Source organism: Salmo salar, chromosome 07, assembly GCF_965601325.2.
Source record: "Salmo salar chromosome 07, fSalSal1, whole genome shotgun sequence".
NCBI lineage: Eukaryota > Metazoa > Chordata > Actinopteri > Salmoniformes > Salmonidae > Salmo > Salmo salar.
In genome coordinates, this window is record NC_138297.1 from 73,699,737 (window position 1) to 73,843,915 (window position 144,179).

The 144,179-nt window shown below is 45.5% G+C and overlaps 2 protein-coding genes across 8 annotated transcripts; both read left to right on the top strand.

Moving 5' to 3' along the window:
* Nucleotides 1-2,795: 2,795 nt before the first annotated feature.
* On the top strand, nt 2,796-19,822 carry LOC145850315 (small ribosomal subunit protein mS33). Of its 5 annotated transcripts, none has more exons than XM_082978082.1 (3): nt 2,796-2,887; nt 13,088-13,290; nt 14,225-19,822. In XM_082978082.1, the coding sequence occupies exons 2-3, from the start codon at nt 13,094-13,096 to the stop codon at nt 14,328-14,330; spliced, it is 303 nt and encodes a 100-aa protein (XP_082834208.1). In that variant the 5' UTR covers nt 2,796-2,887; nt 13,088-13,093; the 3' UTR covers nt 14,331-19,822. The 5 variants fall into 5 exon arrangements, with proteins under 5 accessions (XP_082834208.1, XP_082834207.1, XP_082834209.1 ...); XM_082978081.1 differs by having other exon boundaries at nt 2,802-2,887; nt 13,088-13,308; XM_082978083.1 differs by having other exon boundaries at nt 2,828-3,031; nt 13,088-13,308.
* Nucleotides 19,823-24,529: 4,707 nt separating this feature from the next.
* LOC106596021 (serine/threonine-protein kinase B-raf) lies at nt 24,530-91,962 on the top strand. Of its 3 annotated transcripts, XM_082978078.1 has the most exons (19): nt 24,530-24,719; nt 30,419-30,520; nt 33,571-33,858; nt 51,924-52,027; nt 53,148-53,250; nt 54,631-54,779; nt 59,222-59,341; nt 59,738-59,897; nt 62,963-63,002; nt 63,616-63,744; nt 68,842-68,978; nt 69,377-69,579; nt 70,444-70,620; nt 74,354-74,400; nt 75,417-75,535; nt 76,370-76,501; nt 76,717-76,851; nt 80,537-80,687; nt 85,344-91,962. In XM_082978078.1, the coding sequence occupies exons 1-19, from the start codon at nt 24,564-24,566 to the stop codon at nt 85,364-85,366; spliced, it is 2,475 nt and encodes an 824-aa protein (XP_082834204.1). In that variant the 5' UTR covers nt 24,530-24,563; the 3' UTR covers nt 85,367-91,962. The 3 variants fall into 3 exon arrangements, with proteins under 3 accessions (XP_082834204.1, XP_082834205.1, XP_082834206.1); XM_082978079.1 differs by lacking the exon at nt 63,616-63,744 and having other exon boundaries at nt 24,532-24,719; XM_082978080.1 differs by lacking the exons at nt 24,530-24,719; nt 30,419-30,520 and adding an exon at nt 31,854-31,904.
* The last annotated feature ends 52,217 nt before the right edge of the window (nt 91,963-144,179 follow it).

The window sequence follows — 144,179 nt, forward strand, 5'->3', positions numbered from 1 at the left end:
TCTTATAGGAAGGTCTTAGAAACATATAACTTACCAATACATTATAAATAATTAATTCTATATGCAACGCAATACCTTCAGGATTTACTCAATTAATTAAATCTGATTTGTGTTTTGGAAAACACGTCAAGATAGATGCACAATTTATGTTAGAAGGTTGCCCCCTGCTGGATAGAAAATGTAATAATACTTTTTCACTCCAACAACAAGATCCCTCCTTGATGGAAAATCTTCTGGAACGCATATATTACTGAAATTTAATGGAAGAAAGCTTGGTTGCTCCCTCACACATTTTTTTTGTTCAAATCAAATAAAGTAAAAGAAATTCACTTTAAAATCTTGCACAAAATATACCCTTGCAATATCTTGTCTACTCATGGACTTACAAGAAATATGCCTTTTCTGTGATAAAGAAGGGGAAACTGTTTTACAATTTTTTTTATGAGTGTGACTCTGTGAAGTTATTTTGGAGCGAGTTAAGTATGTACATTTTTTATTTAATCAATAAGACCCAGGTATTTACAATGAGAAATGTAATGTTATTATTCAAATGAAAACAAAACCACTGAATTAGTCATTCATTCCTCATTCTCTCTGGTAAATTTAATATACACAAAAACAAATATTTGAAATCTGTCCCCAAATGCAATACATTTTTTAGTTGAAATCCAATATTTAATAAAATTTCTAGAATTCATCAATAACAAAAAAAACACTGTATTCTTACAACTCTATCATATGTTTGTACAACTGTAACCCCTGGCCTTTATTTGATTATATTAACTTTAACTTTTGAAAGTACATTTTTGTGTGTTTTTTTTTTTTTTTTCTTACTTTTAATGTCATTTTATGTTTCTTCAGAGAAAATATACATGTATTGATGTCCTACGTTTGTATTGTAATTTGAAATGTTATAATAAAAAAATATATATGAAAAATCTATTTAAAAAAATATTTACTAAATAAAGATCTGACTGCACAGTCCACTGTCTCATCAGCCCAGCCAGGCAATTTATAAACTTGATCTCCACTATAAAAAGCATCTAGACATTATCTCACATTTCTTTTAGACTACAATTTAGTTTTCAACAGCGGAGATTTGCGGCATGGAAATCATAGTGCATCTTGGGTTGTTTCCCTAACAACATTCCGGCGTTGCCGTTTTACCTTAGTAACTTTTGTTGCACACAGAACTACTTGTGCGTTCGGTGTCCGTCCTTGCAATACCTGAAGAAACATACGTTACCGATGTATTTGTGGCCCTTGGACTAAAATAACAATCACTATGTTGAACTTAGCCACATAGTTTCTAAACAACCAACCCGATTATCAAAAAGCTTCATTGGTCATGGTTTAATACCAATCACATTTTTATTTAACCTTTATTTAACCAGGTAGGCTAGTTGAGAACAAGTTCTCATTTACAACTGCGACCTGGCCAAGATAAAGCAAAGCAGTGCGACACAAACAACAACACAGAGTTACACATGGAATAAACAAACATACAGTCAATAACACAATAGAAAAAAAAGAACGTCTATATACAGTGGGTGCAAATGGCGTGAGGAGGTAAGGCAATAAATAGGCCATAGTAGCAAGTAATTACAATTTAGTAAATTAACACTGGAATGATAGATGTGCAGATGATAATGTGCAAGTAGAAATACTGGTGTGCAAAAGAGCATAGCCAACACATCATAAACGTTCACGATTAGTTTCAAAACATGCTCATCTGTCCTTTGGTCTGATGAGTCCAAATTTGAGATTTTTAGTTCCAACCACCTTGTCTTTGTGAGACCAGAGTAGGTGACTGGATGATCTCTGCATGTATGGTTCCCACCGTGAAGCATGGAGGAGGAAGTGCAATTGTGTGGGGATGCTTTGCAGTCTGTGATTTATTTTGAATTCAAGGCACACTTAACCAGCATGGCTACCACAGCATTCTGCAGCAATACGCCGTCCCATCTGGTTTGGGCTTAGTGGGACGATCATTTGTTTTTCAACAGGACAATGACCCAACACACCTCCAGGCTGTGTAAGGGCTATTTGACCAAGACGGAGAGTGATGGAGTGTTGCATCAGATGACCTGGCCCCCATAATCACCCGACCTCAACCCAATTGAGATGGTTTGGGATGAGTTGGACCACAGAGTGAAGGAAAAGCAGCCAACAAGTGCTCAGCATATGTGGGAACTCCTTCAAGACTGTTGGAAAAGCATTCCAGGTTAAGCTGGTTGAGAGAATGCCAAGAGTGTGCAAAGCTGTCATCAAGGCATAAGGTGCATCAAGGCATAAGGTGGCTACTTTGAAGAATCTAAAATATATTTTGATTTGTTTAACACTTTTGGTTACTACATGATTCCATATGTGTTATTTCATAGTTTTGAGGTCTTCACTATTATTCTACAATGTAGAAAATAGTACAAATAAAGAAAAACCCTTGAATGAGCCGGTGTGTCCAAACTTTTGACTGGTACAGTATGCTTCAGTAAGATTGGATTTTTAGCATTTATAGCAATGGTTATCAACTGTACTGTAGGGATGGAACGTAAGTCTCTGGATGTTGAGGTTGTGGTGGCAGCTGCAGTGAGGTATTTGAGTGTACAAGACTTTACCTCAGAAGAGTTACAGGGTGTGTTGAGTGGTGGTGTCCCGTCCTTTCAGGCTGTTGGTCTGAAGTAGAACTAGATAGATTTAAATAGTGGATTAAGGTGGTGGGTTTTTAGTGAGTGTAGGGGTATTAATGTATTTATTTGACATTTTCAAGCCAAGTATAAGGGAGTTATACTCCAGTCTAGTAGGTGGCGGTAATGCAACATGTATTGGATGCCAGCCCGCCGATAATCCTCATCGAAGAAGAAGAATAGCAGTGGTGGCATGCTTGAAGGTTAGCGACATATTTAACGAAATACAATAATAACTACTAGTGACACACATACTGAGTAGCAAGGTATACCATTATCGTGTAGAACATGGTAACATATCAACATTGGATATAACAAAGCCAGTCCACACGTCGCGGTGATTCCAGGTCTGTATTTGGCTGTGGACACAGTGAGCCATTTTGTTATTCAGTATGTGCTTTCCTCTGTCTGGTGCATGTTTTCACACTGATCATCAACTTTATGATGTGTTTGTTGGTTGTGATTTTTCCATTGGTTTTAAAACCATGAAGCTGTTTCATTAACGGGTTGGTTGTTTAGCTACTATGGGGGCAAATACTGGGTTTTACACAAGACGTTCAATATGGCGATTATTATTTTAAACCAAGGCCCAAAAAAGACCGGTAACATGTGTTTTCAGTTTTTATTTATTTATATATATACCGAACTCACAAATAGTTCTGTGAAATTAATAGTAACTAAGGTAAAATGGCAACGCCAGGATGTTGTTAGGGAAATAACCCAATATGCGCTCGGATTTCGGTGCAAAATGTATTTTTATTTATTTTTAAATCTACTTTTACAAGTTTTGAACCATACAGTGTTTATTTAAATGAAAAAATGCCCGAGAAGCTGGTGTTTTTGGAGGATATTGGTACGGGTGTTAGACCCGAGATAACCGTTCTTCTCTCTTGTTTTGTTAGCTAGCCAACTACGGCTAACTTAGTCAGGTCAAAAACAATAACACTAGCTACATTTGGCATTTGTTTAATCAGTTTTCTAGTGACATTTTATTTGGATACGTCCATAACAATGAGTTAATGAGGTGAGGTTTCTCCTGGCATAGAAAATGTTCTCTCTGGTCAGGACCCCTGTTGTTCAGAGCAGCTAGCAGACAACACAACTACAATCACTTCAAACACTGGAGCCAGAAAGACTGCTGCAATTCCTTTAGTTGGACCTTCTTTTTATTTCATTTTAAATGTATTTTTATATATCCATAAAAATGATGCCAGCTGATTCATGATTTCAACTGGCTGAGAAACGCTGTCTGTCTCGTCCCAACTCCCCCGTTCATTACTATGATATGGGACAGCTGGAGGTGGAATTTGAATATTGAATCAATTTAGCAAATGTCGGAGAGACGGCAAGGTTTATACAAATCTCTGCTGTTTAAAACTAATTGTTAATCTAAAAGAAATGTGAGATAATGTCTAGATGCTTTTTATAGTGGAGATCAAGTTTATAAATTGCCTGGCTGGGCTGATGAAACAGTGGATTGCGTAGTCAGACGGAAGGTCCAACACATTTTTGGTGGGTGGCACTTGGACTATTTAAAGAGGAACTACTTTGCAGATATGAAACACACAGTGGTGGAAAAAGTACCCAATTGTTATACTTGAGTAAAAGTAAAGATTCCTTTTATAGAAAATTACTCAAGTGAAAGTCACCAAGTAAAATCCTACTTGAGTAAAAGTAAAAAAGGGTTTTGGATTTAAATATACTTAAGTATCAAAAGTTAAAGTATAACTCATTTCAAATTCCTTATATTAAGCAAACCAGACGGCACAATTCAATTTGTATTTTTATTTTTATTGACTGATAGCCAGGGGCACACCCCAACACTCAGACATAATATACAAACAAAGCATTTGTGTTTAGTGAGTCTGCCTGATCAGATGCAGTAGGGATGACAAGGGATTTTCTCTTTAAGTGCATGAATTAGATAATTTTCCTGTCCTGCTATGCATTCAAAATGCAACGAGTACTTTTGGTTGTCAGGGAAAATGTACAGAGTAGAAAATACATAATTTTCTTTAGGAATGTAGTAAAGTAAAAGTTGACAAATTTAAATAGTAAAGTACAGATACCCCCAAAAAACTACTTAAGTAAAAATACTTAAAAGTACTACTTAAGTACTTTATGCCATTGAAAACAGATAATCATAATATCAGTCAAAAATATCAAATTCACACTTTTATGCTACGAAACCAACTTCATAAGAGGTTTTATAAATAGGTTATATTTGACTTAACATTCCATGCCGTACACCAAGGCACTGTTGTCAGAATAGATAGATGCAGTTCAATACATGATTTATATAATAAACCAATACATGTCTTGGTGGTCCAGAAAATATTGCTATCATGTTGTAAATCACAGCGGACCTGGTACCATTCAGAATGCACTGTTTCTGTTTCAATGGCTCGATATTTTTTGGACAAAAACTGACAAATGTAACTACGGCTGGGAATGTCAATATGATCACCGAGAGATAGAAGCAGTTTTTCAATCTCAAGGCCATCAGACTGCTAAACAGCAATCACTAACTCAGAGAGGCTTCTGCCTACACTGAGACCCAATCACTGGACACTTTAATAAATGGATCACTAGTCACTTTATACAATGCCACTTTAATAATGTTTACATATCTTACATTACTCATATCACATGTATATACTGTATTTTATACCATCTACTGCACCTTGCCGATGCTGCTCAGCCATCGCTCATCCATGTACATATTCATGTACATGGATGCAGTAGATCATGTACATATTACATTTACATTTACATTTTAGTCATTTAGCAGACGCTCTTATCCAGAGCGACTTACAAATTGGTGCATTCACCTATAATATCCAGTGGAACAACCACTTTACAATAGTGCATCTAAATCTTTTAAGGGGGGGGTTAGAAGGATTACTTTATCCTATCCCAGGTATTCCTTGAAGAGGTGGGGTTTCAGGTGTCTCCGGAAGGTGGTGATTGACTCCGCTGTCCTGGCGTCGTGAGGGAGCTTGTTCCACCATTGGGGTGCCAGAGCAGCGAACAGTTTTGACTGGGCTGAGCGGGAACTGTGCTTCCTCAGAGGTAGGGAGGCGAGCAGGCCAGGGGTGGATGAACGGAGTGCCCTTGTTTGGGTGTAGGGCCTGATCAGAGCCTGAAGGTACGGAGGTGCCGTTCCCCTCACAGCTCCGTAGGCAAGCACCATGGTCTTGTAGCGGATGCGAGCTTCGACTGGAAGCCAGTGGAGAGAGCGGAGGAGCGGGGTGACGTGAGAGAACTTGGGAAGGTTGAACACCAGACGGGCTGCGGCGTTCTGGATGAGTTGTAGGGGTTTAATGGCACAGGCAGGGAGCCCAGCCAACAGCGAGTTGCAGTAATCCAGACGGGAGATGACAAGTGCCTGGATTAGGACCTGCGCCGCTTCCTGTGTGAGGCAGGGTCGTACTCTGCGAATGTTGTAGAGCATGAACCTACAGGATCGGGTCACCGCCTTGATGTTGGTGGAGAACGACAGGGTGTTGTCCAGGGTCACGCCAAGGCTCTTAGCACTCTGGGAGGAGGACACAAGGGAGTTGTCAACCGTGATGGCGAGATCATGGAACGGGCAGTCCTTCCCCGGGAGGAAGAGCAGCTCCGTCTTGCCGAGGTTCAGCTTGAGGTGGTGATCCGTCATCCACACTGATATGTCTGCCAGACATGCAGAGATGCGATTCGACCCCTGGTTGTCAGAAGGGGGAAAGGAGAAGATTAATTGTGTGTCATCTGCGTAGCAATGATATGAGAGACCATGTGAGGATATGACAAAGCCAAGTGACTTGGTGTATAGCGAGAATAGGAGTGGGCCAAGAACAGAGCCCTGGGGGACACCAGTGGTGAGAGCACGTGGTGCGGAGACAGATTCTCGCCACGCCACCTGGTAGGAGCGACCTGTCAGGTAGGACGCAATCCAAGCGTGCGCGGTGCCGGAGATGCCCAGCTCGGAGAGGGTGGAGAGGAGGATCTGATGGTTCACGGTATCAAAGGCAGCAGATAGGTCTAGAAGGATGAGAGCAGAGGAGAGAGAGTTAGCTTTAGCAGTGCGGAGAGCCTCCGTGACACAGAGAAGAGCAGTCTCAGTTGAATGCCCAGTCTTGAAACCTGACTGATTAGGATCAAGAAGGTCATTCTGAGAGAGATAGCAAGAGAGCTGGCCAAGCACGGCGCGTTCAAGAGTTTTGGAGAGAAAGGAAAGAAGGGATACTGGCCTGTAGTTGTTGACATCGGAGGGATCGAGTGTAGGTTTTTTCAGAAGGGGTGCAACTCTCGCTCTCTTGAAGACGGAAGGGACGTAGCCAGCGGTCAAGGATGCGTTGATGAGCGAGGTGAGGTAGGGGAGAAGGTCTCCGGAAATGGTCTGGAGAAGAGAGGAGGGGATAGGGTCAAGTGGGCAGGTTGTTGGGCGGCCGGCCGTCACAAGACGCGAGATTTCATCTGGAGAGAGAGGGGAGAAAGAGGTCAAAGCACAGGGTAGGGCAGTGTGAGCAGGACCAGCAGTGTCGTTTGACTTAGCAAACGAGGATCGGATGTCGTCAACCTTCTTTTCAAAATGGTTGACGAAGTCATCCGCAGAGAGGGAGGAGGGGGGGGAGGGGGAGGAGGATTCAGGAGGGAGGAGAAGGTAGCAAAGAGCTTCCTAGGGTTAGAGGCAGATGCTTGGAGTTTAGAGTGGTAGAAAGTGGCTTTAGCAGCAGAGACAGAAGAGGAAAATGTAGAGAGGAGGGAGTGAAAGGATGCCAGGTCCGCAGGGAGGCGAGTTTTCCTCCATTTCCGCTCGGCTGCCCGGAGCCCTGTTCTGTGAGCTCGCAGTGAGTCGTCGAGCCACGGAGCAGGAGGGGAGGACCGAGCCGGCCTGGAGGATAGGGGACAGAGGAAATCAAAGGATGCAGAGAGGGAGGAGAGGAGGGTTGAGGAGGCAGAATCAGGAGATAGGTTGGAGAAGGTTTGAGCAGAGGGAAGAGATGATAGGATGGAAGAGGAGAGAGTAGCGGGAGAGAGAGAGCGAAGGTTGGGACGGCGCAATACCATCCGAGTAGGGGGAGAGTGAGAAGTGTTGGATGAGAGCGAGAGGGAAAAGGATACAAGGTAGTGGTCGGAGACTTGGAGGGGAGTTGCAATGAGATTAGTGGAAGAACAGCATCTAGTAAAGATGAGGTCAAGCGTATTGCCTGCCTTGTGAGTAGGGGGGGAAGGTGAGAGGGTGAGGTCGAAAGAGGAGAGGAGTGGAAAGAAGGAGGCAGAGAGGAATGAGTCGAAGGTAGACGTGGGGAGGTTAAAGTCACCCAGAACTGTGAGAGGTGAGCCATCCTCAGGAAAGGAACTTATCAAGGTGTCAAGCTTATTGATGAACTCTCCAAGGGAACCTGGAGGGCGATAAATGATAAGGATGTTAAGCTTGAAAGGGCTGGTAACTGTGACAGCATGGAATTCAAATGAGGAGATAGACAGATGGGTCAGGGGAGAAAGAGAGAATGTCCACTTGGGAGAGATGAGGATTCCAGTGCCACCACCCCGCTGGCTCGATGCTCTAGGGGTATGCGAGAACACGTAGTCAGACGAGGAGAGAGCAGTAGGAGTAGCAGTGTTATCTGTGGTGATCCATGTTTCCGTCAGCGCCAGGAAGTCTAGGGACTGGAGGGTAGCATAGGCTGAGATGAACTCAGCCTTGTTGGCCGCAGACCGGCAGTTCCAGAGGCTGCCGGAGACCTGGAACTCCACGTGGGTCGTGCGCGCTGGGACCACCAGGTTAGAGCGGCAGCGGCCACGCGGTGTGGAGCGTTTGTATGGCCTGTGCAGAGGAGAGAGAACAGGGATAGGCAGACACATAGTAGACAAGCTACAGAAGAGGCTACGCTAATGCAAATGAGATTGGAGTGACAAGTGGACTACACGTCTCGAATGTTCAGGAAGTTAAGCTTACGTTGCAAAAATGTTATTGACTAAAATGATACAGTACTGCTGGCTGGTGGAGTAGGCTAGCTAGCAGTGGCTGCGTTGTTGACTTTGAACGTGTAGCTGGCTAGGTAACCTCGGTAGTTTCAGTACTACACCTTGTCATGATACAAAGCAACTTTGTAGCTAGCTAGCTAACATAACACTAATCAAGACGTTCCTTGTAGTGTATTTAGTTTCAACAATGCTGCTCGTCGGTAATAGTTGGCTAGGTTAGGAAAAATGGCGTCGCGGGGGACGGAAATAGCTGGCTAGCTAACCTCGATGGCTGGCTAGCTAACAATTATCAATGAACAATTATCAAGCTATGACAAAGACAACTAGGTAGCTAGCTAGGTAACACTGCACTAGTCAAATCGTTCCGTTGTGAAGTATTAGTAACTACAGCGCTGCTAGTCGGTAACGGATGGCTATCTGGCAGTGGGTTAATGATGACTAGGTGTGTTGAGTAAGTCTGGCGCCGCGTCGCGGCTGGCTAGCACACCTCGATAATACTCAAACTCAAACTACACAATTATCTTAGATACAGAGACAGCACAGACAACTATGTAGCTGGCTAACTAACACTAACACCACACTAATCAAGTCGTTGCGTTGTAATGTAATAGTTTCTGCGGTGCTGCTAGTCGGTAGAAGTTGGCTAGCTAACAGTGATGACTAGCTAGCTAGCAGCTAGCAGTGTTGACTACGTTAGGAGGACGAAGATAGCTAGCCTCGATAATTACTCAGTTACTCTAAACTACACAATTATCTTTGATACAAAGACGGCTATGTAGCTAGCTAAGAAGAATTGCTCAGATCAAACAAATCAAGCCGTTGTAATGTAGCGAAGTGGAATATTACCTGTGGAGCGAAGCGTGGTGCGACTGCTCGCTCCAAACCTTTAGATTTGTGTGTATTAGGTAGTTGTTGGGGAATTGTTAGATATTACTGCACTGTTGGAGCTAGAAGAACATGCATTTTGCTACACTCGCATTAACATCTGCTAACCATGTGTATGTGACCAATAAAATTTGATTCAAACTAGTAAGGCCAAGGCCCATGATCACAAGTCAGTTAAAATGTGGCTGATAGGCTAGCGAATCTATCTATGTAGCAAGCTAAAACACAGAGACTGAACTTAGCTAGATAGCTAGCTGCTAGGAGGATGTCATCGGAGGAGTGGGTGAGTGACTGAATTTTCCGGTGGCTACAGAGATATGGATGCAGGTGTCATTTGGTTAGCTAGCAAGACATGTTAATCGCTTCGCTATTCTGAAATTGAACGACTGTTATCCAGTTAGCATATCTCTTGCGTTTTACAAATTCACTCTGATTATCTACTTCGATTTCAGAGCACTCTCGTCTGAGCGTGCCAGAGCGCTGAATAACTGATGATACCAACGTGCAACACCTGCTGAATATGACTGGTGTCAGTAAATGTAGGCAAAGAAAGGAAGTTAGTAAAAAAAATGCTGCATAACATGTAAACAACCTAACCAGGTCTGCTAGGGGGAGTCAAATGATCAGAGTGAGGTGTTCTCTCATTATGTGTCTGGAAGTAGCTAGCAAGCCAACTTTAGCTTGGGTGTTTGGTTGGGACAAGCATGCACTGTTGGAAGGCAAGCTGCAGAAAGGCGAGGAGGCTACAATTCTCTATTGCTTATCAGTGCAAATTGTTTTTAGTATTTATTTATTTTTCTCCCCGATTTCGTGGTATCCAATTGGTAGTTACAGTCTTGTCCCATCGCTGCAACTCCCGTACAGACTCGGGAGAGTCGAAGGTCGAGAGCCATGGCGCACAATGCCCGCTTAACCCGGAAGCTAGCCGCACCAAAGTGACGGAGGAAACACCGTACACCTGGTGACTGTGTCAGCGTGCACTACGCCCGCACCGCCACAGGAGTTGCTAGAGCGCGATGGGACAAGAACATCCCTGCCGGCCAAACCCTCCCCTAACCCGGCCAATTGTACGCCGCCCCATGGGTGTCCCGGTCGCGGCCGTCTGCGACAGAGCCTGGACTCGAACCCAGAATCTCTAGTGGCACATCTAGCCTTAGACCACTCAGGAGGCCCTAACAGTGCAATTTTGATGGCAAACTAGCTAAAAAAAACTTTGAGAGGGTTTTACGCTAATCTTGCTTTGTTGACTAGCATTAGATGTTGATCTTGTTGATGTGTGTGTATATAGTGAAAAGATGGCCTACCTTGTCATGATTGTTTGATCAACAGGACTGTGAAGTTCCCAAAATGTAAGAGGACTCCCTGGTATTTGCAGAAATCCATTCAGGTGTATTTTGTGGCTTTTGGGGAATGTGTTCTATTGATCTAAAGTCGCTCTGTTGCTACTTCCTGTAAACACACAATCCAGTTCATAGTGAATGATGACAGGCCCTACTGCCTGTAAACACACAGATCCAGTTCAAAGTGAATGATGGCAGGCCCTACTGCCTGTAAACACACAGTCCAGTTCATAGTGAATGATGGCAGGCCTGTGTGCAAATGGCATGTTTGTATATAGTCCTACTGTAGTTCTGATTGGCTATGGTGCACCAGTCTGCATAGACTCTGGTCCTGGACAAGAAAGATGGTTTATTTACTGCAGTGTCTATTAAATTGTCCAAACGCAAGGCCACTTTCCCACTCTATATTGCTATGGAATTTTCGCAAATGCCCAAACATTCATGAAAATGTGAAAATGGCCATATGACCAAGCGCTCGCTTGTCAGATATTCATGGGTTGTATATGAACAGATTTTAATAAGATTTCATGTTGCTAAAATGCAGTCAGTTCCACTTTAAACCCAGGAAACAGCCATTCACCAGCTTTTCAAGCTTAATAATGTCAAAATATATATGGGAATTAGCTTCCAAAGAATGGAGTTTCTCTGAGCAACTAACATCATTACTGCCGTCACGACCTTTATGTACTTCCAAATAAGGTCTGAATAAAAAGATGCAAGCAACTGAAAAAATGCCTTGTCTGGAAAGAATCTATATTACGTTCTGGGTAGAGCAGGTGGAATATTATTACGTTCTGGGTAGAGCACGTGGAATATTATTACGTTCTGGGTAGGGCAGGTGGAATATTATTACGTTCTGGGTAGGGCAGGTGGAATATTATTACGTTCTGGGTAGGGCAGGTGGAATATTATTACGTTCTGGGTAGAGCAGGTGGAATATTATTACGTTCTGGGTAGGGCAGGTGGAATATTATTACGTTCTGGGTAGGGCAGGTGGAATATTATTACGTTCTGGGTAGAGCAGGTGGAATATTATTACGTTCTGGGTAGGGCAGGTGGAATATTATTACGTTCTGGGTAGAGCAGGTGGAATATTATTACGTTCTGGGTAGGGCAGGTGGAATATTATTACGTTCTGGGTAGAGCAGGTGGAATATTATTACGTTCTGGGTAGAGCAGGTGGAATATTATTACGTTCTGGGTAGAGCAGGTGGAATATTATTACGTTCTGGGTAGAGCAGGTGGAATATTTTTACGTTCTGGGTAGAGCAGGTGGAATATTTTTACGTTCTGGGAAGGGCAGGTGGAATATTTTTTACGTTCTGGGTAGGGCAGGTGGAATATTTTTACGTTCTGGGTAGAGCAGGTTTATACAACCAATTTAGATTTTATGTTCCTATACTGTTGTAGGTGATAAAACGGAGATCTTCTTTAATTAGGAGATGCTCATGCCTCTGCTCTACCATTAGGAATCGTTGTCACAAAGGTCGACAAGCTTAGGGCCAAAATAAGCTCGTAGAAACTTATTGGGCTTTTTCTTTTTTGATAGATTTTGTCAAGAGTGAAACCTCTTGCTCTGTGTTTGTTCCTCTCTGGATATAATCAATGACCTTTCCATCTGCTGGATCAGCCAATCTGCGCGTGGCAGTAAAAAGGGATTTTATTGGAGGTGCAGAAAAGGTGGATTTGATGCTTATTTCGACGTTAAGTTCGACAAGCTGTTAAATGGCTGCTTCTTGGGCTTAACAGAGAATGACTGTATTCAACGTCTCCTGTAAGCCCAGATTCTTGTTCAGGTTAGTGTTGACAACATGTAAACTATATTTCGTCTCTGATGTTTATTGAAAATATATACATCTGCACTTGTTGTGTCAAATACATCGTTACAGTTGTTGGCAAGGTAGCGGGTGAATTTTAGCCATATTAGCGTAGGTCAGACATCAGTCAGAACACCTCAAAACAAGACGTGGCATCGAGAAGAAGATGAAACTAGCTGAAACGAGCCACCTACGATTCCCTACATGCCAGCTTCCTGTCGTTGTTGCTAGCTATCTGGCCAACCAGAATCACAACACAGATTTCTGCCCCATTTGAAGCGATCATGTTTTGTGACGTTGTCAGCTAACCCGTCTATAGAAGTTGTTTATTTTTTGAGGACATATTTGTAACTAATATTTGCTGCTTCTCTTTCCTCTTGTATTTCAGCTAGCTATGGCCAGCCTGTCCAACTACGCTGTGCGTATGGCACGTCTCAGCGCACGTATCTTTGGGGATGTGGCGCGTCCGACGGACAACAAGTCCATGAAGGTGGTCCAGCTGTTCAAGGAGCCGCCCATGGCCCAGAAAAAGGAGGTGTACGACTGGTACCCTCAACACAAGATCTACTATGCCCTTACACAGAAGCTACGGTACATGGGACTCTTCAGGTAGACATGACGTGACGATGGGCTGAATAGATCCATAGGCCTATTCATGGGAAAGGGATCTGGGTTCTTTTGGCATGTCTGTGTTTGGCATTGTGTAATAATGTATACAGCCCTACTCTAGCCAGAACCACTTCTAGAGGCTTTAGAAGGTCCTTCTGGCTAACCACAGACAGTGAAATTACAGTCTTCTAGACCCTGTTTGTCTCTGTGTTCTAACCAGACAGTTTTCTAGACCCTGTTTGTCTCTGTGTTCTAACCAGACAGTTTTCTAGACCCTGTTTGTCTCTGTGTTCTAACCAGACAGTTTTCTAGACCCTGTTTGTCTCTGTGTTCTAACCAGACAGTTTTCTAGAACCTGTTTGTCTCTGTGTTCTAACCAGACAGTTTTCTAGACCCTGTTTGTCTCTGTGTTCTAACCAGACAGTTTTCTAGACCCTGTTTGTCTCTGTGTTCTAATCAGACAGTTTTCTAGACCCTGTTTGTCTCTGTGTTCTAACCAGACAGTCTTCTAGACCCTGTTTGTCTCTGTGCTCTAACCAGACAGTCTTCTAGACCCTGTTTGTCTCTGTGCTCTAACCAGACAGTTTTCTAGACCCTGTTTGTCTCTGTGTTCTAACCAGACAGTTTTCTAGACCCTGTTTGTGTTCTAACCAGACAGTTTTCTAGACCCTGTTTGTGTTCCAACCAGACAGTTTTCTAGAACCTGTTTGTCTCTGTGTTCTAACCAGACAGTCTTCTAGACCCTGTTTGTCTCTGTGTTCTAACCAGACAGTTTTCTAGACCCTGTTTGTCTCTGTGTTCTAAGCAGACAGTTTTCTAGACCCTGTTTGTCTCTGTTCTTCTGAACACGTCCTTTTAGTTTAGTACTAATGCTGCTTACCTCAGTAACACCATTTCCTCCCTGTTTCCCCACCAGAGATGAGCACGAGGACTTCAAGGAGGAGATGCGGCGGTTGAGGAAACTACGAGGCAAGGGGAAACCCAAGAAGGGCGAAGGAAAGAGAGCCACCAAGAAGAAATAAGCACTTCCTTTCCCTGTCATATAGAACCTATGGGTAAACCCAGCCTTTCCCTGTCATATAGGACCTATGGGTAAACCCAGCCTTTCCCTGTCATATAGGACCTATGGCTAAACCCAGCCTTTCCCTGTCATATAGAACCTATGGCTAAACCCAGCCTTTCCCTGTCATATAGAACCTATGGCTAAACCCAGCCTTTCCCTGTCATATAGGACCTATGGCTAAACCCAGCCTTTCCCTGTCATATAGAACCTATGGCTAAACCCAGCCTTTCCCTGTCATATAGAACCTATGGCTAAACCCAGCCTTTCCCTGTCATATAGGACCTATGGCTAAACCCAGCCTTTCCCTGTCATATAGAACCTATGGCTAAACCCAGCCTTTCCCTGTCATATAGAACCTATGGCTAAACCCAGCCTTTCCCTGTCATATAGAACCTATGGGTAAACCCAGCCTTTCCCTGTCATATAGAACCTATGGGTAAACCCAGCCTTTCCCTGTCATATAGGACCTATGGGTAAACCCAGCCTTTCCCTGTCATATAGGACCTATGGGGGAATCACAACAGGCCTCGTTTGCTTTGGGACACCAGAGGAATGGCCTCCCTAACTGTGTTCACATCGGTAACATGTGACCCCACTCAGGATGTTCATATTAAATGGACCCTTGTAACAGCTGATGATGATGATGATGATGTGTTGAGAGGATCCTTTCATATCCCATCACAGAACATCCTGTCTGACAAGTGACCAGTCTTTGATCGCTGTGTGTTTGGTACAGAAAACATTTCTGTTCATTGCTTTACAAGATGTTTCATTTAGGTTTAAATTGTATCCGCGTTGTTAGCAGCTTTCCGTTCTCATACCATCTGTACAGTGAATAGGTGAAGGAGACCTGGAGGGCATCAGTACATGTCATTGTGATGCTAGTATGTTCCTATTGGCTGAGACAAAGCTGCTGATTTTACATCTGTTCTGAGTAACACCAGGTGTCATGAATACAATACTGTCAACAAATCTGCTGAGATGTGTAGGAGGACTCTCTCCATTTTGTGACTGGTTTATTGCCATGTAAGTACTGTGCTATACAATGTTGTTAATAGTGACTTAGTGTAACTACAGGAAACCCATTAAAACCTGTTCTGACCTGATCCCTTGATGACTTGATGCCCAGGGCCCAGTTTTTCAAAAGTGATCTGTATTTCTCCTATCGGATAGGACTGAGTAGATAGAAATAGAATGTCTGAATCCTTGACTTGAATGGAGACTCTGGTTCTATTCATTATATTTCTATGTATTTAGTCTGACAGGAGAAACTCATAACTGTTGAAAAACTAGTCTCAGAGGGTGGTTGGATTTGGATGTCACTCAATACGTGGATATGTTTTAATGTTGCTGCTACACACACCGTTCATAAAGCCATGTGTGTGTTCAGATCACCTTGATACACATGTTAACTGGTGTAGTGGGTCTTGTCCAGAGACTGACTGGTTACGTCCAACAATGCCACCATATTCCCTATGTAGTGCACTACTTTAGACCAGAGCCCTATTCCCTATGTAGTGCACTACTTTAGACCAGAGCCCTATTCCCTATGTAGTGCACTACTTTAGACCAGAGCCTATTCCCTATGTAGTGCATTACTATAGACCAGAGCCCTATTCCCTATATAGTGCACTACTTTAGACCAGAGCCCTATTCCCTATGTAGTGCACTACTTTAGACCAGAACCCTATTCCCTATATAGTGCACTACTTTAGACCAGAGCCCTATGTAGTGAACTAATTTAGACCAGAGCCCTATTCCCTATATAGTGCACTACTTTAGACCAGAGCCCTATTCCCTATGTAGTGCACTACTTTAGACCAGAGCCCTATTCCCTATATAGTGCACTACTTTAGACCAGAGCCCTATTCCCTATATAGTGCACTACTTTAGACCAGAGCCCTATTCCCTATATAGTGCACTACTATAGACCAGAGCCCTATTCCCTATATAGTGCACTACTTTAGACCAGAGCCCTATTCCCTATGTAGTGCACTACTTTAGACCAGAGCCCTATTCCCTACATAGTGCACTACTTTAGACCAGAGCCCTATTCCCTATGTAGTGCACTACTTTAGACCAGAGCCCTATTCCCTGTGTTGTGCACCACTTTAGACCAGAGCCCTATTCCCTATGTAGTGCACTACTTTAGACCAGAGCCCTATTCCCTGTGTTGTGCACCACTTTAGACCAGAGCCCTATTCCCTATATAGTGCACTACTATAGACCAGAGCCCTATTCCCTATGTAGTGCACTACTTTAGACCAGAGCCCTATTCCCTATATAGTGCACTACTTTAGACCAGAGCCCTATTCCCTATGTAGTGCACTACTTTAGACCAGAGCCCTATTCCCTGTGTTGTGCACCACATTAGACCAGAGCCCTATTCCCTATATAGTGCACTACTATAGACCAGAGCCCTATTCCCTATATAGTGCACTACTTTAGACCAGAGCCCTATTCCCTATATAGTGCACTACTTTAGACCAGAGCCCTATTCCCTACATAGTGCACTACTTTAGACCAGAGCCCTATTCCCTATGTAGTGCACTACTTTAGACCAGAGCCCTATTCCCTGTGTTGTGCACCACTTTAGACCAGAGCCCTATTCCCTATGTAGTGCACTACTTTAGACCAGAGCCCTATTCCCTGTGTTGTGCACCACTTTAGACCAGAGCCCTATTCCCTATATAGTGCACTACTATAGACCAGAGCCCTATTCCCTATGTAGTGCACTACTTTAGACCAGAGCCCTATTCCCTATATAGTGCACTACTTTAGACCAGAGCCCTATTCCCTATGTAGTGCACTACTTTAGACCAGAGCCCTATTCCCTGTGTTGTGCACCACATTAGACCAGAGCCCTATTCCCTATATAGTGCACTACTATAGACCAGAGCCCTATTCCCTATATAGTGCACTACTTTAGACCAGAGCCCTATTCCCTATATAGTGCACTACTTTAGACCAGAGCCCTATTCCCTATATAGTGCACTACTTTAGACCAGAGCCCTATTCCCTATATAGTGCACTACTATAGACCAGAGCCCTATTCCCTATATAGTACACTACTATAGACCAGAGCCCTATTCCCTATATAGTGCACTACTATAGACCAGAGCCCTATTCCCTATATAGTGCACTACTATAGACCAGAGCCCTATTCGCTATATAGTGCACTACTATAGACCAGAGCCCTATTCCCTATATAGTACACTACTATAGACCAGAGCCCTATTCCCTATATAGTGTACTACTATAGACCAGAGCCCTATTCCCTATATAGTGCCCTACTTTAGACCAGAGCCCTATTCCCTATATAGTGCACTACTATAGACCAGAGCCCTATTCCCTATATAGTGCACTACTATAGACCAGAGCCCTATTCCCTATATAGTGCACTACTATAGACCAGAGCCCTATTCCCTATATAGTGCACTACTATAGACCAGAGCACTATTCCCTATATAGTACACTACTGTAGACCAGAGCCCTATTCCCTATATAGTACACTACTATAGACCAGAGCCCTATTCCCTATATAGTGTACTACTATAGACAGAGCCCTATTCCCTATATAGTGCACTACTATAGACCAGAGCCCTATTCCCTATATAGTGCACTACTATAGACCAGAGCCCTATTCCCTATATAGTACACTACTATAGACCAGAGCCCTATTCCCTATATAGTGCACTACTATAGACAGAGCCCTATTCCCTATATAGTGCACTACTATAGACCAGAGCCCTATTCCCTATATAGTGCACTACTATAGACCAGAGCCCTATTCCCTATATAGTACACTACTATAGACCAGAGCCCTATTCCCTATATAGTGTACTACTATAGACCAGGGCCCTATTCCCTATATAGTGTACTACTATAGACCAGAGCCCTATTCCCTATATAGTGCACTACTTTAGACCAGAGCCCTATTCCCTATATAGTGTACTACTATAGACCAGAGACCTATTCCCTATATAGTACACTACTATAGACCAGAGCCCTATTCCCTATATAGTGCACTACTATAGACCAGAGCCCTATTCCCTATATAGTGCACTACTATAGACCAGAGCCCTATTCCCTATATAGTGTACTACTATAGACCAGAGCCCTATTCCCTATATAGTGTACTACTATAGACCAGAGCCCTATTCCCTATATAGTACACTACTATAGACCAGAGCCCTATTCCCTATATAGTACACTACTATAGACCAGAGCCCTATTCCCTATATAGTGCACTACTATAGACCAGAGCCCTATTCCCTATATAGTACACTACTATAGACCAGAGCCCTATTCCCTATATAGTGCACTACTATAGACCAGAGCCCTATTCCCTATATAGTACACTACTATAGACCAGAGCCCTATTCCCTATATAGTGCACTACTATAGACCAGAACCCTATTCCCTATATAGTGCACTACTATAGACCAGAGCCCTATTCCCTATATAGTGCACTACTATAGACCAGAGCCCTATTCGCTATATAGTGCACTACTATAGACCAGAGCCCTATTCCCTATATAGTACACTACTATAGACCAGAGCCCTATTCCCTATATAGTGTACTACTATAGACCAGAGCCCTATTCCCTATATAGTGCCCTACTTTAGACCAGAGCCCTATTCCCTATATAGTGCACTACTATAGACCAGAGCCCTATTCCCTATATAGTGCACTACTATAGACCAGAGCCCTATTCCCTATATAGTGCACTACTATAGACCAGAGCCCTATTCCCTATATAGTGCACTACTATAGACCAGAGCACTATTCCCTATATAGTACACTACTGTAGACCAGAGCCCTATTCCCTATATAGTACACTACTATAGACCAGAGCCCTATTCCCTATATAGTGTACTACTATAGACAGAGCCCTATTCCCTATATAGTGCACTACTATAGACCAGAGCCCTATTCCCTATATAGTGCACTACTATAGACCAGAGCCCTATTCCCTATATAGTACACTACTATAGACCAGAGCCCTATTCCCTATATAGTGTACTACTATAGACAGAGCCCTATTCCCTATATAGTGCACTACTATAGACCAGAGCCCTATTCCCTATATAGTGCACTACTATAGACCAGAGCCCTATTCCCTATATAGTGCACTACTATAGACCAGAGCCCTTCTCTCTCTCTCTGAACCATAATCTTGTGTAATTTGTTCAGCTGCTTGATTATTATGTCCACGATAAAACATTTAACATAACCCCAATGATAGGTTTCAGTCCGTGAATGTAGGACTTGACTTGTAAGATGTGTTGTTTTTGACTATGTTCCCCGCTGGTGTGCACTCAGCATGGTGTGTCGTAGGGTCAAAGGAGAGATGAGGAGATGCAGCCCTTGTACACTGAACAAAAATATAAACGCAACATGTAAGGTGTTGGTTCCATGAGCTGAAATAAAAGATCCCAGAAATGTTCCATATGCACAAAAAGCTTATTTCTCTCCAATGCTAGACTCAAATGTGTTTACATCCCTGTTAGTGAGCAGTTCTCCTTTACCGAGATTACACATCTACCTGACAGGAGTGGCATATCAAGAAGCTGATTAAACAGAATGATCGTTACACAGGTGCACCTTGTGCTGGGGACAATGAAAGGCCACTCTTAAATGTGCAGTTTTGTTACACAACAATGCCACAGATATCTCAACTTTTGAGGGAGCGTGTAATTGGCATGTTGACTGTTGGAATGTCCACCAGAGCTGTTGCCAGAGAATTTAATGTGTATTTCTCTACCATAAGCCACCTCCAATGTCGTTTTTAAAGAATTTGGCAGTACGTCCAACCGGCCTCGCAATGCACAACCACGTGTATGGTGTTGTGTGTGCAAGCGGTTTGCTGATGTCCAACCGGCCTCGCAATGCACAACCACGTGTATGGTGTTGTGTGTGCAAGCGGTTTGCTGATGTCAACCTTGTGAACAGAGTGCCCAAGGTGCTGGTTGGGTTATGGTATGTGTAGGTATAAGCTACGGACAGTGAAAACAATAGCATTTTATCAATGCCAATTTAAATGCACAGAGATTCCGTGACAAAATCCTGAGGCCCATTGTCATGCCATTCATCCTCCTCCATCACCTCATGTCTCAGCATGATAATGCACGGCCCCATGTCGCTAGGATCTGTACACAATTCCTGGAAGCTGAAAATGTCCCAGTTCTTCCATGGCCTGCATACTCACCAGACATGACACCCGTTGAGCATGTTTGGGATGCCCTGGATCGACGTGTACGACAGCGTGTTCCAGTTCCCGCCAATATCCAGTAATTTCACACAGCCGTTGAAGAGGAGTGAGACAACATTCCAACAGGCCGCAATCAACAACCTGATCAACTCTATGTGAAGGAGATGTGTCGTGCTGCATGAGGCAAATGGTGGCTGACTGACTGGTTTTCTGATCCACACCCCTACCTTTTATTTTTTAAAGGTTTCTGTGACCAACAGATGCATATCTTTATTCCTAGTCATGAAATTGATAGATTAGGTCCTAATTAATTTATTTCAATTGACTGATTTCCTTACATGAACTGAAACTCAGTAAAATCTTTGAAATTGTTGCATGTTGCGTTTATATTTTTGTTCAGTATAATTGTAATAGTTGACTTGCCTACAGATTAAACCTGCAGTTTGGTTTAGACCAGAGATTCAGATAAAATGAAGAGATACCTACTGTACGTCTCCACCCTGACAATTGAAACTGTTGTCCATAGGGCGGGAAAGACAGCCTGTCACCCTCCCACCTCTCTTTGGATTGGTGGATACATCTAGTTTATTTGAATATTTTGTTGAATATTCGATGAGGGTTGTTGACGTCACCAGTCTGTATTACGTGGAGAGTGAGACGCGTCGTGAATAGGACTGTCAAGAACCGGGATAAACTGATATAAAGTGTTATTTTTTCTCAAAGTTGCCGGGATGTCACGTGTTCTACTTATATCAGCACGCTCGTAACAACCTAAACATTACAAATCTTCTATTCAATCAAATAAGCCTCACGTAGCAAATAAGCCATTACACTTTTTTGTTGACCAAAGTCGACACTCAAATGTATTATTTTACGCCTGCCACGTTAGGTTAGTCAAATCAAATTCAATTTCAAGCTGCTTTATTGGCATGAAAAACATTGCGTCAATATTGCCAAAGCAACAATGTATACAATATAAATTGTTTATAAAATAATGCAGAATAATAATATCAAATGGTAATAAATAATACAAATAAAACTAATAAAATGGTAACAATTAATAGTAGAAAAATAATAAATAAATAGGGACGAAAAAAGGCTAAACATGGAAAATGAAACTACAACTAACTCATCAGTACTACAACCAGCACCATCATTACTACTACAGTACTATACCACCACTACCACAACCACCATTACATCAGTACTACAACCAGCACCATCATTACTACTACAGTACTATACCACCACTACCACAACCACCATTACATCAGTACTACAACCAGCACCATCATTACTACTACAGTACTATACCACCACTACCACAACCACCATTACATCAGTACTACAACCAGCACCATCATTACTACTACAGTACTATACCACCACTACCACAACCACCATTACATCAGTACTACAACCAGCACCATCATTACTACTACAGTACTATACCACCACTACCACAACCACCATTACATCAGTACTACAACCAGCACCATCATTACTACTACAGTACTATACCACCACTACCACAACCACCATTACATCAGTACTACAACTAGCACCATCATTACTACTACAGTACTATACCACCACTACCACAACCACCATTACATCAGTACTACAACCAGCACCATCATTACTACTACAGTACTATACCACCACTACCACAACCACCATTACATCAGTACTACAACTAGCACCATCATTACTACTACAGTACTATACCACCACTACCACAACCACCATTACATCAGTACTACAACTAGCACCATCATTACTACTACAGTACTATACCACCACTACCACAACCACCATTACATCAGTACTACAACTAGCACCATCATTACTACTACAGTACTATACCACCACTACCACAACCACCATTACATCAGTACTACAACTAGCACCATCATTACTACTACAGTACTATACCACCACTACCACAACCACCATTACATCAGTACTACAACCAGCACCATCATTACTACTACAGTACTATACCACCACTACCACAACCACCATTACATCAGTACTACAACCAGCACCATCATTACTACTACAGTACTATACCACCACTACCACAACCACCATTACATCAGTACTACAACCAGCACCATCATTACTACTACAGTACTATACCACCACCACCACAACCACCATTACATCAGTACTACAACTAGCACCATCATTACTACTACAGTACTATACCACCACTACCACAACCACCATTACATCAGTACTACAACCAGCACCATCATTACTACTACAGTACTATACCACCACAACCACAACCACCATTACATCAGTACTACAACTAGCACCATCATTACTACTACAGTACTATACCACCACTACCACAACCACCATTACATCAGTACTACAACTAGCACCATCATTACTACTACAGTACTATACCACCACTACCACAACCACCATTACATCAGTACTACAACCAGCACCATCATTACTACTACAGTACTATACCACCACTACCACAACCACCATTACATCAGTACTACAACTAGCACCATCATTACTACTACAGTACTATACCACCACTACCACCATTACATCAGTACTACAACTAGCACCATCATTACTACTACAGTACTATACCACCACTACCACAACCACCATTACATCAGTACTACAACTAGCACCATCATTACTACTACAGTACTATACCACCACCACCACAACCACCATTAATTACACTGATATCATTATCATCACCCTTACTACCCGTACCACTACTATTTGGAATAATAACCACAACCATAATAATAATTAAGTTAATTATTCAGTGTCTCTCAGGCTATGGCAGGCAAATACATATTTGGCTGCAATAGGAGCCGTTGCTCCTTCACCCATGAGTATTTGTTGTTTTTCCTCTGGGTTTAAATAAGATCAAATGTGGAATAAATGTAGTAATTTCTACGAATAATGAATCTCTTGGTGAGGAATATTTCTCCCAGTAAAGGAGAAAGTGCATCTCTGTTTCTACCTGCCTGTCGTGCAGTGACCACATACACACTCCTCTTTGGGTAGCCATGTCTTGTTATGTCTGCCTGTTTCTATTGCCATTTGGTGGTCACTCAGCCTGTACTTGGTAAGGATCTGTCTCTGCATCGTATCTCTGACAGAGTACAGATAATCAATTCAATTTCAATTTAAGGTGCTTTATTGGCATGGTAAACATATGTTAACATTGCCAAAGCAAGTGAAATAGATAATAAACAAAAGTGAAATAAACAATAAAAAATTAACAGTAAACATTACACTCACAAAAGTTCAAAAATAATACATTAATTTCAAATGTCATATTATGTATATATACAGTGTTGTAACGATGTGTAAATAGTTAAAGTACAAAAAAAAGGGAAAATAAATCAACATAAATATGGGTTGTATTTACATTGGTGTTTGTTCTTCACTGGTTTTTCATTTCCTGCGGCTCCGTTGGTCTCCGTACAGATACTCCTCGTCTGGCGGACGAAAATACGCCACCTGCTGGAGGAGACACATTTACCCCTCTAGTTTCTCCTTTTTCCTCTCTGGTCGGTTTGAACTACTGGAGGTAAAATCTCAGCTACAGTTTGGTTTGCATGTCTGTGTATGGTGGGAGACCTACACAGGTTGGTGCTATACAGTTGTTTTTGTGGTAAATGTTTTTTTTGTATTTTTTGGGCTGCTTTTTATTTGGCAGGTGCACTTGATGCAGTTGTAATTGGACCAGCTACTAATCAGTCAGCAAAAATCATATGCGCTCACTGAAACAAATGAAATACTCGTTATTGACTTATTAAAACAATGGTCACTGACAGAGAAAGGAGGAAAGTGGTACCCTAATTTCCCCGTGTACCCCCAAAGCATCACATCCCAGTGCTTCACCAGCCAGCTACATTTCTTGAATATGTCTCCCCCTCCTGTCTCCTCTCCTCGATTCTTTTCCACTCAGTTACTCGCAGTTTAAAATGGCGGCGTTGAGTAACGCCGAGTCCCCACCGCCCGTCTTCAACGGTGACACGATGGACCGAGACCCGGAGCGGGAGCGGGGACTGGAGGAGCTGGGAGCCTGCCTGGACCCAGCCTGTTCGGTGGGGATCCCAGAATGTCCGCAGGACGAGGAGGTATGGACCGGGGAGACGGGGGTGAAGCTGGGCATGGTGAGACGGGGGTACCGAGTGGAGGTAGCTGGATGAGGATCTTTAGGAAACACCGGCTGTAATATGGATCGTGGGGATGCATTGCAGGGGGCGAAATGATGCACTAAAATGGAAATGATTTCCATCACTAACGTGTCCTTCGTCCTCTTTGCATTTGCCGTTATTCCTTAAGGTGCATTTTGCGTTAGACTACATTGATCAAGTTATATATCCGCTGACGCCAATGTTTATTTCAGGCCTGCCTATATTTCATTTGCTTTTCGAGTTTTTTTTCTTCTTCTCTCCAGCAGGTCTCTCTCTCTCTCTCTCTCTCTCTCTCTCTCTCTCTGCGGCGGCTGCTGCATCCAGCTCTCTGTTTGCTAGCTGGCACCGGCTGGCTTCACCGATCTACCGCGTACGGGTTGATAATGCCTCGTTTTATATCCATATAGCGAACTGACAAACTTATTTCTATTTCTGAACAATTCATCAGGGATTTACGGTTTCCGTCTATTCGATACAGAGAATCCCCTTCGTGGGCTGTCTGTCGACGGGAGCTGATATGTCGGTGCAAAGATCGGCTTTGTTTTGCTTGATAAAATGTACATTATTTTACAATATAAATCATTGATATGGAGGTTCATGCAGAATTATTAGCGCACGATTTGTAATAGTCATACGCTAGCTAGGCCTCTTCCATCATCATGGCTCAAATGATATGCTCCTAGCTAACGTTACATTTATGTAAAGTTAAACCATATTTTAACAGCTATTTTCAAAAATATTTTTGGTTTCAATGCAAGAAGGCCTGTATCGAAGACATGAAATTAAAATAATGGACATCATGCAACAGTCAAGAGGTATTTTGTGAGTGACATATCAGGCTTATCCAATTGACCATAAGATAAAAATGATGCCAATATCACAATTGCATCATATTGTATTTATTAGTCAAATAGAAAAATCTGTAAGTTGTGCAAAGAGCCAAACCAAAATCCTCAATCAATTCTCTGTCAGCTTTACTTTGGGACCTTGACTAACCTGCTGTTGATACTAGTGGTTTCTCTGGTTACAGTAGAACTCATAAACCAATTCACCTGGGATCCAGGTAATTAGATCAATTAGTAGGCCTAATTAGTCAGATTTTTTTGTTTTGTTTTAAAGGTATACTCAGGTAGCTAAACTTTCTCCTTCCCAAAAGTGCTTGACTGATGTTATTGTATGCCTTCACAATAATCTTTATTCTGTTGAAATTTTGTCCGCGCGGGATATCTGTAAATCTTCAGGATATCTTCCGAGCTGAGTGAATAATATTGCCCCCCATTCAGCAGTCAACAGAATTCAAATAGAATGCACATAGAATCAAATAGAATGCATATAGAATCAAATAGAATGCACATAGAATCAAATAGAATGCACATAGAATCAAATAGAATGCACATAGAATCAAACAGAATTCAAATAGAATGCACATAGAATCAAATAGAATTCAAATAGAGTGCACATAGAATCAAACCGAATTCAAATAGAGTGCACATAGAATCAAACCGAATTCAAATAGAATGCACATAGAATGCACATAGAATCAAATAGAATTCAAATAGAGTGCACATAGAATCAAACAGAATTCAAATAGAGTGCACATAGAATCAAACAGAATTCAAATAGAATGCACATAGAATCAAACCGAATTCAAATAGAATGCACATAGAATGCACATATAATCAAACAGAATTCAAATAGAACAGTTAGACAGCCTCCAGAATTTGGGCTACTAGAAAGTATTTTTGAAACCTCCAGCTTTGGGCTGGATGTGTCAATGTGTAGTTCATACATGCATAATCTATGCGCAAGAAATACTGTCTTACCTTAATGAGACACGGAATCCCGAGTTTGAAAGCGACAGTATTTCTGGAAGCTGTGCTGCGCCATTTTTTTCCCCCCCACTACCCCTCCTCCCACGTGGGCTAGCCCCCTTAGCAATTTGATTTCTAGCCAATGAGCTTCAGCCCCTCGCCATTTGAGTGACAACGAATCAAGATGCAGAGTGGAGAGAGTAATGACGTGGTGCACATATCTGTTCCAATGTGACGTAGTACGCAATATTCTCCACAACCACTATTGGCTAGTGAGCTCTACTTTCAGAACTACTGGCTAAAAAGTACCGGAGGATCTCTTTAATGGTCATAGAATCAGAGAATGTCATTGAATTTGAATTCTATTGCCCCAAAACAGTAAAACATTGTCCAGACTGAGGCCAAACAGCATTAAGAGTCCAGAGGTCTCACATCCACCTGCCCCAGATATGCACATGATGTGCGCATTTGGAGTTATTTTCATGAAACAGTACTCTGCGGCCTCACGTTTCTATCCACGGTTTTTATGCGAGTAGTCATACCGTATTAAAAGTGGGAGTTCCTCCCATTCTTCTCTGCAGATCCTCTCAAGGTCTGTCAGGTTGGATGGGTAGCATCGCTGCACAGGTATTTTCAGGTCTCTCCAGAGATGTTTGATCGGGTTCAAGTCCGGGCTCTGGCTGGGCCACTCAAGGACATTTTAGAGACTTGTCCCGAAGTCACTCCTGCGTTGTCTTGTCTGTGTGCTTAGGGTCGTTGTCCTGTTGGAAGGTGAACCTTCGCCCCAGTCTGAGCGCTCTGGAGCAGGTTTTCATCAAGGATCTCTCTGTACTTTGCTCCGTTCATCTTTCCCTCGATCCTGACTAGTCTCCCAGGCCCTGCCGCTGAAAAACATTCCCACAGCATGATGCTGCCACCACCATGCTTCACCATAGGGATAGTACCAGGTTTCCTCCAGACGCAACGCTTGGCATTCAGGCCAAAGAGTTCAATCTTGGTTTCATCAGACCAGAGAATCTTGTTTCTCATAGTCTGAAAGTCCTTCAAGTGCCTGTTTGGCAAACTCCAAGCAGGCTGTCATATGCCTTTTACTGAGGAGTGGCTTCCGTCTGGCCACTCTACCATTAAGGCCTGATTAGTGGAGTGCTGCAGAGATGATTGTCCTTTTGGAAGGTTCTCCCATCTCCACAGAGGAACTCTGTAGCTCTGTCAGTGACAGTCAGGTTCTTGGTCACCTGCCTGACCAAGGACCTTCTACCCTGATTGCTCAGTTTGGCCGGGCAGCCAGCTCTATGAAGAGTCTTGGTGGTTCCAAACTTCTTCCATTTTAAGAATGATGGAGGGCACTTGGGGACCTTCAATGCTGCTGACATTTTTTGGTACCCTTCCCCAGATATGTGCCTCAACGCAATCCTGTCTCGGAGGTCTATGGACAATTCCATCGACTTCATGGCTTGGTTTTTGCTCTGACATGCCCTGTCAACTGTGGGACCTTTTTATAGACAGTTATGTGCCTTTCCAAATCATGTCCAATCAATAGAATTTACCACAGGTGGACTCCAATCAAGTTGTAGAAACATCTGAAGGATGATCAATGCAAACAGGATGCACCTGAGCTCATTCTCGAGTCTCATAGCAAAGGGTCTAAATACTTATGTTAATAAGCTAATTTCTGTTTTGTTTTTAATACATTTCTAAAAACCTGTTTTGGCTTTGTCATTATGGGATATTGTGATGTCATTATGGGGTATTGTGATGTCATTATGGGGTATTGTGATGTCATTATGGGGTGTTGTGATGTCATTATGGGGTGTTGTGATGTCATTATGGGGTATTGTGATGTCATTATGGGGTATTGTGTGTAGATTGCTGAGTATTTTAAGCGATTTTAGAATAAGGCTGTAACGTAACAAAATGTGTAAAAAGTCAAGGGGTCTGAGTACTTTCCGAAGGCACTGTACATACAAATACATTTGTGCTCATAAAGAATGTGTACGGTACTCAAACCACTCAAGATTGATCAGAGAATCAAACTCTTATGTAGTTTACGATCCTTTTGATCATTTTCAATGAGACCCCTAAAATGCTAGAAAGGATTTGGTTTGGCTTTTTCGAGACAGCCCTAATGTCAAATCACGTTCTGAATATCTGAGGGCAGGGGGGGGGGGGGCTTGTCTTAGTTCTAGGCCTACTCTCTGGATGTACAGATGCTTCCATGCATTTAACCAGTGATGGGGAAGGTTGGTGTGACTGGTTATTTTAGGATCCATGGCCCACGGTAGAGACACTGGTTTATGAAGCATTTTCTTACATTGAACACGTATACTAACTGAAACCCCTAAAGAGGGATTGGTTTGTTATGCTGGTATACTGTCTATACAAAGACAAGCATTGCATTTTATCTGGTGGTTGTTGTGTGGAAGACATGGCTGAGGGTGGAGAGGAGACTGACCCCCCCCCGCTCTCCCAGGGTGGAGAGGAGACTGACCCCCCCCCCCCTGCTCTCCCAGGGTGGAGAGGAGACTGACCCCCCCCCCCCCCCGCTCTCCCAGGGTGGAGAGGAGACTGACCCCCTGCTGTCCCAGGGTGGAGAGGAGACTGACCCTGCTCTCCCAGGGTGGAGAGGAGACTGACCCCCCCTGCTCTCCCAGGGTGGAGAGGAGACTGACCCTGCTCTCCCAGGGTGGAGAGGAGACTGACCCTGCTCTCCCAGGGTGGAGAGGAGACTGACCCTGCTCTCCCAGGGTGGAGAGGAGACTAACAGTGATTTGTGATTTCATTGAGACTGTCAGTTGTGTAATGATTTAGATTTTAATGTTGCCGGTCGGTTGTGAAGTTGGGCAGCGACCAGTAAGAACAACAATTAGCTTAGTCTTCCACTACTAGTGTCTAATGCTTCCAAAACAGCACCCTAGTCCTTTTATTTTTAGCCTAGTGCTCTACTTTTCACCACGACCCATAGGGACCCATAGTGCACTACTTTAGACCAGAGCCCTATGTAGGGAATAGGGCTCTGGTCTAAAGTAGTGCACTGAATAGGGCTCTGGTCTATAGTAGTGCACTATATAGGGAATAGGGCTCTGGTCTATAGTAGTGCACTACATAGGGAATAGGGCTCTGGTCTATAGTAGTGTACTGTATAGGGAATAGGGCTCTGGTCTAAAGTAGTGTACTATATAGGGAATAGGGCTCTGGTCTATAGTAGTGCACTATATAGGGAATAGGGCTCTGGTCTATAGTAGTGTACTATATAGGGAATAGGGCTCTGGTCTATAGTAGTGCACTATATAGGGAATAGGGCTCTGGTCTATAGTAGTGTACTGTATAGGGAATAGGGCTCTGGTCTAAAGTAGTGTACTATATAGGGAATAGGGCTCTGGTCTAAAGTAGTGCACTATATAGGGAATAGGGCTCTGGGTCTATAGTAGTGCACTATATAGGGAATAGGGCTCTGGTCTAAAGTAGTGCACTATATAGGGAATAGGGCTCTGGTCTAAAGTAGTGCACTATATAGGGAATAGGGCTCTGGTCTAAAGTAGTGCACTATATAGGGAATAGGGCTCTGGTCTAAAGTAGTGCACTATATAGGGAATGGGGCTCTGGTCTAAAGTAGTGCACTATATAGGGAATAGGGCTCTGGTCTAAAGTAGTGTACTATATAGGGCTCTGGTCTAAAGTAGTGCACTATATAGGGAATAGGGCTCCATTTGGAACATAGACATGCTATGCCTCTGCAATGTCTATAGTGACCATTTCAGTCAATGCAAGTAGGCTATATAACGGTATGATGTGACTTTCATAATTAAAGTGTGTGTTTTGTGTCCTTAGATCTGGAATATCAAACAGATGATCAAGCTGACACAGGAGCACTTAGAGGCACTACTGGACAAGTTTGGTGGAGAATGTAACCCTCCGGCCATATATCTGGAGGTGAGTTACCCTGTGAGGAGAATGTAACCCTCCGGCCATATATCTGGAGGTGAGTTACCCTGTGAGGAGAATGTAACCCTCCGGCCATATATCTGGAGGTGAGTTACCCTGTGAGGAGAATGTAAACCCTCCGGCCATATATCTGGAGGTGAGTTACCCTGTGAGGAGAATGTAAACCCTCCGGCCATATATCTGGAGGTGAGTTACCCTGTGAGGAGAATGTAACCCTCCGGCCATATATCTGGAGGTGAGTTACCCTGTGAGGAGAATGTAAACCCTCCGGCCATATATCTGGAGGTGAGTTACCCTGTGAGGAGAATGTAACCCTCCGGCCATATATCTGGAGGTGAGTTACCCTGTGAGGAGAATGTAAACCCTCCGGCCATATATCTGGAGGTGAGTTACCCTGTGAGGAGAATGTAAACCCTCCGGCCATATATCTGGAGGTGAGTTACCCTGTGAGGAGAATGTAAACCCTCCGGCCATATATCTGGAGGTGAGTTACCCTGTGAGGAGAATGTAACCCTCCGGCCATATATCTGGAGGTGAGTTACCCTGTGAGGAGAATGTAACCCTCCGGCCATATATCTGGAGGTGAGTTACCCTGTGAGGAGAATGTAACCCTCCGGCCATATATCTGGAGGTGAGTTACCCTGTGAGGAGAATGTAACCCTCCGGCCATATATCTGGAGGTGAGTTACCCTGTGAGGAGAATGTAACCCTCCGGCCATATATCTGGAGGTGAGTTACCCTGTGAGGAGAATGTAAACCCTCCGGCCATATATCTGGAGGTGAGTTACCCTGTGAGGAGAATGTAACCCTCCGGCCATATATCTGGAGGTGAGTTACCCTGTGAGGAGAATGTAACCCTCCGGCCATATATCTGGAGGTGAGTTACCCTGTGAGGAGAATGTAAACCCTCCGGCCATATATCTGGAGGTGAGTTACCCTGTGAGGAGAATGTAAACCCTCCGGCCATATATCTGGAGGTGAGTTACCCTGTGAGGAGAATGTAACCCTCCGGCCATATATCTGGAGGTGAGTTACCCTGTGAGGAGAATGTAACCCTCCGGCCATATATCTGGAGGTGAGTTACCCTGTGAGGAGAATGTAACCCTCCGGCCATATATCTGGAGGTGAGTTACCCTGTGAGGAGAATGTAACCCTCCGGCCATATATCTGGAGGTGAGTTACCCTGTGAGGAGAATGTAAACCCTCCGGCCATATATCTGGAGGTGAGTTACCCTGTGAGGAGAATGTAAACCCTCCGGCCATATATCTGGAGGTGAGTTACCCTGTGAGGAGAATGTAAACCCTCCGGCCATATATCTGGAGGTGAGTTACCCTGTGAGGAGAATGTAACCCTCCGGCCATATATCTGGAGGTGAGTTACCCTGTGTGGCGAGTACACCAGTAAGCTGGATGCTCTGCAGCAGAGGGAGGCGTGTGTGTACACATTATGTATATAGAGATGTGTGTGTATATAGATACAGTACCAGACAATAGTTTGGACACATCTACTCATTCAAGGGTTTTTCTTTATTTTTGCTATTTTCTACATTGTAGAATAATAGTGAAGATATCAAAACTATGAAATAACTAACATGGAATCATGTAGTAACCAAAAAAGTGTTAAACAAATCCAAATATTTAATGTTTAAGTAGCCACCCTTTGCCTTGAAGACAGCTTTGCACACTCTTGGTGTTCTCTCAACCTGCTTCATGAAGGTAGTCACCTGCAATGCATTTCAATTAACTTGTGTGCCTTGTTAGTTTGTGGAATGTCTTTCCTTAATGCTTTTGAGCCAATCAGTTGTGTTGTGACAAGGTAGGGGTGCTATACAGAAGATAGCCCTGTATGGTAAAAGACCAAGTCCATATTATGGAAAGAACAGCTCAAATAAGCAAAGAAAAACGACAGTCCATCATTACTTTAAGACATGAAGGTCAGTCAATCTGGAAAATTTCTGTCACAAAAACCATCAAGCCCTATGATGAAAATGTCTCATGAGGACCGCCACAGGAAATGAATACCCAGAGTTACCTCTGCTGCAGAGGATAAGTTCATTAGAGTTAACCTCACCTCGGATTGCAGCCCAAATAAATGCTTCTCAGAGTTCAAGTTAGACACATCTCAACATCAACTGTTCAGAGGAGACTGCGTGAATCAGGCCTTCATGGTCGAATTGCTGCAAAGAAACCACTACTTAAGGACACCAATAAGAAGAGACTTGCTTGGGCCAAGAAACACGAGCAATGGACATTACACCGGTGGAAATCTGTCCTTTGATCTGATGAGTCCAAATTTGAGATTTTTGATTCCAACCGCCGTGTCTTTGTGAGACGCAGAGTAGGTGAATGGATGATCTCCGCATGTGTGGTTCCCACCGTGAAGCATGGAGGAGGAGGTGTGATGGTGTGGGGATGCTTTGCTGGTGCCACTGTCTGTGATTTATTTAGAATTCAAGGTACGCTTAACCTGCATGGCTACCGCAGCATCCCATCTGGTTTGTGCTTAGTGGGACTATAATTTGTTTTTCAACAGGACAATGACCCAACACACCTCCAGGCTGTGTAAGGGCTATTTGACCAAGAAGGAGAGTGATGGAGTGCTGCGTCAGATGACCTGGTCTCCACAATCCCTCGACCTCAACCCAATTGAGATGGTTTGGGATGAGTTGGACCGCAGAGTGAAGGAAAAGCAGCCAGAAAGTGCTCAGCATATGTGGGAACTCCTTCAAGACTGTTGTAAAAGCATTCCAGGTGAAGCTGGTTGAGAGAATGCCAAGAGTGTGCAAAGCTGTGATCATGGCAAAGGGTGGCTACTTTGAAGAATCTCAAATCTAAAATATATTTAGATTTTGTTTAACACTTTTTTTTTTTTTTTGGTTACTACATGATTTCATACGTGTTATTTCATAGTTTTGATGTCTTCACTAATTCTACAATGTAGAAAATAGTGAGGAGAAAAAAACCCTGGAATGAGTATGTGTGTCTGAACTTTTGACTCGTGATGGATGTTTAAAAAAATTTGTGAATTCTCTCTGTAGGCCTATGAGGAGTACACCAGTAAGCTGGATGCTCTGCAGCAGAGGGAGCAGCAGCTGCTGGAGGCCATGGGAAACGGGACAGACTTCTACTCCTCCTCTCCTACGCCCCCTTCCCTCCTAGATGGGGGTTTGAGCTGTTCTGGGGGATCCGGGGGCACCCAGTTCCTTCTCCCCTCCGCCCCAAACACCCTGGCTGTCCTCCAGACCCCTACAGACGGACGGGCCAATCCCCGCTCCCCTCAGAAACCCATCGTCAGGGTGTTCCTGCCCAACAAACAGCGGACCGTGGTGAGTAACGAGTGGTTATAATACATATACCACTTGGTGTAGGCTATGGGAGGGGTTAGGGAGGCTATGGGGGGGGGGGCTATGGGAGGGGTTAGGGGGGCTATGGGAGGGGTTAGGGGGGCTATGGGAGGGCTATGGAAGGGGTTAGGGGGGCCTATGGGAGGGGTTAGGGGGCTATGGGAATGCTATGGGAGGGGTTAGGGGGGGCTATGGGAGGGGTTAGGGGGGGCTATGGGAGTGGTTAGGGAGACATGGCCTGTCCTGTATTGATGATATTAGACAATAGTTAGGGAGAGATTGCCTGTATTGATGATATTAGACAATAGTTAGGGAGAGATGGCCTGTATTGATGATGTTAGACAATAGTTAGGGAGAGATGGTCTGTCCTGTATTGATGATATTAGACAATAGTTAGGGAGAGATGGTCTGTATTGATGATGTTAGACAATAGTTAGGGAGAGATGGCCTGTATTGATGATATTAGACAATAGTTAGGGAGAGATGGTCTGTATTGATGATGTTAGGGAGAGATGGTCTGTATTGATGATGTTAGGGAGAGATGGCCTGTATTGATGATATTATACAATAGTTAGGGAGAGATGGCCTGTCCTGTATTGATGATATTAGACAATAGTTAGGGAGAGATGGTCTGTATTGATGATATTAGGCAATAGTTAGGGAGAGATGGTCTGTATTGATGATATTAGACAATAGTTAGGGAGAGATGGCCTGTATTGATGATATTAGACAATAGTTAGGGAGAGATGGTCTGTATTGATGATATTAGACAATAGTTAGGGAGAGATGGCCTGTATTGATGATATTAGACAATAGTTAGGGAGAGATGGTCTGTCCTGTATTGATGATATTAGACAATAGTTAGGGAGAGATGGTCTGTATTGATGATATTAGACAATAGTTAGGGAGAGATGGTCTGTCCTGTATTGATGATGTTAGACAATAGTTAGGGAGAGATGGCCTGTATTGATGATATTAGACAATAGTTAGGGAGAGATGGCCTGTCCTGTATTGATGATATTAGACAATAGTTAGGGAGAGATGGTCTGTATTGATGATATTAGACAATAGTTAGGGAGAGATGGCCTGTATTGATGTTAAGGAGAGATGGTCTGTATTGATGATATTAGACAATAGTTAGGGAGAGATGGCCTGTCCTGTACTGATGATGTTAGACACTAGTTAGGGAGAGATGGCCTGTCCTGTATTGATGATATTAGACAATAGTTAGGGAGAGATGGTCTGTATTGATGATATTAGACAATAGTTAGGGAGAGATGGTCTGTATTGATGATATTAGACAATAGTTAGGGAGAGATGGTCTGTCCTGTATTGATGATATTAGACAATAGTTAGGGATAGATGGCCTGTATTGATGATGTTAGGGAGAGATGGCCTGTATTGATGATGTTAGGGAGAGATGGCCTGTATTGATGATGTTAGGGAGAGATGGCCTGTATTGATGATGTTAGGGAGAGATGGCCTGTATTGATGATGTTAGACAATAGTTAGGGAGAGATGGCCTGTATTGATGATGTTAGGGAGAGATGGCCTGTATTGATGATATTAGACAATAGTTAGGGAGAGATGGCCTGTATTGATGATATTAGGGAGAGATGGCCTGTATTGATGATATTAGGGAGAGATGGTCTGTATTGATGATGTTAGGGAGAGATGGCCTGTATTGATGATGTTAGGGAGAGATGGCCTGTATTGATGATATTAGACAATTGTTAGGGAGAGATGGTCTGTATTGATGATATTAGACAATAGTAAGGGAGAGATGGCCTGTATTGATGATATTAGACAATAGTTAGGGAGAGATGGCCTGTATTGATGATATTAGACAATAGTTAGGGAGAGATGGCCTGTATTGATGATATTAGACAATAGTTAGGGAGAGATGGTCTGTCCTGTATTGATGATATTAGACAATAGTTAGGGAGAGATGGTCTGTATTGATGATATTAGACAATAGTTAGGGAGAGATGGCCTGTATTGATGATGTTAGGGAGAGATGGCCTGTATTGATGATGTTAGGGAGAGATGGCCTGTATTGATGATATTAGACAATAGTTAGGGAGAGATTGCCTGTATTGATGATATTAGGGAGAGATGGCCTGTATTGATGATGTTAGGGAGAGATGGCCTGTATTGATGATGTTAGGGAGAGATGGCCTGTATTGATGATGTTAGGGAGAGATGGCCTGTATTGATGATGTTAGGGAGAGATGGCCTGTATTGATGATGTTAGGGAGAGATGGCCTGTATTGATGATGTTAGGGAGAGATGGCCTGTATTGATGATGTTAGGGAGAGATGGCCTGTATTGATGATGTTAGGGAGAGATGGCCTGTATTGATGATGTTAGGGAGAGATGGCCTGTATTGATGATGTTAGGGAGAGATGGCCTGTATTGATGATGTTAGGGAGAGATGGCCTGTATTGATGATGTTAGGGAGAGATGGCCTGTATTGATGATGTTAACAATAGTTAGGGAGAGATGGTCTGTCCTGTATTGATGATGTTAGACAATAGTTAGGGAGAGATGGTCTGTCCTGTATTGATGATGTTAGACAATAGTTAGGGAGAGATGGCCTGTATTGATGATGTTAGGGAGAGATGGCCTGTATTGATGATATTAGACAATAGTTAGGGAGAGATGGCCTGTATTGATGATATTAGGGAGAGATGGTCTGTATTGATGATGTTAGGGAGAGATGGCCTGTATTGATGATGTTAGGGAGAGATGGCCTGTATTGATGATGTTAGGGAGAGATGGCCTGTATTGATGATGTTAGGGAGAGATGGTCTGTATTGATCATATTAGACAATAGTTAGGGAGAGATGGCCTGTCCTGTATTGATGATATTAGACAATAGTTAGGGAGAGATGGTCTGTATTGATGATATTAGACAATAGTTAGGGAGAGATGGCCTGTATTGATGTTAAGGAGAGATGGTCTGTATTGATGATATTAGACAATAGTTAGGGAGAGATGGCCTGTCCTGTATTGATGATGTTAGACACTAGTTAGGGAGAGATGGCCTGTCCTGTATTGATGATATTAGACAATAGTTAGGGAGAGATGGTCTGTCCTGTATTGATGATATTCGACAATAGTTAGGGAGAGATGGTCTGTCCTGTATTGATGATATTAGACAATAGTTAGGGATAGATGGCCTGTATTGATGATGTTAGGGAGAGATGGCCTGTATTGATGATGTTAGGGAGAGATGGCCTGTATTGATGATGTTAGGGAGAGATGCCCTGTATTGATGATGTTAGACAATAGTTAGGGAGAGATGGCCTGTATTGATGATGTTAGGGAGAGATGGCCTGTATTGATGATATTAGACAATAGTTAGGGAGAGATGGCCTGTATTGATGATATTAGGGAGAGATGGTCTGTATTGATGATGTTAGGGAGAGATGGCCTGTATTGATGATGTTAGGGAGAGATGGCCTGTATTGATGATGTTAGGGAGAGATGGCCTGTATTGATGATGTTAGGGAGAGATGGCCTGTATTGATGATGTTAGGGAGAGATGGCCTGTATTGATGATGTTAGGGAGAGATGGCCTGTATTGATGATGTTAGGGAGAGATGGCCTGTATTGATGATGTTAGGGAGAGATGGCCTGTATTGATGATGTTAGGGAGAGATGGCCTGTATTGATGATGTTAGGGAGAGATGGTCTGTATTGATGATATTAGACAATAGTAAGGGAGAGATGGCCTGTATTGATGATATTAGACAATAGTTAGGGAGAGATGGCCTGTATTGATGATATTAGACAATAGTTAGGGAGAGATGGTCTGTCCTGTATTGATGATATTAGACAATAGTTAGTGAGAGATGGTCTGTATTGATGATATTAGACAATAGTTAGGGAGAGATGGCCTGTATTGATGATGTTAGGGAGAGATGGCCTGTATTGATGATGTTAGGGAGAGATGGCCTGTATTGATGATGTTAGGGAGAGATGGCCTGTATTGATGATGTTAGGGAGAGATGGCCTGTATTGATGATGTTAGGGAGAGATGGCCTGTATTGATGATGTTAGGGAGAGATGGCCTGTATTGATGATGTTAGGGAGAGATGGCCTGTATTGATGATGTTAGGGAGAGATGGCCTGTATTGATGATGTTAGGGAGAGATGGCCTGTATTGATGATGTTAGGGAGAGATGGCCTGTATTGATGATGTTAGGGAGAGATGGCCTGTATTGATGATGTTAACAATAGTTAGGGAGAGATGGTCTGTCCTGTATTGATGATGTTAGACAATAGTTAGGGAGAGATGGTCTGTATTGTGATGTTAGGGAGAGATGGCCTGTATTGATGATGTTAGGGAGAGATGGCCTGTATTGATGATGTTAGGGAGAGATGGCCTGTATTGATGATGTTAGGGAGAGATGGCCTGTATTGATGATATTAGACAATAGTTAGTGAGAGATGGTCTGTATTGATGATATTAGACAATAGTTAGGGAGAGATGGCCTGTATTGATGATGTTAGGGAGAGATGGCCTGTATTGATGATGTTAGGGAGAGATGGCCTGTATTGATGATGTTAGGGAGAGATGGCCTGTATTGATGATGTTAGGGAGAGATGGCCTGTATTGATGATGTTAGGGAGAGATGGCCTGTATTGATGATGTTAGGGAGAGATGGCCTGTATTGATGATGTTAGGGAGAGATGGCCTGTATTGATGATGTTAGGGAGAGATGGTCTGTATTGATGATATTAGACAATAGTAAGGGAGAGATGGCCTGTATTGATGATATTAGACAATAGTTAGGGAGAGATGGCCTGTCCTGTATTGATGATATTAGACAATAGTTAGGGAGAGATGGTCTGTATTGATGATATTAGACAATAGTTAGGGAGAGATGGCCTGTATTGATGTTAAGGAGAGATGGTCTGTATTGATGATATTAGACAATAGTTAGGGAGAGATGGCCTGTCCTGTATTGATGATATTAGACAATAGTTAGGGAGAGATGGCCTGTATTGATGATATTAGACAATAGTTAGGGAGAGATGGCCTGTATTGATGATATTAGACAATAGTTAGGGAGAGATGGCCTGTATTGATGATATTAGACAATAGTTAGGGAGAGATGGTCTGTCCTGTATTGATGATATTAGACAATAGTTAGGGAGAGATGGTCTGTCCTGTATTGATGATATTAGACAATAGTTAGGGAGAGATGGCCTGTATTGATGATGTTAGGGAGAGATGGCCTGTATTGATGATGTTAGGGAGAGATGGCCTGTATTGATGATGTTAGGGAGAGATGGCCTGTATTGATGATGTTAGGGAGAGATGGCCTGTATTGATGATGTTAGACAATAGTTAGGGAGAGATGGCCTGTATTGATGATGTTAGGGAGAGATGGCCTGTATTGATGATATTAGACAATAGTTAGGGAGAGATGGCCTGTATTGATGATATTAGGGAGAGATGGTCTGTATTGATGATGTTAGGGAGAGATGGCCTGTATTGATGATGTTAGGGAGAGATGGCCTGTATTGATGATGTTAGGGAGAGATGGCCTGTATTGATGATGTTAGGGAGAGATGGCCTGTATTGATGATGTTAGGGAGAGATGGCCTGTATTGATGATGTTAGGGAGAGATGGCCTGTATTGATGATGTTAGGGAGAGATGGCCTGTATTGATGATGTTAGGGAGAGATGGCCTGTATTGATGATTTAGACAATAGTAGGGAGAGATGGCCTGTATTGATGATATTAGACAATAGTTAGGGAGAGATGGCCTGTATTGATGATATTAGACAATAGTTAGGGAGAGATGGCCTGTATTGATGATATTATACAATAGTTAGGGAGAGATGGTCTGTCCTGTATTGATGATATTAGACAATAGTTAGTGAGAGATGGTCTGTATTGATGATATTAGACAATAGTTAGGGAGAGATGGCCTGTATTGATGATGTTAGGGAGAGATGGCCTGTATTGATGATGTTAGGGAGAGATGGCCTGTATTGATGATGTTAGGGAGAGATGGCCTGTATTGATGATGTTAGGGAGAGATGGCCTGTATTGATGATGTTAGGGAGAGATGGCCTGTATTGATGATGTTAGGGAGAGATGGCCTGTATTGATGATGTTAGGGAGAGATGGCCTGTATTGATGATGTTAGGGAGAGATGGCCTGTATTGATGATGTTAGGGAGAGATGGCCTGTATTGATGATGTTAGGGAGAGATGGCCTGTATTGATGATGTTAGGGAGAGATGGCCTGTATTGATGATGTTAGGGAGAGATGGCCTGTATTGATGATGTTAGACAATAGTTAGGGAGAGATGGTCTGTCCTGTATTGATGATATTAGACAATAGTTAGGGAGAGATGGTCTGTATTGATGATATTAGACAATAGTTAGGGAGAGATGGCCTGTATTGATGATGTTAGGGAGAGATGGCCTGTATTGATGATGTTAGACAATAGTTAGGGAGAGATGGCCTGTATTGATGATGTTAGGGAGAGATGGCCTGTATTGATGATATTAGACAATAGTTAGGGAGAGATGGCCTGTATTGATGATATTAGGGAGAGATGGTCTGTATTGATGATGTTAGGGAGAGATGGTCTGTATTGATGTTAGGGAGAGATGGCCTGTATTGATGATGTTAGGGAGAGATGGCCTGTATTGATGATGTTAGGGAGAGATGGCCTGTATTGATGATGTTAGGGAGAGATGGTCTGTATTGATGATATTAGACAATAGTAAGGGAGAGATGGCCTGTATTGATGATATTAGACAATAGTTAGGGAGAGATGGCCTGTCCTGTATTGATGATATTAGACAATAGTTAGGGAGAGATGGTCTGTATTGATGATATTAGACAATAGTTAGGGAGAGATGGCCTGTATTGATGTTAAGGAGAGATGGTCTGTATTGATGATATTAGACAATAGTTAGGGAGAGATGGCCTGTCCTGTATTGATGATGTTAGACACTAGTTAGGGAGAGATGGCCTGTCCTGTATTGATGATATTAGACAATAGTTAGGGAGAGATGGTCTGTATTGATGATATTAGACAATAGTTAGGGAGAGATGGTCTGTATTGATGATATTAGACAATAGTTAGGGAGAGATGGTCTGTCCTGTATTGATGATATTCGACAATAGTTAGGGAGAGATGGTCTGTCCTGTATTGATGATATTAGACAATAGTTAGGGATAGATGGCCTGTATTGATGATGTTAGGGAGAGATGGCCTGTATTGATGATGTTAGGGAGAGATGGCCTGTATTGATGATGTTAGGGAGAGATGGCCTGTATTGATGATGTTAGGGAGAGATGGTCTGTATTGATGATGTTAGACAATAGTTAGGGAGAGACGGCCTGTATTGATGATGTTAGGGAGAGATGGCCTGTATTGATGATATTAGACAATAGTTAGGGAGAGATGGCCTGTATTGATGATATTAGGGAGAGATGGTCTGTATTGATGATGTTAGGGAGAGATGGCCTGTATTGATGATGTTAGGGAGAGATGGCCTGTATTGATGATGTTAGGGAGAGATGGCCTGTATTGATGATGTTAGGGAGAGATGGCCTGTATTGATGATGTTAGGGAGAGATGGCCTGTATTGATGACGTTAGGGAGAGATGGCCTGTATTGATGATGTTAGGGAGAGATGGCCTGTATTGATGATATTAGACAATAGTAAGGGAGAGATGGCCTGTATTGATGATATTAGACAATAGTTAGGGAGAGATGGCCTGTATTGATGATATTAGACAATAGTTAGGGAGAGATGGCCTGTATTGATGATATTAGACAATAGTTAGGGAGAGATGGTCTGTCCTGTATTGATGATATTAGACAATAGTTAGGGAGAGATGGTCTGTATTGATGATATTAGACAATAGTTAGGGAGAGATGGCCTGTATTGATGATGTTAGGGAGAGATGGCCTGTATTGATGATGTTAGGGAGAGATGGCCTGTATTGATGATGTTAGGGAGAGATGGCCTGTATTGATGATGTTAGGGAGAGATGGCCTGTATTGATGATGTTAGGGAGAGATGGCCTGTATTGATGATGTTAGGGAGAGATGGCCTGTATTGATGATGTTAGGGAGAGATGGCCTGTATTGATGATGTTAGGGAGAGATGGCCTGTATTGATGATGTTAGGGAGAGATGGCCTGTATTGATGATGTTAGGGAGAGATGGCCTGTATTGATGATGTTAGGGAGAGATGGCCTGTATTGATGATGTTAGGGAGAGATGGCCTGTATTGATGATGTTAGGGAGAGATGGTCTGTATTGATGATGTTAGGGAGAGATGGCCTGTATTGATGATGTTAGGGAGAGATGGCCTGTATTGATGATGTTAGGGAGAGATGGCCTGTATTGATGATGTTAGGGAGAGATGGCCTGTATTGATGATATTAGACAATAGTTAGGGAGAGATGGCCTGTATTGATGACGTTAGGGAGAGATGGCCTGTATTGATGATGTTAGGGAGAGATGGTCTGTATTGATGATATTAGACAATAGTAAGGGAGAGATGGCCTGTATTGATGATATTAGACAATAGTTAGGGAGAGATGGCCTGTATTGATGATATTAGACAATAGTTAGGGAGAGATGGCCTGTATTGATGATATTAGACAATAGTTAGGGAGAGATGGTCTGTCCTGTATTGATGATATTAGACAATAGTTAGGGAGAGATGGTCTGTATTGATGATATTAGACAATAGTTAGGGAGAGATGGCCTGTATTGATGATGTTAGGGAGAGATGGCCTGTATTGATGATGTTAGGGAGAGATGGCCTGTATTGATGATGTTAGGGAGAGATGGCCTGTATTGATGATGTTAGGGAGAGATGGCCTGTATTGATGATGTTAGGGAGAGATGGCCTGTATTGATGATGTTAGGGAGAGATGGCCTGTATTGATGATGTTAGGGAGAGATGGCCTGTATTGATGATGTTAGGGAGAGATGGCCTGTATTGATGATGTTAGGGAGAGATGGCCTGTATTGATGATGTTAGGGAGAGATGGCCTGTATTGATGATGTTAGGGAGAGATGGCCTGTATTGATGATGTTAGGGAGAGATGGCCTGTATTGATGATGTTAGGGAGAGATGGCCTGTATTGATGATGTTAGGGAGAGATGGCCTGTATTGATGATGTTAGGGAGAGATGGCCTGTATTGATGATGTTAGGGAGAGATGGCCTGTATTGATGATGTTAGACAATAGTTAGGGAGAGATGGTCTGTCCTGTATTGATGATATTAGACAATAGTTAGGGAGAGATGGTCTGTATTGATGATATTAGACAATAGTTAGGGAGAGATGGCCTGTATTGATGATGTTAGGGAGAGATGGCCTGTATTGATGATGTTAGGGAGAGTTGGCCTGTATTGATGATGTTAGGGAGAGATGGCCTGTATTGATGATGTTAGGGAGAGATGGCCTGTATTGATCATGTTAGACAATAGTTAGGGAGAGATGGCCTGTATTGATGATGTTAGGGAGAGATGGCCTGTATTGATGATATTAGACAATAGTTAGGGAGAGATGGCCTGTATTGATGATATTAGGGAGAGATGGTCTGTATTGATGATGTTAGGGAGAGATGGTCTGTTTTGATGTTAGGGAGAGATGGCCTGTATTGATGATGTTAGGGAGAGATGGCCTGTATTGATGATGTTAGGGAGAGATGGCCTGTATTGATGATGTTAGGGAGAGATGGCCTGTATTGATGATGTTAGGGAGAGATGGCCTGTATTGATGATGTTAGGGAGAGATGGTCTGTATTGATGATGTTAGGGAGAGATGGCCTGTATTGATGATGTTAGGGAGAGATGGCCTGTATTGATGATGTTAGGGAGAGATGGCCTGTATTGATGATGTTAGGGAGAGATGGCCTGTATTGATGATGTTAGGGAGAGATGGCCTGTATTGATGATGTTAGACAATAGTTAGGGAGAGATGGTCTGTATTGATGATATTAGACAATAGTTAGGGAGAGATGGCCTGTATTGATGATATTAGGGAGAGATGGCCTGTATTGATGATGTTAGGGAGAGATGGCCTGTATTTATGATGTTAGGGAGAGATGGCCTGTATTGATGATGTTAGGGAGAGATGGCCTGTATTGATGATGTTAGGGAGAGATGGCCTGTATTGATGATGTTAGGGAGAGATGGCCTGTATTGATGATGTTAGGGAGAGATGGCCTGTATTGATGATGTTAGACAATAGTTAGGGAGAGATGGTCTGTATTGATGATATTATACAATAGTTAGGGAGAGATGGTCTGTCCTGTATTGATGATATTAGACAATAGTTAGGGAGAGATGGTCTGTATTGATGATATTAGACAATAGTTAGGGAGAGATGGCCTATATTGATGATATTAGACAATAGTTAGGGAGAGATGGTCTGTATTGATGATATTAGACAATAGTTAGGGAGAGATGGCCTGTATTGATGATATTAGACAATAGTTAGGGAGAGATGGTCTGTCCTGTATTGATGATATTAGACAATAGTTAGGGAGAGATGGTCTGTATTGATGATATTAGACAATAGTTAGGGAGAGATGGTCTCTATTGATGATGTTAGGGAGAGATGGTCTGTCCTGTATTGATGATATTAGACAATAGTTAGGGAGAGATGGTCTGTATTGATGATATTAGACAATAGTTAGGGAGAGATGGCCTGTATTGATGATGTTAGGGAGAGATGGTCTGTATTGATGATGTTAGGGAGAGATGGCCTGTATTGATGATGTTAGGGAGAGATGGCCTGTATTGATGATGTTAGGGAGAGATGGCCTGTATTGATGATGTTAGGGAGAGATGGCCTGTATTGATGATGTTAGGGAGAGATGGCCTGTATTGATGATGTTAGGGAGAGATGGCCTGTATTGATGATGTTAGGGAGAGATGGCCTGTATTGATGATATTAGACAATAGTTAGGGAGAGATGGCCTGTATTGATGATATTAGGGAGAGATGGTCTGTATTGATGATGTTAGGGAGAGATGGTCTGTTTTGATGTTAGGGAGAGATGGCCTGTATTGATGATGTTAGGGAGAGATGGCCTGTATTGATGATGTTAGGGAGAGATGGCCTGTATTGATGATGTTAGGGAGAGATGGCCTGTATTGATGATGTTAGGGAGAGATGGCCTGTATTGATGATGTTAGGGAGAGATGGCCTGTATTGATGATGTTAGGGAGAGATGGCCTGTATTGATGATGTTAGGGAGAGATGGCCTGTATTGATGATGTTAGGGAGAGATGGCCTGTATTGATGATGTTAGGGAGAGATGGCCTGTATTGATGATGTTAGGGAGAGATGGCCTGTATTGATGATGTTAGACAATAGTTAGGGAGAGATGGTCTGTATTGATGATATTAGACAATAGTTAGGGAGAGATGGCCTGTATTGATGATATTAGGGAGAGATGGCCTGTATTGATGATGTTAGGGAGAGATGGCCTGTATTTATGATGTTAGGGAGAGATGGCCTGTATTGATGATGTTAGGGAGAGATGGCCTGTATTGATGATGTTAGGGAGAGATGGCCTGTATTGATGATGTTAGGGAGAGATGGCCTGTATTGATGATGTTAGGGAGAGATGGCCTGTATTGATGATGTTAGACAATAGTTAGGGAGAGATGGTCTGTATTGATGATATTATACAATAGTTAGGGAGAGATGGTCTGTCCTGTATTGATGATATTAGACAATAGTTAGGGAGAGATGGTCTGTATTGATGATATTAGACAATAGTTAGGGAGAGATGGCCTATATTGATGATATTAGACAATAGTTAGGGAGAGATGGTCTGTATTGATGATATTAGACAATAGTTAGGGAGAGATGGCCTGTATTGATGATATTAGACAATAGTTAGGGAGAGATGGTCTGTCCTGTATTGATGATATTAGACAATAGTTAGGGAGAGATGGTCTGTATTGATGATATTAGACAATAGTTAGGGAGAGATGGTCTCTATTGATGATGTTAGGGAGAGATGGTCTGTCCTGTATTGATGATATTAGACAATAGTTAGGGAGAGATGGTCTGTATTGATGATATTAGACAATAGTTAGGGAGAGATGGCCTGTATTGATGATGTTAGGGAGAGATGGTCTGTATTGATGATGTTAGGGAGAGATGGCCTGTATTGATGATGTTAGGGAGAGATGGCCTGTATTGATGATGTTAGGGAGAGATGGCCTGTATTGATGATGTTAGGGAGAGATGGCCTGTATTGATGATGTTAGGGAGAGATGGCCTGTATTGATGATGTTAGGGAGAGATGGCCTGTATTGATGATGTTAGGGAGAGATGGCCTGTATTGATGATGTTAGGGAGAGATGGCCTGTATTGATGATGTTAGGGAGAGATGGCCTGTATTGATGATGTTAGGGAGAGATGGTCTGTATTGATGATGTTAGGGAGAGTTGGCCTGTATTGATGATGTTAGGGAGAGTTGGCCTGTATTGATGATGTTAGGGAGAGATGGCCTGTATTGATGATGTTAGGGAGAGATGGTCTGTATTGATGATGTTAGGGAGATTTGGCCTGTATTGATGATGTTAGGGAGATGGTCTGTATGGATGATGTTAGGGAGAGATGGCCTGTATTGATGCTGTTAGGGAGAGATGGCCTGTATTGATGATGTTAGGGAGAGATGGCCTGTATTGATGATGTTAGGGAGAGATGGTCTGTATTGATGATGTTAGGGAGAGTTGGCCTGTATTGATGATGTTAGGGAGAGATGGCCTGTATTGATGATGTTAGGGAGAGATGGCCTGTATTGATGATGTTAGGGAGAGATGGCCTGTATTGATGATGTTAGGGAGAGATGGCCTGTATTGATGATGTTAGGGAGAGACGGCCTGTATTGATGATGTTAGGGAGAGACGGCCTGTATTGATGATGTTGGGGAGAGATGGCCTGTATTGATGATGTTGGGGAGAGATGGCCTGTATTGATGATGTTAGGGAGAGATGGCCTGTATTGATGATGTTAGGGAGAGATGGCCTGTATTGATGATGTTAGGGAGAGATGGCCTGTATTGATGATGTTAGGGAGAGATGGCCTGTATTGATGATGTTAGGGAGAGATGGTCTGTATTGATGATGTTAGGGAGAGATGGCCTGTATTGATGATGTTAGGGAGAGATGGCCTGTATTGATGATGTTAGGGAGAGATGGCCTGTATTGATGATGTTAGGGAGAGATGGCCTGTATTGATGATATTAGACAATAGTTTGGGAGAGATGGCCTGTATTGATGATGTTAGGGAGAGATGGTCTGTATTGATGATGTTAGGGAGAGATGGCCTGTATTGATGATATTAGACAATAGTTTGGGAGAGATGGCCTGTATTGATGATGTTAGGGAGAGATGGTCTGTATTGATGATGTTAGGGAGAGATGGCCTGTATTGATGATGTTAGGGAGAGATGGCCTGTATTGATGATGTTAGGGAGAGATGGCCTGTATTGATGATGTTAGGGAGAGATGGCCTGTATTGATGATGTTAGGGAGAGATGGCCTGTATTGATGATGTTAGGGAGAGATGGCCTGTATTGATGATGATAGGGAGAGTTGGCCTGTATTGATGATGTTAGGGAGAGATGGCCTGTCTTGATGATGTTAGGGAGAGATGGCCTGTCTTGATGATGTTAGGGAGAGTTGGCCTGTATTGATGATGTTAGGGAGAGATGGCCTGTATTGATGATGTTAGGGAGAGATGGCCTGTATTGATGATGTTAGGGAGAGATGGCCTGTATTGATGATGTTAGGGAGAGATGGCCTGTATTGATGATGTTAGGGAGAGATGGCCTGTATTGATGATGTTAGGGAGAGATGGCCTGTATTGATGATGTTAGGGAGAGATGGCCTGTATTGATGATGTTAGGGAGAGATGGCCTGTATTGATGATGTTAGGGAGAGATGGCCTGTATTGATGATGTTAGGGAGAGTTGGCCTGTATTGATGATGTTAGGGAGAGATGGCCTGTATTGATGATGTTAGGGAGAGATGGCCTGTATTGATGATGTTAGGGAGAGTTGGCCTGGGCCTCTGCTGTGCAGGTTGCAGCATACTCTCTACCTCTGTAATTGTTTCACTCTTTATTGCGTTGATGCATTTCCTCATCGTTTGGTATGTCAGTTTAAAAACCACAGCCTTTTGCCATAATTACAACTAGAGGTTGGTGTTGTATTATACATTTAGTTTCCTGTTCTGTTTTTTAACTGGAAGGTCAAGTCTTCATTAGAAGTGTCATGCTACATAAGGGGATGTAGCTTAAAGGACAGATGACTTAGCTACAGGACTTAGGGTTGTGATGCTAGGCTAGGCTATTTGCTCATTGACAATAATAAGCACAGCTCTGTTGCCATCAGTGTGATTGGAGCCCAGTCTGTGTCTTTGGTAGAAGTACGCTTGCTTCTCTCCTGTAATGCTGTGTGGCCTAATGCTGTGTGGCCTAATGCTGTGTGGCCTGATGCTGTGTGGCCTGATGCTGTGTGGCCTAATGCTGTGTGACCTGATGCTGTGTGGCCTAATGCTGTGTGGCCTAATGCTGTGTGGCCTAATGCTGTGTGGCCTAATGCTGTGTGACCTGATGCTGTGTGGCCTAATGCTGTGTGGCCTAATGCTGTGTGGCCTAATGCTGTGTGGCCTGATGCTGTGTGGCCTAATGCTGTGTGGCCTGATGCTGTGTGGCCTGATGCTGTGTGGCCTGATGCTGTGTGGCCTAATGCTGTGTGGCCTAATGCTGTGTGGCCTAATGCTGTGTGGCCTGATGCTGTGTGGCCTGATGCTGTGTGGCCTGATGCTGTGTGGCCTGATGCTGTGTGGCCTGATGCTGTGTGGCCTACTCCTCCTATCGCCATTCATACTTCAACATGACATTGAACTAATGCAGAGGAGTGTTGTATTTGAAAGATAAATGATTGATTTTTAAAACAGGGTAAATCAAGGTGTAGACTAGGTCTTATTCACAGTACAGGTGAATGCATATTATGCATGACATATTAGTGTGTCATGCATTAAGTTATTCAGCTTTTTTTTTTTTACATTTTAGTCATTTAGCAGACACTCTTATCCAGAGCGACTTACAGTAGTGAATACATACATTTCATACATTTCATATCATGCTTCTTTTTATTATTTTTTTTTTTTGTACTGGCCCCCCCTTGGGAATCGAACCCACAACCCTGGCGTTGCACACACCATGCTCTACCAACTGAGCCATAGCTGATTTCATATACAGATAACCAACAAACCCTTCTGTTTAGGACTAGGTGGTATCTTCCTGCATTGTAAAGTGTTCTAGCCTGTCTGGACGGTTTAAACATCTCTACACCATTTCAAATCTACTTTCCACCTTCAGAAATGAGCCGAATCACATCGCACGGCAGTTTCGACGTCTAGTTTGGATTTACTTTTGGTTGAGTTGTCAACTGACGTGAATTCAACGTGAAATAATAACACAAAAAAAAGTCATTTTAATTTAAAAGTTAGGTGGAGAAAAAAAAAAGAAATTTCTTTGATTAAATGTTACAAATCCAATCAGTTTTCCATGTTGAGTCAACATCACCACATTATATTTTTGGGGGTTGAAATAACGTGGAAATTCTGATTTAACCAGTTTCGGCCCTTGCGGGATGTTGGTAAAATGATTTGAACATATTGGACCATGCGTATAACCTATGTACAGTTGAAGTCGGAAGTTTACATACACCAAGGTTGGAGTCATTAAAACTCGTTTTTCAAACACTCCACAAATTTCTTGTTAACAAACTATAGTTTTGGCAAGTCGGTTAGGACATCTACTTTGTGCATGACACAAGTCATCTTTCCAACAATTGTTTACAGACAGATTATTTCACTTATAATTCACTGTATCACAATTCCAGTGGGTCAGAAGTTTACATACACTAAGTTGACTGTGCCATTAAACAACTTGGAAAATTCCAGAAAATGATGTCATGGCTTTAGAAGCTTCTGATAGGCTAATTGACATAATTTGAGTCAATTGGAGGTGTACCTGTGGATGAATTTCAAGGCCTACTTTCAAACTCAGTACCTCTTTGCTTGACATCATGAGAAAATCCAAAATAAATCAGCCAAGACCTCAGAAAGAAATGGTGGACCTCCACAAGTCTGGTTCATCCTTGGGAGCAATTTCCAAATGCCTGAAGGTACCACGTTCATCTGTACAAACAATAGTACGCAAGTATAAACACCATGGGACCACGCAGCCGTCATACCGCTCAGGAAGGTGACGCGTTCTGTCTCCTAGAGATGAACGTACTTTGGTGCGAAAAGTGCAAATCAATCCCAGAACAACAGCAAAGGACCTTGTGAAGATGCTGGAGGAAACGGGTACAAAAGTATCTATATCCTGTGGTGGTTAATTGCTGTATTACCAAATGAGGAGAGAGACAAACTTCACACACCAGTCAGAGTTATACTTAAACTACATCTTTAATAATTAAGAGCTTTTGCAAAAGCACTTGACTTTCAATGGTGCACCATTTCTAATGAACCATTGAAAAGTGATTACACAAAAGTACAAAGATCTTTTATAGCCAAGATACACCCCTCTCAACGTACATGACGAACCACAGATACATAGAATGGGTCACAAGGTTAAGATTTGTATGAAAGGTATCTATAATACATAGCAGACAGTTATTACTGTGTCAACAGTTTTCATTGTATAGACCAGTATCTGGTCCTCCTACTCCAAACTGGAACCATCTCTCCCTGGTACGGTATAGAACAGAAACATTAACTCATGTTATCTGGAATGCTCTTTAGGTTTTATCACCCAAAAGACATCGTAAATCTCCTCTGTCAGTATTATCTCCCAGAGGCCCCATCCTCAGTAGAACACACACACACAATAGTGAACAGAATACTCTATTCGGTCGAATAAAACACCCATTATAATACAATACAAGCATTATAACATAATCTTGCAATTTTCCACGACAATCCACAGTAAAACGAGTCCTATATCGACATAACCTGAAAGGCCGCTCAGCAAGGAAGAAACCACTGCTCCAAAACCGCCATTCAAAAAAAGCCAGACTACGGTTTGCAACTGCACATGGGGACAAAGATTGTACTTTTTGGAGAAATGTCCTCTGGTCAGATGAAACAAAAATAGACCTGTTTGGCCATAATGACCATCGTTATGTTTGGAGGAAAAAGAGGGAGGCTTGCAAGCCTGAAGAACACCATCCCAACTGTGAAGCACAGGGGTTGGCAGCATCATGTTGTGGGGGTGCTTTGCTGCAGGAGGGTCTGATGCACTTCACGAAATAGATGGCATCATGAGGATGGAAAATTATGTGGATATATTGAAGCAACATCTCAAGACATCAATTCAGGAAATTAAAGCTTGGTCGCAAATGGGTCTTCCAAATGGACAATGACCCCAAGCATACTTCCAAAGTTGTGGCAAAATGGCTTAAGGACAACAAAGTCAAGGTATTGGAGTGGCCATCACAAAGCCCTGACCTCAGTCCCATAGAAAATTTGTGGGCAGAACTGAAAAAGCGTGTGCGAGCAAGGAGGCCTACAAACCTGACTCAGTTACACCAGCTCTGTCAGGAGGAATGGGCCAAAATTCACCCAACTTATTGTGGGAAGCTTGTGGAAGGCTACCTGAAACGTTTGACCCAAGTTAAACAATTTAAAGGCAATGCTACCAAATACTAATTGAGTGTATGTAAACTTCTGACCCACTGGGAATGTGATGAAAAAAATAAAAGCTGAAATAAATCATTCTCTCTACTATTATTCTGGCATTTCACATTCTTAAAATAAAGTGGTGATCCTAACTGACCTAAGACAGGGAATTGTTACTAGGATTAAATATCAGGAATTGTGGAAAAACAGGAGTTAAAATGTATTTGGCTCAGGTGTATGTAAACTTCTGACTTCAGCTGTATATGGTCCATACCTGCTGTTCCGTCCCTGAAACTAACTGTATGGTTCCTCTGTGTCTGTCCCAGGTCCCAGCCCGCTGTGGCATGACAGTCAGAGACTCTCTGAAGAAGGCTTTAATGATGAGGGGACTAATCCCTGAGTGCTGTGCTGTCTACAGGATACAGGATGGGTAAGACACACACACACACACACACACACCACACACACACACACACACACACACACACACACACACGTATACCTTGGCCAAAAAGATAAAATCTCCACATTCTGTCAATTGATGCTCCTGCCCAACTTTATAATCATTTCAGCACAGTACACACGGTGAGAGGGCAATGTACAGGTACACACAGTGAGAGGGCAATGTGCAGGTACACACAGTGAGAGGGCAATGTGCAGGTACACACGGTGAGAGGGCAATGTGCAGGTACACACGGTGAGAGGGCAATGTGCAGGTACACACGGTGAGAGGGCAATGTGCAGGTACACACGGTGAGAGGGCAATGTGCAGGTACACACGGTGAGAGGGCAATGTGCAGGTACACACGGTGAGAGGGCAATGTGCAGGTACACACGGTGAGAGGGCAATGTGCAGGTACACACGGTGAGAGGGCAATGTGCAGGTACACACGGTGAGAGGGCAATGTGCAGGTACACACGGTGAGAGGGCAATGTGCAGGTACACACGGTGAGAGGGCAATGTGCAGGTACACACGGTGAGAGGGCAATGTGCAGGTACACACGGTGAGAGGGCAATGTGCAGGTACACACGGTGAGAGGGCAATGTGCAGGTACACACGGTGAGAGGGCAATGTATAGGTACACATGGTGAGAGGGCAATTGACAGGTACACACGGTGAGAGGGCAATGTGCAGGTACACACGGTGAGAGGGCAATGTGCAGGTACACACGGTGAGAGGGCAATGTATAGGTACACACGGTGAGAGGGCAATGTATAGGTACACACGGTGAGAGGGCAATGTATAGGTACACACGGTGAGAGGGCAATGTATAGGTACACACGGTGAGAGGGCAATGTATAGGTACACACGGTGAGAGGGCAATGTATAGGTACACACGGTGAGAGGGCAATGTATAGGTACACACGGTGAGAGGGCAATGTGACAGGTACACACTCGCACAATTCAGTTTATTTTATTGTACTTTGTTGAACAAGGTAAATCATTGAGAACACATTCTCTTTTACAACAACAACATCAACAACAACCCACGTGTGTACTAAACTCAACCACGACCCGGTGAACTCTGCTTCCTGTCACCTGTCTCAGAGAGATGAAGCCTCTTGGCTGGGACACGGACATCTCCTGGCTGACAGGGGAGGAGCTACACGTGGAAGTGCTGGAGAACGTTCCTCTTACCACACACAACTTTGTGAGTACGACTGGAACTAGAATTTCATATGACTGGGCAGGGGTGCAGCCATGGGTGGGCCTGGGAGGGCGTGGGCCCACCCACTTGGCAGCCAGGCCCACCCACTTGGGAGTCAAGCCCAGCCAATCAGAATGAGTTTTTTTCCGACAAAAGGGCTTTATTACAAACACAAATACCCCTCAGGCTTATGGTAGAGAAATGAACATTACATTCTCTGACAACTGCTCTGTTGGACAATCCTGCAGTTTGCATGCCAATTGCACATTCCTTCAAAACTTGAGACATCTGTGACATTGTGTTGTTGTGACAAAACTGCACATTTATTTAAGTGGCCTTTTATTGTCCGGAGCACAAGGTGCTCCTGTGTAATGATCATGCTGTTTTATCAGCTTCCTGATATGCCACACCTGTCAGATGGATGGATTATATTGGCAAAGGAGAAATGCTCACTAACAGGGGACGTAAACAGATTTTTACACAACATGTTGAAAGAAATACGCTTTTTGTGCGTATGAAACATTTCTGGGATTATTTATTTCAGCTCATGAAACATGGGACCAACACTTTTTTTTTTAAATGTTGCGTTTTTATATTTTTGTTCAGTGTAGAACTATGGAACTAGACTTCAGGAACCAGCTGGGGATGGGATGTTACTGGGAAACGCCACTAGAAAGACTTAACTAGGAGGATGAACTGTCCAAAACAGTGCAAGGTTCAGTCCATTGTTGAGTTGACCCTCGTGTTTGTTTCTGGCCATGCATGTAGACCCGGGCAAATAAACTATTTGTTAAATCAGAGCAAGTTCATTCACTGAAGGAAAGAGCAACTATGTACCTCCAATGTCCTCAATGATTGGAACACCTGCATTCACAATGGCACGTGCATATACTGTACGTTAGACAAGAACAGAAACACAGAGGTAGAAAGAGGGCTCCTAGATGGAAAAGATCTTGTTTTAGCCTGGGACATCGCCTTTTGAGGGATTCCACCATTTTGTTTTTATTAGTCAACTGGGTTGTGAATCCAATGGGTTGGATTCCCATATGATCGGAGCATTGTCTTCTTCAAATTGGATGGTCTTTTTGGTTTTGTAAATGTCTTTTCGAAGCTATAGCACTGCCATCTAGTGGCCACAATTACATTTTATGACAAGAGTTGGTTCAGGAGTCCAGCAGGTGGCGGTAAATAATCAATGTTAGCTTTACACTTTCTGTTTCAAACACAATAGAAGAAGAACATGGACTACTTCAAAATGGAGATGGCACATAGAAAGACGACTCACTTTTGTATATCTCCGTGGATGGGACAGAAGGTACAACCAACCCTGCTCCCTGACGTTTCCTACTCTATTTTCTGTCTCTGTTTCTGTCTGTTCCCCAGGTGAGGAAGACCTTTTTTACGTTGGCATTCTGCGATTTTTGCCGGAAGCTTCTGTTCCAGGGGTTCCGATGTCAGACGTGTGGCTATAAGTTTCACCAACGTTGCAGCACAGAGGTGCCGCTCATGTGTGTCAACTACGACCAGCTAGAGTGAGTTATCGATCAAATTAATCAATTCAACTCATTGAGGAAAGGTGGACGGGATGGGCAGTTTTAACTTGATGTGTCATGTAATTCTGTCGTTTTTTTCCTTGTTTGAGACTGAAGTTAACTTGACCTGTCCCCGAGACAGACGTTTGGCCTGATCTGCCCCTTCTAGTATTGCTAGTGTCCCAGTTCTAACCTGTATGTTGGGGCTCTACCAGGTCTAACCTGTAGGTTGGGGCTCTCTACCAGTTCTAACCTGTAGGTTGGGGCTCTCCACCAGTTCTAACCTGTATGTTGGGGGGCTCTACCAGGTCTAACCTGTATGTTGGGGCTCTCTACCAGGTCTAACCTGTATGTTGGGGCTCTCTACCAGGTCTAACCTGTATGTTGGGGCTCTACCAGGTCTAACCTGTATGTTGGGGCTCTCTACCAGTTCTAACCTGTATGTTGTGGGGCTCTACCAGTTCTAACCTGTATGTTGGGGCTCTACCAGGTCTAACCTGTATGTTGGGGCTCTCTACCAGTTCTAACCTGTATGTTGGGGGGCTCTACCAGGTCTAACCTGTATGTTGGGGCTCTCTACCAGGTCTAACCTGTATGTTGGGGCTCTACCAGGTCTAACCTGTATGTTGGGGCTCTCTACCAGTTCTAACCTGTATGTTGTGGGGCTCTACCAGTTCTAACCTGTATGTTGGGGCTCTACCAGGTCTAACCTGTATGTTGGGGCTCTCTACCAGTTCTAACCTGTATGTTGGGGGGCTCTACCAGGTCTAACCTGTATGTTGGGGGGCTCTACCAGGTCTAACCTGTATGTTGGGGCTCTCTACCAGGTCTAACCTGTATGTTGGGGCTCTACCAGGTCTAACCTGTATGTTGGGGCTCTCTACCAGTTCTAACCTGTATGTTGGGGCTCTACCAGGTCTAACCTGTATGTTGGGGGGCTCTACCAGGTCTAACCTGTATGTTGGGGGGCTCTACCAGGTCTAACCTGTATGTTGGGGCTCTCTACCAGGTCTAACCTGTATGTTGGGGCTCTCTACCAGTTCTAACCTGTATGTTGGGGCTCTACCAGTTCTAACCTGTATGTTGGGGCTCTACCAGTTCTAACCTGTATGTTGGGGCTCTACCAGTTCTAACCTGTATGTTGGGGCTCTACCAGTTCTAACCTGTATGTTGGGGCTCTACCAGTTCTAACCTGTATGTTGGGGCTCTCTACCAGGTCTAACCTGTATGTTGGGGCTCTCTACCAGTTCTAACCTGTATGTTGGGGGGCTCTACCAGTTCTAACCTGTATGTTGGGGCTCTCTACCAGGTCTAACCTGTATGTTGGGGGGCTCTACCAGTTCTAACCTGTATGTTGGGGCTCTCTACCAGGTCTAACCTGTATGTTGGGGCTCTACCAGTTCTAACCTGTAGGTTGGGGCTCTCTACCAGGTCTAACCTGTATGTTGGGGCTCTCCACCAGTTCTAACCTGTATGTTGGGGCTCTACCAGGTCTAACCTGTATGTTGGGGCTCTCTACCAGTTCTAACCTGTATGTTGGGGCTCTCTACCAGTTCTAACCTGTATGTTGGGGCTCTCTACCAGTTCTAACCTGTATGTTGGGGCTCTCTACCAGTTCTAACCTGTATGTTGGGGCTCTCTACCAGTTCTAACCTGTATGTTGGGGCTCTCTACCAGTTCTAACCTGTATGTTGGGGCTCTCTACCAGTTCTAACCTGTATGTTGGGGGGCTCTACCAGGTCTAACCTGTATGTTGGGGCTCTACCAGGTCTAACCTGTATGTTGGGGCTCTCTACCAGTTCTAACCTGTATGTTGGGGGGCTCTACCAGGTCTAACCTGTATGTTGGGGCTCTCTACCAGGTCTAACCTGTATGTTGGGGGGCTCTACCAGGTCTAACCTGTATGTTGGGGGGCTCTACCAGGTCTAACCTGTATGTTGGGGCTCTCTACCAGGTCTAACCTGTATGTTGGGGCTCTACCAGGTCTAACCTGTATGTTGGGGCTCTACCAGGTCTAACCTGTATGTTGGGGCTCTCTACCAGTTCTAACCTGTATGTTGGGGCTCTACCAGTTCTAACCTGTATGTTGGGGGGCTCTACCAGTTCTAACCTGTATGTTGGGGGGCTCTACCAGTTCTAACCTGTATGTTGGGGCTCTACCAGTTCTAACCTGTATGTTGGGGCTCTACCAGTTCTAACCTGTATGTTGGGGCTCTACCAGTTCTAACCTGTATGTTGGGGCTCTCTACCAGTTCTAACCTGTATGTTGGGGCTCTCTACCAGTTCTAACCTGTATGTTGGGGCTCTCTACCAGTTCTAACCTGTATGTTGGGGGCTCTACCAGGTCTAACCTGTATGTTGGGGGGCTCTACCAGGTCTAACCTGTATGTTGGGGCTCTACCAGGTCTAACCTGTATGTTGGGGGGCTCTACCAGGTCTAACCTGTATGTTGGGGGGCTCTACCAGGTCTAACCTGTATGTTGGGGGGCTCTACCAGGTCTAACCTGTATGTTGGGGCTCTACCAGTTCTAACCTGTATGTTGGGGCTCTACCAGGTCTAACCTGTATGTTGGGGCTCTCTACCAGTTCTAACCTGTATGTTGGGGCTCTACCAGTTCTAACCTGTATGTTGGGGCTCTACCAGTTCTAACCTGTATGTTGGGGCTCTACCAGGTCTAACCTGTATGTTGGGGCTCTACCAGGTCTAACCTGTATGTTGGGGCTCTACCAGGTCTAACCTGTATGTTGGGGCTCTACCAGTTCTAACCTGTAGGTTGGGGCTCTACCAGTTCTAACCTGTATGTTGGGGCTCTCCACCAGTTCTAACCTGTATGTTGGGGCTCTACCAGTTCTAACCTGTAGGTTGGGGCTCTCTACCAGGTCTAACCTGTAGGTTGGGGCTCTCTACCAGGTCTAACCTGTAGGTTGGGGCTCTCTACCAGGTCTAACCTGTATGTTGGGGCTCTCTACCAGGTCTAACCTGTATGTTGGGGCTCTCTACCAGGTCTAACCTGTATGTTGGGGCTCTCTACCAGGTCTAACCTGTATGTTGGGGCTCTCTACCAGGTCTAACCTGTATGTTGGGGCTCTACCAGGTCTAACCTGTATGTTGGGGCTCTCTACCAGGTCTAACCTGTATGTTGGGGCTCTACCAGTTCTAACCTGTATGTTGGGGCTCTACCAGGTCTAACCTGTATGTTGGGGCTCTACCAGGTCTAACCTGTATGTTGGGGCTCTCTACCAGTTCTAACCTGTATGTTGGGGGGCTCTACCAGGTCTAACCTGTATGTTGGGGCTCTACCAGGTCTAACCTGTATGTTGGGGGGCTCTACCAGGTCTAACCTGTATGTTGGGGGGCTCTACCAGGTCTAACCTGTATGTTGGGGCTCTACCAGTTCTAACCTGTATGTTGGGGCTCTACCAGTTCTAACCTGTATGTTGGGGCTCTACCAGGTCTAACCTGTATGTTGGGGCTCTCTACCAGTTCTAACCTGTATGTTGGGGCTCTACCAGTTCTAACCTGTATGTTGGGGCTCTACCAGTTCTAACCTGTATGTTGGGGCTCTACCAGGTCTAACCTGTATGTTGGGGCTCTACCAGGTCTAACCTGTATGTTGGGGCTCTACCAGTTCTAACCTGTATGTTGGGGCTCTCTACCAGTTCTAACCTGTATGTTGGGGCTCTCTACCAGTTCTAACCTGTATGTTGGGGCTCTCCACCAGTTCTAACCTGTATGTTGGGGCTCTACCAGTTCTAACCTGTAGGTTGGGGCTCTCTACCAGGTCTAACCTGTAGGTTGGGGCTCTCTACCAGGTCTAACCTGTATGTTGGGGCTCTACCAGGTCTAACCTGTATGTTGGGGCTCTCTACCAGGTCTAACCTGTATGTTGGGGCTCTACCAGGTCTAACCTGTATGTTGGGGCTCTCCACCAGTTCTAACCTGTATGTTGGGGCTCTACCAGTTCTAACCTGTATGTTGGGGCTCTACCAGGTCTAACCTGTATGTTGGGGCTCTACCAGGTCTAACCTGTATGTTGGGGCTCTACCAGGTCTAACCTGTATGTTGGGGCTCTACCAGGTCTAACCTGTATGTTGGGGCTCTCTACCAGGTCTAACCTGTATGTTGGGGCTCTACCAGGTCTAACCTGTATGTTGGGGCTCTACCAGTTCTAACCTGTAGGTTGGGGCTCTCTACCAGGTCTAACCTGTAGGTTGGGGCTCTCTACCAGGTCTAACCTGTAGGTTGGGGCTCTCTACCAGGTCTAACCTGTAGGTTGGGGCTCTCTACCAGGTCTAACCTGTATGTTGGGGCTCTCTACCAGGTCTAACCTGTATGTTGGGGCTCTACCAGGTCTAACCTGTATGTTGGGGCTCTACCAGGTCTAACCTGTATGTTGGGGCTCTCTACCAGGTCTAACCTGTAGGTTATCTCTCTGCTGCAGTTTGTTGCTGGTGTCGAAGTTCTTTGAGCACCACCCCATCACCCAGGAGGAGGTGTCATCAGAGGGCACCACCCCCGTGTCCGAGGTCTACCCTTCACTGCCTCCGTCCGACTCCACCGGGTGAGTCTCACAGCTGTCCTGATCCCATTCTCACCTCGGCACAGTTGAAGGAAAGGAGACGAGGAGAGGAAGCCATTTTTAAGACTACCTTAAACAGACAGACTTGATCGTCTTGTGTCTCCTCGCTAGATTCAATGTAGACTGGAATCTCTGCTAATGCTGTGCCATATGTCCCCAGTGAGATGACCCACCCTGTTCCTCCCCTCTTAACCGCTCTCTGACCCCCAGGTCCCTGTCCACGTCCATCTCCCCAGAATTTCAACCCCCATTCTCCCTGACCACTGACCTCTCTGTCTCTCTGACCCCCAGGTCCCTGTCCACGTCCATCTCCACCCCCTCCAGAGTTTCAACACCCATCCTCTCTGACCTCTCTCTCTCTGTCTCTCTGACCCCCAGGTCCCTGTGCCACACCAGCGTGTCCCCGTCCAAGTCCATCCCTATCCCCCAGAATTTCAGGCCCGGAGAAGAGGACCACAGGAACCAGTTTGGACAGAGAGACCGCTCGTCCTCCGCTCCCAACGTCCACATCAACACCATCGAACCCGTCAACATAGACGTGAGTCCAACGTCTCCTGTTGTCTGTGTGTCTGAGAGCTCAGACACTTCCCCCTGCTGGAGACAAGTAGTACTGCTAATGTACAATGTGTATGTGCCAGCACTAGTTAAAGGGGGTGCTCATCTGGGTTAAGTCGTGTACTGTAATTCTTGGCCAAATACCACCATAGTAATCATACTTGTATATATTTAACCTTTTATTTTAACCAGGCAAGTCAGTTGAGAACAAATTGTTATTTACAATGACGGCCTACCACCGGCCGAACCTGGACGACGCTGGGCCGATTGTGCGCCGCCCCTATGGGACTCCCAATCACGGACGGTTGTGATACAGCCTGGAATCGAACCAGGGTGTCTGTAGTGCCGCCTCTAGAAACTGAGATGTAATGCCTTTAGAGCGCTGCGCCACTCGGGAGCCCCTTAAAGAGATACTTAAAGAGGAACTGACAGTGTTTTTAGCAACGTGAAGTCTTAATCTTTTTATATACGCCCCAGGAAGAATATTAGCCTTCTTTTTTTTTTTTTAAAGCGAGCACTTAGATACGGTCGTTTTCATGTTTTTATAAATTCATAGAATGTTTGGGCATTTGTGAAAATTCTATAGCAATATAGAGTGGGAAAGCAGCTGTGCTTTTGGACATTTAACTGTATGGTTCATACAGTTCATTGACACTGCAGGAAATAAAACCTGATTTAAAATCCCATCTGTCTCGTCCAGGACCAGAGTTTACGCAGACTGGTGCACCATAGCCAATCAGAGCTACAGTAGCTACAGTATACAAACAAGCCATTTGCACAGAGGCCTGTCATCATTCACGTTGAACTGGACTGTGTGTTTACAGGCAGTAGGACCTGCCATCATTCACTATGAACTGGACTGTGTGTTTACAGGAAGTAGGACCTGCCATCATTCACTATGAACTGGACTGTGTGTTTACAGGAAGTAGGACCTGTCATCATTCACTTTGAACTGGACTGTGTGTTTACAGGCAGTAGGACCTGTCATCATTCACTATGAACTGGACTGTGTGTTTACAGGCAGTAGGACCTGCCATCATTCACTATGAACTGGACTGTGTGTTTACAGGAAGTAGGACCTGTCATCATTCACTATGAACTGGACTGTGTGTTTACAGGCAGTAGGACCTGTCATCATTCACTATGAACTGGACTGTGTGTTAACAGGAAGTAGCAACAGAGCGACTTTAGATCAATAGAACACATTCACCAAAAGCCACAAAATACACCTGAATGGATTTCTGCAAATATTTCTTACATTTGGGAACATTACAGTCCTGTTGATCAAACAACCATGACAAGGCAGTGTCTCTCTCCTTCAGTTATATACATCATCAACAGCTAATGCTAGCCAGAGAAAGATGATCTACCAAAGTAACATTAAATAAACCCTCAAACTTTTTCACCTAATTTTGTCTGTCAAAATTGCACTGGTAATCGATGGAGGAATTGTAGCCTCCTCGTATTTCTGCAGTTTGCCTGCCAACAATGCATGCTTGTCCCAGCCAAGCACACAAGCCAACTGTCAAATGTTGGCTACCTTGTTAGCTAGCTAGCTACTTCCAGACATAAATTAGTAACACCTTACTCTGACAACCTGACTCCGCCTAGCAGAGGTGTTTACATGTTATCTAGAGCGCTCCAGCAGAGCCGTTTACATGCTATCTAGAGCGCTCTAGCAGAGCCGTTTACATGTTATCTAGAGCGCTCCAGCAGAGCCGTTTACATGCTATCTAGAGCGCTCTAGCAGAGCCGTTTACATGCTATCTAGAGCGCTCTAGCGGAGCCGTTTACATGCTATCTAGAGCGCTCTAGCGGAGCCGTTTACACGCTATCTAGAGCGCTCTAGCGGAGCCGTTTACACGCTATCTAGAGCGCTCTAGCGGAGCCGTTTACACGCTATCTAGAGCGCTCTAGCGGAGCCGTTTACATGCTATCTAGAGCGCTCTAGCGGAGGCGCTTACATGCTATCTAGAGCGCTCTAGCTGAGCCGTTTACACGCTATCTAGAGCGCTCTAGCAGAGCCGTTTACACGCTATCTAGAATGCTCTAGCTGAGCCGTTTACCTGTTATCTAGAGCGCTCTAGCTGAGCCGTTTACCTGTTATCTAGAGCGCTCTAGCAGAGCCGTTTACATGCTATCTAGAGCGCTCTAGCAGAGCCGTTTACATGCTATCTAGAGCGCTCTTGACTAACTATTACTTTGCCTACGTTTACTGACCCCGGTCATATTCAGCAGGTGTTGCGCGTTAAGTTCATCAGTTATTCTTCGCTCTGAATTTACGAATGCGAGAGATATGCTAACTGTTTAAAGCCGTTCTAGTTCTTGCTAGCTTTTACCCAATGACACCTGCATCTCTAACTGTGTGTAGCCACCGGAAAAAACAAGATGGAGGAAAAGTCACCCACTTCTCCAATGACATGACATCCTCCTAGCAGCTAGCTCGCTAGCTAATGTTAGGCTCCGTGTTTTTAGCTTGCTACATAAATAGATACGCTAGCCTATTAGCCACGTTATTGCTGACTTGTGATCATTAGGCCTTGCTAGTTTGATTATATTGTCATTCCCAGCCTTAGTTGCATTCGTCCTTTATTTTTTTTTTGTCCAAAATATTGAGCCATTGAAACTGAGACAGTGCATTCTGAATGGTACCATGTCCGCTGTGATTTACAACATGATAGCAATATTTTCTGGACCACCAAGACATGTATTGGTTTATTATATAAATCGTGCATTGAACTACATCCATCTGTTCTGCCATCAATGCCTTTAGTGTACGTCATAACATTTTGAGTCAAATGTAACCTGTTTTTAAAACCTCTTTATAAAGTTGGTTTTGTAAGCATAAACTGGGAATTTTTGATATATTTTTTTTACTAATATGATTTGTCTGTTTTCATATCTGCAAAGCAGTTAAAACGCTGTCAGTTCCACTGTTATACCAGTTACCAAGATATAACCCAGCTTGTAGCGTTTGTCTGGAATCTAGATGCCCAGCTGTCTTCACAGTATTGTGATTCTCTGTTATTTCCTCTCTCTCTCTTTCAGGACTTGATTCGAGACCAAGGTTTACAGAGGTCAGAAGGAGGTAAGGAAGTTATCATCATCATCAGTAATTCAATCAACAAGTCCCCGTCCCGTCGCCCCGTCCCCCACATCCTGCATCTGTGTTCTCTTTCTCTCTTGTTTTACAAGGCCCTTGAAGCTCATTTTGTCCAGTCAGAATTCTATTTCTACAAGTCTTGTTGATGCATATTCAGAATATTTGTCCTTAGACTGTAAAACAATGGCTCTGTCCCTTTTTAAGGAGACTTCCCCTTTAAGAGAGCCATCTACCCTTTTTTTATTCCCCTAACATTCTCTGATTTCCACTGCCCGTCCATGCTCCCTCTGAAAGAGTGTAGACTACCTACTATGGGGCCAGTCTCAAATGGTTCCCTATCTAGTGCACTACTTTTGGCCAGTGATAATGTGTGGGAAAAACTCTCCAACTTTCTACTGGTCCATGGAGCCAGATTCATGCATTCTCCTCATTGGCACTCATTGGGCTCTGGCCAAAAGTAGAGCACAGTACAGTGACTAGGCGTCCATTTTGGATCAGGCCTACAGTAGGTACCATAGAGAAGTAGGGTCAGGTGGGCCCAGTAGCTGGTCTTCAGGGCCAGTGATCCTGCTGTGTCTCTCTCTTCCCCCCCTTGCAGCCCCCCCCTTGCAGACCCACCCACCCGCCCGCTGCTTGAGGAAGCACCGAACACGGACCTCAAGCCCCCTCCTATACTCCTACCCCAATGACATAGTCTTTGATTTTGAGTCCGAGCCTGTGTACCGAGGTAGCTAGGCTTCTGTGGTGTGCCTCTGTGTGTGTATTGTGGTGTGTGTGTGTGTGTGTGTGTGTATTGTGGTGTGTGTGTATTGTGGTGTGTGTATATTGTGGCGTGTGTGTATTGTGGTGTGTGTGTGTGTGTGTGTGTCCTCACCCACCACCTGTGTTTTGGCCCTCCCACTGTCCATCTGTGTTTCACTCTTCACCCTCTTTCCTTACGTTTTCTCTCACTACCATGATCCCTCACACTGTCACTACCCGTCGTCGTCCTTCCGTCCCCCCCCCCTCCCCCTCTGCTTCCAAAACTCTCATATGGGAGGGTTTTTGTGTTCAGGGCCTGTGTCCACAAGGCATCTCTGAGTAGGACTGTGCATCTAGGATCTGTCCATATAGTCTCATTCATTATGATCTAGAAGGGAAACCAGATCCTAGTCTGAGATGCTTTGGATCCGGGCTCTGATCACGGAATAGGAGAGTACAGTATAGATGTAAAGAACATTTTATAAACCTCCTCAGAACTGACATACCACTTGACGGTGTAATGTATTGGCTGACTGTAGTTGGCGGTGTAATGTATTGGCTGACTGTAGTTGACGGTGGAATGTGTTGGCTGACTGTAGTTGACGGTGTAATGTATTGGCTGACTGTAGTTGGCGGTGTAATGTATTGGCTGACTGTAGTTGACGCTGTAATGTATTGGCTGACTGTAGTTGACGCTGTAATGTATTGGCTGACTGTAGTTGACGCTGTAGTGTATTGGCTGACTGTAGTTGACGCTGTAATGTATTGGCTGACTGTAGTTGACGCTGTAATGTATTGGCTGACTGTAGTTGACGCTGTAATGTATTGGCTGACTGTAGTTGACGGTGGAATGTATTGGCTGACTGTAGTTGACGGTGGAATGTATTGGCTGACTGTAGTTGACGGTGGAATGTATTGGCTGACTGTAGTTGACGGTGGAATGTGTTGGCTGACTGTAGTTGACGCTGTAATGTATTGGCTGACTGTAGTTGACGCTGTAATGTATTGGCTGACTGTAGTTGACGGTGGAATGTATTGGCTGACTGTAGTTGACGGTGGAATGTATTGGCTGACTGTAGTTGACGGTGGAATGTATTGGCTGACTGTAGTTGACGGTGGAATGTATTGGCTGACTGTAGTTGACGGTGGAATGTATTGGCTGACTGTAGTTGACGGTGTAGTGTATTGGCCGACTGTAGTTGACGGTGTAGTGTATTGGCTGACTGTAGTTGACGGTGGAATGTATTGGCTGACTGTAGTTGACGGTGGAATGTATTGGCTGACTGTAGTTGACGGTGGAATGTATTGGCTGACTGTAGTTGACGGTGGAATGTATTGGCTGACTGTAGTTGACGGTGTAATGTATTGGCTGACAGTAGTTGACGGTGTAATGTATTGGCTGACTGTAGTTGACGGTGGAATGTATTGGCTGACTAGTTGACGGTGGAATGTATTGGCTGACTGTAGTTGACGGTGGAATGTATTGGCTGACTGTAGTTGACGGGGTAGTGTAGTCATTGGCTGACTGTAGTTGACGGTGTAGTGTAGTCATTGGCTGACTGTAGTTGACGGTGTAGTGTAGTCATTGGCTGACTGTAGTTGACGGTGTAGTGTAGTCATTGGCTGACTGTAGTTGACGGTGTAATGTATTCATTGGCTGACTAGTTGACGGTGTAATGTATTGGCTGACTGTAGTTGACGGTGGAATGTGTTGGCTGACTGTAGTTGACGGTGTAATGTGTTGGCTGACTGTAGTTGGCGGTGTAATGTATTGGCTGACTGTAGTTGACGCTGTAATGTATTGGCTGACTGTAGTTGACGCTGTAATGTATTGGCTGACTGTAGTTGACGCTGTAATGTATTGGCTGACTGTAGTTGACGCTGTAATGTATTGGCTGACTGTAGTTGGCGGTGGAATGTATTGGCTGACTGTAGTTGACGGTGGAATGTATTGGCTGACTGTAGTTGACGGTGGAATGTGTTGGCTGACTGTAGTTGACGCTGTAATGTATTGGCTGACTGTAGTTGACGCTGTAATGTATTGGCTGACTGTAGTTGACGGTGGAATGTATTGGCTGACTGTAGTTGACGGTGGAATGTATTGGCTGACTGTAGTTGACGGTGGAATGTATTGGCTGACTGTAGTTGACGGTGGAATGTATTGGCTGACTGTAGTTGACGGTGGAATGTATTGGCTGACTGTAGTTGACGGTGGAATGTATTGGCTGACTGTAGTTGACGGTGTAGTGTATTGGCTGACTGTAGTTGACGGTGTAGTGTATTGGCTGACTGTAGTTGACGGTGGAATGTATTGGCTGACTGTAGTTGACGGTGGAATGTATTGGCTGACTGTAGTTGACGGTGGAATGTATTGGCTGACTAGTTGACGGTGGAATGTATTGGCTGACTGTAGTTGACGGTGGAATGTATTGGCTGACTGTAGTTGACGGGGTAGTGTAGTCATTGGCTGACTGTAGTTGACGGTGTAGTGTAGTCATTGGCTGACTGTAGTTGACGGTGTAGTGTAGTCATTGGCTGACTGTAGTTGACGGTGTAGTGTAGTCATTGGCTGACTGTAGTTGACGGTGTAATGTATTCATTGGCTGACTGTAGTTGACGGTGTAATGTATTCATTGGCTGACTAGTTGACGGTGGAATGTATTGGCTGACTGTAGTTGACGGTGGAATGTATTGGCTGACTGTAGTTGACGGTGGAATGTATTGGCTGACTGTAGTTGACGGTGGAATGTATTGGCTGACTGTAGTTGACGGTGGAATGTATTGGATGACTGTAGTTGACGGTGTAGTGGAATGTATTGGCTGACTGTAGTTGACGGGGTAGTGTAGTCATTGGCTGACTGTAGTTGACGGGGTAGTGTAGTCATTGGCTGACTGTAGTTGACGGTGTAGTGTAGTCATTGGCTGACTGTAGTTGACGGGGTAGTGTAGTCATTGGCTGACTGTAGTTGACGGGGTAGTGTAGTCATTGGCTGACTGTAGTTGACGGTGTAGTGTAGTCATTGGCTGACTGTAGTTGACGGTGTAGTGTAGTCATTGGCTGACTGTAGTTGACGGTGTAGTGTAGTCATTGGCTGACTGTAGTTGACGGTGTAGTGTATTCATTGGCTGACTGTAGTTGACGGTGTAGTGTATTCATTGGCTGACTGTAGTTGACGGTGTAGTGTATTCATTGGCTGACTGTAGTTGACGGTGTAATGTATTCATTGGCTGACTGTAGTTGACGGTGTAATGTATTCATTGGCTGACTGTAGTTGACGGTGTAATGTATTCATTGGCTGACTGTAGTTGACGGTGTAATGTATTGACTGACTGACTGTAGTTGACGGTGTAATGTATTGACTGGCTGACTGTAGTTGACGGTGTAATGTATTGACTGGCTGACTGTAGTTGACGGTGTAGTGTAGTCATTGGCTGACTGTAGTTGACGGTGTAGTGTAGTCATTGGCTGACTAGTTGACGGTGTAATGTATTCATTGGCTGACTAGTTGACGGTGTAATGTATTCATTGGCTGACTGTAGTTGACGGTGTAATGTATTCATTGGCTGACTGTAGTTGACGGTGTAGTGTATTGGCTGACTGTAGTTGACGGTGTAGTGTATTGGCTGACTGTAGTTGACGGTGTAGTGTATTCCCTACCTTCCAGTGTGAGTAGGTTTTTGTCTTTTTAATGTAATGTTGGAAGCCACATTGAGACGTATTGGTTATAAAGTAGAGGATGCAGTTAAAGTACAACATTACCCAGAGTTCCCTACTGCACCAGGCACCACACCACCCTATCCCAGCAACACCCTCTCCTTCACACACTGGTGACACTGATGGTTTCCTCTGAACTAATGGCTTCTACGGTTGTGGCTAGATGAAGAATTTGACGTGGCACGTTGGGCAGAATTTGACGTGGCACGCTGGGCAGAATTTGACGTGGCACGCTGGGCAGAATTTGACGTGGCACGCTGGGCAGAATTTGACGTGGCACGCTGGGCAGAATTTGACGTGGCACGCTGGGCAGAATTTGACGTGGCACGCTGGGCAGAATTTGACGTGGCACGCTGGGCAGAATTTGACGTGGCACGCTGGGCAGAATTTGACGTGGCACGCTGGGCAGAATTTGACGTGGCACGTTGGGCAGAATTTGACGTGGCCCGTTGGGGAGAATTTGACGGGTTAGGAGAAGAGTGCTGTGCTCTAGCCACAAGAGTAGAAGTCATCAGTTCTGTTAACATCAGTACCACCTCCCACTGTGACACCCCCCCTACCTCCAACACCCCCAGGACACAACACTGACTCCCCTCAACCCTCCTGTTCTCTGAAACCCACTCTATGGCCCAATCCCAAACTGACCCCTAGACCCTACTCCCTCTATGGCCCAATCCCAAACTGACCCCTAGACCCTACGCCAAGGATCCCCAATTACATTCAGCAGTGGGTCCAATTTGTTTACCATCCTTGAGAGGATGGTAAATGGTTTCTGGAACATAGTTATAAATCATTTGTATCGCTGCAAATTGACTGCAAGTATCCCAAACAGAGAAATATAATATTTCAGGAAAAACAGAATCATTTCAAACCTTGATTACATTGGGATACGATCACGTCAGTCTCTATTTATGTGTTGGAATAGTTGGACAGATTTCCTAAATTTAAAATCACTGAACTCATTTTCTGATGATTTTACACTCTCTTTTTGTCTAATTTAATGAAAAATTATTAATACAATTTATACAAAATATTTTTGATCTGAACATTTTGGGGGCCAAATAAAATCGCCCATTGGGAAACCCTGCCCTATGGTTGACCCCTAGACCCTATGGTTGACCCTATTATCGACCTCATAGGGTCTAGGGGTCGATCCTAGGGCATAGGGTCTAGGGGTCAGTTTGGGACTGGACATATCCCTTCTCTTGTCACTCAATCCCTGTCTTCCTCCTCTTCCTCCTCCTACTGCCTTCTGTTGGCCCTCCGTTTCTTCTCATCCTCATCTTTTGTTTTGTTTTCCTCCTCCACCCTACCCCCCCTCCCTCCCTCCCTCCCTAACCCCTCCCTCCCTCTCCTACTTCCAATTAGGGTCGACTGCAGGGCTGTCGGCCACGCCTCCGGCCTCGCTGCCTGGCTCATTGACCAATGTGAAGGCTCCTCAGAAGTCTCCGTGTCCACAGAGAGAGAGGAAGTCATCGTCCTCGTCTGACGACCGCAATAAGATGGTGAGACGCGACCGCTACAAAACACAGACCTTCTTAGAGCTGATTGGTGTATAACACAGACCTTCTTAGAGCTGATTGGTGTATAAGTAACACAGACCTTCTTAGAGCTGATTGGTGTATAAGTAACACAGACCTTCTTAGAGCTGATTGGTGTATCACAAAGCAGGATCAATAAGTTTACAATAAGATGGAGATGCCAAACAATGACACTAGGAATTGGCAAGATGGCTATAAATGCCCAGCTATTCAGATGGAGAAAGACCTAGTAAAAAAAAAACACATTAGTGTGGTGAAATGCACAGAGCCCTTCAACCGTGCGCCGCCACTTTAAGACTGCACCGGCTCTGTTGTAAAGCAGGAAGTAAACCGTCTCTGTGTGTGTGTGTCCCCCTCCGTAGAAAACCCTGGGCAGACGGGACTCTAGTGACGACTGGGAGATCCCAGAAGGTCAGATCACCCTGGGTCAGAGGATAGGATCTGGATCCTTTGGAACCGTTTTCAAGGGCAAGTGGCACGGCGACGTGGCGGTAAAGATGCTGAACGTTACAGCTCCCACCCCACAGCAGCTACAGGCCTTTAAGAACGAAGTGGGAGTCCTCCGGTAAGACGCATTAACGGTTAAGTCATGTAGAATACTAGTTTTACTGCAGATGTTGAGGTAATTAACTGCTACCTTCCAGGTCTTAGGTGTGTTGGGATATACAGTCTAACCGACAAGTATAGTGTAAACGGGGCTTCTGTTTTGTCATGAAATAACGGGGCTTCTGTTTTTGTCATGTGTAAACGGGGCTTCTGTTTTTGCCATGTGTAAACGGGGCTTCTGTTTTTGTCATGTGTAAACGGGGCTTCTGTTTTTGTCATGTGTAAACGGGGCTTCCGTTTTGTCATGTGTAAACGGGGCTTCTGTTTTTGTCATGTGTAAACGGGGCTTCTGTTTTTGTCATGTGTAAACGGGGCTTCTGTTTTTGTCATGTGTAAACGGGGCTTCTGTTTTTGTCATGTGTAAACGGGGCTTCTGTTTTTGTCATGTGTAAACGGGGCTTCTGTTTTTGTCATGTGTAAACGGGGCTTCTGTTTTTGTCATGTGTAAACGGGGCTTCCGTTTTGTCATGTGTAAACGGGGCTTCTGTTTTTGTCATGTGTAAACGGGGCTTCTGTTTTTGTCATGTGTAAACGGGGCTTCTGTTTTTGTCATGTGTAAACGGGGCTTCTGTTTTTGTCATGTGTAAACGGGGCTTCTGTTTTTGTCATGTGTAAACGGGGCTTCCGTTTTTGTCATGTGTAAACGGGGCTTCTGTTTTTGCCATGTGTAAACGGGGCTTCTGTTTTTGTCATGTGTAAACGGGGCTTCTGTTTTTGCCATGTGTAAACGGGGCTTCTGTTTTTGCCATGAAATAACATGCCGGATGGAGAGCTGAAAGCTCCTTCTCAGTGGTTTTGATGTCCTCCCCCTGTTCCCTAACAGGAAGACGCGTCACGTCAACATCCTGTTGTTCATGGGTTACACCACCAAGCCTCAGCTGGCCATCGTGACCCAGTGGTGTGAGGGCTCCTCCCTCTACCACCACCTACACATCATAGAGACCAAGTTTGAGATGATCAAGCTCATAGACATCGCCCGGCAGACGGCACAGGGCATGGAGTGAGTTAATCCACAACACACGGGATGCACCCCGACTAGCACCCTGTTCCCAGAACTAGTCTCAGACCATAGGGAATAGGCTGCTATTTGGGATGCATCTTAACATGGACTGACTGGTACAGTGGAGGTTAGGAGAGTCTTAACATGGACAGACTGGGTCGGTGGAGGTTAGGAGAGTCTTAACATGGACAGACTGGTACAGTGGAGGTTAGGAGAGGCTTAACATGGACAGACTGGTACAGTGGAGGTTAGGAGAGTCTTAACATGGACAGACTGGTACAGTGGAGGTTAGGAGAGTCTTAACATGGACAGACTGGTACAGTGGAGGTTAGGAGAGTCTTAACATGGACTGACTGGTACAGTGGAGGTTAGTCTTAACATGGACTGACTGGTACAGTGGAGGTTAGTCTTAACATGGACAGACTGGTACAGTGGAGGTTAGGAGAGGCTTAACATGGACTGACTGGTACAGTGGAGGTTAGGAGAGGCTTAACATGGACTGACTGGGTCGGTGGAGGTTAGGAGAGGCTTAACATGGACAGACTGGTACAGTGGAGGTTAGGAGAGTCTTAACATGGACAGACTGGTACAGTGGAGGTTAGGAGAGGCTTAACATGGACAGACTGGTACAGTGGAGGTTAGGAGAGGCTTAACATGGACAGACTGGTACAGTGGAGGTTAGGAGAGGCTTAACATGGACTGACTGGTACAGTGGAGGTTAGGACAGTCTTAACATGGACTGACTGGTACAGTGGAGGTTAGGAGAGGCTTAACATGGACAGACTGGTACAGTGGAGGTTAGGAGAGGCTTAACATGGACTGACTGGTACAGTGGAGGTTAGGAGAGGCTTAACATGGACTGACTGGTACAGTGGAGGTTAGGAGAGTCTTAACATGGACTGACTGGTACAGTGGAGGTTAGGAGAGTCTTAACATGGACAGACTGGTACAGTGGAGGTTAGGAGAGTCTTAACATGGACAGACTGGTACAGTGGAGGTTAGGAGGGTCTTAACATGGACAGACTGGTACAGTGGAGGTTAGGAGAGTCTTAACATGGACAGACTGGTACAGTGGAGGTTAGTCTTAACATGGACTGACTGGTACAGTGGAGGTTAGGAGAGTCTTAACATGGACAGACTGGTACAGTGGAGGTTAGGAGAGTCTTAACATGGACAGACTGGTACAGTGGAGGTTAGAGTCTTAACATGGACAGACTGGGACAGTGGAGGTTAGGAGGGTCTTAACATGGACTGACTGGTACAGTGGAGGTTAGGAGAGTCTTAACATGGACAGACTGGTACAGTGGAGGTTAGTCTTAACATGGACTGACTGGTACAGTGGAGGTTAGGAGAGTCTTAACATGGACAGACTGGTACAGTGGAGGTTAGGAGAGTCTTAACATGGACAGACTGGTACAGTGGAGGTTAGGAGAGGCTTAACATGGACTGACTGGGACAGTGGAGGTTAGGAGAGTCTTAACATGGACAGACTGGTACAGTGGAGGTTAGGAGAGTCTTAACATGGACAGACTGGTACAGTGGAGGTTAGGAGAGTCTTAACATGGACAGACTGGTACAGTGGAGGTTAGGAGAGGCTTAACATGGACTGACTGGTACAGTGGAGGTTAGGAGAGTCTTAACATGGACAGACTGGTACAGTGGAGGTTAGTCTTAACATGGACTGACTGGTACAGTGGAGGTTAGGAGAGTCTTAACATGGACAGACTGGTACAGTGGAGGTTAGTCTTAACATGGACTGACTGGTACAGTGGAGGTTAGGAGAGGCTTAACATGGACTGACTGGGACAGTGGAGGTTAGGAGAGTCTTAACATGGACAGACTGGTACAGTGGAGGTTAGGAGAGTCTTAACATGGACAGACTGGTACAGTGGAGGTTAGGAGAGGCTTAACATGGACTGACTGGTACAGTGGAGGTTAGGAGAGTCTTAACATGGACTGACTGGTACAGTGGAGGTTAGGAGAGTCTTAACATGGACTGACTGGTACAGTGGAGGTTAGAGTCTTAACATGGACAGACTGGTACAGTGGAGGTTAGGAGAGGCTTAACATGGACTGACTGGTACAGTGGAGGTTAGTCTTAACATGGACTGACTGGTACAGTGGAGGTTAGGAGAGTCTTAACATGGACAGACTGGTACAGTGGAGGTTAGGAGAGTCTTAACATGGACTGACTGGTACAGTGGAGGTTAGGAGAGTCTTAACATGGACAGACTGGTACAGTGGAGGTTAGGACAGTCTTAACATGGACTGACTGGTACAGTGGAGGTTAGGAGAGTCTTAACATGGACTGACTGGGTCGGTGGAGGTTAGGAGAGGCTTAACATGGACAGACTGGTACAGTGGAGGTTAGGACAGTCTTAACATGGACTGACTGGTACAGTGGAGGTTAGGAGAGTCTTAACATGGACTGACTGGTACAGTGGAGGTTAGGAGAGTCTTAACATGGACTGACTGGTACAGTGGAGGTTAGGAGAGTCTTAACATGGACTGACTGGTACAGTGGAGGTTAGGAGAGTCTTAACATGGACAGACTGGTACAGTGGAGGTTAGGACAGTCTTAACATGGACTGACTGGTACAGTGGAGGTTAGGAGAGTCTTAACATGGACTGACTGGGTCGGTGGAGGTTAGGAGAGGCTTAACATGGACAGACTGGTACAGTGGAGGTTAGGACAGTCTTAACATGGACTGACTGGTACAGTGGAGGTTAGGAGAGTCTTAACATGGACTGACTGGTACAGTGGAGGTTAGGAGAGTCTTAACATGGACTGACTGGTACAGTGGAGGTTAGGAGAGTCTTAACATGGACTGACTGGTACAGTGGAGGTTAGGAGAGTCTTAACATGGACAGACTGGTGTACCAGTGTTTATTGATTACTAACTAACCTGGGCTGTAAACATGTTTATTGATTACTAACTAACCTGGCACTGTAAACGTTTATTGATTACTAACTAACCTGGGACTGTAAACATGTGTACTGTTTATTGATTACCGTAATTTCCGGACTATTAAGCGCACCTGAATATAAGCCGCACCCACTGAATGTCTATAAGCCGCAGGTGCCTACCGGTACATTGAAACAAATGAACTTTACACAGGCTTTAACGAAACACGGCTTGTAACAAAAATAAATAGGCTTTAACGAAACACGGCTTGTAACAAAAATTAAAAATTAGCAGTAAGCTTTAGTTGTCTTTTTGCACTGAGTCAATTCCTCACGCTGCTGTTTCCAACGTCTTATCATCGACTCATTAAGACCAAGCTCCCGTGCAGCAGCTCTATTTCCTTTTCCAACAGCCAGATCAATCGCCTTCAACTTGAAAGCTGCATCATATGCATTTCTCCATGTCTTTGCCATGATGAGGGTGACAAAATGACTACCGTAATCAGAATGATGGGAAGTTTGAGAGCGCTCGATTTAATCAGTAAACAACAGTAAACAAATTTAACAGTAAACAAAAAAGTTGTTTGACCTTAACCCGTTCGGCAATTTCATTGGTCTGATGAAAGCTTCATGCCGCCAAAAAAATGAGCACGTCACAGAATGTGTTTTTTTTGGAGAAAAAAAATTTGAAAGCTGGAAAAATCCATATATTAACCGCGTCATTGTTTTAAGCCGCGAGGTTCAAAGCGTGGGGAAAAAAGTTGCGGCTTATAGTCCAGAATTTACGGTACTAACTATCCTGGGATTCTTGTGGTTTTTCCTCCCTAGTTATCTGCACGCCAAATCCATCATCCACAGAGATCTGAAGAGCAACAGTATCCTCTCTGACCCCTGACCTTTCACCTGTTCCAACAAGCACCTTTCACAGTCTTGTTTGACCTTTGACCCACCTATAAGGGAGGCCGTCATAATCACCTCTCTCTGCTGTGTCACCTGATCACAAGTCGTTGATAGGATATAGTCCTGTGTTCAGATCTGTTTTTACGTTGTAGTCATTTAGCAGGACGCTGTTATCCAGAGGGACTTCCTGTTAGTGCAGCCGTCTTCAGGTGAACTAGGTGAGACAAAGACAAGGGTGTTAGTTGATGAATTGGCATGGACAGCCACCAGCCGATACATCCATGGTTCTCTCCTCCCCCCAGACGGAGCTAGCTCCCCTCTCTCCTCCCCCCAGACGGAGCTAGCTCCCCCTCTCTCCTCCCCCCAGACGGAGCTAGCTCCCCTCTCTCCTCCCCCCAGACGGAGCTAGCTCCCCCTCTCTCCTCCCCCCAGACGGAGCTAGCTCCCCTCTCTCCTCCCCCCAGACGGAGCTAGCTCCCCTCTCTCCTCCCCCCAGACGGAGCTAGCTCCCCTCTCTCCTCCCCCCAGACGGAGCTAGCTCCCCTCTCTCTCCCCCCCAGACGGAGCTAGCTCCCCCTCCCCCCAGACGGAGCTAGCTCCCCTCCCCCCAGACGGAGCTAGCTCCCCCCTCCCCCCAGACGGAGCTAGCTCCCCTCCCGCCAGACGGAGCTACCTCCCCCCTCCCCCCAGACGGAGCTACCTCCCCCCTCCCCCCAGACGGAGCTAGCTCCCCTCCCCCCAGACGGAGCTAGCTCCCCTCCCCCCAGACGGAGCTAGCTCCCCTCCCCCCAGACGGAGCTAGCTCCCCTCCCCCCAGACGGAGCTAGCTCCCCTCCCGCCAGACGGAGCTAGCTCCCCTCCCGCCAGACGGAGCTAGCTCCCCTCCCGCCAGACGGAGCTAGCTCCCCTCCCGCCAGACGGAGCTAGCTCCCCTCCCGCCAGACGGAGCTAGCTCCCCTCTCTCTCTTTTCCTTAACCCCTCTCCTCCCAGACATCTTCTTACACGAGGACCTGACGGTGAAGATAGGAGACTTCGGCCTGGCCACAGTGAAGTCACGCTGGAGCGGCTCCCACCAGTTTGAACAGCTCTCTGGCTCCATCCTGTGGATGGTGAGTGATACTGCAGGGATAAAGAGGAGAACCTGAATAGACTAAACAACTAGCAAGAGAATTCAATCTAGGGAAAGGGGGATACCTAGTCAGTTGTCCAACTAAATGTATTCAACTGAAATATGTCTTCCGCATTTAACCCACAAACTCTTCTGCCTTGCTCGGGGGCAGAATGACAGATTTCTTTACCTTGTCAGCTCGGGGAATTCGATCCGCAACCTTCCGGTTACTGGCCCAACCCTCTAACCACATTATTCTACATTATTAGAATGTGATGTACGTTATCAGAGCTGCTCTGAAAGGATCAGATATCAGTTGTTTTTAGGAAAACAGTGAATAAATGCATCAGTCTGAATGTGACATGAGCTCTGACACAATTAGTCTTTCCTCAGTTCCTTACCTCCTCTCTTCTGGCCTCCATCTCAAAACTCATTGGAGGAGAGGGTCTGGGGGGGAGGTACCTCAAAACTCATTGGAGGAGAGGGTCTGGGGGGGGGGGGGGGTTACCTCAACTCATTGGAGGAAATGGTCTGGGGGGAGGTACCTCAACTCATTGGAGGAAATGGTCTGGGGGGAGGTACCTCAAATCTTGTCCTCCAGTGCGGTTTGAGAGGGAGGCGATGATGGCAGGAACAAGGACAATACTTTTGAGACCCAGGGTTCAAGTCAATTCAGGAAGTAAACCAAAACAATTCTAATTCCAAATGTTCCTCCTGGACGAGAATTGCAATTGTCAGTGTACTTCCTGACTTGACTGGAATTGAGCCCAACCCTGCCAGTGTGGCTGTGTATCTGGTAAACTGTGTGACTCTGCTGCTCCCTGTCTGTCTGTAGGCCCCAGAAGTGATCCGCCTGCAGGATAAGAACCCTTACAGCTTCCAGTCTGACGTTTACGCCTTCGGGATTGTTCTCTATGAGTTGATGTCTGGGGCCTTGCCCTACTCCAACATCAATAACAGAGACCAGGTAGATATCTCTACTGTTATATATATATATATATATTTATTTATTTATTTATATATTTATATTTATTTATTTATTTATTTATATATTTATATTTATTTATATATTTATATTTATTTATATATTTATAATGTTCTCTATGAGTTGATGTCTGGGGTCCTGTCCTACCTGAGCAAGGTCTCCTACCCCTGACCTGATCCTCTACCTCTCTCCTCTAGATAATCTTCATGGTGGGTCGGGGCTACCTGTCTCCTGACCTCAGTAAGGTGCGCTCCAACTGTCCTAAAGCCATGAGGAGGCTGATGGCTGACTGTATGAAGAAGAAGAGAGAGGAACGGCCCCTGTTCCCTCAGGTAACCCTGGAGACGGGACCCTGTTCCCTCAGGTAACCCTGGAGACGGACCCTGTTCCCCCGGGTAACCCTGGAGACGGGACCCTGTTCCCCCAGGTAACCCTGGAGACGGGACCCTGTTCCCTCAGGTAACCCTGGAGACGGACCCCTGTCCCCCCGGGTAACCCTGGAGACGGGACCCTGTTCCCTCAGGTAACGCTGGAGACGGACCCCTGTTCCCCCGGGTAACCCTGGAGACGGGACCCTGTTCCCTCAGGTAACCCTGGAGACGGACCCCTGTTCCCCCGGGTAACCCTGGAGACGGGACCCTGTTCCCTCAGGTAACGCTGGAGACGGACCCCTGTTCCCCCGGGTAACCCTGGAGACGGGACCCTGTTCCCTCAGGTAACCCTGGAGACGGACCCCTGTTCCCCCGGGTAACCCTGGAGACGGGACCCTGTTCCCTCAGGTAACCCTGGAGACGGACCCCTGTTCCCCCGGGTAACCCTGGAGACGGACCCCTGTTCCCTCAGGTAACCCTGGAGACGGGACCCTGTTCCCTCGGGTAACCCTGGAGACGGGACCCTGTTCCCTCGGGTAACCCTGGAGACGGGACCCTGTTCCCTCGGGTAACCCTGGAGACGGGACCCTGTTCCCTCGGGTAACCCTGGAGACGGGACCCTGTTCCCTCGGGTAACCCTGGAGACGGGACCCTGTTCCCTCGGGTAACCCTGGAGACGGGACCCTGTTCCCTCGGGTAACCCTGGAGACGGGACCCTGTTCCCTCGGGTAACCCTGGAGACGGGACCCTGTTCCCTCGGGTAACCCTGGAGACGGGACCCTGTTCCCTCGGGTAACCCTGGAGACGGGACCCTGTTCCCTCGGGTAACCCTGGAGACGGGACCCTGTTCCCTCGGGTAACCCTGGAGACGGGACCCTGTTCCCTCGGGTAACCCTGGAGACGGGACCCTGTTCCCTCGGGTAACCCTGGAGACGGGACCCTGTTCCCTCGGGTAACCCTGGAGACGGGACCCTGTTCCCTCGGGTAACGCTGGAGACGGGACCCTGTTCCCTCGGGTAACCCTGGAGACGGGACCCTGTTCCCTCGGGTAACCCTGGAGACGGGACCCTGTTCCCTCGGGTAACCCTGGAGACGGGACCCTGTTCCCTCGGGTAACCCTGGAGACGGGACCCTGTTCCCTCGGGTAACGCTGGAGACGAGACCCTGTTCCCCCGGGTAACGCTGGAGACGGGCCCTGTTCCCCCGGGTAACCCTGGAGGCCTCTTCACTGTACATGCCAGGGGTTGAGCTGAATGTTTTAAAATGACCAAGATATCCACCTCAACAGAAACATCTTCCTGCTCATGTGGTTAAGGCTGGTAAGCTGTTGTGGGTTAAAAGGCTGGTAACCTGTTGTGGGTTAAAAGGCTGGTAACCTGTTGTGGGTTAAGGCTGGTAACCTGTTGTGGGTTAAGGCTGGTAACCTGTTGTGGGTTAAGGCTGGTAACCTGTTGTGGGTTAAGGCTGGTAACCTGTTGTGGGTTAAGGCTGGTAACCTGTTGTGGGTTAAGGCTGGTAACCTGTTGTGGGTTAAGGCTGGTAACCTGTTGTGGGTTAAGGCTGGTAACCTGTTGTGGGTTTTAAGGCTGGTAACCTGTTGTGGGTTTTAAGGCTGGTAACCTGTTGTGGGTTTTAAGGCTGGTAACCTGTTGTGGGTTTTAAGGCTGGTAACCTGTTGTGGGTTTTAAGGCTGGTAACCTGTTGTGGGTTAAGGCTGGTAACCTGTTGTGGGTTTTAAGGCTGGTAACCTGTTGTGGGTTTTAAGGCTGGTAACCTGTTGTGGGTTTTAAGGCTGGTAACCTGTTGTGGGTTTTAAGGCTGGTAACCTGTTCTGGGTTAAAACCTGTTAGGGCTAGTGGGCAGTATTTGCACGGCCGGATAAAAAAACGTACCCGATTTAAATCTGGTTACTACTCCTGCCCAGTAACTAGAATATGCATATAATTGTTTGATTTGGATAGAAAACACCCTAAAGTTTCTAAAACTGTTTGAATGGTGTCTGTGAGTATAACAGAACTCATATGGCAGTCAAAACCCTGAGACAAATCCTGACAGGAAACTGAAATCTGATGTGTGGATATCACTTCAAACATTTGCCATTGAAACACACAGGGGCTTGTGATTCATTTAGCACTTCCTATGGCTTCCACTAGATGTCCCCAGTCTTTACAAAGTGGTTTGAGTCTCCTATCAAAATTGACTGAAAGAGAGGATGTTTACCTTGGTCACAGGGGATGGGCCATTACCATTGTGACGTCGGCGCCCATGGGTACTCTCCCTTTTCGAAACGTTTTGAAAGACAATGCAACCGTCCCAATGGAATATTATTGAAGCCCTGGTTGAAAAAGCCCCTAAAGATTTATGTTATACAACGTTTGACATGTTTGAACGAACTTAAATATATTTTTTTTGCTCATTCCTGACGACAAGTCAGACGCACACGGTACATTTTCACTAGCCTTCGGAGCGCGCTAACACTATTGGGACATAACTTTTTTGAACAAAACTACATTTGTTATGGACCTGGGATTCCTAGAAGTGCCTTCTGATAAAGATAATCAAAGGTAAGGGATTATTTACAATAGTATTTTAGATGGTTGATCGTTCCAAGATGGCTCCAACATTTATAGCCTAGACTATTTTTCTGGGCATACCACGTCGTTTATTGCAAAGTGTGATTTCCCAGTAAAGTTATTTTTAAATCTGGCAAAGAGATGGCATTCAAGACATGTTAATCTATAAGTCTTTGAATGACAATATTACATTTTAACAATGTTTTCGAATAGTAATTTTGTAAATTGTAGCGCTGATCATCGGAAGCATTTGAGGGAAAAGATTTTCTGAACGTCATGCGCCGATGTAAAATGCTGTTTTTATATATAAATATGAACTTTATCGAACAAAAAATGCATGTGTTGTGTAACATGATGTCCTAGGAGTGTCATCTGATGAAGGTTGTCAAAGGTTAGTGCTGCATTTAGCTGTGTTTTGGGTATTTGTGATGCATGCTAGTTGCTTTGAAAATGGCTGTGTGATTATTTCTGGCTGGGTACTCTGCTGACATAATCTAATGTTTTGCTTTTGCTGTAAAGCCTTTTTGAAATCGGACAACGTGGTTCGATTCAGGAGAGGTGTATCTATAAAACGGTGTAAAATAGTCATATGTTTGAGAAATTGAAGTTATAGCATTTGTGAGGTTTTGCATTTAGCGCGACGCGATTCCACTGGCTGTTGATTAGGGTGGGACGCAAGCCTCCCACTGGCCCAGACAGGTTAAAAGGCTGGTAACCTGTGTGGGTTAAGGCTGGTAACCTGTGTGGGTTAAGGCTGGTAACCTGTGTGGGGACCGAGCCAGCCCTCCTTGGAGTTGTTTTGCTTGTATGGCTGAAGGAGAACGTGTTAGTTCCACCACCAGGTGGCCTCAGAGCATTAGAAATAAATTCACACTGACGTCTCACTGTGTTTAAAAGCTGCTGGAAAGCCCAGCTGAGGTTCTGCTGACAGCCTGAATCTAAGATTCTCTGACTTGCTGTCAGCTTTGTCCCTATTTGAGACGAGTGATTCGAGATAGGTGATTGGCTAGTGATGACTTATTAACCTTGTTGGTGGTGACCGTCTCTTTTTAACCTCTGACCTCCTCCGTCAGATCCTGGCGTCCATTGAGCTTCTGGCGCGTTCTTTACCCAAGATCCACCGCTCCGCGTCGGAACCCTCACTGAACCGAGCCGGGTTCCAGACGGAGGACTTCAGCCTGTACGCCTGCGCCTCCCCCAAAACCCCTATACAGGGGGGATATGGTGAGGGGGTTCCCATCATCTCTCCATGTAAAGAGTGTTACTGCCATTTTAAACGTGCTCACGTAACTATTCTGTCATCAACGATTTGGCCTGTTGAAATAATAGATAGGATTGTAACATAGACACAATGAATAAGGCTCATTTATCACATCAGAACAGAACTGCTGTCTCCCTTCCACGCTGTACTGCTGTCTCTCTCCTCTCTCCCTTCCACGCTGTACTGCTGTCTCTCTCCTCTCTCCCTTCCACGCTGTACTGCTGTCTCTCTCCTCTCTCCCTTCCACCCTGTACTGCTGTCTCTCTCCTCTCTCCCTTCCACGCTGTACTGCTGTCTCTCTCTCTCTCTCTCCCTTCCACGCTGTACTGCTGTCTCTCTCCTCTCTCCCTTCCACGCTGTACTGCTGTCTCTCTCCTCTCTCCCTTCCACGCTGTACTGCTGTCTCTCTCCCTTGCACGCTGTACTGCTGTCTCTCTCCTCTCTCCCTTCCACGCTGTACTGCTGTCTCTCCTCTCTCCCTTCCACGCTGTACTGCTGTCTCTCTCCTCTCTCCCTTCCACGCTGTACTGCTGTCTCTCTCCTCTCTCCCTTCCACGCTGTACTGCTGTCTCTCCTCTCTCCCTTCCACGCTGTACTGCTGTCTCTCTCCTCTCTCCCTTCCACGCTGTACTGCTGTCTCTCTCCTCTCTCCCTTCCACGCTGTACTGCTGTCTCTCTCCTCTCTCCCTTGCACGCTGTACTGCTGTCTCTCTCCTCTCTCCCTTCCACGCTGTACTGCTGCTCTCTCTCCTCTCCCCCTTCCACGCTGTACTGCTGCTGTCTCTCTCCTCTCTCCCTTCCACGCTGTACTGCTGCTGTCTCTCCTCTCTCCCTTCCACGCTGTACTGCTGCTGTCTCTCCTCTCTCCCTTCCACCCTGTACTGCTGTCTCTCCCCTCTCTCCCTTCCACGCTGTACTGCTGTCTCTCTCCTCTCTCCCTTCCACGCTGTACTGCTGTCCCTCTCCTCTCTCCCTTCCACGCTGTACTGCTGTCCCTCTCCTCTCTCCCTTCCACGCTGTACTGCTGTCTCTCTCCTCTCTCCCTTCCACGCTGTACTGCTGTCCCTCTCCTCTCTCCCTTCCACGCTGTACTGCTGTCCCTCTCCTCTCTCCCTTCCACGCTGTACTGCTGTCTCTCTCCTCTCTCCCTTCCACGCTGTACTGCTGTCTCTCTCCTCTCTCCCTTCCACGCTGTACTGCTGTCTCTCTCCTCTCGCCCTTCCACGCTGTACTGCTGTCTCTCCTCTCGCCCTTCCACGCTGTACTGCTGCTGTCTCTCTCCTCTCGCCCTTCCACGCTGTACTGCTGTCTCTCTCCCCTCTCCCTTCCACGCTGTACTGCTGTCTCTCTCCTCTCTCCCTTCCACGCTGTACTGCTGTCTCTCTCCTCTCTCCCTTCCACGCTGTACTGCTGTCTCTCTCCTCTCTCCCTTGCACGCTGTACTGCTGTCTCTCTCCTCTCTCCCTTCCACGCTGTACTGCTGCTCTCTCTCCTCTCCCCCTTCCACGCTGTACTGCTGCTGTCTCTCTCCTCTCTCCCTTCCACGCTGTACTGCTGCTCTCTCTCCTCTCTCCCTTCCACGCTGTACTGCTGCTGCTCTCTCTCCTCTCTCCCTTCCACGCTGTACTGCTGTCTCTCCTCTCTCCCTTCCACGCTGTACTACTGCTGTCTCTCTCCTCTCTCCCTTCCACGCTGTACTGCTGCTGTCTCTCCTCTCTCCCTTCCACGCTGTACTGCTGCTGTCTCTCCTCTCTCCCTTCCACCCTGTACTGCTGTCTCTCCCCTCTCTCCCTTCCACGCTGTACTGCTGTCCCTCTCCTCTCTCCCTTCCACGCTGTACTGCTGTCCCTCTCCTCTCTCCCTTCCACGCTGTACTGCTGTCCCTCTCCTCTCTCCCTTCCACGCTGTACTGCTGTCCCTCTCCTCTCTCCCTTCCACGCTGTACTGCTGTCCCTCTCCTCTCTCCCTTCCACGCTGTACTGCTGTCCCTCTCCTCTCTCCCTTCCACGCTGTACTGCTGTCTCTCTCTCCCTTCCACGCTGTACTGCTGTCTCTCTCTCCCTTCCACGCTGTACTGCTGCTGTCTCTCTCCTCTCTCCCTTCCACGCTGTACTGCTGCTGCTCTCTCTCCTCTCTCCCTTCCACGCTGTACTGCTGTCTCTCCTCTCTCCCTTCCACGCTGTACTACTGCTGTCTCTCTCCTCTCTCCCTTCCACGCTGTACTGCTGCTGTCTCTCCTCTCTCCCTTCCACGCTGTACTGCTGCTGTCTCTCCTCTCTCCCTTCCACCCTGTACTGCTGTCTCTCCCCTCTCTCCCTTCCACGCTGTACTGCTGTCCCTCTCCTCTCTCCCTTCCACGCTGTACTGCTGTCCCTCTCCTCTCTCCCTTCCACGCTGTACTGCTGTCCCTCTCCTCTCTCCCTTCCACGCTGTACTGCTGTCCCTCTCCTCTCTCCCTTCCACGCTGTACTGCTGTCCCTCTCCTCTCTCCCTTCCACGCTGTACTGCTGTCCCTCTCCTCTCTCCCTTCCACGCTGTACTGCTGTCCCTCTCCTCTCTCCCTTCCACGCTGTACTGCTGTCTCTCTCTCCCTTCCACGCTGTACTGCTGTCTCTCTCTCCCTTCCACGCTGTACTGCTGCTGTCTCTCTCCTCTCTCCCTTCCACGCTGTACTGCTGTCTCTCTCTCCCTTCCACGCTGTACTGCTGCTGTCTCTCTCCTCTCTCCCTTCCACGCTGTACTGCTGTCCCTCTCCTCTCTCCCTTCCACGCTGTACTGCTGTCCCTCTCCTCTCTCCCTTCCACGCTGTACTGCTGTCCCTCTCTCCCTTCCACGCTGTACTGCTGTCTCTCTCCTCTCTCCCTTCCACGCTGTACTGCTGTCTCTCTCTCCTCTCTCCCTTCCACGCTGTACTGCTGTCTCTCTCTCCTCTCTCCCTTCCACGCTGTACTGCTGTCTCTCTCCTCTCTCCCTTCCACGCTGTACTGCTGTCTCTCTCCTCTCTCCCTTCCACGCTGTACTGCTGTCTCTCTCCTCTCTCCCTTCCACGCTGTACTGCTGTCTCTCTCTCCTCTCTCCCTTCCACCCTGTACTGCTGTCTCTCTCTCCTCTCTCCCTTCCACCCTGTACTGCTGTCTCTCTCCTCTCTCCCTTCCACGCTGTACTGCTGTCTCTCTCCTCTCTCCCTTCCACCCTGTACTGCTGTCTCTCTCTCCTCTCTCCCTTCCACCCTGTACTGCTGTCTCTCTCTCCTCTCTCCCTTCCACGCTGTACTGCTGTCTCTCTCTCCTCTCTCCCTTCCACGCTGTACTGCTGTCTCTCTCCTCTCTCCCTTCCACGCTGTACTGCTGTCTCTCTCTCCTCTCTCCCTTCCACCCTGTACTGCTGTCTCTCTCTCCTCTCTCCCTTCCACCCTGTACTGCTGTCTCTCTCCTCTCTCCCTTCCACGCTGTACTGCTGTCTCTCTCCTCTCTCCCTTCCACGCTGTACTGCTGTCTCTCTCCTCTCTCCCTTCCACGCTGTACTGCTGTCTCTCTCCTCTCTCCCTTCCACGCTGTACTGCTCTCTCCTCTCTCCCTTCCACGCTGTACTGCTCTCTCCTCTCTCCCTTCCACGCTGTACTGCTGTCTCTCTCCTCTCTCCCTTCCACGCTGTACTGCTGTCTCTCTCCTCTCTCCCTTCCACGCTGTACTGCTGTCTCTCTCCTCTCTCCCTTTTACTGCTGCTCTCTCTCCTCTCCCTTCCACGCTGTACTGCTGTCTCTCTCCTCTCTCCCTTCCACGCTGTACTGCTGTCTCTCTCCTCTCGCCCTTCCACGCTGTACTGCTGCTGTCTCTCTCCTCTCTCCCTTCCACGCTGTACTGCTGCTGTCTCTCTCCTCTCTCCCTTCCACGCTGTACTGCTGCTGTCTCTCTCCTCTCTCCCTTCCACGCTGTACTGCTGCTGTCTCTCTCCTCTCTCCCTTCCACGCTGTACTGCTGTCTCTCTCTCCTCTCTCCCTTCCACGCTGTACTGCTGTCTCTCTCTCCTCTCTCCCTTCCACGCTGTACTGCTGCTGTCTCTCCTCTCTCCCTTCCACCCTGTACTGCTGTCTCTCCCCTCTCTCCCTTCCACGCTGTACTGCTGTCTCTCTCCTCTCTCCCTTCCACGCTGTACTGCTGTCGCTCTCCTCTCTCCCTTCCACGCTGTACTGCTGTCGCTCTCCTCTCTCCCTTCCACGCTGTACTGCTGTCGCTCTCCTCTCTCCCTTCCACGCTGTACTGCTGTCGCTCTCCTCTCTCCCTTCCACGCTGTACTGCTGTCGCTCTCCTCTCTCCCTTCCACGCTGTACTGCTGCTGTCTCTCCTCTCTCCCTTCCACGCTGTACTGCTGCTGTCGCTCTCCTCTCTCCCTTCCACGCTGTACTGCTGCTGTCGCTCTCCTCTCTCCCTTCCACGCTGTACTGCTGCTGTCTCTCTCCTCTCTCCCTTCCACGCTGTACTGCTGCTGTCTCTCTCGTCTCTTCCAACCTGATCTTCTCTCTCCTCCCTTCCACACTGACCATATCTCTCCTTCCTTCCAACCTGATCATATCTCTCCGTCCTTCCACACTGATCGTATCTCTGGTCTCTTCCTTCCAGGGGAGTTTTCAGCATTTAAATAAGATGCTGATCCAGATTCCACCAGTCAGCCAGTCCATCCCTCGTCACTCTTCAACAAGTCTTGTGTTCCTGCCGTGGATTTCTTCATCCATTAACCAAAAACCAACATACTAGTCTCAAAGAACGTGCTGTTTTCTACTTCCCACACCTGAAGAGACAAGACGGCTTCTTCCTCTCTCCGCTCCACGTCTCAGGAGTTCTACAGATGATTTCTCTGCTGGGGGAATCACCACATCGAAAAAACTTTTACAAAATCTGATAAAAAATAGGAAAAACTTGAATGACACATATAGCAGATACACAAATGAAGACACACTGAAGAAATGTTAAACCAAACCAGAGGAAGAAGGGAATCGTGCAAAAGGAGAGAACAGCACTTCTTGACTGTAGGTCTGATGAAGGAGGAGTGTAACTGAGAGCACAAGGACAGGATTGGGGTTAGGGGGTCAAGAGAGGTTAGAGGTTGAGGGTTTGGGCAGCACACCCCTTCTCATTCCCCTCCCTGACGAAGAGGGGCGGCGCTACAGGCACAGGAAACCACACTTCTTCCCTGCCTGCTCATTGGTTACCTGAGATGAAGGGGCCAGGTCTAAGCCAATCGCTGATAAGCTGGATTTCACGGGGGTGGAGTCGACCCTGTGGGAAGAGGACTTGAAAGATTAATTTATTGAAGAAAATAAATCCCCAGTTCTTGTTTGTTTTTGGGATTTTAAGGATATTGGTGGGGGGGGATGCTGTTCTGAGCTTTTCTTTGTTGGCGAGATCGTTAATGTTTTTACTGTCACTACAAAGCATTCCTACCCGGTGATAGGCCACACGCGAATACACTCGACTCAAGCTTCACTGAAAGGACAGAGGTTCTGAGACTTTCCCTCGCCTCTCACAGATCTGTCCATTTTCGAAATGAAGGATGCCCTTTCCACATTTTTGCCAGACTCCGTGATCTTGCCTTGTCATTTGCCTCAACAAAACTCCATGTTTTAACCCCTGTTTTGGATCATTTGATAGCTGATGTGGAGTCGACCAGAAAACGCCAGCATCAGCTTTTCAGGTATACAGTAATGTTCAACCTAACTTCCTTTTCCCCTGAAAACCAGAAGTGGGGGAACTCACCCTCGCTACGTTAGCGTCATAAAGAACCTTTTTTTTTTAAATCAGCCGAGGATTGTTATTTTGAAGGGATAGCACATCGCTTTTATCAACAGGTTTGTTAGAAAGAAACTGTGTGAATCTAAGATGGCTGCCAGTGCCTCTTTAGACTTGGTGTTTTGGGGGGAGGGGAAGGGGGGGGGGAGAGCCCAATCCTCTATTACGGAGTCTACAGGGGTGTGGAGGACGGGGAGTCTCTCTGACCGACATGCCACACGTTTGACCATCTTTATTTTGGAGAAGGGGGGGGGACGGACTTTTTGTAGTGAGTTTGTACGAGGAAGGATGGAAGCTACAAGAACACCGTACAATGGGACTCCCTCTATCTGAAGGTCCGAGTGAAGTCTGAAGGAAGGAAGATCCCAGGCTACGTCCCAAGATTCCCGCTCGGAAGTGAACGATTGAATAGGGTTCTGCTTTAGTCTACATGTTGGATAGCAGCTGCTTGTAGTCTGAGGTTTTACATTGCATTGTGCTGTTACAAGTTTCACTGCTCTCCCTCAACGAGACTCGGCTTCTCCTCTCAGCTTGGCTATGTTCACAGAACACGATCCGATCTCTCACACACACACACAGACACACACACACACACACACACACACCTCTGATTCTGTTGGTGAAAAGCTATCTGGGCAGTGCATGTGATAACCTACCAACGAGTCTTTCTCTTCTTGTCGTGGACTTTGATATTGTTTTTTTTAATCACAGACACAGGAAGCAGAAGCTCAATTCACCTGTTTGCACCTGTAAACAAGATGGCTGCTATCACCTTCCTGCCTGCTGAAAGACTAGTGGGATTTTAATGGTTTGTTTTGTTGTTGTTGGGAGTAGGTTAAAGTTGCCCCTGGACTGATTGGATGTCCCTCACCGTTGGTTAAGGTTCTGATTGGGGTAGGAGCAGCTGATCCTAGACCTGTACCAAGGGGAAACTTCACTCCGAAGCTGTGTTTTTGAGTGGGGGATTAAAATGGAATCTGTGGTCTGATTTTTTTTATGCCTATCCTTTCTATAGTCGAGCAGCTGTATTTGTCATTCCGGTGTGTCGAAAGGTCGAAGGAGCTGTTTTTAACTTGTCTTTTGTTGATGTCGTTTTGCCTTTTTTTTTATTTTGTTGACAGGCAGGCCTGCGAAAAAAAAATATTGTCTAATTTGTTAATGCCATTTTCTGAATTGTCTTTGAGACCGGGAGAGAGCCATCTGTCTTGTTTTAACTGCTTGTGTCTTTGTGAGAGATGTATCGAAGAAGCAAAAATGGTGACTTCCCTTTATTTTATATTATTTTTTTAATTAACAAATAAATCCCGTCACAACATGAATTTTGAGTTGATGAATAACACCCTAAACGCATCATGTTCCATCTGTAAGGAAACACAGTGGATGTTCTGCTGGGGAAGCCAAAGGCTGTGTAAAATGGGCATTGGCTACATCCCAAACAGTTCCCTATTCCCTTTAACGGTGCACTTGGGGCTCAGGTAGTGTTCCGGAGAAGGAATAGGGGCTCCATTTGGGACACGGTCGTCACGTGAAGAATTAAACACTTGATAAAGGACCTCTATGAACCTCTGAACAGATATTCTACAGCTGAGAAACGAGTCATAACTTTTTCAATGGAGAATCTACCATTTTACATTATTAGTTCTGGACTATGCTTAAACTGTGTCTGGGAAACTGGCCCATATATTAGGTCCAGGAGAGCAAATTTGAATACTGGAGATGAACCAGAATAGAGATGTAGACTTCTGCCATGAGATGTATAATGTCATGGATTTTTCTGAAGGACATCGTTCCCATTACACTGGGTCATTGTCTTCAGTTCACTGTGACACAACCCAAGATATGACCCCCGAGGAACTAACAGCGGATATGACCCCCCGAGGAACTAACAGCGGGTATGACCCCCCCGAGGAACTAGCGGCGGATATGACCCCCCGAGGAACTAGCGGCGGATATGACCCCCCGAGGAACTAGCGGCGGATGTGACCCCCCGAGGAACTAGCGGCGGATGTGACCCCCCCGAGGAACTAGCGGCGGATATGACCCCCCGAGGAACTAGCGGCGGATGTGACCCCCCGAGGAACTAGCGGCGGATGTGACCCCCCGAGGAACTAGCGGCGGATGTGACCCCCCGAGGAACTAGCGGCGGGTGTGACCCCCCGAGGAACTAGCGGCGGATATGACCCCCCCCGAGGAACTAGCGGCGGATATGACCCCCCCGAGGAACTAGCGGCGGATATGACCCCCCGAGGAACTAACGGCGGATATGACCCCCGAGGATATGACCCCCCCGAGGAACTAGCGGCGGATATGACCCCCGAGGAACTAGCGGCGGATATGACCCCCCCGAGGAACTAACGGCGGATATGACCCCCCGAGGAACTAACGGCGGATATGACCCCCCGAGGAACTAACGGCGGATATGACCCCCCGAGGAACTAACGGCGGATATGACCCCCGAGGATATGACCCCCCGAGGAACTAACAGCGGATATGACCCCCCGAGGATATGACGCCCCGAGGAACTAACGGCGGATGTGACCCCCCGAGGAACTAACGGCGGATATGACCCCCCCGAGGATATGACCCTCCGAGGAACTAACAGCGGATATGACCCCCCGAGGAACTAGCGGCGGATATGACCCCCCCGAGGAACTAGCGGCGGATATGACCCCCCGAGGAACTAACGGCGGATATGACTTCCGAGGATATGACCCTCCGAGGAACTAACAGCGGATATGACCCCCCGAGGAACTAACGGCGGATATGACCCCCCGAGGAACTAACGGCGGATATGACCCCCGAGGATATGACCCTCCGAGGAACTAACAGCGGATATGACCCCCCGAGGATATGACGCCCCGAGGAACTAACGGCGGATGTGACCCCCCGAGGATATGACCCTCCGAGGAACTAACAGCGGATATGACCCCCCGAGGAACTAGCGGCGGATATGACCCCCCCGAGGAACTAGCGGCGGATATGACCCCCCGAGGAACTAACGGCGGATATGACCCCCGAGGATATGACCCTCCGAGGAACTAACAGCGGATATGACCCCCCGAGGAACTAACGGCGGATATGACCCCCCGAGGAACTAACGGCGGATATGACCCCCCGAGGAACTAACGGCGGATATGACCCCCCGAGGAACTAGTGGCGGATATGACCCCCCGAGGAACTAGTGGCGGATATGACCCCCCAAGGAACTAACGGCGGATGTGACCCCCCGAGGAACTAACGGCGGATATGACCCCCCGAGGAACTAGTGGCGGATATGACCCCCCGAGGAACTAACGGCGGATGTGACCCCCCGAGGAACTAACGGCGGATATGACCCCCCGAGGAACTAGTGGCGGATATGACCCCCCGAGGAACTAACGGCGGATGTGACCCCCCGAGGAACTAGTGGCGGATATGACCCCCCAAGGAACTAACGGCGGATGTGACCCCCCGAGGAACTAACGGCGGATATGACCCCCCGAGGAACTAGTGGCGGATATGACCCCCCGAGGAACTAACGGCGGATGTGACCCCCCGAGGAACTAACGGCGGATGTGACCCCCCGAGGATATGACCCCCCCGAGGAACTAGCGGCGGATATGACCCCCCGAGGAACTAACGGCGGATATGACCCCCCGAGGAACTAACGGCGGATATGACCCCCCCGAGGAACTAACAGCGCATATCTGTAAAATAAAGTTTTTTTTTCCCGAGTGGCGCAGCAGTCTAAGGCACTGCTTCTCAGTGCTAGAGGCATCACTACAGACCCTGGTTCGATTCCAGGCTGTATCACAACCGGCCGATGATTGGGAGTCCCATAGGGGCGGCGCATAATTGACCCAGCGTCGTCCGGGTTTGGCCCAGGGGTAGGCCATCATTGTAAATAAGAATTTGTCCTTAACTGACTTGTTAAATAAAGGATGAAATAAATATGACCCGGGGAGCTAACGGCAGGAAGGAGTTGTTACGAGTGCCCTTATTATTTTACAGATTGACAGGCATCCCAAATGGCACCCTATTCCCTTTATAGTGCCCCCCTTTGACCAGGGCCCACAGGGCTCTATGTAGGGAGTATGGTGCCATTTGGGATGCATACAGCCATGTTCTTTATGTTATGATATATATGCTGTTGCAGCAAAAAGGTGGATGTCTTCACAAGCATTGGTCTGTCAAAGCTATGGGACTCTACTGACAACCTGTTGAGTTGTCCCTCTCTCCATCAAAGCTATGGGACTCTACTGACAACCTGTTGTCCTCTCTCCATCAAAGCTATGGGACTCTACTGACAACCTGTTGTCCTCTCTCCATCAAAGCTATGGGACTCTACTGACAACCTGTTGTCCTCTCTCCATCAAAGCTATGGGACTCTACTGACAACCTGTTGTCCTCTCTCCATCAAAGCTATGGGACTCTACTGACAACCTGTTGAGTTGTCCCTCTCTCCATCAAAGCTATGGGACTCTACTGACAACCTGTTGTCCTCTCTCCATCAAAGCTATGGGACTCTACTGACAACCTGTTGTCCTCTCTCCATCAAAGCTATGGGACTCTACTGACAACCTGTTGAGTTGTCCCTCTCTCCATCAAAGCTATGGGACTCTACTGACAACCTGTTGTCCTCTCTCCATCAAAGCTATGGGACTCTACTGACAACCTGTTGAGTTGTCCCTCTCTCCATCAAAGCTATGGGACTCTACTGACAACCTGTTGAGTTGTCCCTCTCTCCATCAAAGCTATGAGACTCTACTGACAACCTGTTGAGTTGTCCCTCTCTCCATCAAAGCTATGAGACTCTACTGACAACCTGTTGAGTTGTCCCTCTCTCCATCAAAGCTATGAGACTCTACTGACAACCTGTTGAGTTGTCCCTCTCTCCATCAAAGCTATGGGACTCTACTGACAACCTGTTGAGTTGTCCCTCTCTCCATCAAAGCTATGGGACTCTACTGACAACCTGTTGAGTTGTCCCTCTCTCCATCAAAGCTTTGCCTGTTATGGTTTACTTCTATTTGTATTACTTTACTGTAAGACGGTTTCTAACCTTTCTCGCTGTTCTTTTTATTTTCTGTAACCCCCCCCCCCCATCTGTCCTTGCCTGCACCTTAAGCCTACGTTTCCCACAAGCCCCCTCCAACTGAGACCTTCATCCTTCTGGAAGATGATTGTTGTCGTCTGTAAATAGCTGTATAAAGGAGATACTGGCCGTTTTTAAATAGGAGGCATGGTGACTCTCAACATGGAATGAGATATATAACATGTTTTAAAATGAAGAAATAAAGGGATTAAGAAGACATTTTGATAGAATGACATTCTGAGAAAAAAATGTTGTGTAAAAAAAAAAAAAAATGAAATAATTTAAGAACTGTATTATATAAAAAGATGATGAAAGAGCTTAATGTATTTGTTGTGAATATGGAAAAACAGATATATTAAAGAAGTGCATGAAAACGGTTCTGTTTGTGTGTAATCTTTTTATTGAGAATATAATGGCTATTCAGCATCCATATTGTATCATTCTCAAATGGGGGTTGGGGTTCTGCTAAGCGAACATGTGGAATTGTTTTAAGACGGTCATACAAGGGATCAAATCAAAGTTTTTGTCATGTGCGCCGAATACAACAGGTGTAGACCTTACAGTGAAATGCTGAATACAACAGCTGTAGTAGACCTCACAGTGAAATGCTGAATACAACAGGTGTAGTAGACCTTACAGTGAAATGCTGAATACAACAGGTGTAGTAGACCTTACAGTGAAATGCTGAATACAACAGGTGTAGACCTTACAGTGAAATGCTGAATACAACAGGTGTAGTAGACCTTACAGTGAAATACTGAATACAACAGGTGTAGTAGACCTTACAGTGAAATGCTGAATACAACAGGTGTAGACCTTACAGTGAAATGCTGAATACAACAGGTATAGTAGACCTTACAGTGAAATGCTGAATACAACAGGTGTAGTAGACCTCACAGTGAAATGCTGAATACAACAGGTGTAGTAGACCTTACAGTGAAATGCTGAATACAACAGGTGTAGACCTCACAGTGAAATGCTGAATACAACAGGTGTAGTAGACCTTACAGTGAAATGCTGAATACAACAGGTGTAGTAGACCTTACAGTGAAATGCTGAATACAACAGGTGTAGTAGACCTCAAAGTGAAATGCTGAATACAACAGGTGTAGACCTCACAGTGAAATGCTGAATACAACAGGTGTAGTAGACCTTACAGTGAAATGCTGAATACAACAGGTGTAGACCTCACAGTGAAATGCTGAATACAACAGGTGTAGTAGACCTTACAGTGAAATGCTGAATACAACAGGTGTAGTAGACCTTACAGTGAAATGCTGAATACAACAGGTGTAGTAGACCTTACAGTGAAATGCTGAATACAACAGGTGTAGACCTTACAGTGAAATGCTGAATACAACAGGTGTAGTAGACCTTACAGTGAAATGCTGAATACAACAGGTGTAGACCTTACAGTGAAATGCTGAATACAACAGGTGTGTAGACCTTACAGTGAAATGCTGAATACAACAGGTGTAGTAGACCTCACAGTGAAATGCTGAATACAGCAGGTGTAGTAGACCTTACAGTGAAATGCTGAATACAACAGGTGTAGTAGACCTTACAGTGAAATGCTGAATACAACAGGTGTAGTAGACCTTACAGTGAAATGCTGAATACAACAGGTGTAGTAGACCTTACAGTGAAATGCTTACTTACAGGCTCTAACCAACAGTGCAAAAAAGGTATTAGGTGAACAATATGTAAGTAAAGAAATAAAACAACAGTAAAAAGACAGTGAAAAATAGCAGTAGAGAGGCTATATACAGTAGAGAGGCTATATACAGTAGAGAGGCTATATACAGTAGAGAGGCTATATACAGTAGAGAGGTTATATACAGTAGAGGCTATATACAGTAGAGAGGCTATATACAGTAGAGAGGCTATATACAGTAGAGAGACTATATACAGTAGAGGCTATATACAGTAGAGAGGCTATATACAGTAGAGAGACTATATACAGTAGAGAGGTTATATACAGTAGAGAGGCTATATACAGTAGAGAGGCCTATATACAGTAGAGAGGTTATATACAGTAGAGAGGCTATATACAGTAGAGAGGCTTTATACAGCAGAGAGGCTATATACAGTAGAGAGGCTATATACAGTAGAGGCTATATACAGTAGAGGCTATATACAGTAGAGAGACTATATAGAGTAGAGAGGCTATATGCAGTAGAGAGGCTATATACAGTAGAGAGGCTATATACAGTAGAGGCTACATACAGTAGAGGCTATATACAGTAGTGAGGCTATATGCAGTAGAGAGACTATATACAGTAGAGAGGCTATATACAGTAGTGAGGCTATATACAGTAGAGAGGCTATATACAGTAGAGAGGATATATACAGTAGAGAGGCTATATACAGTAGAGAGGCTATATACAGTAGAGAGGCTACATACAGTAGAGGCTATATACAGTAGTGAGGCTATATGCAGTAGAGAGACTATATACAGTAGAGAGGTTATATACAGTAGAGAGGCTATATACAGTAGAGAGGCTATATACAGTAGAGGGGCTATATACAGTAGGGAGGCTATATACAGTAGAGAGGCTATATACAGTAGAGAGGCTATATACAGTAGAGAGGCTACATACAGTAGAGGCTATATACAGTAGTGAGGCTATATGCAGTAGTGAGGCTACATACTGTAGAGAGACTATATACAGTAGAGAGACTACATACAGTAGAGAGGCTACATACAGACACTGGTTAGTCAGGCTGATTGAGGTAGTATGTACATGTAGATATGGTAAAGTGACTATGCATATATGATGAACAGAGAGTAGCAGTAGAGAGGCTATATACAGACACTGGTTAGTCAGGCTGATTGAGGTAGTATGTACATGTAGATATGGTTAAAGTGACTATGCATATATGATGAACAGAGAGTAGCAGTAGCGTAAAAAGAGGGGTTGGCGGGTGGCGGGATACAATGCAGATAGCCCGGTTAGCCAATGTTCGGGGGCACTGGTTGGTTGGGCCAATTGAGGTAGTATGTACATGAATGTATATTTAAAGTGACTATGCTGCTACTCTCTGTTTATCATATATGCAATGTAAAATAGGGGTTGGGGGGGTATACAATGCAAGTAGTCCGGGTAGCCATTTGATTACCTGTTCAGGAGTCTTATGGCTTGGGGGTAAAAACTGTTGAGAAGCCTTTTTGTCCTAGACTTGACACTCCGGTACCGCTTGCCATTCGGTAGTAGAGAGAACAGTCTATGACTGGGGTGGCTGGGGTCTTTGACAATTTTTAGGGCCTTCCTCTGAACACCGCCTGGTGTAGAGGTCCTGGATTGCAGGCAGCTTGGCCCCAGTGATGTACTGGGCCGTACGCACTACCCTCTGTAGTGCCACCTTGTGGTCGGAGGCTGAGCAGTTGCCGTACCAGGCAGTGATGCAACCAGTCAGGATGCTCTCGATGGTGCAGCTGTAGAACCTTTTGAGGATCTGAGGACCCATGCCAAATCTTTTTAGTTTCCTGAGGGGGAAATGGCTTTGTCGTGCCCTCTTCACGACTTTCTTGGTGTGTTTGGACCATTCTAGTTTGTTGGTGATGTGGACACCAAGGAACTTGAAGCTCTCAACCTGCTCCACTACAGCCCCGATGGGTGAACAGGGAGTACAGGAGGGGACTGAGCACGCACCTCCAATGTTGAGGATCAGCATGGCAGATGTGTTGCTACATACCCTCACCACCTGGGGGCGGCCCGTCAGGAAGTCCAGGATCCAGTTGCAGAGGGAGGTGTTTAATCCCAGGATCCTTAGCTTAGTGATGAGCTTTATAGGCACTATGGTGTTGAACACTGAGCTGTAGTCAATGAACAGCATTCTCACATAGGTGTTCCATTGTCCAGGTGGGAAAGGGCAGTGTGGAGTGCAAAAGAGATTGCATCATCTGTGGATCTGTTGGTGTGCTATGCAAATTGGAGTGGGTCTAGGATTTCTGGGATAATGGTGTTGATGTGAGCCATTACCAGCCTTTCAAAGCACTTCATGGCTACAGACGTGAGTACTACGGGTCGGTAGTCATTTAGGCAGGTTACCTTAGTGTTCTTGGGCACAGGGACTATGGTGGTCTGCTTGAAACATGTTGGTATTACAGACTCAATCAGGGACATGTTGAAAATGTCAGTGAAGACACCTGCCAGTTGGTCAGCACATGCCCGGAGAACACATCCTGGTAATCCGTCTGGCCCCGCAGCCTTGTGAATGTTGACCTGTTTAAAGGTCTTACTCACATCGGCTACGGAGAGCATGATCACACAGTTGTCCGGAACAGCTGATGCTCTCATGCATGCCTCAGTGTTGCTTGCCTCGAAGCGAGCATAGAAGTGATTTAGCTCGTCTGGTAGGCTCGTGTCACTGGGCAGCTCACGGCTGTGCTTCCCTTTGTAGTCTGTAATAGTTTGCAAGCCCTGCCACATAAGACGAGCGTCGGAGCCGGTGTAGTATGATTCAATCTTAGCCCTGTATTGACGCTTTTCCTGTTTAATGGTTTGTCGCAGGGCATAGCAGGATTTCTTATAAGCTTCCGGGTTAGAGTCCCGCACCTTGAAGCGGTAGCTCTACCCTTTAGCTCAGTGCGAATGTTGCCTGTAATCCATGGCTTCTGGTTGGGGTATGTACGTACAGTCACTGTGGGGACGACGTCATCGATGCACTTATTGACGAAGCCAGTGACTGATGTGGTGTACTCCTCAATGCCATCGGAAGAGTCCCGGGAACATGTTCCAGTCTGTGATAACAAAACAGTCCTGTAGTTTAGCATCTCCTTCATCTGACCACTTTTTTCACTGGTGCTTCCTGCTTTAATTTTTGCTTTTAAGCAGAAATCAGGAGGATAGAATTATGGTCAGATTTGCCAAATGGAGGGTGAGGGAGAGCTTTTCTCTGTGTGTGGAGTAAAGGTGGTCTGGAGTTTTTTTCGACTCTCGTTGCTCATGTGACATGCTGGTAGAAATGAGATAAAACCGATTTAAGTTTGCCTGCATTGCTATGGAACCTGTCAGCAGAAAGTCTGTGTGTCTCCCTACTTCCCTCCTCTCCCTCCCCCTGCACCCGCCTGCCATGACCCACCCTGTCACTGAGAGACAGACAGAGGGGTTAACTGAACGTGCCCCCCTCAGAGAGTAGAGCGTGCCCACCAGTATTAGCTGTCTAGCAGCAGTAGACCTGTCTGTCTGTCCAGTGAGCCCCGCTTGTCTATCTCAGGGATACAAACGAGTCAGCTTTCTGCGAAATTGACCTGTTTTGAATCCAAAATAGGTGACCTACGTGATTTGTGTAGATCCTATGAGAAAAGTTTGGGCGGGGTGGGGGGGACTTTGGATCACTACTGGCTGTAAACGAACGAGTGATGCGTGTTTGGAACAAAACTGGCTGTATCCAAGGCTCAGCCAATCGTTCACATAACAACAGAACGCAGCACGAGACACGAGAGAGAAGAGACAACCAATGTGCTAGTGACAGCATCAACGCGCTCTGGAAAGAGCGGGAGAGTTGAAAGGCAGTTTGTCAGTTAACTTACAGCAGCGCGTCCCCCTGAACAGTAACGGAGAGGTAACGTTAGGTGAGAAGCCTGACCATGGAGACCGGGGGGTGAGAAGGTTACAGCAGCGACTCCCCCTGAACGATAACGGAGAGCTAACGTTAGGTGAGAAACCTGACCATGGAGACCGGGGGGTGAGAAGGTGATGAAGCTACATCATGAGCAGTATCATGCTCTGGGGTATCATGCTCTGGGGTATCATGCTCTGGGGTATCATGCTCTGGGGTATCATCCTCTGGGGTATCATGCTCTGGGGACAGCCGGGGTATCATGCTCTGAGGTATCATGCTCTGGGGTATCATGCTCTGCTAGCACATTGTAGAACAGATGTCCACAGGCAGAAAGTGTACAATGTAATAATGTGTAGCCCAAAGATATTGCTTTAGTTGTGTTGAATTTGACAGTAAAACGTGTGATTAAGGGGGATTATTACATGTTTTACTCAGAGCATGTTATTTTTCCACACATGTAGCCTTCTGCACTTGATCGGTGTTTAAAATAGTGGCCACTATAATAGAACAACAATAGAATGCCTGTTTGTTTCATTCTATTACTACTTGAAGAAGTTTTTTTCTTTCCCAAGTGCAATATTTAGATGTGTGTGGTCACAAGCATTCTATTATAAAGGCTGTCATGGTAACAAGCGTTCTATTATAAAGACTGTCGTGGTAACAAGCGTTCTATTATAAAGGTTGTCATGGTAACAAGCGTTCTATTATAAAGGCCGTCGTGGTAACAAGCGTTCTATTATACAGGCTGTCGTGGTAACAAGCGTTCTATTATAAAGGCTGTCGTGGTAACAAGCGTTCTATTATAAAGGCTGTCATGGTAACAAGCGTTCTATTATACAGGCTGTCATGGTAACAAGCGTTCTATTATAAAGGCTGTCATGGTAACAAGCGTTCTATTATAAAGACTGTCGTGGTAACAAGCGTTCTATTGTAAAGGCTGTCGTGGTAACAAGCGTTCTATTATAAAGGCTGTCATGGTAACAAGCGTTCTATTATAAAGGCTGTCGTGGTAACAAGCGTTCTATTGTAAAGGCTGTCATGGTAACAAGCGTTCTATTATAAAGGCTGTCATGGTAACAAGCGTTCTATTATAAAGGCTGTTGTGGTAACAAGCGTTCTATTATAAGGCTGTCGTGGTAACAAGCGTTCTATTATAAAGGCTGTCATGTAACAAGCATTCTATTATAACGCTGTCATGGTAACAAGAGTTCTATTATAAAGGCTGTCATGGTAACAAGCATTCTATTATAAAGGCTGTCATGGTAACAAGAGTTCTATTATAAAGGCTGTCATGGTAACAAGCGTTCTATTATACAGGCTGTCGTGGTAACAAGCGTTCTATTATAAAGGCTGTCATGGTAACAAGCGTTCTATTATAAAGGCTGTCATGGTAACAAGCGTTCTATTATACAGGCTGTCGTGGTAACAAGCGTTCTATTATACAGGCTTTCGTGGTAACAAGGTTCTATTATAAAGGCTGTCGTGGTAACAAGCGTTCTATTATAAAGGCTGTCATGGTAACAAGCGTTCTATTATAAAGGCTGTCATGGTAACAAGCGTTCTATTATAAAGGCTGTCATGGTAACAAGCGTTCTATTATAAAGGTGTCGTGGTAACAAGCGTTCTATTGTAAGGCTGTCTGGTAACAAGCGTTCTATTATAAAGGCTGTCATGGTAACAAGCGTTCTATTATAAAGGCTGTCGTGGTAACAAGCGTTCTATTATAAAGGCTGTCATGGTAACAAGCGTTCTATTATACAGGCTGTCATGGTAACAAGCGTTCTATTATAAAGGCTGTCGTGGTAACAAGCGTTCTATTATAAAGGCTGTCGTGGTAACAAGCGTTCTATTATAAAGGCTGTCATGGTAACAAGCGTTCTATTATAAAGGCTGTCATGGTAACAAGCGTTCTATTATAAAGGCCGTCATGGTAACAAGCGTTCTATTATAAAGGCTGTCGTGGTAACAAGCGTTCTATTATAAAGGCTGTCGTGGTAACAAGCGTTCTATTATAAAGGCTGTCATGGTAACAAGCGTTCTATTGTAAAGGCTGTCATGGCTAATTGTAATATTAGTGGATTGTTTTGTTCTCAAGACTCGAGTGTCATTTGCAGTAAAGTCTAGACAACAAATAACATTGGATTGTTTTCTTTACATTTTAGCTTTGAGTTAGTTTCACATGAACCACTTGTTATTTTACACACAGAGACTGATCATGTAGATCATATTCTGTGTTGTTTCATTAGTTAACCTGCATTTCCCCCCTAACAGGGATTTATTTTTTTTGCATGTTTCAGTGGCACCTTTTTTGTGCCCTCACCAGTTTGCATCCCTGCTATCTCCTTAAAAACAGGTTCTGCTGTTTTCTGAAGCAGATCAGAGTACACAGAGAGACAGATGGCCCAGGCCATGTGTTTGATGATGATATGGCTTTAGTACATTTGGGCCAGGCTCTCAGTCGGCGTTCCAATTCGTCCCAAAGGTGTTCGATGGGGTTGAGGTCAGGGCTCTGTGCAGGCCAGTCAAGTTCTTCCACACCGATCTTGACAAACCATTTCTGTACGGACTTCGTTTTGTGCACTGGGGGGCGTTGTCATGCTGAAACAGGAAAGGACCTTCACCAAAATGTTTCCAGAAAGTTGGAAGCACAGAATAGTCTAGAATGTCATTGTATGCTGTAGTGTTAAGATTTCCCTTCACTGGAACTAAGGGGCCTGAACCATGAAAGGCAGCCCCAGACCATTATTCCTCCTCCACCTTTACAGTTGACACTATGCATTGGGGCAGGTAGCGTTCTCCTGGTATCTGCCAAACCCAGATTCGTCCATCGGACTGCCAGATGGTGAAGCGTGATTCATCACTCCAGAGAACGCATTTCCACTGCTCCAGAGTCCAATGGCGGCGAGCTTTACAGCACTCCTACCGATGCTGGGCATTTCGCATGGTGATCTTAAGCTTCTGTGCGACTGCTCGGCCATGGAAACCCATTTCATGAAGCTCCCGACGAACAGTTCTTGTGCTGACGTTTCTTCCAGAGGCAGTTTGGAACTCGATAGTGAGTGTGACATACAATTTTTACACGCTTCAGCACTCTGTGGTCCCGTTCTGTGAGCTTGTGTGGCCTACCACTTCGCAGCTGAGCCATTGTTGCTCTTAGATGTGTCCACTTCACAATAACAGCCCTTACAGTAGACTGGAACAGCTCTAGCAGGGCAGAAATTTGACAAACTGACTTGTTGGAAAGGTGGCATCCTATGACAGGGCCACATTGAAAGTTACTGAGCTCATCAGTATGGGCCATTCTACTGCCACTGTTTGTCTATGGAGATTGCATGGCTGTGTGCTCGGTTTTATACACCTGTCAGCGACGGGGAGTGGCTGAAACAGCCGAATCCACTAATTTGAAGGGGTGTCCACATACTGCTGTATATATAGTGGATGAAGGGGTGTCCACATACTGCTGTATATATAGTGATGAAGGGGTGTCCTCATTCTGCTGTATATATAGTGGATGAAGGGGTGTCCTCATACTGCTGTATATATAGTGGATGAAGGGGTGTCCTCATACTGCTGTATATATAGTGGATGAAGGGGTGTCCTCATTCTGCTGTATATATAGTGGATGAAGGGGTGTCCACATACTGCTGTATATATAGTGTATGAAGGGGTGTCCTCATACTGCTGTATATATAGTGGATGAAGGGGTGTCCACATACTGCTGTATATATAGTGGATGAAAGGGTGTCCTCATACTGCTGTATATATAGTGGATGAAGGGGTGTCCTCATACTGCTGTATATATAGTGGATGAAGGGGTGTCCTCATTCTGCTGTATATATATATATAGTGGATGAAGGGGTGTCCTCATACTGCTGTATATATAGTGGATGAAGGGGTGTCCTCATACTGCTGTATATATATATATATATATAGTGGATGAAGGGGTGTCCTCATACTGCTGTATATATAGTGGATGAAGGGGTGTCCTCATACTGCTGTATATATAGTGGATGAAGGGGTGTCCACATACTGCTGTATATATAGTGGATGAAGGGGTGTCCTCATACTGCTGTATATATAGTGGATGAAGGGGTGTCCTCATACTGCTGTATATATAGTGGATGAAGGGGTGTCCTCATACTGCTGTATATATAGTGGATGAAGGGGTGTCCTCATACTGCTGTATATATAGTGGATGAAGGGGTGTCCTCATACTGCTGTATATATAGTGGATGAAGGGGTGTCCTCATACTGCTGTATATATAGTGGATGAAGGGGTGTCCTCATACTGCTGTATATATAGTGGATGAAGGGGTGTCCTCATACTGCTGTATATATAGTGGATGAAGGGGTGTCCTCATACTGCTGTATATATAGTGGATGAAGGGGTGTCCTCATACTGCTGTATATATAGTGGATGAAGGGGTGTCCTCATACTGCTGTATATATAGTGGATGAAGGGGTGTCCTCATACTGCTGTATATATAGTGGATGAAGGGGTGTCCTCATACTGCTGTATATATAGTGGATGAAGGGGTGTCCTCATACTGCTGTATATATAGTGGATGAAGGGGTGTCCTCATACTGCTGTATATATAGTGGATGAAGGGGTGTCCTCATACTGCTGTATATATAGTGGATGAAGGGGTGTCCTCATACTGCTGTATATATAGTGGATGAAGGGGTGTCCTCATACTGCTGTATATATAGTGGATGAAGGGGTGTCCTCATACTGCTGTATATATAGTGGATGAAGGGGTGTCCACATACTGCTGTATATATAGTGGATGAAGGGGTGTCCTCATACTGCTGTATATATAGTGGATGAAGGGGTGTCCTCATACTGCTGTATATATAGTGGATGAAGGGGTGTCCTCATACTGCTGTATATATAGTGGATGAAGGGGTGTCCTCATACTGCTGTATATATAGTGGATGAAGGGGTGTCCACATACTGCTGTATATATAGTGGATGAAGGGGTGTCCTCATACTGCTGTATATATAGTGGATGAAGGGGTGTCCTCATACTGCTGTATATATAGTGGATGAAGGGGTGTCCTCATACTGCTGTATATATAGTGGATGAAGGGGTGTCCTCATACTGCTGTATATATAGTGGATGAAGGGGTGTCCTCATACTGCTGTATATATAGTGGATGAAGGGGTGTCCTCATACTGCTGTATATATAGTGGATGAAGGGGTGTCCTCATACTGCTGTATATATAGTGGATGAAGGGGTGTCCTCATACTGCTGTATATATAGTGGATGAAGGGGTGTCCACATACTGCTGTATATATAGTGGATGAAGGGGTGTCCTCATACTGCTGTATATATAGTGGATGAAGGGGTGTCCTCATACTGCTGTATATATAGTGGATGAAGGGGTGTCCTCATACTGCTGTATATATAGTGGATGAAGGGGTGTCCTCATACTGCTGTATATATAGTGGATGAAGGGGTGTCCTCATACTGCTGTATATATAGTGGATGAAGGGGTGTCCACATACTGCTGTATATATAGTGGATGAAGGGGTGTCCTCATACTGCTGTATATATAGTGGATGAAGGGGTGTCCTCATACTGCTGTATATATAGTGGATGAAGGGGTGTCCTCATACTGCTGTATATATAGTGGATGAAGGGGTGTCCTCATACTGCTGTATATATAGTGGATGAAGGGGTGTCCACATACTGCTGTATATATAGTGGATGAAGGGGTGTCCTCATACTGCTGTATATATAGTGGATGAAGGGGTGTCCTCATACTGCTGTATATATAGTGGATGAAGGGGTGTCCTCATACTGCTGTATATATAGTGGATGAAGGGGTGTCCTCATACTGCTGTATATATAGTGGATGAAGGGGTGTCCTCATACTGCTGTATATATAGTGGATGAAGGGGTGTCCTCATACTGCTGTATATATAGTGGATGAAGGGGTGTCCTCATACTGCTGTATATATAGTGGATGAAGGGGTGTCCTCATACTGCTGTATATATAGTGGATGAAGGGGTGTCCTCATACTGCTGTATATATAGTGGATGAAGGGGTGTCCTCATACTGCTGTATATATAGTGGATGAAGGGGTGTCCTCATACTGCTGTATATATAGTGGATGAAGGGGTGTCCTCATACTGCTGTATATATAGTGGATGAAGGGGTGTCCTCATACTGCTGTATATATAGTGGATGAAGGGGTGTCCTCATACTGCTGTATATATAGTGGATGAAGGGGTGTCCTCATACTGCTGTATATATAGTGGATGAAGGGGTGTCCTCATACTGCTGTATATATAGTGGATGAAGGGGTGTCCTCATACTGCTGTATATATAGTGGATGAAGGGGTGTCCTCATACTGCTGTATATATAGTGGATGAAGGGGTGTCCTCATACTGCTGTATATATAGTGGATGAAGGGGTGTCCACATACTGCTGTATATATAGTGGATGAAGGGGTGTCCTCATACTGCTGTATATATAGTGGATGAAGGGGTGTCCTCATACTGCTGTATATATAGTGGATGAAGGGGTGTCCTCATACTGCTGTATATATAGTGGATGAAGGGGTGTCCTCATACTGCTGTATATATAGTGGATGAAGGGGTGTCCTCATACTGCTGTATATATAGTGGATGAAGGGGTGTCCTCATACTGCTGTATATATAGTGGATGAAGGGGTGTCCTCATACTGCTGTATATATAGTGGATGAAGGGGTGTCCTCATACTGCTGTATATATAGTGGATGAAGGGGTGTCCTCATACTGCTGTATATATAGTGGATGAAGGGGTGTCCTCATACTGCTGTATATATAGTGGATGAAGGGGTGTCCTCATACTGCTGTATATATAGTGGATGAAGGGGTGTCCTCATACTGCTGTATATATAGTGGATGAAGGGGTGTCCTCATACTGCTGTATATATAGTGGATGAAGGGGTGTCCTCATACTACTGTATATATAGTGGATGAAGGGGTGTCCTCATACTGCTGTATATATAGTGGATGAAGGGGTGTCCTCATACTGCTGTATATATAGTGGATGAAGGGGTGTCCTCATACTGCTGTATATATAGTGGATGAAGGGGTGTCCTCATACTGCTGTATATATAGTGGATGAAGGGGTGTCCTCATACTGCTGTATATATAGTGGATGAAGGGGTGTCCTCATACTGCTGTATATATAGTGGATGAAGGGGTGTCCTCATACTGCTGTATATATAGTGGATGAAGGGGTGTCCTCATACTGCTGTATATATAGTGGATGAAGGGGTGTCCTCATACTGCTGTATATATAGTGGATGAAGGGGTGTCCTCATACTGCTGTATATATAGTGGATGAAGGGGTGTCCTCATACTGCTGTATATATAGTGGATGAAGGGGTGTCCTCATACTGCTGTATATATAGTGGATGAAGGGGTGTCCTCATACTGCTGTATATATAGTGGATGAAGGGGTGTCCTCATACTGCTGTATATATAGTGGATGAAGGGGTGTCCTCATACTGCTGTATATATAGTGGATGAAGGGGTGTCCTCATACTGCTGTATATATAGTGGATGAAGGGGTGTCCTCATACTGCTGTATATATAGTGGATGAAGGGGTGTCCTCATACTGCTGTATATATAGTGGATGAAGGGGTGTCCTCATACTGCTGTATATATAGTGGATGAAGGGGTGTCCTCATACTGCTGTATATATAGTGGATGAAGGGGTGTCCTCATACTGCTGTATATATAGTGGATGAAGGGGTGTCCTCATACTGCTGTATATATAGTGGATGAAGGGGTGTCCTCATACTGCTGTATATATAGTGGATGAAGGGGTGTCCTCATACTGCTGTATATATAGTGGATGAAGGGGTGTCCTCATACTGCTGTATATATAGTGGATGAAGGGGTGTCCACATACTGCTGTATATATAGTGGATGAAGGGGTGTCCTCATACTGCTGTATATATAGTGGATGAAGGGGTGTCCTCATACTGCTGTATATATAGTGGATGAAGGGGTGTCCTCATACTGCTGTATATATAGTGGATGAAGGGGTGTCCTCATACTGCTGTATATATAGTGGATGAAGGGGTGTCCTCATACTGCTGTATATATATATAGTGGATGAAGGGGCACAAACATCTTGGTCTGATTGATGACGACGTCTTCATCCACCTATTGATTTATCAAGTTGTTTAGCTTTGAGGCGCAGTGTTGTTATCACAACAGACACACACACAGACACACAGACACACAGACACACACGAGCACACACAGACACACAGACACACAGACACAGACACACACACACACAGACACAGACACACACACAGACGCGCACAGACGCGCACACACACACACACACACAACAGACACACACAGACACCCACACACACACAGACACACAGACACACAGACACACAGACACACAGACACAGACACACACACACACAGACACAGACACACACACAGACGCGCACAGACGCGCACACACACACACACACACACAAACAGACACACACAGACACACACACACAGAGAGAGACACACACAGACAGAGACAAATACACAAAGCGGCTCTTAAACCGGAGTGGAAAGCTTTTCACGGGAGCCAAAGATTAACGAAGTAATCAATGTGTGGATTGAAAACTGTTCTGCAGGGCGGCGGCTAACGCAACACTGCCAATATCCTCTGTTGTTATTTTAATGAGGAAATTAAGGAGAGGATTGGAGCTCCTCTCTGTCTGACACCAACGTTTCCCTCAGTTGGCAGATTAAAGAACGTTTAGTTTACCTCCTAAATGGCATTCCCTATAGGCTCTGGTCTAAAGTAGTGTTCTATATAGGGAATAGGGCTCTGGTCTAAAGTAGTGCACTATATAGGGAATAGGGCTCTGGTCTAAAGTAGTGCACTATATAGGGAATAGGGCTCTGGTCTATAGTAGTGCACTATATAGGGAATAGGGTCTGGTCTATAGTAGTACACTATATAGGGAATAGGGCTCTGGTGTAAAGTAGTGCACTATATAGGGAATACGGCTCTGGTCTATAGTAGTGCACTATATAGGGAATAGGGCTCTGGTCTATAGTAGTGCACTATATAGGGAATAGGGTCCCATTCGAGACGCCACCATAAGTGTTTTCCCTAGCCAGGGCAGTTAACAGAGTCACACCCTATTTGGAAAACGTATTTGAAAGTATTTGGTTTTAAATATACTTAAGTATCAAAAGTAAATGGAATTGCTAAAATATACTTAAGTATCAAAAGTAAAAGTATGAATAATATCAAAATCCTTATATTAAGCAAAGCAGACAGCACCATTGTTTTTCTTTGTGGATATCCAGGGTCACACTACAACACTCAGACATCATTTACAAACAAAGTATTTGTGTTTAATGAGTCCGTTAGATCAAAAGGCAGTAGGGATGACCAGGGATGTTCTCTTGAAAAGTGTGTGAATTGGACCATTTTCTGTCAAAACGTAACGAGTATTTTGGGCGTCAGGGAAAATGTATGGAGTAAAAAGTACAGAATTTTCTTTAGGAATGTAGTGAAGTAAAAGTAAAAGTTGCCAAAAATATAAATAGTGAAGTGAAGTACAGATACCCCAAAAAAACTGCTTAAGTAGTACTTGAAAGTATTTTTACTTATGTACTTTACACCACTGCCTGTCCTGACCCTTAGCCTGCCTGCCGTTCTGTACCTTATGGACTCTGCCCTGGATCACTGACCTCTGCCTGTCCTTGACCTGTCGTTAAGCCTGCCCCCTTGTTTTTGTAATAAACTTTTGTTACTTCGAAACTGTCTTCACCTGGGTCTTTTCCTGAGCCTTGACACGGAGTGTTTAGTGTTCAGGTAAGACAGGGGGGCTTTCTTTACCAGGGAGATGACACAAGGTGAGGCCCAAATGTCTCCCTGTTCCCTATGGGCCCTGGTCTAAAGTAGTGTACTATATAGGGAATAGGGCTCCCTGTTCCCTATGGGCCCTGGTCTAAAGTAGTGTACTATATAGGGAATAGGACTGCCTGTTCCCTATGGGCCCTGGTCTATAGTAGTGCCCTGTATATGTTGTGTGGTTCCCTTTGAGCAAACCGAATGAGGAATTAACAGGAGAATCCATTCTCACGCGAGCCTCTGTGTTTGTGTACAAGGGTCCGGGGACTAGTGTTATGGTGGACCGTGTGATTACAAAAAAAAACCTCCCTGTTTTCCAACACCACGACTTCTAATTGGACAGAGTCACGGCGTGGAAAGACTGACTGCCTCTCTAATGGCACTCTGTCTGTCCTCTATCGGCAGGGTTTCCCAAACTCAGCCTGTGAATAAGTCAAAGTGTATATTTCTGTGGCTCTGTCAGGTATCTGAGACTGAGGGATGTCTGACTGAGGCCGTCCTAATATGGATACTGTTACCACGTGAGTTTCTGTTTTTTACTTTAATCAAATCCCCAGGTGTATCACTGCATCATATATAAGGCTACCAGCTAGTCCTTTTTGATTTATTTTTCATTTTTTATTTAACCTTTATTTTAACGGGGCAAGTCAGTTAAGAACAAATTCTTATTTACAATGACGGCCTACCAGAAGGCAAAAGGTCTCCTGCGGAGATGGGGCCTGGGATTAAACATACAAATACATTTAAATAAAAATATAGGACAAAACACACATCATGACAAGAGAGACAACACAACACTACATAGAGACAACACTACACTACATAAAGAGAGACAACACAACACTACATAAAGAGAGACAACACAACACTACATAAAGAGAGACAACACTACCTAAAGAGAGACCACACTACATAGAGACAACACAACACTACATAAAGAGAGACACCACAACACTATATAAAGAGAGACACCACAACACTACATAAAGAGAGACAACACTACATAAAGAGAGACAACACAACACTACATAAAGAGAGACAACACAACACTACATAAAGAGAGACAACACAACACTACATAAAGAGAGACAACACAACACTACATAAAGAGAGACAACACTACATAAAGAGAGACAACACAACACTACATAAAGAGAGACAACACAACACTACATAAAGAGAGACAACACTACATAAAGAGAGACAACACTACATAAAGAGAGACAACACAACACTACATAGAGAGAGACACCACATGTCACGTCCTGACCAGCAGATGGAGCTGTTGTAGTAGTTTGGGGGTCAGGACGTGGCAGTCTTGTGTGTGTGTTTGAATGTTCTGTGTGTCTTGTGACTCCTGATCAGGAACAGCTGGGGATCGTTGTTCCTGATTGGGAGTCATATATGTAGGAGTATGTTTGTCACTGGGGTTTGTGGGTGGTTGTTTTTGCACTGCGTTTATAGCCTGCAGAACTGTCACTGTTGTCACCTTTTTGTGTTGTTAAGTGGATGCTTTACTCCTTATTTTTAATTAAAGATGAGTATTCACATACCTGCTGTGCCTTGGTCCATTTATGAAGACAGCCGTTACACCACAACACTACATAAAGAGAGACAACACTACACTACATAAAGAGAGACAACACAACACTACATAAAGAGAGACAACACAACACTACATAAAGAGAGACAACACTACACTACATAAAGAGAGACAACACTACATAAAGAGAGACAACACTACACTACATAAAGAGAGACAACACAACACTACATAAAGAGAGACAACACAACACTACATAAAGAGAGACAACACTACATAAAGAGACACCACAACACTACATAAAGAGAGACAACACTACATAAAGAGAGACAACACTACACTACATAAAGAGAGACAACACAACACTACATAAAGAGAGACAACACAACACTACATAAAGAGAGACAACACTACATAAAGAGAGACAACACAACACTACATAAAGAGAGACAACACTACATAAAGAGCACCACACTACAAGAGAGACTCCACAATACTACATAAAGAGAGACAACACAACACTACATAAAGAGAGACTCCACAATACTACATAAAGAGAGACTCCACAATACTACATAAAGAGAGACAACACAACACTACATAAAGAGAGACAACACTACATAAAGAGAGACAACACAACACTACATAAAGAGAGACAACACTACATAAAGAGACACCACAACACTACATAAAGAGAGACACCACAACACTACATAAAGAGAGACTCCACAACACTACATAAAGAGAGACAACACAACACTACATAAAGAGAGACAACACAACACTACATAAAGAGAGACACCACAACACTACATAAAGAGAGACAACACAACACTACATAAAGAGAGACAACACAACACTACATAAAGAGAGACAACACTACATAAAGAGAGACAACACAACACTACATAAAGAGAGACAACACAGCACTACATAAAGAGAGACAACACAACACTACATAGAGACAACAGTACACTACATAAAGAGAGACAACACAACACTACATAAAGAGAGACAACACAACACTACATAAAGAGAGACAACACTACACTACATAAAGAGAGACAACACTACACTACATAAAGAGAGACAACACTACACTACATAAAGACAGACAACACAACACTACATAAAGAGAGACAACACAACACTACATAAAGAGAGACAACACAACACTACATAAAGAGAGACAACACTACATAAAGAGAGACAACACTACATAAAGAGAGACAACACTACATAAAGAGAGACAACACAACACTACATAAAGAGAGACAACACAACACTACATAAAGAGAGACACCACAACACTACATAAAGAGAGACACTACAACACTACATAAAGAGAGACAACACAACACTAGATAAAGAGAGACAACACAACACTACATAAAGAGAGACAACACTACATAAAGAGAGACAACACAACACTACATAAAGAGAGACAACACAGCACTACATAAAGAGAGACAACACAACACTACATAAAGAGAGACAACACTACATAAAGAGAGACAACACTACATAAAGAGAGACTTATGACAACAACACTACATAAAGAGAGACAACACAACACTACATAAAGAGAGACAACACTACATAAAGAGAGACCCACACTACATAGAGACAACACAACACTACATAAAGAGAGACACCACAACACTACATAAAGAGAGACACCACAACACTACATAAAGAGACACCACAACACTACATAAAGAGAGACAACACAACACTACATAAAGAGAGACAACACAACACTACATAAAGAGAGACAACACTACATAAAGAGAGACAACACAACACTACATAAAGAGAGACAACACAACACTACATAAAGAGAGACACCACAACACTACATAAAGAGAGACAACACAACACTACATAAAGAGAGACAACACAACACTACATAAAGAGAGACTCCACAACACTACATAAAGAGAGACAACACAACACTACATAAAGAGAGACAACACAACACTACATAAAGAGAGACAACACAACACTACATAAAGAGAGACAACACAACACTACATAAAGAGAGACAACACAACACTACATAAAGAGAGACAACACAACACTACATAAAGAGAGACAACACTACATAAAGAGAGACTCCACAACACTACATAAAGAGAGACAACACAACACTACATAAAGAGAGACAACACAACACTACATAAAGAGAGACAACACAACACTACATAAAGAGAGACAACACAACACTACCTAAAGATAGACCTAAGACAACAACATAGCAAGACATCTTATAGTTACATTGTTTTTGACTTCAATCAAATCCCCAGGTATTTCACTGCATATATAGGCCTACCAGCTAGTCCTTCATATTATAATTACCTTGTTTTTGACTTTCTTAGTTGAAAGTCCCCCGTGCTGCTAATGCTAGCCGCGGTTAGCATGATAATAGACAGACTATCTCTCTCTCGAGACATTAGCCAGCATGTTGCTAACGGCCATATCACATAAATTGATGTGGATTTTTTTTTAACGATGTGAGTTGCTGAGCAAAGTGTTCCAACGTGTGACAGAGAACACATCCAAGGTCGGAGTCGGAGTCACTGGGAATTTCTGTATTTAGCATCTCTGAGTTTGGTCCCAAATGGCAACTTATTACCTTCTTAGTCCACTACTGTTGACCAGAGCCCCATAGGCCCTGAGCCCTTATCCCTGTGGCTCAGTTGGTAGAGCATGGTGTTTGCAACGCCAGCATGGTGTGTGCAACGCCAAGGTTGTGGGTTCAATTCCCACGGGGGGCCAGTACAACAACAACAAAAAAATTTATGAAATGTATGCATTCACTACTGTAAGTCACTCTGGATAAGAGCGTCTGCTAAATGACTAAAATGTAATAAAGGGAACAGAGGGATATTTAAGATGCATTCTGAGTCTCCATGTTCCTCCATGGTTATAGGTGTCTCTCCGGTGTCTTGGTACCATAATGCTCCTCTCCTAATTGGGTTGTTATGAGACAAAATCTGTGCAAAATAGATTTTTAATTGAAAATGGCTAAAAGGAATGTTGAAGGTTATGTCCTGTTTATCTTCCAGTAACTCTGCAAACTGTAATGCTGTCTGTCTCACTGGAAGTTCTCCTCTCAAACTGTAATGCTGTCTGTCTCACTGGAAGTTCTCCTCTCAAACTGTAATGCTGTCTGTCCCAGTGGAAGTTCTCCTCTCAAACTGTAATGCTGTCTGTCCCACTAGAAGTTCTCCTCTCAAACTGTAATGCTGTCTGTCCCACTAGAAGTTCTCCTCTCAAACTGTAATGTTGTCTGTCTCAGTGGAAGTTCTCCCCTCAAACTGTAATGTTGTCTGTCCCAGTGGAAGTTCTCCTCTCAAACTGTAATGTTGTCTGTCTCACTGGAAGTTCTCCTCTCAAACTGTAATGTTGTCTGTCTCACTGGAAGTTCTCCTCTCAAACTGTAATGTTGTCTGTCTCACTGGAAGTTCTCCTCTCAAACTGTAATGTTGTCTGTCTCACTGGAAGTTCTCCTCTCAAACTGTAATGCTGTCTGTCTCACTGGAAGTTCTCCTCTCAAACTGTAATGCTGTCTGTCCCAGTGGAAGTTCTCCTCTCAAACTGTAATGCTGTCTGTCCCACTAGAAGTTCTCCTCTCAAACTGTAATGCTGTCTGTCCCACTAGAAGTTCTCCTCTCAAACTGTAATGTTGTCTGTCTCAGTGGAAGTTCTCCCCTCAAACTGTAATGTTGTCTGTCCCAGTGGAAGTTCTCCTCTCAAACTGTAATGTTGTCTGTCTCACTGGAAGTTCTCCTCTCAAACTGTAATGTTGTCTGTCTCACTGGAAGTTCTCCTCTCAAACTGTAATGTTGTCTGTCCCAGTGGAAGTTCTCCTCTCAAACTGTAATGTTGTCTGTCCCACTATAAGTTCTCCTCTCAAACTGTAATGTTGTCTGTCTCAGTGGAAGTTCTCCTCTCAAACTGTAATGTTGTCTGTCCCAGTGGAAGTTCTCCTCTCAAACTGTAATGTTGTCTGTCTCAGTGGAAGTTCTCCTCTCAAACTGTAATGTTGTCTGTCCCACTGGAAGTTCTCCTCTCAACTGTACTGCTGTCTGTCCCAGTGGAAGTTCTCCTCTCAAACTGTAATGTTGTCTGTCTCAGTGGAAGTTCTCCTCTCAACTGTACTGCTGTCTGTCCCAGTGGAAGTTCTCCTCTCAAACTGTAATGTTGTCTGTCCCACAGGAAGTTCTCCTCTCAAACTGTAATGTTGTCTGTCTCACTGGAAGTTCTCCTCTCAAACTGTAATGCTGTCTGTCCCAGTGGAAGTTCTCCTCTCAAACTGTAATGCTGTCTGTCCCACTAGAAGTTCTCCTCTCAAACTGTAATGCTGTCTGTCCCACTAGAAGTTCTCCTCTCAAACTGTAATGTTGTCTGTCTCAGTGGAAGTTCTCCCCTCAAACTGTAATGTTGTCTGTCCCAGTGGAAGTTCTCCTCTCAAACTGTAATGTTGTCTGTCTCACTGGAAGTTCTCCTCTCAAACTGTAATGTTGTCTGTCTCACTGGAAGTTCTCCTCTCAAACTGTAATGTTGTCTGTCTCACTGGAAGTTCTCCTCTCAAACTGTAATGTTGTCTGTCTCACTGGAAGTTCTCCTCTCAAACTGTAATGCTGTCTGTCTCACTGGAAGTTCTCCTCTCAAACTGTAATGCTGTCTGTCCCAGTGGAAGTTCTCCTCTCAAACTGTAATGCTGTCTGTCCCACTAGAAGTTCTCCTCTCAAACTGTAATGCTGTCTGTCCCACTAGAAGTTCTCCTCTCAAACTGTAATGTTGTCTGTCTCAGTGGAAGTTCTCCCCTCAAACTGTAATGTTGTCTGTCCCAGTGGAAGTTCTCCTCTCAAACTGTAATGTTGTCTGTCTCACTGGAAGTTCTCCTCTCAAACTGTAATGTTGTCTGTCCCAGTGGAAGTTCTCCTCTCAAACTGTAATGTTATCTGTCCCACTATAAGTTCTCCTCTCAAACTGTAATGTTGTCTGTCTCAGTGGAAGTTCTCCTCTCAAACTGTAATGTTGTCTGTCCCAGTGGAAGTTCTCCTCTCAAACTGTAATGTTGTCTGTCTCAGTGGAAGTTCTCCTCTCAAACTGTAATGTTGTCTGTCCCACTGGAAGTTCTCCTCTCAACTGTACTGCTGTCTGTCCCAGTGGAAGTTCTCCTCTCAAACTGTAATGTTGTCTGTCTCAGTGGAAGTTCTCCTCTCAACTGTACTGCTGTCTGTCCCAGTGGAAGTTCTCCTCTCAAACTGTAATGTTGTCTGTCCCACAGGAAGTTCTCCTCTCAAACTGTAATGTTGTCTGTCCCACTGGAAGTTCTCCTCTCAAACTGTAATGTTGTCTGTCTCAGTGGAAGTTCTCCTCTCAAACTGTAATGTTGTCTGTCTCAGTGGAAGTTCTGCTCTCAAACTGTAATGTTGTCTGTCCCACAGGAAGTTCTCCTCTCAAACTGTAATGTTGTCTGTCTCACTGGAAGTTCTCTTCTCAAACTGTAATGTTGTCTGTCTCACTGGAAGTTCTCCTCTCAAACTGTAATGTTGTCTGTCTCACTGGAAGTTCTCCTCTCAAACTGTAATGTTGTCTGTCCCAGTGGAAGTTCTCCTCTCAAACTGTAATGCTGTCTGTCCCACTGGAAGTTCTCCTCTCAAACTGTAATGCTGTCTGTCTCAGTGGAAGTTCTCCTCTCAAACTGTAATGTTGTCTGTCCCAGTGGAAGTTCTCCTCTCAAACTGTAATGTTGTCTGTCCCACTGGAAGTTCTCCTCTCAAACTGTAATGCTGTCTGTCTCAGTGGAAGTTCTCCTCTCAAACTGTAATGCTGTCTGTCCGACTGGAAGTTCTCCTCTCAAACTGTAATGCTGTCTGTCCCAGTGGAAGTTCTCCTCTCAAACTGTAATGTTGTCTGTCTCAGTGGAAGTTCTCCTCTCAAACTGTAATGTTGTCTGTCTCAGTGGAAGTTCTCCTCTCAAACTGTAATGTTGTCTGTCTCAGTGGAAGTTCTCCTCTCAAACTGTAATGCTGTCTGTCCCACTGGAAGTTCTCCTCTCAAACTGTAATGTTGTCTGTCCCACTGGAAGTTCTCCTCTCAAACTGTAATGCTGTCTGTCTCAGTGGAAGTTCTCCTCTCAAACTGTAATGTTGTCTGTGCCAGTGGAAGTTCTCCTCTCAAACTGTAATGTTGTCTGTCCCAGTGGAAGTTCTCCTCTCAAACTGTAATGTTGTCTGTCTCACTGGAAGTTCTCCTCTCAAACTGTAATGTTGTCTGTCTCACTGGAAGTTCTCCTCTCAAACTGTAATTCTGTCTGTCCCACTGGAAGTTCTCCTCTCAAACTGTAATTATGTCTGTCTCACTGGAAGTTCTCCTCTCAAACTGTAATGTTGTCTGTCTCACTGGAAGTTCTCCTCTCAAACTGTAATGCTGTCTGTCCCAGTGGAAGTTCTCCTCTCAAACTGTAATGCTGTCTGTCCCACTAGAAGTTCTCCTCTCAAACTGTAATGCTGTCTGTCCCACTAGAAGTTCTCCTCTCGAACTGTAATGTTGTCTGTCTCAGTGGAAGTTCTCCCCTCAAACTGTAATGTTGTCTGTCCCAGTGGAAGTTCTCCTCTCAAACTGTAATGTTGTCTGTCTCACTGGAAGTTCTCCTCTCAAACTGTAATGTTGTCTGTCTCACTGGAAGTTCTCCTCTCAAACTGTAATGTTGTCTGTCTCACTGGAAGTTCTCCTCTCAAACTGTAATGTTGTCTGTCTCACTGGAAGTTCTCCTCTCAAACTGTAATGCTGTCTGTCTCACTGGAAGTTCTCCTCTCAAACTGTAATGCTGTCTGTCCCAGTGGAAGTTCTCCTCTCAAACTGTAATGCTGTCTGTCCCACTAGAAGTTCTCCTCTCAAACTGTAATGCTGTCTGTCCCACTAGAAGTTCTCCTCTCAAACTGTAATGTTGTCTGTCCCAGTGGAAGTTCTCCTCTCAAACTGTAATGCTGTCTGTCCCACTGGAAGTTCTCCTCTCAAACTGTAATGCTGTCTGTCTCAGTGGAAGTTCTCCTCTCAAACTGTAATGTTGTCTGTCCCAGTGGAAGTTCTCCTCTCAAACTGTAATGTTGTCTGTCCCACTGGAAGTTCTCCTCTCAAACTGTAATGCTGTCTGTCTCAGTGGAAGTTCTCCTCTCAAACTGTAATGCTGTCTGTCCGACTGGAAGTTCTCCTCTCAAACTGTAATGCTGTCTGTCCCAGTGGAAGTTCTCCTCTCAAACTGTAATGTTGTCTGTCTCAGTGGAAGTTCTCCTCTCAAACTGTAATGTTGTCTGTCTCAGTGGAAGTTCTCCTCTCAAACTGTAATGTTGTCTGTCTCAGTGGAAGTTCTCCTCTCAAACTGTAATGCTGTCTGTCCCACTGGAAGTTCTCCTCTCAAACTGTAATGTTGTCTGTCCCACTGGAAGTTCTCCTCTCAAACTGTAATGCTGTCTGTCTCAGTGGAAGTTCTCCTCTCAAACTGTAATGTTGTCTGTGCCAGTGGAAGTTCTCCTCTCAAACTGTAATGTTGTCTGTCCCAGTGGAAGTTCTCCTCTCAAACTGTAATGTTGTCTGTCTCACTGGAAGTTCTCCTCTCAAACTGTAATGTTGTCTGTCTCACTGGAAGTTCTCCTCTCAAACTGTAATTCTGTCTGTCCCACTGGAAGTTCTCCTCTCAAACTGTAATTATGTCTGTCTCACTGGAAGTTCTCCTCTCAAACTGTAATGTTGTCTGTCTCACTGGAAGTTCTCCTCTCAAACTGTAATGCTGTCTGTCCCAGTGGAAGTTCTCCTCTCAAACTGTAATGCTGTCTGTCCCACTAGAAGTTCTCCTCTCAAACTGTAATGCTGTCTGTCCCACTAGAAGTTCTCCTCTCGAACTGTAATGTTGTCTGTCTCAGTGGAAGTTCTCCCCTCAAACTGTAATGTTGTCTGTCCCAGTGGAAGTTCTCCTCTCAAACTGTAATGTTGTCTGTCTCACTGGAAGTTCTCCTCTCAAACTGTAATGTTGTCTGTCTCACTGGAAGTTCTCCTCTCAAACTGTAATGTTGTCTGTCCCAGTGGAAGTTCTCCTCTCAAACTGTAATGTTGTCTGTCTCACTGGAAGTTCTCCTCTCAAACTGTAATGCTGTCTGTCTCACTGGAAGTTCTCCTCTCAAACTGTAATGCTGTCTGTCCCAGTGGAAGTTCTCCTCTCAAACTGTAATGCTGTCTGTCCCACTAGAAGTTCTCCTCTCAAACTGTAATGCTGTCTGTCCCACTAGAAGTTCTCCTCTCAAACTGTAATGTTGTCTGTCTCAGTGGAAGTTCTCCCCTCAAACTGTAATGTTGTCTGTCCCAGTGGAAGTTCTCCTCTCAAACTGTAATGTTGTCTGTCTCACTGGAAGTTCTCCTCTCAAACTGTAATGTTGTCTGTCCCAGTGGAAGTTCTCCTCTCAAACTGTAATGTTGTCTGTCCCACTATAAGTTCTCCTCTCAAACTGTAATGTTGTCTGTCTCAGTGGAAGTTCTCCTCTCAAACTGTAATGTTGTCTGTCCCAGTGGAAGTTCTCCTCTCAAACTGTAATGTTGTCTGTCTCAGTGGAAGTTCTCCTCTCAAACTGTAATGTTGTCTGTCCCACTGGAAGTTCTCCTCTCAAACTGTAATGTTGTCTGTCCCACTGGAAGTTCTCCTCTCAAACTGTAATGTTGTCTGTCCCACTGGAAGTTCTCCTCTCAAACTGTAATGTTGTCTGTCCCAGTGGAAGTTCTCCTCTCAAACTGTAATGTTGTCTGTCTCAGTCGAAGTTCTCCTCTCAAACTGTAATGCTGTCTATCCCAGTGGAAGTTTTCCTCTCAAACTGTAATGCTGTCTGTCTCACTGGAAGTTCTCCTCTCAAACTGTAATGTTGTCTGTCTCAGTGGAAGTTCTCCTCTCAACTGTACTGCTGTCTGTCCCAGTGGAAGTTCTCCTCTCAAACTGTAATGTTGTCTGTCCCACAGGAAGTTCTCCTCTCAAACTGTAATGTTGTCTGTCCCACTGGAAGTTCTCCTCTCAAACTGTAATGTTGTCTGTCTCAGTGGAAGTTCTCCTCTCAAACTGTAATGTTGTCTGTCTCAGTGGAAGTTCTCCTCTCAAACTGTAATGTTGTCTGTCCCACAGGAAGTTCTCCTCTCAAACTGTAACGTTGTCTGTCTCACTGGAAGTTCTCTTCTCAAACTGTAATGTTGTCTGTCTCACTGGAAGTTCTCCTCTCAAACTGTAATGTTGTCTGTCTCACTGGAAGTTCTCCTCTCAAACTGTAATGTTGTCTGTCCCAGTGGAAGTTCTCCTCTCAAACTGTAATGCTGTCTGTCCCACTGGAAGTTCTCCTCTCAAACTGTAATGCTGTCTGTCTCAGTGGAAGTTCTCCTCTCAAACTGTAATGTTGTCTGTCCCAGTGGAAGTTCTCCTCTCAAACTGTAATGTTGTCTGTCCCACTGGAAGTTCTCCTCTCAAACTGTAATGCTGTCTGTCTCAGTGGAAGTTCTCCTCTCAAACTGTAATGCTGTCTGTCCCACTGGAAGTTCTCCTCTCAAACTGTAATGCTGTCTGTCCCAGTGGAAGTTCTCCTCTCAAACTGTAATGTTGTCTGTCTCAGTGGAAGTTCTCCTCTCAAACTGTAATGTTGTCTGTCTCAGTGGAAGTTCTCCTCTCAAACTGTAATGTTGTCTGTCTCAGTGGAAGTTCTCCTCTCAAACTGTAATGCTGTCTGTCCCACTGGAAGTTCTCCTCTCAAACTGTAATGTTGTCTGTCCCACTGGAAGTTCTCCTCTCAAACTGTAATGCTGTCTGTCTCAGTGGAAGTTCTCCTCTCAAACTGTAATGTTGTCTGTCTCAGTGGAAGTTCTCCTCTCAAACTGTAATTCTGTCTGTCCCACTGGAAGTTCTCCTCTCAAACTGTAATTATGTCTGTCTCACTGGAAGTTCTCCTCTCAAACTGTAATGTTGTCTGTCTCACTGGAAGTTCTCCTCTCAAACTGTAATTATGTCTGTCCCAGTGGAAGTTCTCCTCTCAAACTGTAATGTTGTCTGTCCCAGTGGAAGTTCTCCTCTCAAACTGTAATGCTGTCTGTCTCAGTGGAAGTTCTCCTCTCAAACTGTAATGCTGTCTGTCTCACTGGAAGTTCTCCTCTCAAACTGTAATGTTGTCTGTCCCAGTGGAAGTTCTCCTCTCAAACTGTAATGTTGTCTGTCTCACTGGAAGTTCTCCTCTCAAACTGTAATGTTGTCTGTCCCAGTGGAAGTTCTCCTGTCAAACTGTAATGTTGTCTGTCCCACTGGAAGTTCTCCTGTCAAACTGTAATGTTGTCTGTCCCACTGGAAGTTCTCCTCTCAAACTGTAATGTTGTCTGTCTCAGTGGAAGTTCTCCTCTCAAACTGTAATGCTGTCTGTCCCACTGGAAGTTCTCCTCTCAAACTGTAATGTTGTCTGTCCCACTGGAAGTTCTCCTCTCAAACTGTAATGCTGTCTGTCCCACTGGAAGTTCTCCTCTCAAACTGTAATGTTGTCTGTCTCACTGGAAGTTCTCCTCTCAAACTGTAATGTTGTCTGTCCCAGTGGAAGTTCTCCTCTCAAACTGTAATGTTGTCTGTCCCACTGGAAGTTCTCCTCTCAAACTGTAATGCTGTCTGTCTCACTGGAAGTTCTCCTCTCAAACTGTAATGCTGTCTGTCTCAGTGGAAGTTCTCCTCTCAAACTGTAATGCTGTCTGTCTCACTGGAAGTTCTCCTCTCAAACTGTAATGTTGTCTGTCCCAGTGGAAGTTCTCCTCTCAAACTGTAATGTTGTCTGTCTCACTGGAAGTTCTCCTCTCAAACTGTAATGTTGTCTGTCCCAGTGGAAGTTCTCCTGTCAAACTGTAATGTTGTCTGTCCCACTGGAAGTTCTCCTGTCAAACTGTAATGTTGTCTGTCCCACTGGAAGTTCTCCTCTCAAACTGTAATGTTGTCTGTCTCAGTGGAAGTTCTCCTCTCAAACTGTAATGCTGTCTGTCCCACTGGAAGTTCTCCTCTCAAACTGTAATGTTGTCTGTCCCACTGGAAGTTCTCCTCTCAAACTGTAATGCTGTCTGTCCCACTGGAAGTTCTCCTCTCAAACTGTAATGTTGTCTGTCTCACTGGAAGTTCTCCTCTCAAACTGTAATGTTGTCTGTCCCAGTGGAAGTTCTCCTCTCAAACTGTAATGTTGTCTGTCCCACTGGAAGTTCTCCTCTCAAACTGTAATGCTGTCTGTCTCACTGGAAGTTCTCCTCTCAAACTGTAATGCTGTCTGTCTCAGTGGAAGTTCTCCTCTCAAACTGTAATGCTGTCTGTCTCAGTGGAAGTTCTCCTCTCAAACTGTAATGTTGTCTGTCCCACTAGAAGTTCTCCTCTCAAACTGTAATGCTGTCTGTCTCACTGGAAGTTCTCCTCTCAAACTGTAATGTTGTCTGTCTCAGTGGAAGTTCTCCTCTCAAACTGTAATGTTGTCTGTCCCACTGGAAGTTCTCCTCTCAGACTGTAATGCTGTCTGTCTCAGTGGAAGTTCTCCTCTCAAACTGTAATGTTGTCTGTCCCACTGGAAGTTCTCCTCTCAAACTGTAATGTTGTCTGTCTCACTGGAAGTTCTCCTCTCAAACTGTAATGTTGTCTGTCCCACTGGAAGTTCTCCTCTCAAACTGTAATGCTGTCTGTCTCAGTGGAAGTTCTCCTCTCAAACTGTAATGTTGTCTGTCCCAGTGGAAGTTCTCCTCTCAAACTGTAATGCTGTCTGTCTCACTGGAAGTTCTCCTCTCAAACTGTAATGTTGTCTGTCCCACTGGAAGTTCTCCTCTCAAACTGTAATGCTGTCTGTCTCACTGGAAGTTCTCCTCTCAAACTGTAATGTTGTCTGTCTCAGTGGAAGTTCTCCTCTCAAACTGTAATGTTGTCTGTCCCAGTGGAAGTTCTCCTCTCAAACTGTAATGTTGTCTGTCCCAGTGGAAGTTCTCCTCTCAAACTGTAATGCTGTCTGTCTCAGTGGAAGTTCTCCTCTCAAACTGTAATGTTGTCTGTCTCACTGGAAGTTCTCCTCTCAAACTGTAATGTTGTCTGTCCCAGTGGAAGTTCTCCTCTCAAACTGTAATGTTGTCTGTCCCAGTGGAAGTTCTCCTCTCAAACTGTAATGTTGTCTGTCCCAGTGGAAGTTCTCCCCTCAAACTGTAATGTTGTCTGTCTCACTGGAAGTTCTCCCCTCAAACTGTAATGTTGTCTGTCTCACTGGAAGTTCTCCCCTCAAACTGTAATGCTGTCTGTCCCAGTGGAAGTTCTCCTCTCAAACTGTAATGTTGTCTGTCTCACTGGAAGTTCTCCTCTCAAACTGTAATGTTGTCTGTCTCACTGGAAGTTCTCCTCTCAAACTGTAATGCTGTCTGTCTCACTGGAAGTTCTCCTCTCAAACTGTAATGTTGTCTGTCCCAGTGGAAGTTCTCCTCTCAAACTGTAATGCTGTCTATCCCAGTGGAAGTTCTCCTCTCAAACTGTAATGTTGTCTGTCTCACTGGAAGTTCTCCTCTCAAACTGTAATGCTGTCTGTCCCAGTGGAAGTTCTCCTCTCAAACTGTAATGTTGTCTGTCTCACTGGAAGTTCTCCTGTCAAACTGTAATGTTGTCTGTCCCACTAGAAGTTCTCCTCTCAAACTGTAATGTTGTCTGTCTCAGTGGAAGTTCTCCTCTCAAACTGTAATGTTGTCTGTCTCACTGGAAGTTCTCCTCTCAAACTGTAATGCTGTCTGTCTCACTGGAAGTTCTCCTCTCAAACTGTAATGTTGTCTGTCTCACTGGAAGTTCTCCTCTCAAACTGTAATGTTGTCTGTCCCACTGGAAGTTCTCCTCTCAAACTGTAATGTTGTCTGTCCCACTGGAAGTTCTCCTCTCAAACTGTAATGTTGTCTGTCCCACTGGAAGTTCTCCTCTCAAACTGTAATGTTGTCTGTCCCAGTGGAAGTTCTCCTCTCAAACTGTAATGTTGTCTGTCCCAGTGGAAGTTCTCCTCTCAAACTGTAATGTTGTCTGTCTCACTGGAAGTTCTCCTCTCAAACTGTAATGCTGTCTGTCTCACTGGAAGTTCTCCTCTCAAACTGTAATGTTGTCTGTCCCAGTGGAAGTTCTCCTCTCAAACTGTAATGCTGTCTGTCCCAGTGGAAGTTCTCCTCTCAAACTGTAATGTTGTCTGTCTCACTGGAAGTTCTCCTCTCAAACTGTAATGTTGTCTGTCCCAGTGGAAGTTCTCCTCTCTCACATTAATCAGCAGGAGGAGGGTGTGAGTTGGGACAGGAGTGCAGAGAGAGCAGAAGCAGCCTTGAAAGACAATTAATCACTCAAGAGAGTCAACGCCTAGGGCAGTACCAGCAAACAGAGTGCTACGTGTACGGAATAGGGGATGAGGAGGAGAGGGGGAGAGACAGAAATCGAAATTAAGAGGAGAGAGAGGGAGGAGAGGGAATGAGAGAGTGACGGGTAGAGGAAGAGAGAGAAAAGGGGAGAGATATTTATAGATAGAGAGAGAGAGAGAGAGATAAAGAGATCGACAGAGAGATGAGGAGAGGGAATGAGAGAGTGACCGGTAGAGGAAGACAGAGAAAAGGGGAGAGATATTTATAGATAAAGAGAGATAAAGAGATCGACAGAGAGATGAGGAGAGAAAAACCTACTTAGTATCAGATCAAGTCACAAAGTCAACATGTCAGCTGATCTTTACTTCACTACGACCTGAAGTTTATACCAAGTTTATACCGAGCTCCCATCAGGCTCCGATCATCATTATCCCAGTAATACATCTGTATCTCAGACACCCTCTCAGACGCCCACTCAGACACCCACCCACTAATACACCCACCCACTCAGACACCCACCCACTCAGACACCCACCCACTCTGACGCCCACTCAGACACCCACCCACTCAGACACCCACCCACTCAGACACCCACCCACTCAGACACCCACTCAGACACCCGCTCAGACACCCACTCAGACACCCACTCAGACACCCAGACACCCACCCACTCAGACACCCACTCAGACGCCCGCTCAGACACCCATTCTGACACCCACTCAGACACCCACCCACTCAGACACCCACCCACTCAGACACCCACTCAGACACCCACCCACTCAGACACCCACCCAGACACCCACTCAGACACCCAGACACCCACCCACTCAGACACCCAGACACTCAGACTCCCACCCAGACACCCACTCAGACACCCACCCACTCAGACACCCAGCCACTCAGACGCCCACTCAGCCACCAACTCAGACGCCCACTCAGACAGCAGCATAGACTAGGGCGGACAAGGAGAAGATCCTCTGTCATCATGAGACTTGGGTGACACTTTAAATAGTTGTTGTAATCCAGGGATAGACAACTCTCTGCTCCATGCAGACCTGCGTGTCTACTATTGCCTGACACTTAATTGCACACAAGTTCACACACATAGGAAGGAGATTAGCTGGGCTGTAAGTGGGTCATACTTCAGCAGAGAGAGAGGTGATAGCGACAGAGAGAGAGACAGACAGAGAGACAGACAGAAAGGTGAGCGAGAGACAGAGAGAGAGGCAGAGAGAGAGAGAGAGAGGTGATAGAGAGTGAGAGACAGAGAGTGAGAGACAGAGAGAGAGGTGGGATGAAAGAGAAAGAAGGGGGAGGATGGAGAGAGAGCGAGAGACCGAGAGAGCGAGAGACCGAGAGGCAGCGAGACAGAGAGAGAGAGATGGGATGAAAGAGAGAGCGAGAGAGAGAGAGCGAGGGACCGAGAGAGCGAGAGACCGAGAGAGAGTGAGAGAGAGAGAGAGCGAGAGGTGGGATGAAAGAGAAAGAAGGGGGGGATGGAAGAGCGAGAGACAGAGCGAGAGAGAGAGAGAGAGAGGTGGGATGAAAGAGAAAGCGAGAGAGAGAGAGAGCGAGGGACCGAGAGAGCGAGAGACCGAGAGAGAGCGAGAGAGAGCGAGAGGTGGGATGAAAGAGAAAGCGAGAGAGAGAGAGAGAGAGCGAGGGACCGAGAGAGCGAGAGACCGAGAGAGAGCGAGAGAGAGCGAGAGGTGGGATGAAAGAGAAAGCGAGAGAGAGAGAGAGCGAGGGACCGAGAGAGCGAGAGACCGAGAGAGAGCGAGAGAGAGAGAGAGGTGGGATGAAAGAGAAAGAAGGGGGGGATGGAAGAGCGAGAGACAGAGAGCGAGAGACAGAGCGAGAGAGAGAGAGAGAGAGGTGGGATGAAAGCGAAAGCGAGAGATGATAGAGAAGGTATCGGGTGTCCTGTGAGATTTATGAACCCCCCAGTGTAGGTACGTGGACACCTGGGACCTGGATTCCCCACCACCCTCAGTTTATAGATGGACCCCTAATCATATTTCACCCAAGGCCATTTTAATTTACAGAGGCTCGGTGTGATGCCTGTTCTCCCTCACAGGTCCTCCTCTGTCTCCAGTCCGACACCCCACTAACAGTGTAATGTATTGGTCTGTAATGGGAGTGTTGAACCTGAGAGCATCGTGCTATAGATCAATGTGCCGTAGAAGACTGATGATATTGACTGACGCTATAGATCACCTCACAGACTAACAGCACCTGGCTCAATGACTTGGGATGTCAGTATAGTATATAGTGTAAAGGGGGGGGGGGTTTCTCCACCTATGTAATATGTCCTTTCAGGGGACTACCATCTTAGAGTAAAGGGGACGTGTGGAACTAAGATAGTCAATACCACAGAGCTCAATACTCTCCTAAGACAGATCTGATTCCTTTGGCCTGAGTTTTATCTCCTATCTACAGGGTGGCATTAAAGGGTAAGGAGATGAATCGTTGTCCCCCCCACTGGTAATGTATTTGGAGGTGGACGTTTATTGGGATGAGTCTTGTCCTGAAGGCAGAACTGAGAGATTTCCGCTAGATGGGTCAGCTGCAAAGTCAAAATTGGCCTCTTATTGTAAAAATTTATGAAAACAAAAAATAGCTTTTTGGTCTTAATTTAAGGTTAAGTTAAGGCATTCGGGTTAGCAGTGTGGATAAGGTTAGGCATTAGGGTTAGCAGTGTGGTTAAGGTTAGGCATTAGGGTTAGCAGTGTGGTTAAGGTTAAGGTTAAGCATTAGGGTTAGCAGTGTGGTTAAGGTTAGGCATTAGGGTTAGCAGTGTGGTTAAGGTTAGGCATTCGGGTTAGCAGTGTGGTTAAGGTTAGGCATTAGGGTTAGCAGTGTGGTTAAGGTTAGGCATTAGGGTTAGCAGTGTGGTTAAGGTTAAGGTTAAGCATTAGGGTTAGCAGTGTGGTTAAGGTTAAGGTTAGGCATTAGGGTTAGCAGTGTGGTTAAGGTTAGGCATTAGGGTTAGCAGTGTGGTTAAGGTTAAGCATTAGGGTTAGCAGTGTGGTTAAGGTTAAGGTTAGGCATTAGGGTTAGCAGTGTGGTTAAGGTTAAGGTTAGGCATTAGGGTTAGCAGTGTGGTTAAGGTTAAGGTTAGGCATTCGGGTTAGCAGTGTGGTTAAGGTTAAGGTTAGGCATTAGGGTTAGCAGTGTGGATAAGGTTATGTTAGGCATTAGGGTTAGCAGTGTGGTTAAGGTTAAGGTTAGGCATTAGGGTTAGCAGTGTGGTTAAGGTTAAGCATTAGGGTTAGCAGTGTGGTTAAGGTTAAGCATTAGTGTTAGCAGTGTGGTTAAGGTTATGTTAGGCATTAGGGTTAGCAGTGTGGTTAAGGTTAAGGTTAGACATTAGGGTTAGCAGTGTGGTGTTAAGGTTAGGCATTAGGGTTAGCAGTGTGGTTAAGGTTAGGCATTAGGGTTAGCAGTGTGGTTAAGGTTAGGCATTAGGGTTAGCAGTGTGGTTAAGGTTATGTTAGGCATTAGGGTTAGCAGTGTGGTTAAGGTTAGGCATTAGGGTTAGCAGTGTGGTTAAGGTTATGTTAGGCATTAGGGTTAGCAGTGTGGTTAAGGTTATGTTAGGCATTAGGGTTAGCAGTGTGGTTAAGGTTAAGGTTAGGCATTAGGGTTAGCAGTGTGGTTAAGGTTAAGGTTAGGCATTAGGGTTAGCAGTGTGGTTAAGGTTAAGGTTAGGCATTAGGGTTAGCAGTGTGGTTAAGGTTATGGTTAAAACCAGCTCGTGACCACTCTGTAGAGATGCCTCCAGAACAATATTCATTACCAAAAAACGCTAACCTGCAATGTATTCACTGATACTGAAGGTCAGAACTATAGTGTGGGTGTGTGTGTGTGTGTGTCATCATTCATCTGTATCAGCAGCACCAGAAAACTGGAGGGGGGAAGGAGGGAGAAGAGGAGAGGAGGAACGGAGGGAAAAGTGGAGGGGCAGAGGCAGGGGGAGGAGAGGAGAGGGGAAAGGAGGGAGAGGAAAGGAGGGGGAGGAGGGGAGGAGAGGAGAGGAGAGGAGAGGGGGAAGGTGGGAGAAGAGGAGGGGGAGGAGAGGGAGAACGGAGGAGAGGAGAGGAGAGGAGAGGAGAGGAGAGGAGAGGAGAGGAGAGGAGAGGAGAGGAGAGGAGAGGAGAGGAGAGGAGAGGAGAGGGAGAACGGAGGAGAGGAGAGGAGAGGAGAGGAGAGGAGAGGAGAGGAGAGGAGAGGAGAGGAGAGGAGGAGGGAGAGGAGGAGAAACAGACACAAATTTAGAAGACTATCTTTAGAAACTGACTACTGATGGAGAGTTATCTGATAGACTTGAAGAGAGCTCCCTCTCTCCTCTCTCTCTCTCTCCTCTCTCTCTCTCCTCTCTCTCTCCTCTCTCTCTCTCCTCCTCTCCTCTCTCTCTCCTCTCTCTCTCCTCTCTCTCTCCTCTCTCTCCTCTCTCTCTCTCCCTCTCTTCTCTCTCTCCTCCCTCTCCTCCCTCTCCTCTCTCTCTCCTCTCTCTCGTTATCTGATAGACTTGAAGAGAGCTCGCTATTGTATCAAGCCACTTTCTAAACTGTTCATGTGTCAACTAGCTCAGTTACAGTATCAGCAGTCTCATCCAGAAACATTACTATTCAGGAAACAGTGTGTATACGCTACAGAAAATAAACATCAGGTCTGTCTGTTCTGTCAGGGAGTCTGTTAGAGACAAGCCGTCATCTGGTGATGTGATGACCAAACTATGGGGAATAGATTCACTGACTGCAGGGAGAGGAACATGTCTCCATTTCAATCTGTCTGACTGTGGACGGAGCTGCCTGACAGTGGATGGAGCTGCCTGACTGTGGATGGAGCTGCCTGACAGTGGATGGAGCTGCCTGACTGTGGATGGAGCTGTCTGACCGTGGATGGAGCTGCCTGACTGTGGATGGAGCTGCCTGACTGTGGATGGAGCTGTCTGACTGTAGATGGAGCTGCCTGACCGTGGATGGAGCTGTCTGACTGTAGATGGAGCTGTCTGACTGTGGATGGAGCTGCCTGACCGTGGATGGAGCTGTCTGACCGTGGATGGAGCTGCCTGACTGTGGATGGAGCTGCCTGACTGTGGATGGAGCTGTCTGACCGTGGATGGAGCTGCCTGACTGTGGATGGAGCTGCCTGACTGTGGATGGAGCTGCCTGACCGTGGATGGAGCTGTCTGACTGTAGATGGAGCTGTCTGACTGTGGATGGAGCTGCCTGACCGTGGATGGAGCTGTCTGACTGTGGATGGAGCTGTCTGACTGTGGATGGAGCTGCCTGACTGTGGATGGAGCTGTCTGACCGTGGACGGAGCTGCCTGACTGTGGATGGAGCTGTCTGACCGTGGACGGAGCTGTCTGACCGTGGACGGAGCTGCCTCACAGTGGATGGAGCTGCCTCACAGTGGATGGAGCTGTCTGACTGTGGATGGAGCTGTCTGACTGTGGATGGAGCTGCCTGACTGTGGATGGAGCTGTCTGACCGTGGACGGAGCTGTCTGACTGTGGACGGAGCTGCCTCACAGTGGATGGAGCTGCCTGACAGTGGATGGAGCTGCCTGACTGTGGATGGAGCTGTCTGACCGTGGATGGAGCTGCCTGACTGTGGATGGAGCTGCCTGACTGTGGATGGAGCTGTCTGACTGTAGATGGAGCTGCCTGACCGTGGATGGAGCTGTCTGACTGTAGATGGAGCTGTCTGACTGTGGATGGAGCTGCCTGACCGTGGATGGAGCTGTCTGACCGTGGATGGAGCTGCCTGACTGTGGATGGAGCTGCCTGACTGTGGATGGAGCTGTCTGACCGTGGATGGAGCTGCCTGACTGTGGATGGAGCTGCCTGACTGTGGATGGAGCTGCCTGACCGTGGATGGAGCTGTCTGACTGTAGATGGAGCTGTCTGACTGTGGATGGAGCTGCCTGACCGTGGATGGAGCTGTCTGACTGTGGATGGAGCTGTCTGACTGTGGATGGAGCTGCCTGACTGTGGATGGAGCTGTCTGACCGTGGACGGAGCTGCCTGACTGTGGATGGAGCTGTCTGACCGTGGACGGAGCTGTCTGACCGTGGACGGAGCTGCCTCACAGTGGATGGAGCTGCCTCACAGTGGATGGAGCTGTCTGACTGTGGATGGAGCTGTCTGACTGTGGATGGAGCTGCCTGACTGTGGATGGAGCTGTCTGACCGTGGACGGAGCTGTCTGACTGTGGACGGAGCTGCCTCACAGTGGATGGAGCTGCCTCACAGTGGACGGAGCTGTCTGACTGTGGACGGAGCTGCCTCACAGTGGATGGAGCTGCCTGACCGTGGACGGAGCTGCCTGACTGTGGACGGAGCTGCCTGACTGTGGATGGAGCTGTCTGACCGTGGATGGAGCTGCCTGACCGTGGACAGAGCTGTCTGACTGTGGACGGAGCTGCCTCACAGTGGATGGAGCTGCCTGGATAGGACCACTTTGGTTCTGTAAAACAGCAAACTGTCTATCCGGAGAGAGATTTCAGACCCTTTAATGTGTCTTTCTCCGTGGCTTTGACACGTGGATCAGAAACACACCGAAAAGAACAGCCTTGGAGAGCAGCTGGAAGTGTTGTTCTACAACACCAGGCTGAATCACTGGAGTGGTTTGTGCTGTTGGACTCTAGACAGGATCAGTCAGGTGCCACTGCCAAGAGAGAGGAGAGGAGACAGAGAGCTCAATAACACACTGCTCTGAAGATACATACCAGCTGATTTACAGAACGGGCCCAATAACACACTGCTCTGAAGATACATACCAGCTGATTTACAGAGCGGGCCCAATAACACACTGCTCTGAAGATACATACCAGCTGATTTACAGAGCAGGGCCCAATAACACACTGCTCTGAAGATACATACCAGCTGATTTACAGAGCGGGCCCAATAACACACTGCTCTGAAGATACATACCAGCTGATTTACAGAGCAGGCCCAATAACACACTGCTCTGAAGATACATACCAGCTGATTTACAGAGCGGGCCCAATAACACACTGCTCTGAAGATACATACCAGCTGATTTACAGAGCGGGCCCAATAACACACTGCTCTGAAGATACATACCAGCTGATTTACAGAACAGGCCCAATAACACACTGCTCTGAAGATACATACCAGCTGATTTACAGAGCGGGCCCAATAACACACTGCTCTGAAGATACATACCAGCTGATTTACAGAACAGGCCCAATAACACACTGCTCTGAAGATACATACCAGCTGATTTACAGAACAGGCCCAATAACACACTGCTCTGAAGATACATACCAGCTGATTTACAGAGCAGGCCCAATAACACACTGCTCTGAAGATACATACCAGCTGATTTACAGAACAGGCCCAATAACACACTGCTCTGAAGATACATACCAGCTGATTTACAGAACAGGCCCAATAACACACTGCTCTGAAGATACATACCAGCTGATTTACAGAACAGGCCCAATAACACACTGCTCTGAAGATACATACCAGCTGATTTACAGAACAGGCCCAATAACACACTGCTCTGAAGATACATACCAGCTGATTTACAGAGCAGGCCCAATAACACACTGCTCTGAAGATACATACCAGCTGATTTACAGAGCAGGCCCAATAACACACTGCTCTGAAGATACATACCAGCTGATTTACAGAGCAGGCCCAATAACACACTGCTCTGAAGATACATACCAGCTGATTTACAGAGCAGGCCCAATAACACACTGCTCTGAAGATACATACCAGCTGATTTACAGACAGGCCAATAACACACTGCTCGGGCCCAATAACACACTGCTCTGAAGATACATACCAGCTGATTTACAGAACAGGCCCAATAACACACTGCTCTGAAGATACATACCAGCTGATTTACAGAACAGGCCCAATAACACACTGCTCTGAAGATACATACCAGCTGATTTACAGAACAGGCCCAATAACACACTGCTCTGAAGATACATACCAGCTGATTTACAGAACAGGCCCAATAACACACTGCTCTGAAGATACATACCAGCTGATTTACAGAACAGGCCCAATAACACACTGCTCTGAAGATACATACCAGCTGATTTACAGAACAGGCCCAATAACACACTGCTCTGAAGATACATACCAGCTGATTTACAGAACAGGCCCAATAACACACTGCTCTGAAGATACATACCAGCTGATTTACAGAGCAGGCCCAATAACACACTGCTCTGAAGATACATACCAGCTGATTTACAGAGCAGGCCCAATAACACACTGCTCTGAAGATACATACCAGCTGATTTACAGAGCAGGCCCAATAACACACTGCTCTGAAGATACATACCAGCTGATTTACAGAGCAGGCCCAATAACACACTGCTCTGAAGATACATACCAGCTGATTTACAGAGCAGGCCCAATAACACACTGCTCTGAAGATACATACCAGCTGATTTACAGAGCAGGCCCAATAACACACTGCTCTGAAGATACATACCAGCTGATTTACAGAGCAGGCCCAATAACACACTGCTCTGAAGATACATACCAGCTGATTTACAGAGCAGGCCCAATAACACACTGCTCTGAAGATACATACCAGCTGATTTACAGAGCAGGCCCAATAACACACTGCTCTGAAGATACATACCAGCTGATTTACAGAGCAGGCCCAATAACACACTGCTCTGAAGATACATACCAGCTGATTTACAGAACAGGCCCAATAACACACTGCTCTGAAGATACATACCAGCTGATTTACAGAGCAGGCCCAATAACACACTGCTCTGAAGATACATACCAGCTGATTTACAGAGCAGGCCCAATAACACACCGCTCTGAAGATACATACCAGCTGATTTACAGAGCAGGCCCAATAACACACTGCTCTGAAGATACATACCAGCTGATTTACAGAACAGGCCCAATAACACACTGCTCTGAAGATACATACCAGCTGATTTACAGAACAGGCCCAATAACACACTGCTCTGAAGATACATACCAGCTGATTTACAGAACAGGCCCAATAACACACTGCTCTGAAGATACATACCAGCTGATTTACAGAACAGGCCCAATAACACACTGCTCTGAAGATACATACCAGCTGATTTACAGAGCAGGCCCAATAATACACTGCTCTGAAGATACATACCAGCTGATTTACAGAGCAGGCCCAATAACACACTGCTCTGAAGATACATACCAGCTGATTTACAGAGCAGGCCCAATAACACACTGCTCTGAAGATACATACCAGCTGATTTACAGAACAGGCCCAATAACACACTGCTCTGAAGATACATACCAGCTGATTTACAGAACAGGCCCAATAACACACTGCTCTGAAGATACATACCAGCTGATTTACAGAGCAGGCCCAATAACACACTGCTCTGAAGATACATACCAGCTGATTTACAGAACAGGCCCAATAACACACTGCTCTGAAGATACATACCAGCTGATTTACAGAGCAGGCCCAATAACACACTGCTCTGAAGATACATACCAGCTGATTTACAGAACAGGCCCAATAACACACTGCTCTGAAGATACATACCAGCTGATTTACAGAACAGGCCCAATAACACACTGCTCTGAAGATACATACCAGCTGATTTACAGAGCAGGCCCAATAACACACTGCTCTGAAGATACATACCAGCTGATTTACAGAGCAGGCCCAATAACACACTGCTCTGAAGATACATACCAGCTGATTTACAGAGCAGGCCCAATAACACACTGCTCTGAAGATACATACCAGCTGATTTACAGAGCAGGCCCAATAACACACTGCTCTGAAGATACATACCAGCTGATTTACAGAGCAGGCCCAATAACACACTGCTCTGAAGATACATACCAGCTGATTTACAGAGCAGGCCCAATAACACACTGCTCTGAAGATACATACCAGCTGATTTACAGAGCAGGCCCAATAACACACTGCTCTGAAGATACATACCAGCTGATTTACAGAACAGGCCCAATAACACACTGCTCTGAAGATACATACCAGCTGATTTACAGAGCAGGCCCAATAACACAACGCTCTCAAGATACATACCAGCTGATTTACAGAGCAGGCCCAATAACACACTGCTCTGAAGATACATACCAGCTGATTTACAGAGCAGGCCCAATAACACACTGCTCTGAAGATACATACCAGCTGATTTACAGAACAGGCCCAATAACACACTGCTCTGAAGATACATACCAGCTGATTTACAGAACAGGCCCAATAACACACTGCTCTGAAGATACATACCAGCTGATTTACAGAACAGGCCCAATAACACACTGCTCTGAAGATACATACCAGCTGATTTACAGAGCAGGCCCAATAACACACTGCTCTGAAGATACATACCAGCTGATTTACAGAGCAGGCCCAATAACACACTGCTCTGAAGATACATACCAGCTGATTTACAGAGCAGGCCCAATAACACACTGCTCTGAAGATACATACCAGCTGATTTACAGAACAGGCCCAATAACACACTGCTCTGAAGATACATACCAGCTGATTTACAGAACAGGCCCAATAACACACTGCTCTGAAGATACATACCAGCTGATTTACAGAGCAGGCCCAATAACACACTGCTCTGAAGATACATACCAGCTGATTTACAGAGCAGGCCCAATAACACACTGCTCTGAAGATACATACCAGCTGATTTACAGAACAGGCCCAATAACACACTGCTCTGAAGATACATACCAGCTGATTTACAGAGCAGGCCCAATAACACACTGCTCTGAAGATACATACCAGCTGATTTACAGAGCAGGCCCAATAACACACTGCTCTGAAGATACATACCAGCTGATTTACAGAACAGGCCCAATAACACACTGCTCTGAAGATACATACCAGCTGATTTACAGAGCAGGCCCAATAATACACTGCTCTGAAGATACATACCAGCTGATTTACAGAGCAGGCCCAATAATACACTGCTCTGAAGATACATACCAGCTGATTTACAGAGCAGGCCCAATAACACACTGCTCTGAAGATACATACCAGCTGATTTACAGAGCAGGCCCAATAACACACTGCTCTCAAGATACATACCAGCTGATTTACAGAGCAGGCCCAATAACACACTGCTCTGAAGATACATACCAGCTGATTTACAGAACAGGCCCAATAACACACTGCTCTGAAGATACATACCAGCTGATTTACAGAACAGGCCCAATAACACACTGCTCTGAAGATACATACCAGCTGATTTACAGAGCAGGCCCAATAACACACTGCTCTGAAGATACATACCAGCTGATTTACAGAGCAGGCCCAATAACACACTGCTCTGAAGATACATACCAGCTGATTTACAGAACAGGCCCAATAACACACTGCTCTGAAGATACATACCAGCTGATTTACAGAACAGGCCCAATAACACACTGCTCTGAAGATACATACCAGCTGATTTACAGAACAGGCCCAATAACACACTGCTCTGAAGATACATACCAGCTGATTTACAGAACAGGCCCAATAACACACTGCTCTGAAGATACATACCAGCTGATTTACAGAGCAGGCCCAATAACACACTGCTCTGAAGATACATACCAGCTGATTTACAGAGCAGGCCCAATAACACACTGCTCTGAAGATACATACCAGCTGATTTACAGAGCAGGCCCAATAACACACTGCTCTGAAGATACATACCAGCTGATTTACAGAACAGGCCCAATAACACACTGCTCTAAAGATACATACCAGCTGATTTACAGAGCAGGCCCAATAACAGACTGCTCTGAAGATACATACCAGCTGATTTACAGAGCAGGCCCAATAACACACTGCTCTGAAGATACATACCAGCTGATTTACAGAGCAGGCCCAATAACACACTGCTCTGAAGATACATACCAGCTGATTTACAGAACAGGCCCAATAATACACTGCTCTGAAGATACATACCAGCTGATTTACAGAACAGGCCCAATAACACACTGCTCTGAAGATACATACCAGCTGATTTACAGAACAGGCCCAATAACACACTGCTCTGAAGATACATACCAGCTGATTTACAGAGCAGGCCCAATAACACAGTGCTCTGAAGATACATACCAGCTGATTTACAGAACAGGCCCAATAACACACTGCTCTGAAGATACATACCAGCTGATTTACAGAGCAGGCCCAATAACACACTGCTCTGAAGATACATACCAGCTGATTTACAGAACAGGCCCAATAACACACTGCTCTGAAGATACATACCAGCTGATTTACAGAACAGGCCCAATAACACACTGCTCTGAAGATACATACCAGCTGATTTACAGAGCAGGCCCAATAACACACTGCTCTGAAGATACATACCAGCTGATTTACAGAACAGGCCCAATAACACACTGCTCTGAAGATACATACCAGCTGATTTACAGAACAGGCCCAATAACACACTGCTCTGAAGATACATACCAGCTGATTTACAGAGCAGGCCCAATAACACACTGCTCTGAAGATACATACCAGCTGATTTACAGAACAGGCCCAATAACACACTGCTCTGAAGATACATACCAGCTGATTTACAGAACAGGCCCAATAACACACTGCTCTGAAGATACATACCAGCTGATTTACAGAACAGGCCCAATAACACACTGCTCTGAAGATACATACCAGCTGATTTACAGAGCAGGCCCAATAACACACTGCTCTGAAGATACATACCAGCTGATTTACAGAACAGGCCCAATAACACACTGCTCTGAAGATACATACCAGCTGATTTACAGAGCAGGCCCAATAATACACTGCTCTGAAGATACATACCAGCTGATTTACAGAGCAGGCCCAATAATACACTGCTCTGAAGATACATACCAGCTGATTTACAGAACAGGCCCAATAACACACTGCTCTGAAGATACATACCAGCTGATTTACAGAACAGGCTCAATGGTCCTTTTGCACAATGTAGCAACGCCCACTTCTAGCTCAACTTCCTACCCGATACATAGCTTCTTGTCCCTATCACGTCCTGTCAGCCTGATTATAGCTAGCCTCGAAGTCGCTCGTTTTATCATTACCTCAGTGTATTCATGTAATTATATATCTATAGCGGGTTTTTTATCATTATTGTTGAAAATTCTGTTTATCCGTTCAGTTCGTGATTTTTGTAATTCGATTATTGTGTTCTGTTTTTTGTCTTTTTGGCCAAGACCAAAGAGCTCTCCAAGGATGTCAGGGACAAAATTGTAGACCTACACAAGGCTGGAATGGGCTACAAGACCATCGCCAAGCAGCTTGGTGAGAAGGTGACAACAGTTGCTGCGATTATTCGCAAATGGAAGAAACACGAAAGAACTGTCAATCTCCCTCGGCCTGGGGCTCCATTCAAGATCTCACCTCGTGGAGTTGCAATGATCATGAGAACGGTGAGGAATCAGCTCAGAACTACATGGGAGGATCTTGTCAATGATCTCAAGGCAGCTGGGACCATAGTCACCAAGAAAACAATTGGTAACACACTACGCCGTGAAGGACTGAAATCCTGCAGCGCCCGCAAGGTCCCCCTGCTCAAGAAAGCACATATACATGCCCGTCTGAAGTTTGCCAATAAACATCTGAATGATTCAGAGGACAACTGGGTGAAAGTGTTGTGGTCAGATGAGACCAAAATGGAGCTCTTTGGCATCAACTCAACTCGCCGCGTTTGGAGGAGGAGGAATGCTGCCTATGACCCCAAGAACACCATCCCCACCGTCAAACATGGAGGTGGAAACATGCTTTGGGTGTGTTTTTCTGCTAAGGGGACAGGACAACTTCACTGCATCAAAGGGACGATGGACGGGCCCATGTACCGTCAAATCTTGGGTGAGAACCTCTTTCCCTCAGCCAGGGCATTGAAAATTGGTCATGGATGGATATTCCAGCATGACAATGACCCAAAACACACGGCCAAGGCAACAAAGGAGTGGCTCAAGAAGAAGCACATTAAGGTCCTGGAGTGGCCTAGCCAGTCTCCAGACCTTAATCCCATAGAAAATCTGTGGAGGGAGCTGAAGGTTCGAGTTGCCAAACGTCAGCCTCGCAACCTTAATGACTTGGAGGAGATCTGCAAAGAGGAGTGGGACAAAATCCCTCCTGAGATGTGTGCAAACCTGGTGGCCAACTACAAGAAACGTCTAACCTCTGTGATTGCCAACAAGGGTTTTGCCACCAAGTACTAAGTCATGTTTTGCAGAGGGGTCAAATACTTATTTCCCTCATTAAAATGCAAATCAATTTATAACATTTTTGACATGCGTTTTTCTGGATTTTTTTGTTGTTGTTCTGTCTCTCACTGTTCAAATAAACCTACCCTTAAAATGATAGACTAATCATTTTTTTGTCAGTTGGCAAATGTACAAAATCAGCAGGGGATCAAATACTTTTTTCCCTCACTGTATGTATGCCCGCAGACTTCTTGCCTAAACACTCCCAAGGTGCCTTTCCCTTCCCCCCTGGGAACAAATGAAACAGAATAATACAAGCAATTACAATAATAATTAAAAAAAACACAGCCTCCTATTGACACACACATACCTCAGAAGTAGTTGCGACACTATACTTATCAAAATACTTATCAAAAACTGCACTGTAAAGGGAAAGGGTGCCACTGGGATCCCAGTCTAGTGGTCCAGATGATAGCTGCCTGCCTTCCTGCCTGCTGCCATTCATCCTATTCTCCTCTGTCTGCTTGTCTCCCTGGACCCGCATTACATTATGCACATAATCAATCTGTTTAACTTTCATAAACCCCTCAGTTACCCTGAAGACTGATATGAATTACTTCCCATAACCGCTCATACAGATAGATAGAAAGAACAGAACAGAGGGGGTTCATAACTATACAGATAGAGAACAGAACAGAGGGTGTTCAGAACCATACAGATAGACAGAGAACAGAACAGAGGGTGTTCAGAACCATACAGATAGACAGAGAACAGAACAGAGGGGGTTCAGAACTATACAGATAGATAGAGAACAGAACAGAGGGGGTTCAGAACTATACAGATAGAGAACAGAACAGAGGGGGTTCAGAACCATACAGATAGACAGAGAACAGAACAGAGGGGGTTCAGAACCATACAGATAGATAGAGAACAGAACAGGGGGTTCATAACTATACAGATAGACAGAGAACAGAACAGAGGGGGTTCAGAACCATACAGATAGATAGAGAACAGAACAGGGGGTTCATAACTATACAGATTGATAGAGAACAGAACAGAGGGGGTTCAGAACCATACAGATAGACAGAGAACAGAACAGAGGGTGTTCAGAACCATACAGATAGACAGAGAACAGAACAGAGGGGGTTCAGAACTATACAGATAGAGGACAGAACAGAGGGGATTCAGAACCATACAGATAGAGAACAGAACAGAGGGTGTTCAGAACTATACAGATACAGAACAGAGGGGGTTCAGAACCATACAGATAGATAGAGAACAGAACAGAGGGTGTTCAGAACTATACAGATACAGAACAGAGGGGGTTCAGAACTATACAGATAGATAGAGAACAGAACAGAGGGTGTTCAGAACCATACAGATAGACAGAGAACAGAACAGAGGGGGTTCAGAACTATACAGATAGAGGACAGAACAGAGGGTGTTCAGAGACTATACAGATACAGAACAGAGGGGGTTCAGAACTATACAGATACAGAACAGAGGGGGTTCAGAACCATACAGATAGATAGAGAACCAGAACAGAGGGGGTTCAGAACCATACAGATAGATAGATACAGAACCAGTCACTCATCAGTCCTCCAGGTCCATCTAGACAAGCGGTACCGGAGTGCCAAGTCTGTGACCAAAAGGCACCTGAACAGCTTCTACCCCCAAGCCATTAGACTGCTGAAAAGTTAACCACATGACTACCGGACTATTTACATTGTGGATTTATTTATCGTAATTGTTTGGCACTGACTCTATGTACACCCACTAGACTCTACCCTCACACTCACTAGACTCTACCCTCACACCCACTAGACTCTACCCTCACACCCACTAGACTCTACCCTCACACCCACTAGACTCTACCCTCACACCCACTAGACTCTACCCTCACACCCACTAGACTCTACCCTCACACCCACTAGACTCTACCCTCACACTCACTAGACTCTACCCTCCACACCTCACTAGACTCTACCCTCACACCCACTAGACTCTACCCTCACACCCACTAGACTCTACCCCTCACACCTCACTAGACTCTACCCTCACACCCACTAGACTCTACCCTCACACTCACTAGACTCTACCCTCACACTCCACTAGACTCTACCCTCCACACCTCACTAGACTCTACCCTCACACTCACTAGACTCTACCCTCACACCCACTAGACTCTACCCTCACACTCACTAGACTCTACCCTCACACCCACTAGACTCTACCCTCACACTCACTAGACTCTACCCTCACACTCACTAGACTCTACCCTCACACTCACTAGACTCTACCCTCACACCCACTAGACTCTACCCTCACACCCACTAGACTCTACCCTCACACTCACTAGACTCTACCCTCACACCCACTAGACTCTACCCTCACACTCACTAGACTCTACCCTCACACTCACTAGACTCTACCCTACACCCACTAGACTCTACCCTCACACCCACTAGACTCTACCCTCACACCCACTAGACTCTACCCTCACACCCACTAGACTCTACCCTCACACTCACTAGACTCTACCCTCACACCCACTAGACTCTACCCTCACACCCACTAGACTCTACCCTCACACCCACTAGACTCTACCCTCACACTCACTAGACTCTACCCTCACACCCACTAGACTCTACCCTCACACTCACTAGACTCTACCCTCACACCCACTAGACTCTACCCTCACACTCACTAGACTCTACCCTCACACCCACTAGACTCTACCCTCACACTCACTAGACTCTACCCTCACACCCACTAGACTCTACCCTCACACTCACTAGACTCTACCCTCACACTCACTAGACTCTACCCTCACACCCACTAGACTCTACCCTCACACTCACTAGACTCTACCCTCACACCCACTAGACTCTACCCTCACACCCACTAGACTCTACCCTCACACCCACTAGACTCTACCCTCACACCCACTAGACTCTACCCTCACACCCACTAGACTCTACCCTCACACCTCACTAGACTCTACCCTCACACCCACTAGACTCTACCCTCACACTCACTAGACTCTACCCTCACACCCACTAGACTCTACCCTCACACCCACTAGACTCTACCCTCACACTCACTAGACTCTACCCTCACACCCACTAGACTCTACCCTCACACTCACTAGACTCTACCCTCACACCCACTAGACTCTACCCTCACACCCACTAGACTCTACCCTCACACCCACTAGACTCTACCCTCACACTCACTAGACTCTACCCTCACACCCACTAGACTCTACCCTCACACTCACTAGACTCTACCCTCACACCCACTAGACTCTACCCTCACACCCACTAGACTCTACCCTCACACTCACTAGACTCTACCCTCACACCCACTAGACTCTACCCTCACACTCACTAGACTCTACCCTCACACTCACTAGACTCTACCCTCACACTCACTAGACTCTACCCTCACACCCACTAGACTCTACCCTCACACCCACTAGACTCTACCCTCACACCCACTAGACTCTACCCTCACACTCACTAGACTCTACCCTCACACTCACTAGACTCTACCCTCACACTCACTAGACTCTACCCTCACACTCACTAGACTCTACCCTCACACTCACTAGACTCTACCCTCACACCCACTAGACTCTACCCTCACACTCACTAGACTCTACCCTCACACTCACTAGACTCTACCCTCACACTCACTAGACTCTACCCTCACACCCACTAGACTCTACCCTCACACCCACTAGACTCTACCCTCACACTCACTAGACTCTACCCTCACACCCACTAGACTCTACCCTCACACTCACTAGACTCTACCCTCACACTCACTAGACTCTACCCTCACACCCACTAGACTCTACCCTCACACCCACTAGACTCTACCCTCACACCCACTAGACTCTACCCTCACACTCACTAGACTCTACCCTCACACCCACTAGACTCTACCCTCACACTCACTAGACTCTACCCTCACACCCACTAGACTCTACCCCCACACCCACTAGACTCTACCCTCACACCCACTAGACTCTACCCTCACACCCACTAGACTCTACCCTCACACTCACTAGACTCTACCCCCACACTCACTAGACTCTACCCTCACACTCACTAGACTCTACCCCCACACTCACTAGACTCTACCCTCACACTCACTAGACTCTACCCTCACACTCACTAGACTCTACCCTCACACCCACTAGACTCTACCCTCACACTGACACATACTACACCGACACACCGACACACACACACACACACACACACACACACACACACACACACACACACACACACACACACACACACACACACACACACACACACACACACACACACACACACACACACACACACACACTCACTAGACTCTACCCTCACACTCACACACACGACACTGACACACAAACACACACACATTACTACCTCGTACCCTGCACATTGACTCAGTACTTCCTGTATATAGCCTCATTACTACCTGGTACCCTGCACATTGACTCAGTACTTCCTGTATATAGCCTCATTATTACCTGGTACCCTGCACATTGACTCAGTACTGGTACTCCTTGTATATAGCCTCATTAATTACAATGGGTAACAGGGCTTTCTGTTGTACGGCTCTGGAGCTGTGGAACGCACAGCAGATTAAAACCAATGGGTAACAGGGCTTTCTGTTGTACGGCTCTGGAGCTGTGGAACCCACAGCAGATTAAAACCAATGGGTAACAGGGCTTTCTGTTGTACGGCTCTGGAGCTGTGGAACGCACAGCAGATTAAAACCAATGGGTAACAGGGCTTTCTGTTGTACGGCTCTGGAGCTGTGGAACCCACAGCAGATTAAAACCAATGGGTAACAGGGCTTTCTGTTGTACGGCTCTGGAGCTGTGGAACCCACAGCAGACTAAAACCAATGGGTAACAGGGCTTTCTGTTGTACGGCTCTGGAGCTGTGGAACCCACTCTCTGTCCTCCACAGCTAAAGACTGTGCTGTTCAGATTGGATTGTTTTTTATTATTTTTGACTTTTATTCTTATTATTTTCTTCAGCACCTCGAGTGTGAGAAAAGCACAAATGAAATACATGATTGTTATTATTAGTGGTATTATTATACAGTTGAATAGAGTTACAGAGGGAGGTCAGTACAGAGCCAGAGCTAAGCATTATGTCATAGCCAGCGTTCACAGCCTGAAAGGCAGTGACCCCTTTAAAGCACAGTCACAACCCATGCAGTTTATACAAGTACATCTACAGCCTCAGTTTGTAGAGAATACATCAGAATCTACAGCCCCAGTTTGTAGAGAATACATCAGAATCTACAGCCCCAGTTTGTAGACAATACATCAGAATCTACAGCCCCGGTTTGTAGACAATACATCAGAATCTACAGCCCCAGTTTGTAGAGAATACATCAGAATCTACAGCCCCAGTTTATAGAGAATACATCAGAATCTACAGCCCCAGTTTATAGAGAATACATCAGAATCTACAGCCCCAGTTTGTAGAGAATACATCAGAATCTACAGCCCCAGTTTATAGAGAATACATCAGAATCTACAGCCCCAGTTTATAGACAATACATCAGAATCTACAGCCCCAGTTTGTAGAGAATACATCAGAATCTACAGCCCCAGTTTATAGAGAATACATCAGAATCTACAGCCCCAGTTTATAGAGAATACATCAGAATCTACAGCCCCAGTTTATAGAGAATACATCAGAATCTACAGCCCCAGTTTATAGAGAATACATCAGAATCTACAGCCCCAGTTTGTAGAGAATACATCAGAATCTACAGCCCCGGTTTGTAGAGAATACATCAGAATCTACAGCCCCGGTTTGTAGAGAATACATCAGAATCTACAGCCCCAGTTTGTAGAGAATACATCAGAATCTACAGCCCCGGTTTGTAGAGAATACATCAGAATCTACAGCCCCAGTTTATAGAGAATACATCAGAATCTACAGCCCCAGTTTGTAGAGAATACATCAGAATCTACATCCTCAGTTTGTAGAGAATACATCAGAATCTACAGCCCCAGTTTGTAGACAATACATCAGAATCTACAGCCCCAGTTTGTAGACAATACATCAGAATCTACAGCCCCGGTTTGTAGAGAATACATCAGAATCTACAGCCCCAGTTTGTAGAGAATACATCAGAATCTACAGCCCCAGTTTATAGAGAATACATCAGAATCTACAGCCCCAGTTTATAGAGAATACATCAGAATCTACAGCCCCAGTTTATAGAGAATACATCAGAATCTACAGCCCCAGTTTGTAGAGAATACATCAGAATCTACAGCCCCAGTTTGTAGAGAATACATCAGAATCTACAGCCCCAGTTTGTAGAGAATACATCAGAATCTACAGCCCCGGTTTGTAGAGAATACATCAGAATCTACAGCCCCGGTTTGTAGAGAATACATCAGAATCTACAGCCCCAGTTTGTAGACAATACATCAGAATCTACAGCCCCGGTTTGTAGAGAATACATCAGAATCTACAGCCCCAGTTTGTAGAGAATACATCAGAATCTACAGCCCCGGTTTGTAGAGAGTACATCAGTTTGTTACAGAATCCACAGCCTCAGTTTTGAAACAGCTAGATGTGTTTGAAGTCAGAATCAAGCCGTACAATGTCGATCCCTCCCAAAACATCTTCTGTGTACTGACCTTCTCACAGAGGCAGAGAGGGAAGGGTATGTGTGCTGGATAATGTGATGGGGCCTGTCCAACCAGCTGACAGTTACTCTATCCTCAGATCAATCCACCATGGAGAAGACAGGTCTCCTCTCCTCAGATCAATCCACCATGGAGAAGGCAGGTCTCCTCTCCTCAGATCAATCCACCATGGAGAAGGCAGCTCTCCTCTCCTCAGATCAATCCACCATGGAGATTGGACCTCTCCTCTCCTCAGATCAATCCACCATGGAGAAGACAGCTCTCCTCTCCTCAGATCAATCCACCATGGAGAAGACAGGTCTGTTCTCCTCAGATCAATCCACCATGGAGAAGGCAGCTCTCCTCTCCTCAGATCAATCCACCATGGAGAAGACAGCTCTCCTCTCCTCAGATCAATCCACCATGGAGAAGACAGCTCTCCTCTCCTCAGATCAATCCACCATGGAGAAGGCAGCTCTCCTCTCCTCAGATCAATCCTCCATGGAGAAGACAGGTCTGTTCTCCTCAGATCAATCCACCATGGAGAAGACAGCCCAGCTCTGCTCTGCTCTGCCAGGCCACTCTCTCTGTCTTCTCCGTTTCACTGTGACTGGCCAGTCTCTGTGTATCAGAGTCTGGTATGACAGGCCAGTCTCTGTGTATCAGAGTCTGGTATGACTGGCCAGTCTCTGTGTATCAGAGTCTGGTATGACTGGCCAGTCTCTGTGTATCAGTGTCTGGTATGACAGGCCAGTCTCTGTGTATCAGAGTCTGGTATGACAGGCCAGTCTCTGTGTATCAGAGTCTGGTATGACTGGCCAGTCTCTGTGTATCAGAGTCTGGTATGACTGGCCAGTCTCTGTGTATCAGTGTCTGGTATGACTGGCCAGTCTCTGTGTATCAGAGTCTGGTATGACAGCCGCCCAGTCTCTGCCGCCTGTTTCAGAGTCTGGTATGACAGGCCAGTCTCTGTGTATCAGAGTCTGGTATGACTGGCCAGTCTCTGTGTATCAGAGTCTGGTATGACAGGCCAGTCTCTGTGTATCAGAGTCTGGTATGACTGGCCAGTCTCTGTGTATCAGAGTCTGGTATGACAGGCCAGTCTCTGTGTATCAGAGTCTGGTATGACAGGCCAGTCTCTGTCGTCTGGTACCCACCCACGGAGAAAGTGTTTACTGCTACAGTGGCTCCTCTCCCTGTCAGTGTGTTTGGTTGAGAGACAGAGGAAGTTGACTATCACAGACTCCTAATATCTGGAGAACATATGTGGCTATAATGATGAATAGGAACACAGGGGAGCAACT

Bases quoted from the DNA above. Each gene is read 5' to 3' on its own strand.
- LOC145850315 (XM_082978081.1), top strand. From the start codon at position 13,094: ATGGCCAGCCTGTCCAACTACGCTGTGCGTATGGCACGTCTCAGCGCA. The intron at 13,309-14,224 runs GTAGACATGACG...TTTCCCCACCAG, and splicing joins CGGTACATGGGACTCTTCAG to AGATGAGCACGAGGACTTCA.
- LOC106596021 (XM_082978078.1), top strand. From the start codon at position 24,564: ATGGCGGCGTTGAGTAACGCCGAGTCCCCACCGCCCGTCTTCAACGGT. The intron at 53,251-54,630 runs GTGAGTACGACT...TCTGTTCCCCAG, and splicing joins CTCTTACCACACACAACTTT to GTGAGGAAGACCTTTTTTAC. The intron at 80,688-85,343 runs GTGAGGGGGTTC...TCTTCCTTCCAG, and splicing joins CCCTATACAGGGGGGATATG to GGGAGTTTTCAGCATTTAAA.